Source organism: Archocentrus centrarchus, chromosome 8, assembly GCF_007364275.1.
Source record: "Archocentrus centrarchus isolate MPI-CPG fArcCen1 chromosome 8, fArcCen1, whole genome shotgun sequence".
Taxonomy (NCBI): Eukaryota; Metazoa; Chordata; class Actinopteri; order Cichliformes; family Cichlidae; genus Archocentrus; species Archocentrus centrarchus.
The window spans coordinates 507,944-652,122 of NC_044353.1; the positions used below are offsets into that span (position 1 = coordinate 507,944).

General features: G+C 42.5%; 3 protein-coding genes, 1 long non-coding RNA gene and 1 pseudogene across 5 annotated transcripts in view; 4 read left to right on the forward strand and 1 right to left on the reverse strand.

Moving 5' to 3' along the window:
- Nucleotides 1-18,939: 18,939 nt before the first annotated feature.
- LOC115783958 (uncharacterized) lies at nucleotides 18,940-19,589 on the forward strand. The gene is made up of 3 exons (XR_004020263.1): nucleotides 18,940-18,987; nucleotides 19,343-19,443; nucleotides 19,543-19,589. It is a non-coding gene; the product is annotated as an uncharacterized LOC115783958 (long non-coding RNA).
- Nucleotides 19,590-28,290: 8,701 nt separating this feature from the next.
- Nucleotides 28,291-38,210, forward strand: LOC115784232 (G2/M phase-specific E3 ubiquitin-protein ligase-like; annotated as a pseudogene).
- Nucleotides 38,211-56,455: 18,245 nt separating this feature from the next.
- Nucleotides 56,456-74,540, reverse strand: ifnphi1 (interferon phi 1). Its single transcript, XM_030736687.1, has 5 exons — nucleotides 74,418-74,540; nucleotides 57,124-57,207; nucleotides 56,874-57,048; nucleotides 56,730-56,791; nucleotides 56,456-56,645 (listed from the first exon to the last, which is right to left on the reverse strand). The coding sequence occupies exons 1-5, from the start codon at nucleotides 74,538-74,540 to the stop codon at nucleotides 56,460-56,462; spliced, it is 630 nt and encodes a 209-aa protein (XP_030592547.1). The 3' UTR covers nucleotides 56,456-56,459.
- Nucleotides 74,541-95,536: 20,996 nt separating this feature from the next.
- Nucleotides 95,537-114,926, forward strand: LOC115784789 (globoside alpha-1,3-N-acetylgalactosaminyltransferase 1-like). 2 transcript variants are annotated; one of them, XM_030736136.1, is made up of 10 exons: nucleotides 95,537-95,817; nucleotides 97,163-97,189; nucleotides 102,861-102,905; nucleotides 108,860-108,919; nucleotides 110,741-110,773; nucleotides 110,861-110,995; nucleotides 111,082-111,214; nucleotides 111,295-111,490; nucleotides 113,985-114,204; nucleotides 114,281-114,925. In XM_030736136.1, exons 1-10 carry the CDS (start codon nucleotides 95,759-95,761, stop codon nucleotides 114,417-114,419), a joined length of 1,047 nt encoding a protein of 348 aa, XP_030591996.1. In that variant the 5' UTR covers nucleotides 95,537-95,758; the 3' UTR covers nucleotides 114,420-114,925. The 2 variants fall into 2 exon arrangements, with proteins under 2 accessions (XP_030591996.1, XP_030591997.1); XM_030736137.1 differs by lacking the exon at nucleotides 108,860-108,919 and having other exon boundaries at nucleotides 114,281-114,926.
- An 8,083-nt stretch (nucleotides 114,927-123,009) lies between these two features.
- LOC115784742 (integrin alpha-3-like) overlaps nucleotides 123,010-144,179 on the forward strand; it is a 40,403-nt gene continuing 19,233 nt past the window's right edge. Inside the window, exons 1-14 of the mRNA XM_030736072.1 lie at nucleotides 123,010-123,135; nucleotides 124,383-124,552; nucleotides 130,791-130,918; nucleotides 137,544-137,629; nucleotides 137,708-137,844; nucleotides 137,919-138,025; nucleotides 138,223-138,315; nucleotides 139,681-139,740; nucleotides 139,832-139,985; nucleotides 140,189-140,382; nucleotides 140,472-140,560; nucleotides 140,683-140,816; nucleotides 143,218-143,295; nucleotides 143,387-143,454. Of these exons, the coding sequence (XP_030591932.1) occupies nucleotides 124,395-124,552; nucleotides 130,791-130,918; nucleotides 137,544-137,629; nucleotides 137,708-137,844; nucleotides 137,919-138,025; nucleotides 138,223-138,315; nucleotides 139,681-139,740; nucleotides 139,832-139,985; nucleotides 140,189-140,382; nucleotides 140,472-140,560; nucleotides 140,683-140,816; nucleotides 143,218-143,295; nucleotides 143,387-143,454 (1,486 nt within the window). The 5' untranslated portion in view covers nucleotides 123,010-123,135; nucleotides 124,383-124,394. The remainder of the gene's footprint in view (nucleotides 123,136-124,382; nucleotides 124,553-130,790; nucleotides 130,919-137,543; nucleotides 137,630-137,707; nucleotides 137,845-137,918; nucleotides 138,026-138,222; nucleotides 138,316-139,680; nucleotides 139,741-139,831; nucleotides 139,986-140,188; nucleotides 140,383-140,471; nucleotides 140,561-140,682; nucleotides 140,817-143,217; nucleotides 143,296-143,386; nucleotides 143,455-144,179) is intronic.

Below are 144,179 nucleotides of genomic sequence, written 5' to 3' on the forward strand. Positions count from 1 at the left end.
AGTCAGTAAAAACAGCTGACTGATCAATAAACAGTCAGTAATGATAGCTGACTGATCAATAAACAGTCAGTAAAACAACTGACCGATCAATAAACAGTCAGTAAAAACAGCTGACTGATCAATAAACAGTTAGTAAAAACAGCTGACTGATCAATAAACAGTCAGTAAAATCTCAGCTGACTGAATAAATAAACAGTCAGCTGACTGATCAATAAAGACGCAGTAAAAACAGCTGACTGATCAATAAACAGTCGGTCGTAACACAGCTGACTGATCAATAAACAGTAATGATAGCTGACTGATCAATAAAGAGGCAGTAAAAACAGTTGACTGATCAAAAACAGTCAGTAAAAACAGCTGACTGATCAATAAACAGTCGGTCGTAACACAGCTGACTGATCAATAAACAGTAATGATAGCTGACTGATCAATAAACAGTAATGATAGCTGACTGATCAATAAAGAGGCAGTAAAAACAGTTGACTGATCAAAAACAGTCAGTAAAAACAGCTGACTGATCAATAAAGAGGCAGTAAAAATAGCTGACTGATCAATAAACAGTCGGTCATAACACAGCTGACTGATCAATAAACAGTCAGTCGTAACACAGCTGACTGATCAATAAACAGTCAGTAATGATAGCTGACTGATCAATAAACAGTAATGATAGATGACTGATCAATAAAGAGACAGTAAAAACAGTTGACTGATCAATAAACAGTCAGTAATGATAGCTGACTGATCAATAAACAGTAATGACAGCTAACTGATCAATAAACAGTAATGATAGCTGACTGATCAATAAACAGTAATGATAGCTGACTGATCAATAAACAGTCAGTCATAACACAGCTGACTGATCAATAAACAGTCAGTAAAACAGCTGACTGATCAATAAACAGTCAGTAAAATCTCAGCTGACTGAATAAATAAACAGTCAGCTGACTGATCAAAAAAGATGCAGTAAAAATAGCTGACTGATCAATAAAGAGTCAGTAAAAATAGCTGACTGATCAATAAAGAGTCAGTAAAATCTCAGCTGACTGATCAATAAACAGTAATGACAGCTAACTGATCAATAAACAGTGAGTAATGATAGCTGACTGATCAAAAAAGATGCAGTAAAAATAGCTGACTGATCAATAAAGAGTCAGTAAAATCTCAGCTGACTGATCAATAAACAGTAAAACAGCTCGATGAGGGTTTTTTTTATGAATTCAGAACATTCCTTAAAGAGTGGTGCTCAGGTGCTCCTGGTTCTAAATCTCAGGTGCTCCTGGTTGAATAAAGGTCATGAATGAAGACATATGAAAACAAATTGTAGCAGCTGTGCCTCAGTCTGCGCCTCAGTGCTTTCATCTATGATGACAGAAACTCACCGTGGGCGAGCGTGTGCTGCTGCAGGTCTCGGAGGTCCAGCAGGTCTGTGCCGATCTGGTTCTTCCTCTGGTGGTCGGTGTGGTTCTGATGAGCATCGGTGTCATGCTGTGGTTTAAATAAAAGCTTCATCCTGGAAAGCAGTAAATGAAACTCTGAAAACCCAAAAAATTTCTAAAAAATTTGGAAATTTCCCAACTCCATTCCTGTTAAACCACATTGTGGGTGTGTGGGTGTGTTTCAGGTTTTTAGCTCCTAATGAAAGACATTTTAATAATTTAAGATCAAAATAAATAAAAGTTTTGATTGATTGATTGTTTTGTGAAGAAACTTTGAAAAAGAATCAGACGTGAGTAATCGATCAGAATGAAAGAGTTTGAATCAAAAACGTAGTTCAGACGTGTTTGAACTGTTCTGGTTTTCATGCAGGAAATAAAGAAATGTTCATATTCATTTTTTAGCTTTTCAAACAGGAAACAAACAAACATTTTGATTTTGTTCCCTTTGAGTCATTTGAACAAATGCACAGGGTGGAAATGGTGAGCTCACAATGTGCTTCTGAGGAAACTGTCCTGGACAGTTCTCTCAGCTTCTTCCTGACCACAGTGTGTGTGTGTGCTTACATGAATCAAAGTAAAACCTGCGGGTGAGGTCACAGGAAGTGGTTTTAACACTTCAGTTTAAGTTTACAGAGAAGTTTTCGTATGGCTTCAGTCACATTTAGACAGAAAAGAAAGAAAGAAAGAAGCTCAGCGCTCCTCTGTGGAGAAATGAGTGCTCAGCGATGTTTCGCTTCAGCTGAGACACACCAAGCAGAAGCGGCATGCAGTGACACTGAAACTGAAGAGAGCTGCAGAGTCAGACCGACACTGAGCGGAGGCCGCAGGCGCTCAGTCGCTGCTTTCACCCTAAAACATTCGAATGACTGGTTTCTGCTTCCAGCTGCAGGAAGTTTGTGTTTCATTAGAAAGCTCGTCTGTTCCACTGAGAGGTGTTCTGTTATTGATGATCAGCATTTTATCCAAAGAGAAATACTGATGTGGTGTTTCTGCACTCATGTTCAGCTAACAAATGCCTTATTGTTTATTTTCCTCCTCTCTATACTTCTAAATAAGATTTACTGACAGGAAAATTATTTTTACTGTAATCAGTTCTGAAGTTTTGAGCGAAGAACTCTGAGTCTCTGAGTCATGACTAAAACATTTAAAAATCAGACTGAAGACTAAGTCCCTTAGATTTCTCTGCACTCTGCTGACCTGAAACAGACTCTGACCCCTGACCTCTGAGGATGAAGGCATTGCACTCAGATGGACTCCACAGCCAGCAGATCTCAGACCAACGGAGCACCGTTGGAATGTGATGGAACAGCAGATTCTCATCCTGGATGTGCAGCGAACAAATCTGCTGCAACTGTGTGATGCTGTCATGCCAACATGGGTGGTGTCTGATTGTCAAAAAACTTTTTAAAAGAAAAACATTTCTTGAATGCAAAATAAATACATAATCACAAGTTTATTATTATTATTATTATTATTATTATATAACCTTTATTTAACCAGGTTTGTCCCATTGAGATCCAAGATCTCTTTTGCAAGAGAGACCTGCCCAAGAAGGGCACCACATAAAGTTTCAACACAAAAATTACACAAATATACACAAAGAAAGAAAATAGTTATAATTGAATTTTATGTATGAGTGTGGGCGGGTCCTCGTCTGGACACGCAACACGAAGCCTTAGAGCCCAACCTAATTCACAGCCATGAAAATCGCATCACTTTTCTCCTGTAATACACACCATGCAGTGAAATAACGGTAGAAAACTTTAAATTGAGACGGTAGAGTCACGCCCTTATGCTGCTTTTGTCACACGTTCTTGGTTCAAGACCAGCTAGCTTGCGGGGCCCGAGCTGAACCCATTTTTCAGCCGAGCACCGAGTGTGTTTGCGGTGGAAAAACCGCTAAACGGTTCAAACTGATTCAGACCAAAGAATTAAAACCCCTCCTTTTTCTGACGGTATCACTGAGCTTTGAACACGGCGCCAAGGTGTTTTGCCCAGACTTGTCCACATTAAAGGCAAGCTTCAACACAAAAGAATTTTAGTGATGACATTTTGAAAATTGCAAGGTAAATGTTTTTTTCTTTAATTACTGTAAATGATTATACAGAAAAAGGGAGCTTGCAAGCACACGGAGGTAGCTAGCTAGCACAGCTCCTGCCTGGCATTGTTTGAAGTCCACCTGTAAAAATTTAAAATATAGCGTTTGCTGAAATAGTTGTTAAATAACCTACTTTTTCAAAGCTACAAAGCACAACACTTAACAGTAAAATAAAGTTTAATTATTATTAAAGTTTATTATTAACTAAACTTTCTCTAGTTCAAGTTATTTCAGACATTTAAAACAACAAACACATATACATATATTGGCATATATGTATACACACAGACATGCCTATGCATACACATACACACATACACAGAAACATGCACAGACAAAATCAAACAAAGTCCTCATGCCTGAAATGGAGTAGGAAGATGTACATACTTATTAATCCCTACCCCATGCTCAACACTCTATTAATATACAAAGTTCACCTTCACCCTTCACCCTGTATGCACTAAGCCCACAAAAATAAACAAGAGGAAAAACATTCATTCAACATTCAAAAAAATGTATAATTATAGCTATACCTACATGTGATTAACTTTACCAATTATCCTAATAAATTTCATTAAAGACTTAATTATCCTTAATCATTTTCATACCCCTCCAAAAGCATGTTTCAAAGGAATATTTTAAAATGAATAATGCTGGAACGTTGCTGTAGGTCCACTGGAAAACTGTTCAACAATTTGACTCCAGAAATCAAAAGTCAAAGTCAGCTTTATTGTCGAATCTGCAATATGTATAAGACATACACAGGATCGAAATTCCGTTACTCTCAGACCCATGGTGCAACAATAAACAGTAAACATTTAACTAACCATCAATAATATTAGCATAATAAATAAAAAAGAAAAATACAATACTAGCCTACATTGTAAAATATAGCAGTTTTTTGTTGAGTCCACACCACAGGGCCAGGCGGCTCACCTCATTCCTGTGTTCTGTCTCATCGTTGTTGTTAATGAGGCCCAGCACAGTCGTATCATCTGCAAACTTGAAGAAGTAGTTGGAGCTGTATGATGGTGTGCAGTCATGTGTCAGCAGGGTGAATAGAAGGGGGCTCAGCACACATCCTTGGGGGGGCCCTGTATTCAGTGTGATGGTGTTGGATGTATTACTGCCGACCCGTACTGCCTGTGGCCTCCCGGTCAGGAAGTCTAACAGCCAGTTACACAGTGAGGTGTTCAGCCCTAGACTGTCCAGTTTAAGAATGAGCTGTTGGGGGATGATGGTGTTGAATGCCGAGCTGAAGTCAATGAACAGCATTCTGACTTAAGATGTGATGATGTGTGAGGGCTATGTAGAGGGCGGCGGAGATCGCATCATTGGTCGAACGATTAGGCCGATATGCAAACTGGAAAGGGTCCAGGGAGGCAGGGAGGATGGATTTGATATGTTTCATGACTAGCCGTTCAAAGCACTTCATCAGGATGGGTTTGAGTGCCACCGGATGGTAGTCATTTAGGCAGGAGGGTGATACCTTCTTTGGGACAGGGATGATGGTAGCAGTTTTGAAGCAGGTGGGGACGATGGCCTGACTCAGCGAGATGTTAAAGATATCCATGAAGACAGCTGCAAGTTCCCCTGCACAGTCCCTCAGCACCTGGCCAGGTATGTTATCGGGACCAGTGGCTTTCCGGGCGTTGATCTTGCTGAATGATCGCCTTACGCTGTCTGGAGTCAGTGTCAGCACCTGTTCACTGGGAGTGGTGGAGGATTTCTGTGCAGGTGTGCTATTGTATGCCTCGAACTGAGCAAAAAAGTTGTTCAGCTCGTTCAGCATAGAGGTTGTGCTGTCACAGGTTTGTGGAGCTGGCTTGTAGTCTGTGATGGTCTGTATTCCCTGCCACAGACTCCGTGCATCCTTGCTGTGACTGAAGCGATGAGCTATCTTCCTGGAATACTGCTTCTTAGCCTTCCTAATGCCCCGGGATAGGTTGTTTCTGGCTATCCTCAGGCCCGCCTGATCTCCTGCTGCGAAGGCAGAGTTCCTGGCTCTCAGGAGTCTGTAGACCTTTCCTGTCAGCCATGGCTTCTGAGTTGCCCAAACAGTGATGGACTTGAGGTCAGTTACATCATCAATACACTTGGTGATGTATGAACAGATGGTATCTGAGTACTCCTGAATATCTGTGGTGTTGTATTTGGTAGCAGCTTCTTTAAACATATTCCAATCCGTAGCGTTGAAACAGTCCTGAAGTGCTTCTGAAGACCCATCCGGCCACACTAGTACCTGCTTGCAGACTGGTTTGGTGACTTTAACCAGTGGTCTGTATGCTGGCATTAGTAGAACACTGATGTGATCAGAGGCTCCAATGTGGGGGAGGGGAAAGGCCTTGTAAGCTGCTCTCATGGTAGTGTAAACTTGGTCCAGTGTATTGTTTCCTCTAGTTGGAAAGTCTATGTGTTTGTATGTCTTTGGAAACATGCTCCTTGGGTCTGCATGGTTGAAATCTCCAGCCAAGATGAGAAAAGCATCAGGGTGGGCTGTCTGCTGCTCACTGATGCGTAGATACAGCTCATTTAGTAAACAGCGACAACTGTAACAGCTGTAAATTCCCTCGGTAAATAGAATGGTCGGCCTTTAATGACCATAAACTCCACTACTGATGAACAGTGTTTGTAGACCACAGCAGCATCACGACACCAAGCATTATTGATATAAACGCAGAGCCCACCGCCGCAGGTCTTACCTCCTTCAAATAGGGCTCTGTCTGCTGTCTGCATGTTAGCCGCTCAAGCTGAATAATCAGGAACGTTGTCATTAAGCCATGTTTTGGTGAACACAGTAACACGGCAGTCTCTCACATTCTTCTGTGTTGAACGTAGCAGGCGTATATAATCCAGTTTGTTGTCCAGAGAGCGTACATTAGCCAAAACAATGGATGGGACAGCTGGCTTGTGTGGGCTAGCCGCTAGCCTGCTTCGGATGCCTCAGTGCTTGCCCCGCTTCTGCTTCCTATTGCGCTGCTTATGCCGCTTCCTCTGTGGGCGAGATGAAGATGTGGGGGTCGGTGTTGATACCGGCTTCCTGAGCAGGCCGCAGTCGCGTAGCTTTTCTTTGAGTTCACAGCATATTCCTAAAAAAGTGGATTTTCCGATGTCCAGTAGGAGCTCATGACTATACTTATGATGTAAACCTATAAACATGATGAAGACATACAAGAATGTTATGACTTGCAAGACAAAAAAACACGAAAACACCATTCCGTCAGGAGAGAGAGAAGCCGCAGCGTGTGCACGTGCCGGAAACACAAAAATGGAAACAAAAAGTTTTAATTGTTGTTCCTCAAGTTCAACTTTCCCATGAGGTTATAATCCCCTCCCTCTGTCAACAAGCATCCTCTGTACAGTTCCTGGCAACATATTATATCTGGCTTTGTACATAATTTGTGCAGTTTTATATTGCTATATCAGCATTGTTCTTGGTTAGATGGTTGTTCATGAAGACCTTTGATCCTTTTAGTTTTTTCCCTGTTTCAGGAGTGAATTCTTGTGCTTCCTGTTCACAAATCTTATGATGACTGCTGGTCGGTCCCTGGCATTTTTCCTGGGCAGAGGGTGGCATGCTTCGATGTTACCGCAGTCCATGTTTATGCCTTTTGACTGCATGTAAGCAGCCACTTGTTGCTCCGTGGAGATAGTATCCAACTTACCAGACTCCACTCTCTCATCAGCAGTCATGGCCTGAGCATACGACCGGGGTTTTATGTGGAGCCCAGTGACGATTACGTCGTTCATCCTGGTGTACACTGTCCTCTTTTCCTGCATTCTTACTGCATAGCAACTTTACTTCTTCTACAAGTTCCAGGATCCTTTTCTGCTGTAGCCTTATAGCAGAAATTTCTTCCATTAGAAACTAAAGCGACCTTTTAATGTCCTCAGTCCTCAGTTGTCGGTGTTCTTTTCGGGCCCATGTGGTCTCGATTCTTCAGCTGTGTTTACAACAATGAGCTGGCTAAACCACCATCCCGCAGTCCCATGGTTGTTGCGGCAGTGATGACAAGACAAAAAGCCAGACAAGCAGGAAGAGTCAGATGGGAGCAGGGGGATCAGCTGGAGGATCAGCTGGAGGTATGTGCAGATCTGATTAAGTAATTCATTCGGTCTCAAGCACTAAAGGGACCAGCTGATGGAGAGAGAGACGTGTCATACAGAACAATGATGGAAGAGCATGCAGCTTCAGTTACAACAGTACAGCTGCAGGTGGATGACTAAAGGCTGAGTGGTTGGAGCTTGGAGAGGAGCACACTCACTCACAGAACAAGTGATGGTAATGACCCAGGGGAGGAGACAAATCCCACAGACAACCTAAGCTGCTTTCCCTGCTTTCAGACAATCTCTAAGTGATGCTCAGGTAAGAACAGAGCTTGGGTTAACAGGTTAGCAAGCAAACAAACTATGAGACCTGAATTACTCCACCAGCAAGGAGTGGAAACTGATACAGAATGCAGATGAGGATCAGGTTTACCAGAGGAAATTTGGGCAGCCACCCCTACTCCTGATAAACAGTTAACCACTCCATCCATCTATCCCAGGGTCAATGGATCAGGTGTGGGGTGAGAGGCAGAGGTTAGGAGAAAGACATTATTTCAGAGATTCAGTGATACAATATCTAACCAGAATGAGACCGAATCAAGTTCTGTAAACTTATCTATCGCTTATTCCATTGATAACTAATCCATTTATTCCACTACAGTGTGCACACAGACCTGCAGAGGTGTGGAGGATGCTCTGTTACTTTCTGTAGCAGCCTCTGGAGACCTCGTGCTGCACTCTCATTCCTTTTTCTTCTGCTTTCAGGCCATCGAGCTGTTCCTGCTCGCAGAGAGGCCTGTTTGCCATTTTAAGCTGTATCCTGGTCTGACACATTCGATTCTTTCACTGAAGGTCAGTGTGTGAGAGTAAGCAGTGTCTTCTGACGGACGTTGCTCGTCGTCCAGTTTGCTGTCTCTCTTTGCATCACATACAGTGATGAGTGTTGTAGTAACAGTAATGAACAGACACATCCTAAAATCTGATGATGACTCTGATCATGAACACATGCGCAGGTGGGAGATGACTGTGGTGAGGTCATCAGCAGTCCCGCCTCCAACTGTTAAAAATGTGCAGCTGTGTCAAAATCTGAAGTTGAAGGCTGAATTTATTCATGGACCTAAATGCCCAAGCTACTGCTAATGTGGTCAACAAGCACACAAAAACCACCAGAGGCTCAAAACTGCACAGAGTTTATTGAAAGACTCAAAAAACACATTGAAGACAAAAATACACAAAAAGCTCCCCCGGGAGGTGAAGCCAGAAACAGCGTTTTCACTTTTAGGGGATGCAGTCCACTGCACCCCCCACCCCCATCCCTACACACACACACACTTCTGTAAAATCCCACTCAGCAGCACTTTAACAGGTTGCTGTGATCTGTCAGACTCCGGTAACTCAGCCATCAGAGGAGCGCAGGCCTAACCCTTCCACCACGATCAGAGCCCGTTCTCTGCTGCCCTCTGAAGGATTAGAAAGGTCCTCTTTATGTCTCTCTGGCTTCAGCTGGCTTTTTAAAAATCTCCACACATTCTTCACAATTGTTACAGCCACTGACCTTTGGCCTCTTTTTGAAAGAGAACAGCTCTCCTTCTCTCTCTCTCTCCTGCAGGTGCTTCCAGCCTAATTGGGGGGCTGCATATAAGGCTCCAGCTGCCGGTGCTCCTTGCCATTAAGTCACTAGGCTCAGATGTGTGCGGTTGCTGGACCAAGGCTGTTCATACTGAAAGTGTTTATGATTGTTGTTTGTGTTGTTGGCTCTGCTGTGGTTTCTTTTTTGTTGTTGCAACTGTGTTTGTGGAAGCTTGTAGGGGTTCTCTGCCATTTTGATTTGTTCCCTCTTTTCTCCTGTTCTGTGGCCAGCCAGGGAGTTTAGGTAGTGATGGTGAGATGAAACTTCATGAAGCATTGAAGCTATCCATTCAATCAGTGAATCCATGGGTTGAAGCTTCATGGTGCTTCATTTGCTCTATTGCACCATCAAGTGGACAGTCAATGTAAAACAGAGTGATTATAATCACAAAGTGGCTTTGCTGCGTCAGGCTTTCACCAGAATAAATGAATGATTTTTTGTGATGGCAATAAATAAATCCTGAGCTAAATAAGATGATGTCTTTACGATACAATGGAGGGGTCAAGAGCGAAAGTGGAAATAAACTGGGGAGAGAGTTGTGATGTGAACGTGATTGTGTTACTTGGTTTGTAACTGTGCTCATTAAGGACATTTTATTGATTCATTTTTATTTAGAAATAACAGCTTTGCCACAGTGCTGGGCTTCAGGTGGTTTCTTTTGTTTGAGATGACTTCGCCTGCTTTAGAAAAAACCCTTTCACAGGGCACAGATGAAGCTGGGGTAAAAATTTATGCACACACCTTATTAGGAGAGATCGGCTCAAAATGTTCCCGCACAGGGAAAATCTCCTCTTTCTGGCTGGTTCCATCACCAAAAAAGAAACAGCTCAGACAGACTGCAAACCAATGCACAAAAGTCCCCAATACCACAAACTGTGAGGTGGATCTATTGCGTTTCACTGCTCCTTACATTTCGGATCGCAGGCCGAACCCACGAATCACTTTCTGAATCAGTCACGTGGTACGGCCGGCTTGCAAGGTTTCGAACGTCACCGACACGCCTCGATACGCTCTTCACAAAAATCTCCCTCCATTACTCATTCATTCATTCATTTATTCATTTATATAGCGCTTAACACAACTGACAAGGTGACCAAAGCACTTTACAAATATACAATAAAATAAATCAATTACATTAAATATAAATAATATTACATCACAGAAGACAAAAATAAGATCGTTCCATTACATGGTATTAAAAGCCTGTTTAAACAAATAAGTCTTAAGTTTAGATTTAAAAATTTTCAGATCCGAAATAAGTCGGAAATCTAAAGGAAGGCTGTTCCACAGTCGGGGTGCAGCCACTGAAAAGGCCCGATCACCCCAATACTTTAACCTGGTTCTTGGGACATCTAATAAAAGACGTTTAGAAGACCTCAAAGATCTCTCGTATACAGCAAAACTTTAAAGATCTGATAAGTACGGTGGGGCCAATCCATTCAACACTTTAAAAATAAACAATAAGATTTTAAAATGAATTCTATAATGAACAGGAAGCCAATGGAGATTGAACAAAGTAGGCGTAATATGATCACGTCTAGGGGTGTTAGTTAAGAGACGAGCAGCAGCATTTTGGACGAGTTGAAGTCGTCTCAGGGAAGACTGACGAACACCAATATAAAGGCTGTTGCAATAGTCAAGTCTGGAACTAATAAGAGCGTGAATTGCCCTCTCTAAATCAGTGTGATCTACAAAAGATTTTACTTTAGTCAGTAGACGCAAGTAATAAAAACTAGTTTGGACTACAGAGTTAATCTGTTTGTCAAAATTGAATTCCTGATCAAACAAGACTCCAAGATTTTTAACTGTAGTGTTTAACTTAAAGGGCAGAACACTGGTGTCTATGGCAGCAGCATCACCAAATAAAATACACTCAGTTTTTTGATGATTTAAAACCAAAAAGTTATCACTTAGCCATTTTTTAACAGCAGTTATACAAGCAATAAAAGATGAGATCGGATTAGCCATATGTGGTTTAAGAGCCATATAAAGTTGTAAATCATCCGCATAACAGTGAAAAGATACATTATGCGCTGATATGACTTCCCCCAAAGGCAGCATATATATGGAAAATAAAAGAGGACCAAGGATAGAACCCTGAGGAACTCCACATAAAAGAGGTGCATATGAATAAGATACATTATTAATCATAACAGAGAACGTTCTATCTTTCAAGTAAGAAGTGAACCACTTCAAGGCGGAACCACGAATACCGACGAAGTGCTCCAGTCGAGACAGAAGAATGGCATGATCCACTGTATCAAAAGCTGCTGTAAGATCCAGCAGAACTAAAATAACCGGGTGTCTATTATCAACAGACAGCAATATCATTGTGAATCTTCAACAAGGCAGTCTCAGTACTGTGCCTAGATCTAAAACCTGATTGAAATTTTTCAACAATATCATTTGAATCTAAGAAGACCTGTAGTTGCTGAGAGACAATTTTCTCTAAGATTTTTGAAAGATAGGATAAATGAGAAATTGGTCTAAAATTAGATAAAACTGAAGAATCTAAATGAGGCTTTTTAAGAAGGGGCCTCACAATAGCGTGTTTAAAGATCCTGGGCACAGTCCCTGAGCTAAGACAAGAGTTGATAAAGGTCACAAGCACAGGACCAACAGTATCAAACACTTCCTTCAACAACTTAAAAGGAAGGCAGTCAAGAGGACAATTTGTAGGCCTCATATGAAAAATTAATTTCTTTAAAAAAGAGCAGGACACTGGCTCAAACTGCTCAAAGACAGCCAAAGCAGGACTAACAGCTAAATTATAGCTATCAGGCATAACAGAAGAGTGTCTCACAGAAGCCACCTTTTCAGTGAAATGTGAGAGGAAGTTATTGCACACTGAGACCAATGCCTCAAGTGAAACTGAGGTTGGAGGATTAAAAACAGAATCAACTGTATGAAATAATACCCTAGATGAATGATTACTAGTGGAAATAAGATCAGACAGGAATTGACACTTTGCTTCCTTAACGGACCTCTGATACTGAGCAAAACCGTCTCTAAGAGTTTCCAGTGATACTTGTAATTTATTTTTCCTCCATTTGCGTTCAGCTTTACGGCATTGTCTCCTGAGTGCGCGAGTATTATCATTAAGCCATGGTTCAGCTCTGTGTCTAACAGGTTTAAAAGTACAGGGAGCAACAGAGTCCAAAATCATGTTACATGTATCATAAAAACATTCAATAAAACTGTCAGGACAGAATGAAATACTTGGTATATCCAAGATAGGTAGCTGAGAGTCCATGAAAGCAGTAACAAACTGCCCAGCTTTAGAAGGAGACAGAAAACGACGATAGCACTCTGGCATCAAAGGTCTTTCTCTCAGGAGAGGGACATCAAGAATAAAAATAACAGGGAAATGGTCTGAGATAGCAGTCTCAGATATTTCACAATGACAAATGGACAACCCACGAGAAATAACAAGGTCCAGGGTGTGTCCAAGATAATGTGTAGGTCCATTAACTATCTGAGTTAAATTGAAAGAAGTCAGAAGACTTAGAAATTCAGATGCCAAACAATCGGAGGGACAACAGATATGAATATTAATATCTCCACAGATTAAAAAATAGTCATAGTTGACAGTGATATCTGCTAAAAAATCAGAAAATTGCTGTAAAAATTCCTTATTATATTTAGGAGGACGGTAGACAACAGCACATAACACTGGATGACCAAATTCAGCGACAAACAGCTGCAATTCGAAAGAAGAGTAAGACATAGGAGGTAGGAGTCTACATTTAAACCTGTCTCTGTAGATTGTAGCAGTACCTCCACCGCGGCCTCTCTGTCGCGGTGAACTGAAGAAAGAACATCCAGGAGAGAGGAGCTCAGAGAAGGCGCTGTTGTCACCTGGCTGCGTCCAGGTCTCTGTCAACAAGAGAAAATCCAACGAATGGGAACGGAAAAAGTCGTTCCCATTCGTTGGATACACACACAGAAAGACACATCACTAAGTTTAGGTGTTGTCTTTTGTTTTCACCCCAAAGTTTAGCACTATTTTTGTTTCTAGTGAAGGAAGGAATCAGTGGCGGTTTCTGATACGGGTGATATGGGCAGCCACCCAGGGCGGCTTTTCATCTAGGGCGGCATGACCCCCCCCCCTCCCCCAACGCATTGCGATCACCGCAGCAGCGCCTACCGCACTGCTCCACTTGTGGGGTAATGGGCGCCTTCTGCCTGCTGTGTGGTGCATGTAGCTTTCTGCCATGGTCTGACAGACAGCGAGAGGAGAAGGGGGCGGGGCAGCGCTGTATGTGTTTGTAACAAGATTAACGCGGAAGCGCGTGTCCTTATAATAAAAACTTTTGCGAGATCTCGAATGCTTTTCCGTGTTAATTTTGATACGGCAGCGTCCCTGAGGACGTTGAAAGGATCGGCAAGAGGTTGCCAGCAAAAGTCGCCTTTAATTTATAATTGAGCGGTTACTGTTGGCCGTAAGCACTCCAAAACTGTACAGGCATAAACAGAGGTGGGCTGAAATTCAGCCCAGGAGCTTGGTTTGGAGAGGCCTTTTATCCGATTGTACAACGGGCAAAAAAAATTCTGACCTGTTTGGGAAACCTCCCGAAGGCCACCACGCCAAAACTGTACAGGCATGAATGAATGACAGAGAGCGAGACAGTCAGCCGGGTTCATTCATTCATGCCTGTACAGTTTTGGCGTGGTTACGGCCAACAGTAACAAAACTGAATTATAAATAAAGGCGACTTTTGCTGGCAGTCTCTCGCCAAACCTTTCATCCTCACTGACACTGCCATATCAAGATTAACGCGAAACGTATGTACTAATATTGAAAAGTTTTGCGAGATCTCGCAAAACTGCCTTTTTTTTTTCCTCCCATGTTTTTTTCCCATGTCCCTTGGATTCCATATAGAATGAATCTGTGCATCTAATAAAATTAGATGCACACAACTGATAGAACACAAAGCACATTTCATTTATAATACTGGAAATATGGTCATTAATTCACAGTATTTGTGTAAACCTAAATCCTGATGAAAAAAATAACACAAATACGAATCTAGACGGTTCAGACAAATGTTGGTGAATGGCGCAGTGTTGCCAGATTGCCAGACTGGGCAGCTTGTGAACACATTGGGCTGGAAAATTATATAGATATATCTATATAATTATAAAATTGTATAGATATATAATTTTACAATTTAAAACTTCCTAAGAACCTACCAAATATGGTGAAAAGCAGCCAAAATTTTAACAACTTACTCAAAGCTGTGTATATTTAAATATATATCACACCTGGTGCTATTAACATGAGTTTCAATGGAGGTTTTGTTGTGTTGGGCTGGCAACTGTCAGTCAGATCTGACAACCCTGGGGATGGGCGGTGGTGATAACCTATGCTGCTTCAGTACGAATTACGGCAGATGGAAAGGAAAAGGTCAAAGCCATCAGGTGCGCAGTTTAGGAAAAAGAGAAAAGAAGAAGAGAAGAAACAAGCAAAGATAAAGGTAAGCAGAAGCTGTGTAATATTTCAGTTTCTTCCATGTTTTTTCAAATAAAAATTTAAAAGAAATTCTGAGTGTGCCTGTGATGGTGGGGGGACCCTCTGTTAAAAAGTAGTGCGGTAGGCGCTGCTGAGGCGATCACTATTGGGGGGGGGGGGGGGGTGCTCGCCCAGGGCGCCAAACAGGCTAAGACCGCCACTGGAAGGAATGTAAATATGCTGCACACTAGACATATCATAAATATAACAATTTAAATAGAAATATAGCATCAAGTTGCATATTGCAGAATTAATCTTCACAACAAGGTGAAGGTGTTGAAATAACTCTGTACAGCAGACAGAAATAAGACTGCATAGCAGAGAAACAACAAAATCACATGTCGATGATTTACTGGAAAAGAATGTGTGTTTTGGTCTGATGTTTTGTGTCTACAGGACCCAGATGAGGCCGTTAACAGGCGACAGTGAAGGGCACAGAAGAAGGAACTGATAAGCTGCTACATGCTTGCATATTTCAATAACTGTGTAACTGTGTCTAAGTCTGTATAAAAGTTGAACTAAGATAGAGAGCGGTGTCAGACTTGTGTAAAGCTGCACCGACTGGCTTCATTAAGCAGCTCCGACAATTCTGAACCAGATTAATCTGTAAACTGTTTGAAATGGTTTTATTAAGTTTAATAATTGGACTCCTTATTCCTGTTTGGTGTTATTCCTGTCCGATAAAACGAACACACAGAAACCTAAAGGCTTAAGCAGCACACACTCTTATTATTTAAATTCCTTCACTAGAAAGTGGGTGTGTGTGTGTGTGTGTGTGTGTGTGTGTGTGTGTGTGTGTGTGTGTGGTGGTGGTGGTGGTGGTGGGGGGGGTATTTTGGCCTCGGAGACCCTGAAGTCTAACGTGCTACCTTTAGTTTGTTCTTTGTTTGCGATAGTATTGGGTTGGTTTGTAAATGGCTATTTATAAAATAAATGTAGGTAACCCATTTAAGTGCACCCAAGATCCCGTTTCTGGTTTGCCTGTGTTTTTGTTACGCTCCCTGCAACCCTTAGACCCTGCAGGCAGGGGGCTGTAACACAATTGTTTCTAATATAATGAATCAGGGTTTTGATGAGAAGGTTTGGTGGGAGACTGTGCTGCTGTGGTGTGCCTTTTCTTTATAGCAATGTTTGAGTGTCGGGATTTCTTTTGGGGTAATTTGAATGACTTTGAGTGTTCGACATTTGTTCAGTTTGGGTTCATTGTTCTGCATCATGGGAGTCTTGTCTGACTGTTGGTCATGTGTCTTGTTTCAGTTCTTTTGTTTTTTTTTAAATAAGATAAGATAAGATAAGATAGTGTTTATTTGTCACATACACAGTTATACACAGTACAATGCACAGTGAAATGTATTTTGTACCTGCAACCTTATATACACACACATATAAATAAGAAGAATAAAAATAAAAAAAAGTAATTCACACTATACACTATATACTATACACTATACACACTTTTATAAATTATAATATTTACATTGTGCAATAATGGTCCAGTTAGGGCTCAGAGTTGAGCAGACGGATGGCTTGTGGGTAAAAACTCTTCTTCAACCTTTCAGTCTTAGCCCTCAGGCAGCGGTAACGCCGGCCTGATGGGAGCAGGGAGAAGAGAGAGTGTCCGGGGTGGCTGGGCTGTTTTAGGATCTTCATGGCCCTCAGCCTGCACTGCTTGGTGTAAATGTCCTGCAGGTTGGGGAGGGTGGTTCTGATGGTCCGTTCGGCTGAACGAACCACCCTTTTTAGGGCCATGAAGTCCTGCTTGGTGCAGTTTCCCATCCAGGTGGTGATGCTCCCACGCATGATGCTCTCGATGGTGCAGGTGTAAAAGTTCCTGAGCACCTTGAGTGGGAGCTTGAAGTCTCTCAGCCGCCTGAGGAGGTAGAGACGCTGTCTGGCCTTCTTCACAGTGATGTTTATGTGATGAGTCCAGGACAGGTCCTGTGAGATGGTCACTCCCAGGTATTTGAAAGTGTCCACTCTTTCCACCTCAGCACCACTGATGACAAGTGGATGGTAGTCCCTCTGCTGCTTCCTGCTGAAGTCCACAATCAGTTCCTTCGTTTTGCTGACGTTGAGCAGGAGGTGGTTCTCCTGGCACCAGTTCTCCAGGCGGGAGACCTCTCTCCTGTAGGCTGTCTCCTCGTTGTGAGAGATTAGTCCCACAACAGCAGTGTCGTCAGCAAACTTGATGATGACGTTGGACTCTGACGTGGCCTCACAGTCATGGGTGTACAGTGAGTACAGCAGAGGGCTGAGCACACAGCCTTGGGGGGATCCAGTGTTGAGGGTGAGGGAGGATGAGGTGAGGTGACCCACTCGTACCACCTGTGGTCTGCTGCAGGGTGCGTTGGATTCAACCGACTGGGACATGTTTCGCAGCAGCGCGGGCGGAGACATCGAGGAGTTTACGGAAACTGTTGTGGGATTTATTGGGAAAGTTGTTGAAGACACTTCACTTAGGAGGACCATCAGGACTTTTCCCAACCAGAAGCCGTGGGTGGATAAATCTGTCCGTGACGCCCTGAGGTCCCGCACCGTTGCCTACAACTCCGGCCTCGCCTCTGGGAACATGGAGGACTACAAGGTTGCATCATACAACGTCCGCAGAGCGGTGAAAGAGGCAAAACATCGCTACGGCCGCAGACTGGAACAGCAACTACAACAGTCTGACCCCAGGGGACTGTGGCAGGGACTACGCACCATCACGGACTACAAAGCACCACACACACACCCGGTGAGTGCCGACGCTTCTCTGGCTGATGAACTCAACATCTTCTTTGCGCGCTTTGAGTCGGGAAGCCGACAGCCCGCTGCGCTCCCGGCCGGAGGGGCGGAGACACTCACTGTGACGGAGCGCGACGTGAGGAGGGCGTTTAGACGTGTAAACACCAGGAAAGCGGCTGGACCAGACGGTATTAGCGGACGTGTCCTTAAGACCTGCGCTGACCAGCTGGCACCTGTGTTTACACTGATATTCAACCTCTCACTGAAACTGTGTGTGATTCCCACCTGCTTTAAAAAGTCCATCATAGTCCCTGTCCCAAAGAAACCACACCCCAGCAGCCCCAATGACTTCAGGCCCATAGCACTCACCTCTGTGGTGATGAAGTGCTTTGAGAGACTCATCAAGACATTCATCACCTCCTCCTCCTCCTCCTCCTCCTCCTCCTAGTTTATATTTAGGTGCCGTTTACACTGGAAACGGTGTAGTTTTGATGCGTTTCAGCCTTTCGTTTACACGATGGCGTTTTAGAAATGATCCGCGTTTACACGATGACGTGAAACGATGGAATCGACGAAAACGATGTAGTTCCCATGCCAGGCCACAAGTTGGCGTTGGTTTTCTCTTTGCAAAGTTTGTTTATGCAAGACGCGCATGCGTGGAGTGACACAGTAGGTAGTGCGGCAAATTGTTCATTACTTACAAAACGGCCAATGTGAGAGGTTTTGTGTGGACAGATGATGAGGTTGGATCGCTGCTGCACACAACGCTGAATTACAAAACAGTAAAAACACAGGAAAAGCATAAGAAGCACTCGTGAATCCGCGAGTACTGTCTATCAATTTGCGCGTGCGCGAAAAACTGTGGCCATCGCAACCATAGTGCGCATGTGCGAGTCGAGCGTTTTCAAATCACCCCGGTTTCAAGTGTTTACACGAGAACGCAAGCCGGTGCGTTTCTGAAACGCTCCACTCTGGACCCCGTTTCCAAAACACATCGTTTTCACTCTGTTGTCGTGTAAACGCAAGGCCAAAACTACGGTGGCCGTGAGAGGCCAAATGCACTGCAATGTAAGAAAACACCAGCAAATAGAAAAATGCTGCAAAAGCACACAAAACAAAACGGAAGTGTTTTGGGGGGAGACAATATTCTGACGGACCAGCTGCGGAAGTGACAGAACCCAGAACATGCAAACGATGTATGGAGACACTTAAATGAAACGAAGGATTTTTCAGTGTTGTGAGGGACAAAAACATGCAAGGTAATGTGTGTGTTTATTGCATGATCCATATAATACTGTAGCTATATGTTTGCTATTTAATGTTTACTGTTAGCCTGGGCTAGTTTGACTGCCACTTTTGTAGCTAAAACAAATTGCTAAAATCGGACAATTTTTTTTTTTCTTTTTCAGGTTAAGATGTATTGTCCATTCTGTGGGTTTAAGTTTGAAAGCTTGACAAAATTTTGCTGTTCCTGTGGAAAAGACAAGTTTTGTTCCGGTTAAAGATGCTGCTACAGCTGCAGACCCTGAACACTCAAGAGGTATATTTTTCAAGCTCCCTGGTATTTTTAACTTCTACTAGTTCTGTAAGCAAATAAAATGATGAGGGCAAGAATTGTTCAGCTTGTTAGTGTTTACACTTTTGTATTAACCTATGATTTCATGGTGTGAAACATGAAAGAATTTGTTTTTAGTTGGAAAATTATAGGCATCTGGTGTGACAGATACATTTCTGAAACCAAGACCTGATTTTTAATGAAGAAGTGTTGTTTTATGCAAAGTATGTTCATATGGTTTTTCAATTGCAACTTTATCATGTTTGCCTTTGTATCATGAGCCAAAGTAGACCAATAAAGGATCTTTTATGGTCTCTCCTCCACTTCCCTGCCTTTTCAGGAAAGTCAGTTGTTCAGCAGTTCTTCAAGTACCGTGAAGGAAAAGAGGCAGAAAGAAGGATGTTCTCAAAATGCAAAAAGAAATCAAAGAAAATAGTGAAGGTAATAATTGAAATATTTGAAAGTGAGGCTGTTTTCTGACAGAATTAAACAGTTGTGCAAAATGTGACCACCATTTTTTTTTTCTGATATATAATCTAGATTTCTGTTGGGATCATGAACAAAACCAAGACTGGCATGAGGCCCATATGAGGGAAAACACTATGTAACGTGAGGCGAGGTGAAGCCAGCCACGGAGGTGTGCAGGTGGATAGCTAAAAGAGCAACGACTGGTAATTTTCCTCAAAAAGGGTGGTTTATTTCGAACATCAAAAAAATAAGGCACTGGCTTAAGCTACACACTTAGCACAACATTTCGCGTACACACAGAGGTGAAGTCTCTCTCGCTACAGAACAATGAAGAAGAACGGTAACTAACAGTCACAATAAACAAGGAGTGCCACCATGTGGCGGTACACAGCATTACAATAACAGTGACCGTTACATAGTCCCCCTGGTGAAAAAAAAGGCTGCCCTCAGCCGCACACAGCTGTCCTCAACAAACCACACTTAAGGGCCCTCTATACATAGACAGCACAACTAAACTAGGTATGCACATGGAGTAAAAGGACACAAAAATTATGGCGAAACAGGTTGAGGTAAACAATTCACAGTGGCAAATCCTTAACATTATTTACAAATTTTTTTTTTTATCATTGATATAGAAACAAATAGTGACCTCCCCTCAACCAGGGCCACTCGGAAAATGGGAGCAAACTGAACAGTTGCACGCACTCAACGCAACCTGTACTAACGCTGTCGGAATTTGTCCAAAAGCAAGACAACCCATTACAGGTCAAGCCTGGTAGTGTGAAAAGCATTGGTCCATACAGTGGTGTGAAAAAGTGTTTGCCCCCTGCCTCATTTCCTGTTTTTTTGCATGTTTGTCACACTTAAGTGTTTCGGAACATCAAACCAATTTAAACAATAGTCAAGGACAACACAAGTAAACACAAAATGCAAGTTGTAAATGAAGGTGTTTATTAGTAAAGGTGAAAAAAAATCCAAACCATCATGGCCCTGTGTGAAAAAGTGATTGCCCCCCTTGTTAAAACATACTATAACTGTGGTTTTTCACACCTGAGTTCAATTTCCCTAGCCACACCTAGGCCTGATTATTGCCACACCTGTTCCCAATCAAGACATCACTTAAATAGGAGCTGCCTGACACAGTAAGGTCCACCAGAAGATCCTTGAAAGCTACACATCATGCCGAGATCCAAAGAAATTCAGGACCAATTGAGAAAGAAAGTAATTGAGATCTATCAGTCTGGAAAGGGTTATAAAGCCATTTCCAAAGCTTTGGGAATCCAGCGAACCACAGTGAGAGCCATTATCCACAAATGGCGAAGACATGGAACAGTGGTGAACCTTCCCAGGAGTGGCCGGCCGCCCAAAATTACCCCAAGGGCGCAGCGACGACTCATCCAAGAGGTCACAAAAGACCCCACAACAACGTCCAAAGAACTGCAGGCCTCACTTGTCTCAGTTAAGGTCAGCGTTCATGCCTCCACCATCAGAAAAAGACTGAGGAAAAATGGCCTGCATGGCAGAGTTGGAAGAAGAAAACCACTGCTGAGCAAAAAGAACATTAAAGCTCGTCTCAATTTTTCCAAAACGCATCTTGATGATCCCCAAGACTTTTGGGACAACATTCTGTGGACCGATGAGACAAAAGTGGAACTCTTTGGAAGATGTGTGTCCCATTACATCTGGCGTAAAAGGAACACTGCATTTCAGAAAAAGAACATTATACCAACAGTAAAATATGGTGGTGGTAGTGTGATGGTCTGGGGCTGTTTTGCTGCATCAGGACCTGGAAGACTTGCTGTGATAAATGGAACTATGAATTCTGCTGTCTACCAAGAGATCCTGAGGGAGAATGTCAGACCATCTGTTCGTGTACTCAAGCTTAAACGTACTTGGGTTCTGCAGCAGGACAATGATCCTAAACACACCAGCAAGTCCACCACTGAATGGCTGAAGAAAAACAAAATGAAGACTTTGGAGTGGCCTAGCCAAAGTCCTGACCTGAATCCTATTGAGATGTTGTGGTATGACCTTAAAAAGGCCGTTCATGCTCGAAAACCCTCTAATGTAACTAAATTAGGACAATTCTGCAAAGATGAGTGGGCCAAAATTCCTCCAGAACGCTGTAAAAGCCTCATTGCAAGTTATTGCAGACACTTGGTTGCAGTTGTTGCTGCTAAGGGTTGCCCAACCAGTTATTAGGTTTAGGGGGCAATCACTTTTTCACACAGGGCCATGATGGTTTGGATTTTTTTTCACCTTTACTAATAAACACCTTCATTTACAACTTGCATTTTGTGTTTACTTGTGTTGTCCTTGACTATTGTTTAAATTGGTTTGATGTTCCGAAACACTTAAGTGTGACAAACATGCAAAAAAACAGGAAATGAGGCAGGGGGCAAACACTTTTTCACAACACTGTATGTTAACGTCCCAGCCAGATGTGATCCTAGGGTCACGCCTGGGCCTGAGGTTGTAATGACCAGCAGGAAATGAATCTGCCTCGGATCGGGGCGACAGATTACTGCCAACCATGTCGGCCATACTGGAGGGAGGGTCGGCGACAAGGTCGATATCCGAGACGTCTGCAGCAGCGCCCTCAGTGGGAGAGGATGCAGAGCGTCCATTCAAAGTGAGGAAGTCCCAAGTGTGAAACGGTTGCATATTCACAACATGAAAGACTCCAGCATCCACGCATAGGCTGTCATTAGTTCAGTCTCAGCAGGGAAAAAGAAGAATAAAAGTGAAATTCGGCATAAATGTTCAGTTCCAGACTCTCCACAGCAGAAGTTATTAGCAGAAAACTGATCCAATATTATGTCCAAATAACAGATCCACGGTGGTCATTTGCGTCGCGGATTTAGCTTTTCTTTCTTTCTTCATCCGAGCAGAGCCGTGTTGTACTCACTGTGGTATCCAGGATTTAGTCGGGTCCCACTTGAGCAGAGTCTGTGACGGCAGCCGGAAAAACGTTCGGACGCCCGCCGCAAGGGGACGAGCCAGAAACTCACATAACTCCGCCGAATCCTCAGCGGGATCCGACTATCATCTGATAGCCAAGGAAAAAGTTCGGGCGCCAGTTGTAACGTGAGGCGAGGTGAAGCCAGCCACGGAGGTGTGCAGGTGGATAGCTAAAAGAGCAACGACTGGTAATTTTCCTCAAAAAGGGTGGTTTGTTTCGAACATCAAAAAAATAAGGCACTGGCTTAAGCTACACGCTACTGAGAAGCACAACATTTCGCGTACACACAGAGGTGAAGTCTCTCTCGCTACAGAACAATGAAGAAGAACGGTAACTAACAGTCACAATAAACAAGGAGTGCCACCATGTGGCGGTACACAGCATTACAATAACAATGACCGTTACAACTACCATTAGATGTTGAACCAAGTTGGTCGTCTGAGAAACTTTTGGGTGCTGCTATTAAAAAACTGAAAGATTTCAACCAAGATATGGAAGCTGGAGAATACATCCTGCTGTACTCTGATGGCTCTCAAGTAAAAAATATTCCTGGAACTGACACGCCTTTTACAATTCAACTCTACAAAGAGGCTGTTGGAAAATCTTACCAAAGAATTACACTGTTTGTCTGCGCCATTGAGGGCTTCTTGTCAAAAAGTGAGTATTAAATATAATTGGCACAATTTTAGTTCTCTCTTTTACCATCTCTATTGTCTAATTTCTTTATTTCTGTGATTAGTGCTTTTGTTTTTAACTAAAGTTAAAGTTAGAATTCTAGCCAGTGTGTTGAACAGCATTGAGCATCCAACTGTAACTGTGATCATCAAATATTCTGTAAGGTCCCAGAGATGAAAGTGCTTCAGAAGATGAGGATGATGATGAAGTTATTGTTAGGGTTCCACCCATTATGTCACCTCTCTCTGACACAGTGGTAGGTAAATTTCAGGGATTTATTAGTTCAAGATTTTTGTGCTCTCCATTCAGACATATTGCATTCAGTTTCTGGATATAATAATAATAAGGTTTTAAAGGAATATAGAGTGGTAAGAATTAGAGTTGTGACAGACAATGAGTTTAGGGTTTCATGATTATATTTGACAGCTTTGGACAAGCCCAGAAAGTAGTACACCAGAGTCCAGACCTCGGTAAGTTAGCTGCTTTCTGACACATTGATCTGGCCTCAGTGTCAGGGATATAGACATCTAATGTTTTTAATTCTTTAAAGTTTGCATTTGATGGCCACTTAAATGTTTTCAATTCAATTCAATTCAATTCAATTTTATTTATATAGCGCCAAATCACAACAAACTGTCGCCTCAAGGCGCTTTGTATTGTGGGTAAAGACCCTAAAATAATACAGAGAAAACCCAACAGTCAAAACGACCCCCTATGGGCAGCACTTGGCGACAGTGGAAAGGAAAAACTCCCTTTTAACAGGAAGAAACCTCCAGCAGAACCAGGCTCAGGGAGGGGGGGTCATCTGCCGCGACCGGTTGGGCTGAGGGGAGAGAAAGACATGTTGTGGAAGAGAGCCAGAGATTAATATCAATTAATGATTAAATGCAGAGTGGAGTATAAACAGAGTAAATAAGGTGAATGAGAAACAGTGCATTATGTGAACCCCCCAGCAGACTAGGCCTATAGCAGCATAACTAAGGGATGGTTCAGGGTCACCTGATCCAGCCCTAACTATAAGCTTTATCATAAAGGAAAGTTTTAAGCCTAATCTTAAAAATAGAGAGGGTGTCTGTCTCCCGAATCCAAGCTGGAAGCTGGTTCCACAGAAGAGGCGCCTGAAAGCTGAAGGCTCTGCCTCCCATTCTACTCTTAAGTATCCTAGGAACCACAAGTAAGCCAGCAGTCTGAGAGTGAAGTGCTCAGTTGGGGTGATATGGTACTATGAGGTCTTTGAGATAAGATGGTGCCTGATTATTCAAGACCTTGTATGTGAGGAGAAGGATTTTAAATTCTATTCTAGATTTAACAGGGAGCCAATGAAGAGAAGCCAATATGGGAGAAATCTGCTCTCTCTTTCTAGTCCCTGTCAGTACTCTAGCTGCAGCATTTTGGATCAGCTGAAGGCTTTTCAGGGAGCTTTTAGGACAGCCTGATAATAATGAATTACAATAATCCAGCCTAGAAGTAATAAATGCATGAATGAGCTTTTCAGCATCACTCTGAGAAAGGATGTTTCTAATTTTAGAAATATTGCGCAAATGCAAAAAAGCGGTCCTACATATTTGTTTAATATGTGCATTGAAGGACATATCCTGGTCAAAAATGACTCCAAGATTTCTCACAGTGTTACTGGAGGCCAAAGTAATACCATCCAGAGTAAGTATCTGGTTTGACACCATGTTTCTAAGATTTGTGGGGCCGAGAACAAGAATTTCAGTTTTATCTGAATTTAGAAGCAGGAAATTAAAGGTCATCCAGGCCTTAATGTCTTTAAGACATTCCTGCAGTTTAATTAATTGATGTGTGTCATCTGGCTTCATTGATAGGTAAAGCTGAGTATCATCTGCATAACAATGAAAATTGATGCAGTGCTTTCTAATAATACTGCCTAAGGGAAGCATGTATAATGTAAATAAAATTGGTCCTAGCACAGAACCCTGTGGAACTCCATAATTAACCTTAGTGTGTGAAGAAGACTCCCCATTTACATGAACAAATTGGAGTCTATGAGATAAATATGATTCAAACCACTGCAGTGCAGTACCTTTAATACCTATAGTATGCTCTAATCTCTGTAATAAAATGTTATGGTCAACAGTATCAAAGCTGCACTGAGGTCCAACAGGACAAGAACAGAGATGAGTCCACTGTCAGAGGCTCTAAGAAGATCATTTGTAACCTTCACTAATGCTGTTTCTGTACTGTGATGAATTCTGAAACCTGACTGAAACTCTTCAAATGAAACCATTCCTCTGCAGATGATCAGTTAGCTGTTTTACAACTACTCTTTCAAGAATCTTTGAGAGAAAAGGAAGGTTGGAGATTGGCCTATAATTAGCTAAGACAGCTGGGTCAAGTGATGGCTTTTTAAGCAGAGGTTTAATTACAGCCACCTTGAAGGTCTGTGGTACATAGCCAACTAATAAAGACTGATTGATCATTTTTAAGATTGAAGCATCAATAATTGGAAAGACTTCTTTGAACAGTCTAGTAGGAATGGGATCTATATAAACATGTTGCTGGTTTGGAGGAAGTAACTATTGAAGTTAACTCTGAAAAATCAACTGGAGCAAAAGAGTCTAAACAAATACCAGCAGTGCTGAAAGCAGCCGAACATGAAGAATAATCTTTGAGATGGTTATGAATAATTTTTTCTCTAATGTCTAAAATTTTATTTGTAAAGAAATCCATGAAGTCACTACTAGTTAACGTGAAAGGAATACTCGGCTCTACAGAGCTCTGACTCTTTGTCAGCCTGGCTACAGTGCTGAAAAGAAACCTGGGGTTGTTCTTATTTTCTTCAATTAATGATGAATAGTAAGATGTCCTAGCTTTACGGAGGGCTTTTTTATAGAGCAACAAACTCTTTTTCCAGGCTAAATGAGCATCTTCTAATTTAGTGAGACGCCATTCCCTCTCCAGCTTTCGGGTTATCTGCTTTAAGCTGTGCATTTGTGAATTATACCACGGAGTCAGGCACTTCTGATTTGAAGCTTTCCTTTTCAGAGGAGCCACAGTATCCAAAGTTATACGCAGTGATGATGTAAAACTATTGACGAGATAATCGACCTCACTGGGAGCAGAGTTTAGGTAGCTGCTCTGCACTGTGTTGGCACATGGCACTGAAGAGCATAACAATGAAGGAATTAGATCCTTAAACTTAGTTACAGCACTTTCAGAAAGACTTCTACTGTAATTAAACTTATTCCCCACTGCTGTGTAATCCATTAAAGTAAATGTAAATGTTACTAAGAAATGATCAGACAGGAGGGGGCTTTCAGGGAATACTGTTAAGTCTTCAGTTTCTATGCCATATGTCAGGACAAGATCCAGAGTATGATTAAAGTGGTGGGTGGGCTCCTTTACATTTTGAGAGAAGCCAATTGAATCTAACAATAGATTAAATGCAGTGTTGAGGCTGTCATTCTCAGCATCTACATGGATGTTAAAATCACCCACTATAATTATTTTATCTGAACTGAGCACTAAATCAGATAAAATGTCTGAGAACTCAGACAGAAACTCTGAGTAAGGACCAGGTGGACGATAGATAATAACAAATAAAACAGGTTTTTGATTTTCCCAATTAGGATGGACAAGACTAAGAGTCAGGCTTTCAAAAGAATGAAAACTTTGTCTGGGTCTTTGATTAATTAATAAGCTGGAATTGAAGATTGCAGCTAATCCTCCTCCTCGACCTGTGCTTCGAGCATTCTGACAGTTACTGTGACTCGGGGGTGTTGATTCATTTAAACTAACATATTCATCCTGCTGTAACCAGGTTTCTGTAAGGCAGAATAAATCAATACGTTGATCAATTATTAAATCATTTACTAATAGGGACTTGGAAGAGAGAGACCTAATGTTTAACAATCCACATTTAATTGTTTTATTTTTTGGTGCAGTTGATGAAGCTGTATTATTTATTGTTTTTGAATTTTTATGCTTAAATAGCTTTTTGCTGATTTTAGCTTTGTTTTTTGGTGGTCTGGGAGCAGCACCGACTCTATGGGGATGGGGTTTTGTTTTGTGTTTTGTGTTTTGTAGCATTCTTACATTCTTAATCATTTAAACTCTGCATTTTATAGGTCACCCTCAACATCCCAGCCATCAAGTGTGCAAGTATATAATATTCTTGTATATACTGTAATAATGCTACATTTCCATTTCGAAGTTAAATGTGTATGCCATTACGCATTTTTTTGTAGTGTACAGTGTGTTTATGTTGCAGGTTCAGAATGCTACAGGACCCCAAAAGGCATCCACCTCAGCAGATCATACTTCAAATCATTTCTACAAGTTAGTCATAATGTTATATCACAACCTTTCATTTTTATTTTGAATGCAGTATAGAAATAACATGGTCAGTGACAATTTTTATTTATTTTTTTTAATTACTGAGGTTCTCTATCTAATCCACAACTCTAATCATAACATTTTCTGTCAGGTTCAAGTACTGCAGAGCCAAAACAGCCAAATTCTGAGCCAGACTACCATTAAATTTACTCCATTTATCTTGTGTTTGTACTTTCCTTCCACAGTACATATACCAACATTTATGCACCTGTCATCATTGACAGCAGTTCTTCAGAAGCTGAGGTAGAGGACTTTCCAAAGGAAGACAGGTAATTTGATATTTCAAAGTATAATAAACACATAGTTTTGTGACTCTAAGATAAAACATGTATCAAATATGTATTGTCCATTAAACATTATATATTACAGTTACTGCTGCTATTTTTGATCCAATACACTTTTGACAGGAACAAAAATGTCTAACCATTCCTCTGTAGTTGTTGCTCTGCTGATAAATGCATTCATGCAAAAGGATTCTGAAAATTCTTTGTTTACTGGGGATTGTTCTGAAGATTCATATTTTGTTTTTGAAAATTACTTAAAAGAAAAAAATATAAAAAGACAACAAATAAAACACAACTCCCAAATAATAGCAAAAAGCTTGAATGCACAAAGTGGAAAAGAGTTTAAATATTATCTTGCTTTTCGCTGCTTGATTCTACAGTGATGAACCTGATGGACTAACGGCTGCAGATGTCATCTCAAATCTGTCTCTGAAGATTAACAAAACTTCCTGTAGCAGATTCAACATTAACCGAGCTAATGTCTGGGACGGTGCCTATAGAGGCTTCAGACGCTCTACATATAGCCCCAACTCTGCCATGATGGTGAAATTCTCCGATGATGTTGGGCTGGTGGAAGAGGCTTTGGACACAGGTGGGCCTACTCGAGAATTTCTCACCCTTTTGATGGAAGCCGTAAAGACAAGAAGAATATTTGAAGGAAAAGACCACGCCAAATACCTCACATTTGATAGAAAAGGTAGTTATTTTTTTCCCACACTTTTTTTCAATACTCATAATTGCTTTATTATAATGTAATATTTTTTCCTTTAGCTGCAGAGGAAAATGAATATTTCTACGTTGGAAGAATGATCGCAGTGTCCATTGTTCATGGTGGTCCAGGGCCACGCTGTCTTTCCCCAAACTTCTTCATGTATCTTGTTGGCAAAGACAAGACATTTGAGGCTCCAATTGATGATATACCAGATGAAGAAATCAATAAGGCTCTCCTTGAGGTATTTTGTAAGGTTGGGATACTGAAGAACCTCAATAAAGGGAAAAGACATGGATTTAGTTTTGGTTATCCACTGAATGTATGATTGCAGAAAATTGTTGATTAGAGAGTGTGTTAGACTGCACTGTAAGAGTGAAGGATGTCACTTGAATGAGTCAGTCTTTTTGTTATTAGCCCAATTATATGGTTATGAACATGGCTTTCAAATGTCTCAAATTATGTAGTCATAATTTCCATTGTGAAAATATTTGAATAGTCCAAGCCCTAATAATTTTGATAGATTGTTGAATGTGAAATAAGTAAAACTAAATACATATACTGTGTTTTTGTTTTTATTTTAGATAAAGAATGCAAAATCCCTGAATGAGCTGCGAGTACTTTCTGAAAAACACTCCAGCTTGCTCCAGACTGCAGGCTGCTATCGCTTCATGAGGACACTGGAGGATAAGAAAAAGGTAGTAGCTGATTACATTCAGTGGTACTTCATCTATCGAAACCATCTTTCCATCCAGAGGTATGACGTTCGGACTATTCAGTAGTTACTTTTGTTTACTAGAATAGAATAGAATAGAATGCCTTTATTGTCATTATACAGGATGTACAAAGAGATTGGAGGGCCACTCCTGTTCAGTGCCATGTAACAGAAAATCAAACTCTCTAAAATGAAAATAAAAATATTATAAAAATATTATAATCTAGTATAATCAATATGATCATATACAGAAAATAAAGAATGTGTAAAATATACAAAAAATAGAATGTATAAAAATATATACATACATACATACATTGGTGCATCTGTACATTGTAAGAAAGTAAATATGTGTATACATATTAATTTTAATTTTTTAATTTTTTATTTATTTGGGACAATGCACATTAATAAAACAATCAATACTTAGTACAGATTGTAAATGAGCCAGATTATAGCATATTTGCTAATTTGCATCTGTAGTCCCTAGGCAGAAGGACAAACAACAGAAAACATCATGAATATACAATAGTAGTAAAAGACAACACATTGACAAACATTAAAACAATATACAAATGGAAAAAGAAAAAAGGAGAAAAAAAATAAAATAAAATAAATAAATAAATAAAAATTAGTGAAAGTGCGAACATGTCTGGGAACTTTTAATGAACTGCTTAAGGTGCTTTTTAAAAGTACTGTAAGTGGAGCATTCTCTGATGTTAGTCGGTACAGTATTCCAGAAATGACCCCCTCTGACTGACAGAACCGTTTGTCCAAAGGTTGTTTTTCTACGGGGGATCTCAAGGTCTCCTCTGGAAGAGGCTCTGGTGCCAAAACCTCGGTCAGTTCTTGATTTAATGTATGTTGAAAGTGGAACTGGAGCTAGTCCATGAAGAACTTTATAGATCAAGCAGCTATTTTTAAATTTAATAAAATTTTCAAAATTGAGCATATTGTATTTTTCCAAAATATTACACTGATGATATGATAAGGGCTTTTGATCAAGGATTTTTATAGCCTTTTTAAATAATATTTCTATTGGTTTTAAGAACGTATCTCCAGTGAGTGACCAAGATGTAATGCAATAATCTATATGTGATAATATCATTGAATGTAGAAAAACCTTAGCTGAAATAATTGTCATTGATGGTCTAATTTGTTTGAAGTTATTTAAATTAAATTTAATTATGCTTGCTGTAAGTTTTATATGTTTTTAAAAGACAGTGTGGGATCCAGTGTGACCCCAAGGTACCTGAAATCCTGCACAAGATCAAGCTCTTCGCCCCCCAGGAACACACTAGACCGCTCCAGTTTTATAGGTTTTTTTGTAAACATCATTGTAACAGTTTTTTTCTTATTCAGCAGTAAGGAGGACTGAAGGAGCCAGTGTTGTATATTCTCCAAGGCTAATGTGAGGATTGAAGATGCTTCCTGAGGACTTTTTGCAGGTGTAAAAATAACAGCATCATCAGCGTACATTTGGAAGTGGACACTTTGACACACATTTGGCAAATCATTTATATACAAAGAAAACAGGACTGGTCCCAAAATAGAGCCCTGGGGAACCCCTGCTGGACAGTCAAGGTATGACGACATTGTGCCCCTGACAGACACAGACTGTCTCCTGTTGGATAAATAAGATTCAAACCAAGCTAATGCATCTTCGGCAAAGTTAAAATAAGTCAGTTTGGACAGAAGGACCTGATGGTCCACTGTATCAAATGCCTTCTTTAAATCTAGAAAGACTGCACCAACACAGGTGGTTTTATCGAGCAGGGATTTCACTGTTTCTATAAGGACACAATTTGCTGTCTCTGTGGAATGATGCTGGCGAAACCCGAACTGCATGGGGTGCAGAAGAGAATGGTGGCTGAGATGTTTGTTCAGCAGCTTGGCAATCCATTTTTCTGCAACCTTAGAAACAACAGGGAGGATGCTAATGGGACGATAGTTAGAAATATTTGATTTGTCTCCTGATTTAAAAATTGGTGAGACTATGGCAGCCTTCCAACTTTCTGGGACAGTTGCCATTCTGATGGATAAATTTATCAGATGTGTTATTGGACAAACCAGTGCATCTTTGTGTGTTTTTAAAAAGTGTGTGTCAAGCCCGTATGCAAAAATTAAATAAAACTGGGAGTGACCATCTCACAGGACCTGTCCTGGACTCATCACATAAACATCACTGTGAAGAAGGCCAGACAGCGTCTCTACCTCCTCAGGCGGCTGAGAGACTTCAAGCTCCCACTCAAGGTGCTCAGGAACTTTTACACCTGCACCATCAAGAGCATCATGCGTGGGAGCATCACCACCTGGATGGGAAACTGCACCAAGCAGGACTTCATGGCCCTAAAAAGGGTGGTTCGTTCAGCTGAACGGACCATCAGAACCACCCTCCCCAACCTGCAGGACATTTACACCAAGCAGTGCAGGCTGAGGGCCATGAAGATCCTAAAACAGCCCAGCCACCCCGGACACTCTCTCTTCTCCCTGCTCCCATCAGGCCGGCGTTACCGCTGCCTGAGGACTAAGACGGCAAGTCAACACTGACATCTGTCCCATCCAGCAGGGATACACGGCAGGTGATGATAGACGTTGCATCTCCAGCAGCAGGGATATGCGTTGTGGCCCGCTGGGCTTCTCGTAGCCGGGTTTTCTCTGCATGTTTCCGGATGGAGCGTCGCCCCAGCGTCCTGCGAAGAAACTCAACATGATGGGGAGAGAAGAAGGGTACAGTACCGCACAAAAACCTCCTCGTAGGAATTCACGATGAAAGCACCCCCGCCTGCATAATAGAAGACTAAACCAAAGCCTCGTACATTTCCATAGTTTGTAACTTCTTTTCTTTTTAGTTTCTTCTTTTTCTTGTTTATTCCGCTTCGGTGACCCTGCGGGATAATTTTCTCTCCCAGGTCCCAACAAAAAGTATAATAATGAAGATGATGAATATTGCACTTGGTGAATGAATATTGCACTAGTGAATGAATACTGGATATTACACAATATAGGAATGTTAGATATTGTTCAGTATGAATAATATAATATTGCACAGAGATGTGGGTGTTGCACAGTTACAGTGGGTGAGTGTGTGAGTTCAGGGTGGTGATTGCTCTGGCGAAGAAACTGTTCCTGAGTCTGTTTGTTCTGGCTTTGATGCACCTGTAGCGCCTGCCAGAGGGCAGCAGGTCCAACAGGTCAAAGCCAGGGTGTGAGCTGTCTTTGATGATGTTCCTGGCACTGCTGAGGCAGCGGGAGGTGTAGATGTCCATCAGGGAGGGGAGAGGGCAGCCAACGATTCTTTGTGCTGTCTTGACTACCCTCTGAAGCCTGACTCTGTCTGCCTCAGTGCAGCTGCCGTACCATACTGTGATACAGTACGTCAGCAGGCTCTCAATGGATGAGTGGTAGAAGGTCAGCAGCAGGTTTGAGTCCAAGTTGTTCTTCCTGAGGACCCTCAGGAAGTGAAGTCGCTGCTGAGCCTTCTTGATTACAGCTGTGATGTTATCTGACCAAGAGAGATCAGCAGAGATGAGGACACCGAGAAACCTGAAGGTGTGGACCCTCTCTACACGCTCCCCGTTGATGTAGAGGGGGGCTGGGTCAGTCCTGTGCTTCCTGAAGTCGATGATGATCTCTTCGGTTTTCATGGTGTTCAGTGCCAGGTTGTTCTCTGAACACCAGGCTGTCAGCTTCAGGACCTCCTCTCTGTAAGCTGCCTCATCTCCCTTTGAGATGAATCCGACCACTGTGGTGTCGTCAGCAAATTTGACGATGAGGTTGTTATTGTGGGCCGGACTGCAGTCATGGGTGTAGAGGCAGTACAGGAGGGGGCTCAGCACACAGCCCTGTGGGGAGCCAGTGCTCAGTGTGCGGGTGGAGGAGAGATGGGGGCCAAGTCTCACAGTCTGGGGCCGGTTGGTTAAGAAGTCCTTGATCCAGGAACATGTGAGAGGGGGGAGGCCCAGGGTGTGCAGTTTGGTGGTGAGAATGTCCGGGATGATTGTGTTGAACGCTGAGCTGTAATCCACAAAGAGCATGCGAGCGTAGCTCTGCTGCTGCTCCAAGTGGCTCAACACAGAGTGGAGAGCTACAGTGATGGCGTCTTCTGTGGATCTGTTTGCACGATATGCAAACTGATGGGTGTCGAAAGTGGGGGGCAGATGGTCTTTGATGTGCTGGAGAACCAGCCTCTCAAAGCACTTCATGATTACCGGTGTGAAGGCCACAGGGCGGTAATCATTTAGGCTGGTGACAGATGACCTTTTGGGCACGGGGATGATTGTGGCTGTTTTTAGGCAGGGGGGGATGACTGCTTGGGCCAGGGAGAGGTTGAAAATCCTGGTGAGAATCAGGGTGAGCTGGTGGGCACACGCTCTGATCACCTTGCCAGGTACTCCGTCTGGTCCGGCAGCCTTCCTGGGGTTCAGTGCCAGGAGCACGCGCCGTACCTCATGCTCCTGGACAGTGAGTGGGGTGCAGGCTGGTGGGGGGGGGGCAGGACTGGAGCAGATGGGTGGTCCTGAGGCATCTCAAAGCGAGCAAAGAAACAGTTAAGTTCCTCTGCTAGTGACACACTCAGGTCTCCTGCAGTCACATCACAGCCTCTGAAGTTTGTGATGTTCTGAATGCCCTGCCACACCTCCCGTGTGTTATTGCTGGACAGATGGGACTCTAGTCTCCTCCTGTAGTCCGTTTTGGCTTTTTTAATTCCTCTTTTCAGGTCAGCTCAAGCAGCACTGTACAGAGCTCTGTCGCCTGACCTGAAGGCAGCATCATGGGTTTTGAGGAGTGAACGGACCTGGCTGTTCATCCAGGGTTTCTGGTTAGGGAAAACCCGGATGTTTTTTCTAACAGTCACATTTCCAATACAGAACTTAATGTAGTCCAGTACCGTCCCTGTGAATGTTTCTAGGTCCTCGTGTTCGAATAAGTCCCAGTCTGTGTATGCAAAGCAGTCCTGTAGGTCGGAGAGTGCGTTTTCAGGCCAGGTTGTAATGGTTTTTACAGTAGGCCTGGCTCTCCGTCTGAGGGGGGTGTATGCTGGGGTGAGCAGCAGGGAAAGATGGTCGGACTGGCCGAGGTGGGGGAGGGGTTTGGCTCTGTAAGCGTGCTTAATGTTGGAGTAAACATGGTCAAGATTGTTCTCCCCTCTTGTAGAACATTTGACATGTTGGTGGAATTTCGGGAGTACAGTCTTTAAGTTGGCCTTGTTAAAATCTCCCGCGATAATAAAAACACCGTCGGGGTGGACCCGCTGCTGTTCGTTAATGGCGTTCAGCAGGAGAGAGAGCGCCATGCTAACGTTAGCATCGGGAGCTATATACACAGCTGTGACGATCACTACTGTTAGCTCTCTGGGTAGAAAAAAAGGCCGACATCTTACAGACATGTACTCGAGGTCTGGGGAACAATGTTTGTCTATGATTGTTCCGTTGTTACACCAGTCCTCATGCACGTAAATACAGAGACCCCCTCCCCTGCTCTTACCGGAGTCCTTGGTCCGATCTCCGCGTAGCAGAGTGCGGCCTGCTACCTGCACGCTAGCCTCGGGAATGTGGGGGTTTAGCCAGGTCTCGGTGATAATCATTACACAGCAGTCACGAACATAGCGATTTCCAGCCAGCTCTAACTCTAGGTTGTCCGTTTTATTTACCATGGACCTGGCGTTGGAGAGATACAGGCTTGGCAGAGGAGGCCTGTGTGGTTGGCATTTCAGCTTCAGCATAAAGCCGGACCTGCAGCCCCGCTTCTGCTTCCTCTCCCTCCGCCATCGGCGGCGCCTTCCAGACCCGATAACAATCCACAGAGCACCCGGCGGTCTCGCTATGTCGTCTGGGATGTTATGAGTGTAGTGAAAATCACTCGATACTGATATCTTGTGCCGGTAGCCAATGTCCACAAGATCCTGGTGTGTGTAGCAGTTGTTTGCAGAGACAAATGCACCAAAACTAACAAATATGAAATACAAAAAGTACAAAAAAGAGCACCGAAAGGAAGAGCCGTGAGCCGCTGCGTCTGTGCGCGCTGCCATCTTGGTAATAATTCAATTCAATTTTATTTATATAGCGCCAAATCACAACAAACTGTCGCCTCAAGGCGCTTTGTATTGTGGGTAAAGACCCTACAATAATACAGAGAAAACCCAACAGTCAAAACGACCCCCTATGAGCAAGCACTTGGCGACAGTGGAAAGGAAAAACTCCCTTTTAACAGGAAGAAACCTCCAGCAGAACCAGGCTCAGGGAGGGGCAGTCATCTGCCGCGACCGGTTGGGCTGAGGGGAGAGAAAGACATGCTGTGGAAGAGAGCCAGAGATTAATATCAATTAATGATTAAATGCAGAGTGGAGTATAAACAAAGTAAATAAGGTGAATGAGAAACAGTGCATTATGTGAACCCCCCAGCAGACTAGGCCTATAGCAGCATAACTAAGGGATGGTTCAGGGTCACCTGATCCAGCCCTAACTATAAGCTTGATCATAAAGGAAAGTTTTAAGCCTAATCTTAAAAATAGAGAGGGTGTCTGTCTCCTGAATCCAAGCTGGAAGCTGGTTCCACAGAAGAGGCGCCTGAAAGCTGAAGGCTCTGCCTCCCATTCTACTCTTAAGTATCCTAGGAACCACAAGTAAGCCAGCAGTCTGAGAGCGAAGTGCTCTGTTGGGGTGATATGGTACTATGAGGTCTTTGAGATAAGATGGGGCCTGATTATTCAAGACCTTGTAGGTGAGGAGAAGAATTTTAAATTCTATTCTAGATTTAACAGGGAGCCAATGAAGAGAAGCCAATATGGGAGAAATCTGCTCTCTCTTTCTAGTCCCTGTCAGTACTCTAGCTGCAGCATTTTGGATCAGCTGAAGGCTTTTCAGGGAGCTTTTAGGACAGCCTGATAATAATGAATTACAATAATCCAGCCTAGAAGTAATAAATGCATGAATGAGCTTTTCAGCATCACTCTGAGAAAGGATGTTTCTAATTTTAGAAATATTGCGCAAATGCAAAAACGCGGTCCTACATATTTGTTTAATATGTGCATTGAAGGACATATCCTGGTCAAAAATGGCTCCAAGATTTCTCACAGTGTTACTGGAGGCCAAAGTAATGCCATCCAGAGTAAGTATCTGGTTAGACACCATGTTTCTAAGATTTGTGGGGCCGAGAACAAGAATTTCAGTTTGATCTGAATTTAGAAGCAGGAAATTAGAGGTCATCCAGGCCTTAATGTCTTTAAGACATTCCTGCAGTTTAACTAATTGATGTGTGTCATCTGGCTTTATTGATAGGTAAAGCTGAGTATCATCTGCATAACAATGAAAATTGATGCAGTGCTTTCTAATAATACTGCCTAAGGGAAGCATGTATAATGTAAATAAAATTGGTCCTAGCACAGAACCCTGTGGAACTCCATAATTAACCTTAGTGTGTGAAGAAGACTTCCCATTTACATGAACAAATTGGAGTCTATGAGATAAATATGATTCAAACCACTGCAGTGCAGTACCTTTAATACCTATAGCAAGCTCTAATCTCTGTAATAAAATGTTATGGTCAACAGTATCAAAAGCTGCACTGAGGTCCAACAGGACAAGAACAGAGATGAGTCCACTGTCAGAGGCTCTAAGAAGATCATTTGTAACCTTCACTAATGCTGTTTCTGTACTGTGATGAATTCTGAAACCTGACTGAAACTCTTCAAATAAACCGTTCCTCTGCAGATGATCAGTTAGCTGTTTTACAACTACTCTTTCAAGAATCTTTGAGAGAAAAGGAAGGTTGGAGATTGGCCTATAATTAGCTAAGACAGCTGGGTCAAGTGATGGCTTTTTAAGCAGAGGTTTAATTACAGCCACCTTGAAGGTCTGTGGTACACAGCCAACCAATAAAGACTGATTGATCATTTTTAAGATTGAAGCATCAATAATTGGAAAGACTTCTTTGAACAGTCTAGTAGGAATGGGATCTAACAAACATGTTGCTGGTTTGGAGGAAGTAACTATTGAAGTTAACTCAGAAAGATCAACTGGAGCCAAAGAGTCTAAACAAATACCAGCAGTGCTGAAAGCAGCCGAACATGAAGAATAATCTTTGAGATGGTTATGAATAATTTTTTCTCTAATGTCTAAAATTTTATTTGTAAAGAAATCCATGAAGTCACTACTAGTTAACGTGAAAGGAATACTCGGCTCTACAGAGCTCTGACTCTCACTAATACTGACTAGTGAACTTATTTGGTTTTCAAGATCCACTCCACCTCCCAATAATAAAAGAAAACCAATGTTATAAATGCAAGAGCTCTTTTGGGTTGGGGGGGCTGGGCTTGGCTTCTGTTTTATAGCAGGATGTGTCTTAGCTGGGTAACAATGATTGATTCTTACACAATTGCTTTTGTTTAATTGTTGAGAGTTAATTATTCTGTGGGTAAGGGAAAACAACCTTGACAAGTAACATCTAACTAATCTATTTTTTTTTTAAAATGACTTTGTTTTATAGGTTCAGAGAGGGTCTAGCGACGCTGGATTTTGTCAACGCCCTGGAACAGCATCCTTCACTCTTCTCCTCGTTCATGTGCTACACTGAGACCAGGCTGACAGTTGATGCTGTGGAGGACATCTTTCACATGCAGTTCAGTCCACCTGACAGCACCAGGCGTCAAGAGGAAACAAGAGTACTCAGCTACTGGCAAGACTATCTGCTTTATGTGGAAGGTATTAAAGTTGGTTGAAAATGTAATCAGTATTAAGCGTAAGGGCACATTTGTCAGTTTATTCCCATTAAATAATTTTTTTCCTTATTACCTCCCCAGAGAAAAATGGAAATCTGTCTTTGGAAGACATCCTTATGTTTGCTACTGGACTGAGGGAAATTCCTCCAGCAGGAATTCAGCCAAAGCCACAGCTTCTTTTTGAGGCCACCTCACACTTCCCTGTTGCAAATGTTTGTGCAAATACTATCTGAATTCCAGTGTTACACAGTTATGAGGAGTTTCAAGAATCCATGGATTATGGCATCCAGAACTCTCCTGGGTTTGGACTTCCATAAACTCCAAATCTTGTTGCTCATAAGTTTAACCTCAGCATTTATGGTTTTAATCAGAATCAGAATCAGAAGGTTTTTATTGCCATATGGGTGAACAGGTTCACAGCATTAGGAAATTGCTGCGGTACTTCGTGCTTACAGAAAAAAAAAACAAATAAGTATAAAAACTATAAGACAATATACAAGTATACAAATTGCAAATATACAGAGATATTAGAGCTTACAAAATATACAGTGCAGAGACTAATTAAAAGATAAAAGAATGTAGACTATATTCCACTAATATGTACATCAGTGCAATCAGACAGGTGCATAGACATAGGGTCATCAGCGTTTGTGGAGGGTGGTGGTAACAGTCTTAGGGTAATTGTTCATGAGTCCAACAGCAGAGGGGAAGAAACTGTTCTTATGGCGGGAGGTTCTGGTCCGTATGGACCGTAGCCTCCTGCCTGAGGGGAGAGGGTCAAAAAGTCTGTGCCCAGGGTGAGAGTGGTCGGCTGTGATCCGACCTGCACGCCCCAGTGTCCTGGAGGTGTACAGGTCCTGGAGAAACTTTTAATCAAAAGTTTCAAATTTTACATTATTTTATAACCCCCCCCCCATGTTATCAAATTTTATTTTAGCATTTTGTGATGAAACCTTTCAAGAAAGTCTCTAAACATAGTACATAAACAGGGTTTATACAGGAATCCTAGAGTTAAATTACTACCTTTTACTACCTTTTTTTACTACCTCTAAAATATTTTTACTACCAGGACGAAATCGAGCAGCAGCCTTTTTTGGGGCAGCGGTGGATTCACAGCACTAAGCCATGTAAGATGATCGCCCATCTCTCACCAAAGACAAAACTTTATCCCACTTACTTGAAGGTGTAACTCTGACCTTGTCTTGACTAAGACCTCATACACATTAATATTCCAAACACATTTCGAAAAGTGGCGCAGTGGGTAGGCACCTGTCTTGCAGCCGGTGGGTTGCCGGTTTGAGTCCCTGTGCTGCGTTGTGTCCTTGGGCAAGACACTTAAACCACATTGCTTAACAGCAGTGCCGGTCTCTGGCAGCATGACCGCAGATGCTCGTCTCTGGATCATTTCGTTGTGTGCCTTGTGCGCACAACGACAATGAGTTGAATCTATCTAAATTTGTTTTTTTAAGAATATAAACAAAATGCAATGAAATTCAAGTTTCACAAGCCGATTATTTATTTTCCAATAGAATATTGGAATACTGGTTTGCTGCTGAGATGTGACAGTGATACTTGTGCTCGTAGCTGACCTTGAGGTTGCAGTCGCAGCACTTTGTGTAGCACCAAAAGACAAAATACGGATCTGCTCAATACGTGCACGAATCCACTGCTGGTGAACGGTGGATGCTCGGTGTGATTTGATCGGCATCACACCGTTTCAGGTCAGATTTATATTTTTTCTGCACATCTTACAAAACGCCTCTCAATCATTCCCCACGACCGGCTTAACCTCTGGGGTCCGGGGTATATTTGGCCATTTTTGACTACTTTTGTTTTTAGCTTCATAGTTGACCTTAGAAACTGTTTACCTTGCCTTCTTTACCTTACCTTCTTTCATTTTGACATACTGTATTAAGACATTGGACTTACAATCACATAAAAACATAAAATCAGAGTAGAAAAAAAGTTTTTTTACTGTAAAAATCAGAAACATGCTCAATTATTTTTACAATTAAAATGCAAATATAAGTTGTAAATTTGCAAAACTTGTGTAAAAATATAGTAAATAAAGTTAAATACAACTATTCACATTAAAATGCAGGAAAGGCCTCAGGTGTTTTTGTGAACAACTATTTGCAGAGCAATCAGGACTCACATTAAGATGCTACACAAATTATTTTTGCCACCTCAAAAAACATTTTCTGTCCTCCACAAGACTGAGGGGCCCATCACAGGCAGAACCTGACAGTAATGTCTCTTTTACCACTTTTTCACCTGCTCCGCAGCAGCCAAATGCACCCAAATGCATCGTGTTACCGCATAATTTTCTGATTGGTTGATTTTTCCACCAATAGGAAAGGGGTTGTCGGGATTTTTTTTTGTTTTGTTTTTATTAGCAAGCACTTCCTGTTAGCGAAACTCACATTTTCGCCGTTTATTTCTGCACAAAACGCGCATCGTAGGTGAGGACGATATACAGAAAAAAGCATGGCGTAAATTATTGGGCATAACTCTGGTTTTATTTGGCCTATCAACGTAATTTAAAAACTGGTACATAGTTTGAAGATTCATGGCAGCAGCGTCCCGATGCTACGTCATCTAAAATTGGCGATGTCATTTTGACACGCCAGCGCGTCCGTGCACTCCGGAGGGTTAAGCCAGTCTTTGCCGGGTCATCGAGCCAAAGTTGTGAAAACTACATTTTCCCATGACGAGGCGCAAAATGACTCCGCGCATGCGCACAGCAGATCGGACAGTGGAACCGCTCGTCAACAACGTCAGCTCAGGTTCTGCTGAGTAGTTATATTTCTATACAGATCTTATAGTTAAACGAACTTAAAACAAAAAGTCTGCATCAATGGAGAAGTCAAAATATATTGAAGGGGTGATGAAAAATTTACTACCAAGGCAAATTTTGTTTACTACCTTTTACTAGCCTTAATTTGACCTCATTTAATTTACTACCTTATACTACCCCGTGGAAACCCTGATAAAGATTGGTGTCTCTCAGTAAATTAGAATATCTGGATTTGTCATTTCAAAAACACTAATCGTAATTGGCAAAATTTTAAAAAGTTTAAAATATTTATATCTTGAAAATTAGTATTTTAAAATGGAAAAAAACATTTCCTCAATATTCGAATGCACTGAGACACAGTGGTAGAATTACACAGAAAAAAAGATCAGCACTCTGAGGAAAAAAAGCTTTATTTTAATAATAATGCATTTTTCTTTTAGAGGAACACATTTGTGAAGAAATGCTCATTATTCTTAGAGTTAACAAAAATACTGATCTTGAATGCTTTTGTAAACCTGTCTTAGTTAAACAAATCTGTACCTCCATGTGCTGTTTGATGTTACATCATTAAAAGGAAAAAGTTCTTTATACAGTAGAACACATGGTCTTCTGCTTTCTTCAGGTCGAAAACCTAGCCAGTGAAAGTTTTCAGTAGTTAAACAATTTTAAACAAAAATAGTAATTCTGTAACAAATTTGTATCTAAAGGTTGTTCAAAGTTTTTTTTTTTTTTGAGAATTTGTGTCAGAGCTAATAGTAGCCACATCTAGCAGATGACTTCTGTTAGAATCCCCATTTGTTATCCTCTAAAGTTCACCCATATTTTTGAGTGATATATAATTTTCAACTGCAGTGGACCAGCTGACTGGTCGAGGAATTTCACTCTGTCTTTCCAAGTTCATTAAATGAACCTGGAGATTGTCATCACCACATAGACTGTGCTGAGCTGGCAGAATGTCATTAAACTGGTGCAGGACCTCCTGAGACACTTGGAATCCACACTCTGTGCCACCATACCTTCAGTCAGTCAGAAATGGGAACAAAGTCAGGCACTTCACCAGGAACCATCCTTTAAGACTACAAAAAAGTTCATTTAAAAGCATCTATATTTTTTGTGAAGATCAAGTCTTTTTCAGTTAAGATGCTATTTAAAAAAGTTTAAATATAACAATGAAAGTTAAAATATGGTTGTCTAAGTTTTATATTGGACCACTGTGCTAATAGAAGGTATGTGCATGATGTCATCGAACAGAGCTAATGGCAGCAGCAGTGACAAAAACATGAAACAGCTTTAGTTTCTAGTTTCAAAAACAGTACAACTGTACCTAGTGTGAGTTGACAGTAAATTGTTAAACCCTAACACCATTCTGTTTAATGAACACTAGTGATAAGGTAAAGAAAAAGGAATACACATAAGGGAAGGTCTGGTCCTCAGTCTTTTCCTATACGTACACTATTGCGTAATAAAAATTTCAGGAGACACTGACCTAAAATATATAGACTAAATACATTACCTGTGAGGAAGGTGATACATGGCTTCTGGTTTACCAGATGGACACAGGTCTGATGGTGTGATTGTTCCAGAGGTGTCTGTACTCATCAAGCTCTTTTTGCAAGACATTCATGAAGACATAGCGCAGAAGGCATTTATGCTCATGACTGCCATTGAAAAGTTGCCTCTCTCTCAGGTCAGTGAAGAGTTCAATCCAGAACTGAGTCCTAATGATAGAATCACAACATACACAAAATTTGACAAAACAATGTGTTAATGTAATTGTTGTCTTTAAAATAATTGGGTGAATTCATCCAAAGAATTCTGAACTGCAATCACTTTGGTTATAATTTTTTTTTTAAAAACTGATTCTGTTGTTCTGAAATATAGCATCACTGTACTATAAAAATCAAAAATTATAAAACTTGTAACAAAAATATCAATCCATATGTGATTCCTGCATTTACCGGCTAAGCTAAAGAAAAATTATCACATGCAAGCCTGCCCGTATAAAAATAATAGTTTGTTTCTACATGAATACTGAAACTGGTATTCTTTGACAGTTCCAATTCACACAGAACTAAGTGACACCCACAGAAGTAAGTGACACCCTCAGCACCTATTAAATGCTAAAGATGTCTTTAATTACCACTTAAAAGAGCTTGTTTGAAACACAATAATGTCTTAAAATTTTGAAAAGGTAGCAGTTTTGCTTTTTTTGCAGTTCCTATTAACACTCCTATGTGAAAGGTTTCAGAGTTGGGTTTTCTTATATTTTAGGAATATGTGTACCAAAGCATTTCTTATTGCAGCATTTTTGAGAAATGGTGCATCATCTGAGAAACGTGAAGCTACAATTTTTTTGTTGTGACTGTAATTTGACATTAAAAAAAAACAGTACATCACTGACCAGAAAGAACGTTGGACATGTTTTAGAAAGTGATGAGTGATAAGCAGCATTAAATTTCACATTTGCTGAATTTACTTTAAAAGGCACGTACCTTTGCTTTCTGAAAGAAGACCACCAACTTTCGATCCGTTGGTTTGTAGCTGAGGTGCCATACATATGACTGCGGGCTCCTGCAAATTCATCTCTATGCTCTGATCTTAATGCACAGTGAATGGCTGCCATTGTGCCATTTTCTGTGCCACAGTCCGTACGAAGGCATGTTGGAATTTGACCAAACTGTGATACACACTCCACATAATATTTTGCAATGATCCCTGGATCATTATTAGAGCTGCCACAGCTGAGCCACATGACTTTCCTTGAAAATCCATCAATACAGGCACTAATGGCAACACCAACGGGTTTCAGCTTATCATATCCATCCACATGCCACACTTGATTTGGTCCTTCTGCAAAGTATCCTCTTCAAACAAACCTGCGTTTACAGCGAAGCTGAACACCACATGGATCTAGTCTAGAGAGCGTGTGCATCACATCATTTCTTTTAACTGTCAGGTGATATTTTTGTTGCAGTGTCTGCCACATGGCTCTGTAACCCAGAAGCTGGCCTGAGCCTCTCAGTTCTTGTGCAACAATGTCACTGACAGTGTCAGTGGGAGTATAGTCTGTCCTTCTGGTCAGTCCAGCATCTTTTAGCCTCCTCTTTAATGTTCTCAGACGTATACAAATATTGTGCTTTGTTGTAAGAAAATCAAGAATCACTTCATTTACTGATGAGGTCTGTGACTGAGACTGGGTTAGAGGCTGAAGGGAAAAAGGGTCATTATTTTTTATTTTATTTTTTTATTCAATTTATTTCGAACAATCAAAATAAAATAAAAAAAAAACAACAACGAAAAATAAATAAACGTGTAGGAAAATAAAACATACATATATCCATATATGCATATATACACATATTCACCTATATAACAAATGCAAATCAAACATCAATAAATAAATAAATAAAATGACCAGCAATGTATTTTATAACAATCTCAAGGTGTTCGAAAAGGGAGCAGGAAGAAGCAATAGCTTATCTAGTCCTGTCCCCATTGCCTTTTACAAGTTCATAATTAAACTGAATTATAATATTAACCAAACATGCATACTCTAACACCAGCATGCATGGCTACACACACCTACCCATGCCAAAGTGCCCTGTGATACAATCTACCCAATCTTCTATAGATCATTTTAATGTACATGAAGCTACAATCCAATAATAACAAAAATAACAAAACATCTCATTCGTATTTATACACATTATTTATATGCTCCTTATATTTTTTCTTGAATTGTGCAATAGTTGTACTTAACTTAATTTCATCATCTAGACCATTCCACAAACGCACTCCACAAACTGATACACACATACTTTTAAGATTTGAGCGAACACATGGTTGAACAAAGTTACATTTCCCTCTTAGATCAAACCTTCCTTCTCTATTTTTAAAGAAATTTTGAATATTTATTATCAAAACAGGAATCCGCAAAAGCACTTCATAATTGTAAACAGAAAAGTACTACTGGAAGAACAAACAGGAGACATGTCAATAGTCAAGACTCAAATATTAAATCTTCTAAAAAAAAAAAAAAAAATTAAACCTGCACTGACTGACGTCTGCGGTGTATATCACTCATTAGCAAGGCAATGGATAATGCCTTAGAGAACCTAAACGTAAGTGGTGAATGCTTAAACTTTAAGGAAGACCAGCGCTCACCATTCTCTATAAAAGGTGCCAAAACGTGAATGTTGCTGCCACACGAACCACAAAAAACTCCAGTATGTCCCACCAGCTGGATTCCACAATATGGACAATACATTGTCTGGTGGAGAAACACAAAGAGGATGCCTGTGATATCAAACTACCAAATTAAAAGCTACACACATAGTTAGGTACAATTACAAGCAATTATGAGAGTATTTAAGTAATCCAATTTGTGATTACTTAACAGCCCAAATGAAGATTTTTTTCACATTTGATTTCATCTTCACATCAATAAACTAGTGATACTATTATGCACATTAATACCTTTTACTCACAGTACTTGGTATCAAGTAAAAAAAATAAAATCTAAAGCTATGTTAACATAGAGCTACAACTGTTTTTTTCTGTCTGACAAAATTATGAACTTGCAAATATCTGAAAATATGACTAGAAGCGAGAGCAAATTTTGATTGGAGTTGCATAAAGGAGGAGAAGTGATTTCTAATGTATAGATCCTTAATAATAGCTATACCCTTATTTAACCAGTGCTTAAAGACTACATCCATTGTGCCTGGTTTAAATGTTGTGTTCTGAAAAATGGGAGCATAAATGGAGAGGCTAGGGATATTCAGAACAGTCTTTATCTACTTGAGAATCCTGAGTCAATTTTTTAGCACAAAATTATCCTTAAGCTGTTGGAAAGATAAAGAGAGATTGGAAAACAGAGCAATTTTTAAATGTAGAGAAAATTTAAATTTATTCTCTCCCTGTGCTGCGTAGATATCTTTATATTCTTTTTGGGGTTATATTTTTCAGTCTGTTCAGTTTTCTCTATTCCCTGTTACATTTTCTTATCTTTTATGTCACAGTATTTGCTGTGGAACTGCTAAACAAGGGAGAGGGACCTGGCTGCAGCAAGTGGGCGCCGACATACCTCAACTCTATTCCGGAACTCCACAGGAAGTTGTTCTTCTTCGTGAGTTTATCACTGGGAAATTGCTGGAGTCACTTCCTGAGCCAAATTCCAGTCCAGTAAGGAATGCACCTCTTAGCTCTTTGCCAACCGCTATTAAAACCACAAGAAGAAAACGACCTGCTGCTGGAAATAATCTCTTGTCCTCAGTCAGGTCGCACTTGAAAGAATGCCCACTCTTAAAATGCACTTTTAAAAGGTAAGGAGAAGTAATTGACAAATTATCACGTTATGTTCACTAAGGTGTACTTCTGTGTTATCTGACCGTGTAGTTTATTGTGTAATGTCTGTTACATAATTAGCCAATTAGCCTTGCTGGGGAAATAAGCACAGAAGACAGGTGTTCTGATTAGTGCCGATTTTGTAACACGTGTTGTCACCCGTTTTAAAATAAAACGGGTATAAATCCGTATTGGTTTCAAAAGTTTTGTTTTATGTATTTCTTGCCTCAGAGTGAATATGAATAGTAATTTTACACACTAAGATATTTTAATCTGGATTTTGGTTTTGATATTAGCATTCAAGTGTATTGTAATGTAAAAGACATTGAACATAAAGATGATTCTGTAAAGGGAAATGCATTTGCTCAAAACAAATGTTTCATAAATATAACAGCGTAGAAATCGAGACCCCGCTGCCCTGTCTCATCTTTTTTATTTAGCTGCAGTTCATCATATTTGTTTGCCAACATGGTCCCTGCAGATACCGTTGCATTTTTAGTTTTCAATACATGAAAGGTGGATGCATGGATCGTTTTAATGCCGACCTTTTGCTGGGACCTTATTTCAGAACAAAATGACCAATATGACAATATGTCAGCAGTGGGAGCCGAATATATATGATTCCCTAATACAATTCTCCCCTAAATCTCATACATGTTCCAAAAAGCAGTGAGTAAAGTTTTCAAGATATGTTTCAATGTAAATGAATTATTAACTTTTTCTTTTTCTGTTCTTTTTTTTTTTTAAACAGATGCACCCATCTGTTATTTGCAAAGGAGGCAGGAGGGAGAGCGTAACCTCACATCCTCTGAGCATGGATGTCAGTTATGTCCCAGATTCACAGCGAGGAGGGCACAGGACTGCTGTGGGTTTAAAAGTTAACTAAACTGAAATTTGGACTTGTCAGTGTTTTTGAGATGGTATAAGATGCCTCATATACACAGGCAGCCACAACACAGTCCAAGGATAACTTTTGGGCAGTGTGTCTAATTTCAAACAGAAAATGTCTTTTATGTTGCAGACTCTTAGACCCCGATGAAACACTGGAATGGGTCCAGTGTCGTGTGTGCAAAGGCTGGCTGCATGCAGACTGTGCAGGAGCATCTGAGAGAGGAGTTAACTGTGGACGCAGAGATTCAAACGAAAACACGAGGTACTATGGCATTTACTAGTTAAATATGTATATGAAGTATCACACAAAGAGGATACAGATAAACTCAAACATTTGACTGACATACTTGCATTTACTTATACCTACATTTCTTCAAGAATTGCTTAGCAGTTTAAACATTTTGGAATGCAAGGTCTGACCCGGCTACAGGCGGAGGTGGTGATGGCCAGCAGGAGTCGGTTTTAACTGTTGTTTGTTGTGGTTTCTTGTTCATTCTTTAAATTGTTTCAGTTTGTGTGTTATGTGATCATAAATAAATATTTAGAATGAAGCAACACTTGTCAAACTATTTATCACTCATCAAGAACAGGATAAGAAGTCACAGCTGTGGTTCAGAGTCAAGCAGATGGAATACTGTGGGTTAGTGTACATTACCATGTGAGTGTTATCCTTGTTCTGTTTTTGGCTGAAACGTCTCAAAGTGCACAAAAGAGTAATACAATAGTGGCAATAATGTCATGACAGAGGCTAAGTGCTATGGTGTTTGGCATCAGCTGTTCACAAGATTGCCCAATTACTTTGTTTTCACATTGTAATAGCTAAGTTCAGTTTTAAAATCATTTTAAATATTAAAGGGATTTAAAGGCAACATTCAAAAGACTTTATTTAACTTTAGAAAAAATACAGTCTGATGATTTATAGCTTGTGAAATCTCCATACTACACAAAGTTGTTAACCATACTGTTATGTTAGGGGTCAGTTTGACCCATTTTACATTTTGAAGTTTGTTTTTTTAGATCAAGTAATTTTTGCTGTTTTTACGTTGGAGGTTAAAGGGATCTGAAGTGTGAAATACTATTAGTTACTTTGCAAGTGTGAGACACACTATACTGCCAATGCCTTCACTCATGTGAACCTGAGTAACATCCCATTCTTGATAAGATAAAATAAAACTTTAATGATCCCACGACGGGGAAATTTGCGCATTACAGCAGCTCAGTACAGAGAAAAAATGAAAAGGATGAGTAAGAACAAATAACTAAACTAAAACTAAAAAGAATAGAATAAAATAAAATAAAATAGCAAAAAAACTATACACATATACATAAGCACTATATACATAAATATATATATCAATGTCAATACACACATTTACATATACACACATATACACACACATCAAAAACACTATATACAGATATCAAAATATTATATACATTTGTAGCCGGTAAGGTACACAGCATACACGGTATGCATTATATGGGTGAGTGTAATAAATAAAATGTATCTGACTGTATGGATAAAGTGATGGCAGAGGAGGTAAAGTGTCCAAGTGACTCAAGACATTATGAAGTGTTATACAGTCTAACTGCTGTTGGGATGAATGACCTGTGAAAGCGCTCCTTCCTGCAGCGAGGATGTTTCAGTCTCTGACTGAAGGAGCTGCTCAGCTCACCCACGGTCTCATGCAGAGGGTGATGGGGGTTGTTCATGATGGATGTCAGCTTTGCTAACATCCTCCTCTCACCCACCACCATCACAGACTCCAGAGGACATCCCAACACAGAGCTAGACCTCCGCACCAGTTTGTCGATCCTGCTCCTGTCCCTTTGGGTGCATCCACCCCCCCAGCAGGCCACTGCGTAGAAAAGGGCAGATGCTACCACTGAGTCATAAAAGGTCTTTAACAGAGTCCTGCAGACACCAAAGGACCTCAGTCTCCTCAGCAGGTGGAGTCGACTCTGGCCCTTCTTATACAGGACGTCTGTGTTTGTAGTCCAGTCCAGCTTGTTATTGAGATGAACACCCAGGTATTTGTAGGAGACCACTGTCTCAATGTCCTTTCCCTGGATGTTCACCAGTGCTGTAGGGGGTGGCTTCCTCCTGAAGTCTATGATCATCTCCTTCGTCTTGCTGGCGTTGATTTGCAGTGCGTTGTTCTCACACCAGCCGACAAAGTCACTGATGACCCCCCTGTATTCCTGGTCGTTCCCATCTGATACGCATCCGATGATGGCCGTATCATCTGAGAACTTCTGTAGGTGGCAGTGGTCTGAATTGTACCTGAAATCTGAGGTGTACAGACTGAACAGAAAGGGTGAGAGGACAGTGCCCTGTGGTGCCCCCGTGCTGCAGACTACTACATCAGACACACAGTCATGGCACCTCACATACTGTGGTCTGTTGGTGAGGTAGTTGATGATCCATGCCGTTAGCTGACTGTCCACTCTGGCTCCCTCCATCTTCCCTCTCAACAGTGCAGGCTGGATGGTGTTGAAAGCACTGGAGAAGTCAAAGAACATGACCCTCACAGTGTTCCCCGCCTGCTCTAGGTGAGAGAGGGATCTGTGCAGCAGGTAGATGGCGGCATCGTAGGATATCATAGGATGTTGTTATGATGTTGATCCACCCTTTGCAGCTATAACAGCTTCAACTCTTCTGGGAAGGCTTTCTACAAGGTTTAGGAGAGTTTATGAAAATTTCTGACCATTCTTCCAGAAGCACATTTGTGAGTTCAGACACTGATGTTGGAGAGAAGGCCTGGCTCACAGTCTCCACTCTAATTCATTTCAAAGGTGTTTTAGTGTTGGAGTTCACTGAGCTCCTAAGAGCGTCCCCTTTGAGGGGTGAGTGAATACTTTAACAACAGTATATGTGAGATAAAACTGTCTGCAGAAAACATAATGAAGACAGGGGCAGTGGGTCATGCCCAACTCAATACAGAAAATACTTTTTGAAATGACTCATAGGGAAGGAAGATGTGTTTTGGGGGACAAGTGTAAAGAGCTGGATAAAATACATTTACATGCATATTTGAGGGTTGTTATCTTGGCTGGGGTCTATGATAGGATGAATCAACAGTCAAAATATGGGATGGAAAGACGGGCGGGGCTTTACTTTGTGCCACAATGTGTGGAGAATTTTAATATTTTTTAATATTTAAGAGTCAAGAGCTATAAGAAATAAGAGAGACAAGCTGGCAGTATTAGGAGAATGTGGGACAAGTGGAAAGAGCAACTGCCACTACCCTATAACCCAGGCCCTAATGAAATAGCAAAGAAAGAAAGGCTAGTGGCATTCACAGGTCAGTGCCCATTCAAGCAATATATGTCTTCCAAATGAGCTCAAAAGGTAATAAATAAATTAATGTTCATTTCAGGCTAAAAAAAGAAGTGCTTAAACAAATTGTATTTTCAAAAATCCAATCATCTGTATGGCTCATTTGTCTGGATTTTAAGTCACAGGGTCAATTTGACCCTGAATAAAAGAGGTGTCTCACGTTAATTTATAAAAATCACTCCATAGGGGGGAAAAAAAAATTATGTCATGTACATGCTCACCGTACATGCTCCTTGGTTCTCTGCCGGTAGCTAATCGTATTGCTGTTATCAAACTACAAAAATGGAACGCGTTGAGACCTGGAGGGGGGCAGGGTGTGAAATGCCTCATTCACATTTAAAGAGACCGCACCAAAATGAAGCGCCTCAGAACAGGGGTGAACGAGGGGTCTGTGGAACTACAATAATGAGGAATTCAGACCAAAGCATATAGTTCTACTTTATATAGACCACAAGTGAATGACTTACATATGAAAAGGAAGGAATTAAAAGCAAGATATGTGCCCTTTAAAAACGAGGCAGTAAGATAAATGGGTATATTTTTGAAAAAGATTAGTAAATTTAGGGAGGACTACCATCTCGATGTTAACACGGCCAATCAAGGAAAGACGGAGGAGTTTCCACTTGTCCATCATTGATTTAAGTTTGTCGATTAGATCCAGAAGGTTATGTTTAAAAAGGAGCTCTGGAACCCTCATAATGTTTATCCCAAGATACTCAGAATACTGGAAACTTTGAATGACAGTTTACTAGGAAAAGCAATTTCCAGACCATCTGAAAGAGGTATAAACAGACTTTGGTCCCACTTAATAGTGAAACCGGGAAACTGACCAAATCTCTTTATTAAAGTAATAAGCGGGGAAAGAGAGACTGTAACATCTTGTTTCATTTCTTACTTCCTGTCTAATTGTATTGACAGGAAGTACTGATTGTGTTACCTGTGTCTTGTTTTGGTCCCGGGCTGTATGTAGTCCTGTTTTTGTCATGGTCCCTCCTGTCCTCCAGTGCCAGCTTTACAGAGGATGTGGCCTTCTCCTGGATTTTTGTAAGGACTGACCTTTTTGAAAAATCTCTCACCCTGACTGATTCTAACAAAAAACTGGAGACTGTTGAACTCTTTTTACTAGAGTCACTTTTAATGTCAAATAAATTCAGACAGTAAATACAAGGTTCATAAAGTTCAGTGTAAATACAAACAGTAACAGCACCTGGATCTTTGTGAGGAACATCTTAAAGAAACAGAAACACATCATCAGCGTAAAGTCGAACCTCGTTACGATCAAAGGTTTCATTTTATTCCATCCCTTCACAATAACCACTTCCTCAGCCTGTTTCTGCTGGAGCACTCTTCCTGTTCTTATTCCCCACCATCACCAAGTGCTGATCAGTTTCAGTGAATTTAAATAAAAGAGCTAAAACTGTAAAAAAATAAATAATAATAATTAAAATAAATAAATATAAAAAATAAGGCTAACTTGAAGTAAAATTTCATAGTTTGACTAAAATACATAACAGAAATGTTTGGAATACAAATACTCCCATTTCCCATTCCAGAACAGCTGATCAGAGTTGGTTCAATCATCTCTGAGTATGATCACCCTTAGTTAGCACATGCGTGAGTAAGGAAAGAAAGCCATAATCAATAGAGCGATGATACCGGGATTCACCATGGCAACGGGTAGCCTCCATTTTAATCTGATGGATGGAGGATCACACGTGTCAGTTTGGAGCATGACGAGTCACTTTAATCAGCCTGACCCACTCTGACATCATCACAGACAGAATAAAAGTTTGTTATCAAATATCTCATTTCTTTATAATATCTGCTGTCATCGTGTCTGTGTAGATTCTCAGTTATCCAGGTCATAGTAGTCTCTGGAGCTTGAAAAAGGCGACTGGACTTCTTTTTGTTTCTTGAAGACGTTTCACCTCTCATCCGAAAGGCTTCTTCAGTTCTCAACCAAATGGTGGAGAGACCCAGGTATTTAAACCCCTGTGGGCGTAGTCCCCTGGAGGTGGTTATGACCCTCTATTGATCATGTGCTTGAACACATGTGCCCAGGTGTGAAGGGGGCGTGGGTCATATTTAATCAGTGGTTTCAGTTGAAACCAATTTAGGACTCCGCTCCATTGTTTCCTGTGGCCTATTGAGGTCACGGGAACAAAGGTGTGAATGGGGGTTGAGACGTCTGGGAAGGGAGCTCAGGACAGCACTGTAAGCGGGGGAAAGTTGGTGACGTAATCCACCTCCTCTGTTCAATGATGGTTGTTCACAGTGGACATAGATGGCTTCTTTCACTCCTCTTTCAAACCATCTGTTTTCCCTGTCCAAAATGTGAACATTGGCATCCTCAAAAGAGTGCCCTTTTTCCTTCAGATGCAGATGTACTGCTGAATCTTGTCCTGTCGAGGTGGCTCTTCTATGTTGTGCCATTCGTTTGTGAAGAGGCTGTTTGGTTTCACCAATGTAGAGGTCCGAGCACTCTTCACTGCACTGAACAGCATACACTACATCGCTGATCTTGTGTTTGGCGGGTTTGTCCTTGGGATGAACCAGTTTTTGTCTTAGGGTGTGACTTGGTTTGAAGTATACTGAGATGTCATGCTTGGAGAAAATTCTTCTGAGTTTCTCTGACAAGCCCGACACATATGGGATGACAATGTTGTTCCTCTTGTCCTTCCTATTCTCTGTAGTTTGTGTTTGGCCTTCATTCCTGTGCATCTTAGCTGATTTGATGAAGGCCCAGTTGGGGTAACCGCATGTTTTGAGGGCTTTCTTAATGTGTGTGTGTTCCTTATGCTTCCCTTCTGCCTTAGAGGGAACACTTTCCGCACGGTGTTGTAGGGTCCTGATCACCCCAAGTTTGTGTTCCAGAGGGTGGTGGGAGTCAAAGAGGAGATACTGGTCTGTGTGTGTGGGCTTCCGGTAAACTTCAATGTTGAGGCTTCCATCTTCCTCGATAAGCACCGCACAGTCCAGGAATGGTAACTTGTTATCTCTGGTGTCCTCCCTGGTAAAACGTATGTATTTATCCACTGAGTTAATGTGACGAGTGAAGGCTTCTACTTCTTGGGTTTTGATTTTGACCCAGGTGTCATCTACATATCTGTACCAGTGGCTAGGTGCCTTCCCTTTGAAAGAACCAAGAGCTTTACTTTCCACTTCCTCCATGTAAAGGTTGGCTACAATGGGAGACACTGGGGAGCCCATGGCACATCCATGCTTCTGTCTGTAGAATCCATCATTGTATTTAAAATATGTTGTGGTAAGGCAGAGATCTAAAAGTGCACAAATCTGATCTGGGGTGAAGCTGGTTCTGTTCAGTAAGGAATCGTCTTCCTGTAGTCGTCTTCTGACGGTCTCCACTGCCTCAGTTGTGGGTATGCAAGTGAAAAGTGAAACCACATCAAAGGACACCATGGTTTCATCTGGATCCAGTACAAGATTCTGGACCTTGTTAGTAAAATCTGTAGAGTTTTCAATGTGGTGGGGTGTGATGCCAACAAGCGGTGATAAGATGGTGGCGAGGTGTTTGGAAATGTTGTAGGTAACCGAGTTTATACTGCTGATAATGGGTCGAAGTGGGACTCCTTCTTTGTGGATCTTTGGGAGTCCATAAATGCATGGAGTGGCTTCTCCAGGGTACAGGCGGTAGTAAGTGGGGCGGTCAATGGCTTTTTCCTTTTCAAGTTGTTGCAGGCAGCAAACAACTTTTTTCTTGTAGTTGCTTGTGGGATCACGTCTCAAGACCTCATAAGTATTGTTGTCACTGAGGAGTGTAGTAATTTTGTTGTGGTAATCCGATGAATTCAGCACAACCGTGCACCTCCCCTTGTCGGCTGGCAGTATGGTGATGTTTTGATCCTTGCTTAGGGCTGTGATGGCCTTCTTCTCCTGAATGGTGAGGTTGGATGGAGGAAGTCTTGCACTGGAGAGAGTGGCTGAAACTTTCATCCTGATCTGTTCTGCTACAGGATGAGAAAGTTTGTTATTTCTTATTGCGGTTTCTGTTGCTGTGATGAGGTCTACTATAGGAAGCTGTTGTGGGGCTATGGCAAAGTTGAGTCCTTTGGCTAGCACATTTTCTTCTGGTTTGGTGAGGACCCTGTCTGATAGGTTCTTCACCCACTTTCCTTGGTTTCCATTGCTTATCGTGTCGTCCTGTTTGTTAACAGATGAATGGTATGCCTTGGTTTGCAAACTGGTTCATCCCAAGGACAAACCCGCCAAACACAAGATCAGCAATGTAGTGTATGCTGTTCAGTGCAGTGAAGAATGCTCGGACCTCTACATTGGTGAAACCAAACAGCCTCTTCACAAACGAATGGCACAACATAGAAGAGCCACCTCGACAGGACAAGATTCAGCAGTACATCTGCATCTGAAGGAAAAAGGGCACTCTTTTGAGGATGCCAATGTCCACATTTTGGACAGGGAAAACAGATGGTTTGAAAGAGGAGTGAAAGAAGCCATCTATGTCCACTGTGAACAACCATCATTGAACAGAGGAGGTGGATTACGTCACCAACTTTCCCCCGCTTACAGTGCTGTCCTGAGCTCCCTTCCCAGACGTCTCAACCCCCATTCACACCTTTGTTCCAGTGACCTCAATAGGCCACAGGAAACAATGGAGCGGAGTCCTAAATTGGTTTCAACTGAAACCACTGATTAAATATGACCCACGCCCCCTTCACACCTGGGCACATGTGTTCAAGCACATGATCAATAGAGGGTCATAACCACCTCCAGGGGACTACGCCCACAGGGGTTTAAATACCTGGGTCTCTCCACCATTTGGTTGAGAACTGAAGAAGCCTTTCGGATGAGAGGTGAAACGTCTTCAAGAAACAAAAAGAAGTCCAGTCGCCTTTTTCAAGCTCCAGAGACTATCTGCTGTCATCATTTACACAACTTGAATCTCCATCAGATGAAGCTGAATCCTAATTTCACATTTGATTTATAAAATTATCAGAGAATTTCATTATTTCTGCCATTACTGGATAAAAATGAGATTTACAGAAAAACTGCTTTAATGTTTCCAGTTTAAGCATTTTAATCTGATCTGAGGATCCAGACTGGATGAGCTGGGAAATGACTGGAGCCTGAACGCGATCTGGACCTTATCCGGTCTGAATCCGTGATCCTGATCCGTTTGGATCCTCCTGCTGTGCAGGTGGACTCGGACACGGTTTGCTGATCTGTTACAGAGCCTCTGATCACAGATTTAGGTGATTTTCATTGAAAATATGTGGAGATTCATACTCTGAATTTTAGACAGCAGAACTTTGTAAATGTTGATTTCAGTCACTTTAAATCCATTTAGTTCAGTTTGAAGTCTTCATCATTTCAGCCTCATCTTCACTCAAACATTCCCATCATCTCCAGGATCAGACATTTTTCCATCAGTGAGCTTTTCCAACACGACCAATGATCGATCATTGATCACTGATCGGTATGTTGTGTGTCAGCAGCTTCATCCAGATCAGTGTGATGTAACAGTGATGCTGCAGTAACTACAGTAAATGTTTCAGAGGAACTGACTGACAGTCTGGCAGCTGCAGCTGCCTCATTATAAATGCGTGACATCATCACTGTCTCCGTCCTTACAGCCTGTTGACGAGTGAACGACTGTAAAAGCTTCATGTTACAAAATAACAAACTAACGTCTAACTGGGATTTCAGAGCTTGTAGAAACATAAACGTCTGCAGATGAATTCGCTGCTCTGACGCTCTGACAGCCACTTTATGAAGGAGGAAATGAACGGGAGTGTCAGACAGGTGGTTCAGGTGCAGCAGGAGGGGCGGAGTCAGAGAGACACTCAGAGGTTGTTGGATAAAATCTGCCAGGTGAGGGTCACAGAGCCTGTTACCATGGTAACTGACTCAGAGTTGGAGTTAGAGTTTCCTCATTTTAGGGTCAACAAACCAGAGTTGGAGCTAAACCTGCTTCCTAGAATAGGCCCCTGCTCTACCTCCTGAGTAGAGCTATACATACTTGTGAATAATTTCAAGTTGAATTTATGTTATTACTGTGGCCCACACTTTGGGAACCACTGCTCTGAAAGATTCATTTCCAGCAAAGTTTACAAATAAAATGGGATTAAAAACAAACAGCAATTAAATAAATAAATAGAAAACTAAATAAATATTCTAAATAAATAACAATTCCTAATAAATGAACAGTAGAAACCATCAGAAACAGTCGCCAGAGTCCTCAGACGCTGTGTCAGAGTTGCTGTTGTGCTGCTGTTGTGCTGCAGAGCGCCTCCTGCTGGGAGCAGCTGAACCTCTGATGATGGAGGCCACGAGCAGCTCCAGCTGATCCAGGCGCAGTTTGGTCTCCATCCTGAGCAGATCCCACGACGCAGTACTGCAACCCTGTACACACAGTACTACAGTTAGTACTACAGTCAGTACTACGGTCACCGCACACAGTAACGCAGTGAGTACTGCAGTACTTACAGCGCAGGACACAGTACTGTTGGCCAGTCTCCCGTAGTAGCGCTTCAGACTGCTGTCCGCTGCTCTGCTCGGCGACACCTGGAGACAAAAACACGTCCGATTGTTTGTGTGTTTGGAAGGAAAACCTGCAGCTGAACACGTGACGGGAAAGGAGGCGTTCACTTACGCACGCGTTCACTTCCGTTATCTGTCTGTGGATGACCGTCAGGAAGCGCTCGGTCCTGTCGGCGTCCCAGGGAGCGGAGGACAGGTTGTCATGGCGATACAGACAGGAAATGAGCTTGAGACTGTCTCTGATGAAAACCAGCTTTGACTCCACCTGGACAGACAGAGAGACAGGTGTGAGCTGCAGGTGTCTGATTGGCTGACAGAGGTGATTGCGTCAGAGACGTACCTCAGACTTTCTGATGTTCTCGTAGAGATTGCTGGGGAAACAAAGCGCAGGCGCTGAAGTGTCCTGTGCAGTCAGCTGATCGCCCTGAAACAGGAAGAGACGGAGCTTCATTTCATTTATTCATTTATATAGCGCTTAACACAACCAACTAAGGTGACCAAAGCACTTTACAATAAAATTACATTAAATATACAATAACATTACATACTTGAAACACAAAACAAGATCGTTCCACTGCATGGTATTAAAAACCTATTTAAACAAATAAGTCTTAAGTTTAGATTTAAAAATTTTCAGATCAGAAATTAGCCGAAAATCTAAGGGAAGGCTGTTCTAGAGTCAGGGTGCGGCCAGTGTAAAGACCCAATCACCCCAATGTTTTAACCTGGTTCTCAGAACATCTAGTAAAAGATGATTTGAGGACCTCAAAGATCTCTCATATACAGAAAAACTTAAAAGATCTTATAAGTACGGTGGGGCTAATCCATTCAGCACTTTAAAAACAAGCAACAAGATTTTAGAATTAATTCTATAATGAACAGGAAGCCAATGGAGATTGAACAAAATAGGCGTAATTATGTTCACATCTAGGGGTGTTAGTTAAGAGATGAGCAGCTACATTTTGGACAAGCTGAAGTCGTCTCAAAAAAGACTGACGAACACCAACATAGAGGCTGTTGCAATAGTCAAGTCTGGAACTAATAAGAGTGTGAATCGCCCTCTCTAAATCAGTGCGATCTACAAAAGATTTGACTTCAGCCAGTAGACGCAAATTATAAAAACTAGTTTTGACTACAGAATTAATCTGTTTGTCAAAATTGAATTCCTGATCAAATAGCACCCCAAGATTTCTAACTGTAGTGTTTAACTTAAAGGTTTTTCACTCCAAGATGGCGGCGAGCTCAGATGCAGCGGCTCATGGCTCTTACTTTCGGTGCTCTTTTTTGTACTTTTTGTATTTCTTATTTGTTAGTTTTTGTGCATTGGTCTCCGCAAACAACTGCTACACATGCCAGGATCTTGTGGACATTGGCTACCGGCCCAATATATCAGTATCAAGTGATTTTCACTACACACATAACATCCCTGTAACACCTGTACCTGCTGTCACCCACACTAAAGCTGATTATGGTTGGTAACTGGTGTATATTTTTATTCTTAAAGTGTATTTATATATTAATTGTGTAATTTAGATTTTCAATTAATGCTTTAGTTAGCCTGAATCCTTAGTTGACTATTTGCAGTACACACATTTAGTTAACCTTAGGTGTCAGTTTGCTATTTTGTGGTTAATATGCAATGATTAATTTCTCTTTTGTTTGAGTTGTCAGTTTCTATGGAGCTGCTGCTGGAGGACCACAAGGAACTCCAGCTGCCCTTCTCCTTATATGTCCGGCATAAACTCCTTAGTGGGTTTTACCATTTGTTTGTAAGGGGAGGGGGGAATTTGTTTGTTATTTGTTTTGTTATCTTCTGTTTGGACTGTTTTGGCCAGTTGTAATAGTATTTGTTTAATTTAAAAGTACTTAGTATTCTGATTAGTATTTGTTTGTTAATTAAGTTTTGTTTGTTAGTTTGTGTTGGTTTGTTAGTTGTTTACCCCCTTGTGTTTGGCAGCAGTGATCTGATCAGCTACTATTTAAGTTTCCCTCTTGTCTTGTTTGTGGGTTTTAGTTTTGTGTTCGAGTTCCTGCCTGAGTTGAAGTTTGGTTTGTTGACTTTTGTTTATCATTTTTTGGAAACAATTTTTGTAATAAATTAAGAACTTTGTTGAAACCATTCAGTGGGTTCCTGGCTGGTTTGTGTAAGGAGAGGAAGCAGAAGCAGGCCTGCAGGTCTGGCGTTATGCTTAAGCTGAAACGCCAACCACACAGGCCTCCTCTGCTGAGCCTGTAGCTCTCCAATGCCAGGTCCATGGTAAATGAAATGAAAACCTAGAGTTAGAGCTGGCTGGAAATCACTATGTTCGTGACTGTTGTGTAACAATTATCACTGAGACCTGGCTTACCCCGCAGATTCCCGATGCTAGCGTGCAGCTAGCAGGCCGCACTCTGCTACGCGGGGATCGGACAAAGGACTCCGGTAAGAGCAGGGGAGGGGGTCTCTGTATTTACGTGCATGAGGACTGGTGTAACAACGGAACAATCATAGACAAACATTGTTCCCCAGACCTCGAGTACATGTCTGTAAGATGTCGGCCTTTTTTTCTGCCTAGAGAGCTAACAGTAGTGAACGTCACAGCTGTGTATATAGCTCCTGATGCTAATGTTAGCATGGCGCTCTCTCTCCTGCTGAACACCATTAATAAACAGCAGCGGGTCCACCCCGACGGTGTTCTTTTTCTCGTGAGACTTTAACAAGGCCAACTTAAAGACTGTACTCCCGAAATTCCACCAACATGTCAAATGTTCTACAAGAGGGGAGAACACTCTTGACCATGTTTACTCCAACATTAAGCACGCTTACAGAGCCAAACCCCTCCCCCACCTCGGCCAGTCCGACCATCTTTCCCTGCTGCTCACCCCAGCATACACCCCCCTCAGACGGAGAGCCAGGCCTACTGTAAAAACCATTACAACCTGGCCTGAAAACGCACTCTCCGACCTACAGGACTGCTTTGCATACACAGACTGGGACTTATTCGAACACGAGGACCTAGAAACATTCACAGGGACGGTACTGGACTACATTAAGTTCTGTATCGGAAATGTGACTGTTAGCAAAAACATCCGGGTTTTCCCTAACCAGAAACCCTGGATGAACAGCCAGGTCCGTTCACTCCTTAAAGCCCGCAATGCTGCCTTCAGGTCAGGTGACAGAGCTCTGTACAGTGCTGCTCGAGCTGACCTGAAAAGAGGAATTAAAAAAGCCAAGACGGACTACAGGAGGAGAATAGAGTCCCATCTGTCCAGCAATAACACACGGGAGGTGTGGCAGGGCATTCAGAACATCACAAACTTCAGAGGCTGTGATGTGACTGCAGGAGACCTGAGTGTGTCACTAGCAGAGGAACTTAACTGTGTCTTTGCTCGCTTTGAGACACCTCAGGACCCCCCATCTGCTCCGGCCCTGTCCCCCGCCACCATGCTCCACCCCACTCACTGTCCAGGAGCATGAGGTACGACGCGTGCTCCTGGCAGTGAACCCCAGGAAGGCTGCTGGACCAGACGGAGTACCTGGCAAGGTGATCAGAGCGTGTGCCCACCAGCTCACCCTGATTCTCACCAGGATTTTCAACCTCTCCCTGGCCCAAGCAGTCTCACCACCAAACTGCACCCCCTGGGCCTCCCCCCTCTCACATGTTCCTGGATCAAGGACTTCTTAACCAACCAGCCCCAGACTGTGAGACTTGGCCCCCATCTCTCCTCCACCCACACACTGAGCACTGGCTCCCCACAGGGCTGTGTGCTGAGCCCCCTCCTGTATTGCCTCTACACCCATGACTGCAGTCCGGCCCACAATAACAACCTCATCGTCAAATTTGCTGATGACACCACAGTGGTCGGACTCATCTCGAAGGGAGATGAGGCAGCTTACAGAGAGGAGGTCTTGAAGTTGACAGCCTGGTGTTCAGAGAACAACCTGGTACTGAACACCATGAAAACCAAAGAGATCATCATCGACTTCAGGAAGCACAGGACTGACCCAGCTCCCCTCTACATCAACGGGGAGCGTGTGGAGAGGGTCCACACCTTCAGGTTTCTTGGTGTCCTCATCTCTGCTGATCTCTCTTGGTCAGATAACATCACAGCTGTTATCAAGAAGGCTCAGCAGTGACTTCACTTCCTGAGGGTCCTTAGGAAGAACAGCTTGGACTCAAACCTGCTGCTGACCTTCTACCGCTCATCCACTGAGAGCTTGTTGACGTACTGTATCACAGTATGGTACGGCAGCTGCACTGAGGCAGACAGGGTCAGGCTTCAGAGGGTAGTCAAGACAGCACAAAGAATCGTTGGCTGTCCTCTCCCCTCCCTGATGGACATCTACACCTCCCGCTGCACCAGCAGAACCAGGAACATGATCAAGGACAGCTCACACCCTGGCTTTGACCTCTGACCTGCTGCCCTCTGGCAGGCACTACAGGAGCATCAAAGCCATAACAAACAGACTCAGGAACAGTTTCTTCACCAGAGCAATCACCACCCTGAACTCTCACACTCACCCACTGTAACTGTGCAACACCCACATCTCTGTGCAATATTATATTATTCATACTGAACAATATCTATCACTCCTATATTGTGTAATATCCAGTATTCATCCACCAAGTGCAATATTCACCATCTTCATTACTATATGTATACACTTATTTTATTTTTTACAATGTATATATATTTTTTCACACATTCTCTTATTTTCTGTATTTTTAATACATTTTATTTTCTGTATATATTTTTATACATTTTATTTTCCGTATATTTTATAAATTGTGTTTTATTTTCTGTATATTTTTAGATTATATTAGATTATTATATTTTTATTTTTATTTTTATTTTAGAGAGTTTGACTTTCTATTACATGGCACTGAACAGGAGTGGCCCTCCAACCTCATTGTACATCCTGTATAATGACAATAAAGGCATTCTATACTATTCTATAAAGGGCAAAACACTGATGTTTTTTGATGATTTAAAAACAAAAAGTTTTCACATAGCCATTTTTAACATCAGTTATACAATCAATAAAAGATAAAATCGGATTAGCCATATGTGGTTTAAGAGCCAAATAAATTTGTAAATCATCCACATAACAGTGAAAAGATACTTTATGCGCTGATATAACTGCCCCCAAATGGCAGCATATATAAGAAAATTAAAGAGGACCAAGGATAGAACCCTGAGGAACTCCACATAAAAGAGGTGCATATGAATAAAATACATTATTAATCATAACAGAAAACATTCTATCTTTCAAGTAAGAAGTGAACCACTTCAAGGCGGAACCGCAAATACCAACGAAGTGCTCCAGTCGAGACAGAAGAATGGAATGATCCACCCTATTAAAGGCTGCTGTAAGATCCAGCAGAACTACGATAACAGGACATCTATTATCAACAGACATAGCAATATCATGAATCTTCAACAAGGCAGTCTCAGTACTGTGCCTAGATCTAAAGCCTGATTGAAATTTTTCAAAAATATCAGTTGATACTAAGAAGGTCTATAATTGCTGTGAGACAATTTTGTCTAAAATCTTTGAAAGATAGGATAAATGAGAAATTTGTCTAAAATTAGATAAAACTGAAGAATCTAAGTGAGGCTTTTTAAGAAGGGGCCTCACAATAGCGTGTTTAAAGATCCCGGTCACAGTCCCTGAGCTAAGACAGGAGTTTATAAAAGTCACAAGTACAGGACTAACAGTATCAAACACTTCCTTCATTACCTTAATAATAATAATACATTTTATTTATGGGCGCCTTTCAGGGCACTCAAGGTCGCCTTACAGGTAAAAAACAATCAAAGAGGAAACAGCAAAAGAGAAAGCACAATTACACAATAAACAAAACAAAATGAAAAACAAATTAGTTAAGACCAAGGTAAAATCCTAGAACCCACACAGTTACAGGCCAAAAGCTTGTTTGAACAGATGGGTTTTTAAATGGGATTTAAAAAGAGATAAGCTGTTTATGACCTTTAGGGGTTGCGGTAGAGCGTTCCAGAGATGGGGTGCTGTATGACAAAAGGCTCTAGACCCCATAGTTGCTAAGCGGACAGAAGGTATAGTGAGGAGCAGTGATGAAGAAGAACGAAGTGGGCGTGAGGGAGTATAGGAATGGATTAGAGCAGCAATGTAGGGGGGAGCAAGGTTATGGAGAGATTTGAAGGTGAGAAGAAGAATCTTGTATTTGATACGGTAGTCTATTGGAAGCCAGTGTAGGTCCTGAAGGATGGGAGTGATATGTTGAGTAGAGGAGGTTTGGGTAATGATACGTGCAGCAGAGTTTTGAACCATCTGGAGTTGACGGAGAAGTTTGAGTGGTAGACCAGCAAGAAGTGAATTGCAGTAATCCAAACGAGAAGTGACAAGAGCGTGGACAAGAGTTGCAGTACTGGCAGGTGTAAGAGAGGGACGGAGACGATTAATGTTGCGTAAGTGAACATAAGCAGACCGAGTGAGGTTTTTGACATGAGCCTAAAAAAAAAGAGTGCTATCGAGGATGACACCTTAAAAGGAAGGCAGTCAAGAGGACAGTTGGTCGGCCTCATATGAAAAATTAAATTCTTTAAAAAACAGCAGGACACTGGCTCAGACTGCTCAAGGCCAGCCAAAGCAGGACTAACTGCTAAATTATAGCTATCGGGCATAACAGAAGAGTGTCTCACAGAAGCCACCTTTTCGATAAAATGTGAGAGGAAGTTATTGCACACTGAGACTGATGCCTCAAGTGAAACTGAGGTTGGAGGATTAAAAACAGAATCAATTGTATGAAATAATGCCCTAGATGAGTGATTACTAGTAGAAATAAGGTTAGACAGGAATTGACACTTTGCTTCCTTAACTGAACTCTGATACTGAGCAAAACTGTCTCTAAGAATATCCAATGATACTTGTAATTTATTTTTCCTCCATTTACGTTCAGCTTTATGGCATTGTCTCCTCGGTGCATGAGTGTTACCATTTAACCAAGGCTCAGCTCTGTGGCTAACAGGTTTAAAAGTACTGGGAGCAACTGAGTCCAAAATCATGTTACATATGTCATAAAAAGATTCAATAAAGCTGTCAGGACAAAAGGAAGTACTTGGTACATCCAAGTTAGGTAGCTGAGAGTCCATGAAAGCAGTAGCAAACTGCCCAGCTGTTGAAGGAGACAAAAAAAAATGACTATAGAACTCTGCCATCAACGGTTTATCTCTTAGGAGAGGAACATCAAGAATAAAAATAACAGAGAAATGGTCTGAGAGAGCAGTCTCAGACATTTCACAACGATAAATGGACAACCCAGGAGAAAAAACAAGGTCCAGGGTGTGTCCAAGATAATGTGTAGGTCCATTAACTATCTGAGTTAAATTAAAAGAAGTCAGAAGACTTAAAAATTCAGATACCAAATAATCAGAGGGACAGCAGATATGAATATTAATAAAACTGAGTGTGGTCTACCAGAAATACAGATAAGGAGCATCTGTTTACAAACAAGACAATTTGATAAGCAGCAGTCCAAGGCCGCCAGGGAGCCAAATTCCTGATTCTACGACTTGTTTTGGTACAGACTGTACTGATTAATTTGTTGACAGCCTTCAGTCTTACTGGCACCTCTCTGTGGAGAAAAATCCAATTCATCAGAATCTGCTTGGTTCGTTCCTTTGCCGTGCAGAAACAGATACATACATCTCCAAGATCTTACCCTCAGAATCAGCTCCAGATATACAGAGTCTGAGTTTGAGTCTGTACCCTTCCCGTGTTCCCATCATAAGCAGCCTTACCAAGGCCAGACAGCTGCCCACACTTCCTGAATTGTAACGACAAGCCAGGTATCTCCAGGTCCAATTCGGAGAAATCCCAGTGTCAATAAGCCAAATGTGTGTGTCCTCCATCAACAATACAGCCAGGCACGTCATCTTCCACACCACACAGGAACCATACCGTAGCCAGCTGATTTGTCAATTAATAAGAGGGAATAGGGTTCTCCTTCCCCCAATCTCCTCATAGTGAAAATTTGATCAAAACAATAGCATTGAGAGACCAGCTGACCAGATCCATAATTATAAATTCCAGTTCGGAAGTTGTGTGAAGAGAGGCTCTAAAGCAGCAAAGCAGGGGGAAAAGGAAGGACTGAGGAGAGAAGAAAAGTGCGTCCATCTCCGCTGAGAGCTGAAGAGAAAAAAAATACTGGATAAACAAATTCAACAACAAACAGCTGCAATTCGAAAGAAGAGTAGGACATAGGAGGTAGCAGTCTGCATTTAAACTTGTCTCTGTAGATTGGAGCAGAAAGAACATCCAGAAGAGAGGAGCTCAGAGAAAGCGCTGTTGTCACTTGGCTGCATCCACGTCTCTGTCAGCAAGAGGAAATCCAGAGAATGCAGTGGTGTAGTCTACGCGATACGCTGGTATACGCCATATACCCACTAGAAAAGCTTGTGAAGTTCCCTATAACCACTTAAAAGTGACCAATGATACGTGATACGCTTATAAGGACCAGTGCAAACTCTTTACTACTCCTCTCCGATGCTGTTAAATAGACTGTAACCAAAAATTGAGTTGCAGGCTTAAAAATAAATTGTTTTAATTTTCAGCAATACCAATTTGAATCGTCGGAATACAGCAACGTTTTCCTCAACAGATTAACTAAAATATAACACACTATGACACACTGCGCAGTTTATGCAGCGTTTTTCCGACCGTGAGGCGCAGAAATTCACATCACAGTCGGAAAAACGCTGCGTAAACTGCGCAGTGTGTCCAGCCTCTCAGCAAAAGCGGTGGAGACCTGCTATGTTTTTTGGGGGGGTTTTTTTGGACAATCACAGGCGTAATCACGCGGTCCCATCACTGAAGCTGCACAGATGTATTAGGGGCTCGACACATGGGGAGCGTCGTTGCTCGCTCTCCATTCATTTCCTATGGAGCTTGTGCGATGAGGCGACAATCGCTTGCCCTCCTCCAGCTAAGCGACCGGCGACATTCGTGCATGTGAAATTTCGTGCTCGTACATGTAGACGTACACACGCGACCAGGCGACGCGACACAACAAAGTTGGAAAATGTTCTACTTTTGTCGCTGTCGCGTGGCACTAAACCAATCAGCAAGAGTTTCATTGACTGACCAATGAGCGAAGAGTATGCTACAGGCTGCAGTCTGCAACCACTTTCAGCAGGAAGGAAAGCATCGTTTTAGCTGTGTTTGACTTTCCTATATTATATGACACTTCATGCAGTGATTATCGAGTTACACATAAAAGGCAGCCGTGAGAACCTGTTGGTGCAAGACTAACGTTAAACAGACCGATAGAGAGGATGAACCCGAGGTTGTCTTTTTCTTTTGTAGCAGAGACTTAACAGCAAGATTTCTGTCAGTTCCAATAAAATCTTTAGACTCCTCATCTTTATTGCCGTGTCAGAATCAGAATCAGAATCAGAATCAGAAGGTTTTTATTGCCATATGGGTGAACAGGTTCACAGCATTAGGAAATTGCTGCGGTACTTCGTGCTTACAGAAAAAAAAAACAAATAAGTATAAAAACTAAAAGACAATATACAAGTATACAAATTGCAAATATACAGAGATATTAGAGCTATAACTATAGCACAATATTACAAAATTACAAAATATACAGTGCAGAGACTAATTAAAAGATAGAAGAATGTAAACTATATTCCACTAATATGTACATCAGTGCAGTCAGACAGGTGCATAGACATAGGGTCATCAGCGTTTGTGGAGGGTGGTGGTAACAGTCTTAGGGTAATTGTTCATGAGTCCAACAGCAGAGGGGAAGAAACTGTTCTTATGGCGGGAGGTTCTGGTCCGTATGGACCGTAGCCTCCTGCCTGAGGGGAGAGGGTCAAAAAGTCTGTGCCCAGGGTGAGAGTGGTCGGCTGTGATCCGACCTGCACGCCCCAGTGTCCTGGAGGTGTACAGGTCCTGGAGAGATGGGAGGTTACAGCCAATCACCTTCTCAGCAGAGTGCACAACGCGCTGTAGTCTCTGTTTGTCCCTAGTGGTGGCTCCAGCGTACCACACAGTGATGGAGGAGGTGAGGATGGACTCAATGATGGCAGTATAGAACTGCACCATGGTCCTTGCTGGCAAGTTGAATTTCTTCAACTGCCGCAGGAAGTACATCCTCTGCTGGGCCTTTTTGATGACAGAGGTGATGGTGGGCTCCCACTTGAGGTCCTGGGTGATGGTAGTTCCCAGGAAGCGAAAAGAGTCCACTGTGGTGATGGGGGTGTCAGTCAGGATGATGGAGGGTAGAGGGGCTGTGTGCTTCCTAAAGTCCACTATAATCTCCACTGTCTTCTGGGCGTTCAGTACCAGGTTATTGTGGCTGCACCAGGACGCCAGACGTTTGACCTCCATCCTGTAGGCCGACTCGTCCCCGTCTGAGATGAGTCCGATGAGAGTCATGTCGTCTGCAAACTTAATAAGCTTGACAGACTGGTGGTCAGAGGTGCAGCAGTTGGTATACAGGGAGAAGAGCAGAGGAGAGAGGACACAGCCCTGAGGAGTGCCGGTGCTGATGGTCCGGGAGTCCGAGACATTCTTCCCCAGCCTCACGTGCTGCTTCCTGTTCATCAGGAAGTCAATGATCCACCTGCAGATGGGATCAGGCACGTTCATCTGGGACAGCTTTTCTTGGAGGAGATCAGGGATGATGGTGTTGAAGGCAGAGCTGAAGTCCACAAACAGGATCCTGGCGTAGGTTCCCTGGGAGTCCAGATGCTGTAGGATGAAGTGCAGAGTCAGGTTGATGGCGTCGTCCACAGACCTGTTGGCTCTGTAGGCAAACTGCAGGGGGTCCAGAAGGGGGGCTGTGAGGGACTTGAGGTGGGACAGCACCAGACGCTCAAATGACTTCATGACCACAGAAGTCAGTGCCACAGGTCTGTAGTCATTTAGTCCAGTGATCCTTGGCTTCTTGGGGACAGGAACAATGGTAGCGGTTTTAAAGCAGACAGGCACGTGGCAAGCCTCCAGTGAGGAGTTGAAGATGTTCGTGAACAATGGGGCAAGCTCGTTAGCACAGTGTCTCAGTGTGGCAGGTGAGACACCATCTGGACCTGGAGCTTTGCGAGCTTTGACACTCCTGAACTGCTTTAGCACCTGGTCCTCCTGAATACAAAAGACTGTGGGGGTGGGGGAGGAGGGGGACTCTGGGGTGGGAGTCCTTGATGATGTGGGCTTCTCTGAGGTGTGGGGAGTGGGGGAGGTTGGGGGGTGAATATTTGTGTTGGCTGTATTGTAGTTGGGACTGGTGGAGGTGTGAAGGCTGCTGAACTGACCATCAAAACGACAATAGAACTCGTTCAGTCTATTTGCAGTTTGTAGGTCGTCTGTGGAGTGGGGGGTTTTAGGTGCCGTTTACACGAGACCGTTTTCATTTTGAAACGGTGTCGTTTTGATGCGTTTCGGCCTTGCGTTTACACGACAACGGTGTCGTTTTGATGCGTTTCGCCCTTCTGTTTACACGACAACAGAGTGAAAACGATGTGTTTCAGAAACGGGGTCCAGAGTGGAGCGTTTCAGAAACGCACCGGCTTGCGTTTTCGTGTAAACACTTGAAACCGGGGTGATTTGAAAACGCTCGACTCGCACATGCGCACTATGGTTGCGACGGCCAGTTTTTCGCGCACGCGCAAACTGATAAACAGTACTCGCGGATTCACGAGTGCTTCTTATGCTTTTCCTGTGTTTTTACCGTTTTGTAATTCAGCGTTGTGTGCAGCAGCGATCCAACCTCATCATCGGTCCACACAAAACCTCTCACATTGGCCGTTTTGTAAGTAATGAACAATTTGCCGCACTACCTACTGTGTCACTCCACACATGCGCGTCTTGCGTAAACAAACTTTGCAAAGAGAAAACCAACGCCAACTTGTGGCCTGGCATGGGAACTACATCGTTTTCATCGTTTCACATGTCCTCGTGTAAACGCGGATCGTTTCTGAAACGCCATCGTGTAAACGAAAGGCTGAAACGCATCAAAACGACACCGTTTCCAGTGAAAACGGCTTCGTGTAAACGGCACCTAAGGCTTGTAGTTGGTAATCTGCCTAAAACCTTTCCATACAGAGGCCGCGTCGTTCTCTGAGATCTGCTGCTGTATATTCTCAGAGTGATGTGATCTAGCAGTGGCCACTTCCTTGCTAAACCTGTACTTGGCCTCTTTGTAGCAGTCTTTGTCCCCACTTTTAAAAGCCTCCCTCTTCTCTATCCACAGCTGCTTCAGTTTGGGAGTAAACCAGGGTTTGTCACTGTTATAACTCACCCTGGTGCGTGATGGCACAATGCTGTCCTCGCAGAAGTGGATATACGAGGTTACAGTGTCCGTGTAGTCATCCAGACTGTCACAGGCAGCCCTCATTGAGTCCCAGTCTGTAGTTTCGAAGCATGTGCGGAGCTCCTCCACAGCCTCACGGGTCCACTGCTTTGTTGTCCTCACCACAGGTTTTGAGAGCTTCAGCCTCTGTCTGTACGCGGGGATCAGGTGGATCATGTCGTGGTCAGAGAGGCCGAGTGCAGCGCGGTGCAGTGCAGTCTGACACAGACTGCTTTTAAAATGTCTAAATCCCTCCAGTTTCATAACCAATCACATTTCTTGGAGACGAGTGATGTAAGAGCGTGATTCGCAAAGCTGCCATCGCTATCGCGTCCCGTGTGTTCGGTTTCACCCCAGTGGCGATGCGACCCATTCGTCGCTGTCGTTTGTCGCTCCCCGTGTGTCGAGCCCATTACGGTGCTTATGACGCGTTCTGTCTTCAGGACAGGGGCTGTTCTAGGGGCGGGGCCACAGGGGCATTGGCCCCATCTGAAATCTGATTGGCCCCCTGAAGTTGCCCTGTCCTGTCACTCATCTGTCCTTTGTCCGAGAACGAGGATCAAATTATAGGTGGATGCAATTCCATGCCGAGACACCAGTAGCGCTAATGAGCCAAATAGGAATGTCCAGCATGAATAAAGCTTACAGAAGAAAAAGATCTGAACGATCTTGTGGAGAAAGTTTTTTTAACCGACAACCAATGCCAGTTTGAGGAGTTTGTTGGTAATGATAAGTCATAAATCCCTTTTTACTCAGAGCTGTCACACAGCGTAAGTCTGATAAACATTAAATTAAGAAGCAAAGTTAGTTAAGAGTAATATTAACTGAGGCCCTACTTGTGTTTGCACATGAATGTTAGCATTTCACTACTTCATGTACTTCTTTGTAATTTGCATTAGTGTGTTAACATTAACTATAATGTTTGGCAGTGATAGAGAAGAATATGAAAAGAAAGGGTCAGTCTCAGGTGGGAATTCAGCAGTTTTTGAGCAAAACAGTGAGTCTGCAGCTGAAGATGTGCAGCGTGAGAGGAGGGAGAGAGCAGCAGGACACAGCAGACCAGAGGCTGGTCAGGAGCAGGACAGCTCCAGCCCCTTTTCATCAGGTCAGAAATCATTTAGGGAGAGCAACAACAGTTAATGCTGTAATCTATGAAATGTCTGATATTGTTATTTAGTGAAATGGCACATAAGTTCACTGAATTCTTACACCTCATGGTGATAAGATTTACCATAACGTTAATGTAATGGCTTTCATTTTTATTGCTCTGTATATCACCACATCTACCAAAAATACTTGGCCACTCTATGAATACTGTGGCCCCTTGATGGCCCCTTATTCAGAAAAATCCTACATCCGCCACTGCTTCAGGACTTTGCTGCGCAGCGTTTCATGTCGTGTGACGCAGTGACGCACCATCAGCTCACCTGTGCAGGTCTCCCTCTGGTGGGACAGATACGGGAGAAGATACAATCTGCTCTTTTCTCCACACATCGCAGGCGAGGAAAAGAGACACACGGTTTACCTCCGATGTCAGATGGGGTCCTCTGCCTCCCACCTCTTTGGAAAATCCCTGTTTCCCACTTTTTGTTTGGCCATTTTTGGAGGTCAGGCAGCTTAAATGTTACTGTAAAAAGTGCTGACCGATATTTTTATCCACTGATCAAAGCCGCTTTTCCATACGGGACGACTCGGCACGGGTCGACTCGGTCAACACAACTCGGCACGGTTGTGTTGTGTTTTCATTGCAATTGAGGACCACCACAGTGTGGGTGGAGTCGATATAGCAGCGCGGGTAGTAGTCTCATGACGTGACTCTTGTGCGGCTCAAAACACAACACAACAATAGATGAGATAGAGGCAAGCTAACAGCTAATGCCAGTTTAATATCATCATCATGCATAAGTCCCTGTAAATGTGTTAATGGATGAAGGTTATCATTGTTAAGTATAACCCTATACCCTGAACATAATCGGCTCAGTGTACTTCAAAAGAGCCACCGTTCACGGACTTACGGCAACAATTACCGTAATAACACCACAGTAATGCCCTATGTTGGTTGTGAAGTGCAGTTTCTCAGCTTTCAGAAACTGTTTGAATTTTTCCGATAGGACAAACAGTCGCGTTATTACGGTAATTCAAAGTTCCTTTGATCAGCCCTCCGGCTCTGTGCTAACCAGCTGTTCGGCTGGTAGGGGCAGGTAACGGTGCTTCAGCGGCGATCGCCCCGGCAGTACAGGGTTATAATATGTATGCTGTGTGAGCGTTTCAGATGGCTCTCATGTTGCAAAACTACTGCTGCAAACTGTCGGTCTGGGGATTCAACTGGTGCTTTGTGCCTCCAGTTTCTTGCTGTCGGGTTTTAAAAATGGCAGGCTGAGTCACTCTCATGCCTCCAATGGTGAGGACACTCCCGGGCCAATCAGTAGCATGCTGTCCTCCGCGTCACATTTTTGTATCGTCTCGTATCGCTCAGAACCTCGGGTGAGTGGGTACGAAAAAGTATCCGCAAACTTGTACCAGTTACTAATGGAAACGCCGTCAAACGAGTCGAGGCGACCCGTGCCGAGTCGTCCTGTATGGAAACGCGGCTTAAAGTGTCACTGATACCACCAAAAACAGGTCCACAAATCTTGTCCTGCACGGTAGCTGTTGCAGTGCATTGTGGGATTTGTAGTACAGGTGGTGGGAGTGCTATTTACCCACGGGTTATTATTAATAGTTATATGAAATCATCTCACGGGCTGTATAAAATTAGACTGGCCAGATGTGGCCCACAGGCCTTGAGTCTGACACATTTGAGCTAGAAGGTTTCTGAAAATGATGAGAAAACAAGCTACACTTTTGAATGGTTTTATAAACCAGCAGCCCCTGAAGTCACAGAGGCAGCTTTAGAAGAACCTGCCAGTATGACAGACATATTCAGTTGGTTCATCTTGTTTTTTCTATAGTACTCTACTTAATACTTAAACATGTTTTGCTTTTATACTTTTTTATAAATTCTACGTGTTTTTTATACAAAGCACACTGTTGTACAGTTTGTCGTACATTTACTCAAATCTAAGCATGTTAAGCAATGTTAAATATGCTTAAAAATCAAAATAAATTGTCTATTACATTGTACTAACCCATGTATTTTTGTTTCTAAGCACAGATACCCACTACAAAAATGTAGACTACACCAGTGAGAGAATGGGAACGGAAAAGTCATTTAAAATAAAAGTTTTGTTGGCAAGAGATCTGGTATTCAACAGGGCCATACAAATGGAGGCCTGATCCATTTCCCGAGCCGAACGACCAAGAGGGCGAAGATTGTGGCTCCATCTACAAATGTCGACGGCAGGGAATAAGGCCAACATCAAAAGACACCGGTTGAAGCCAGTGATAACAAAACTCCACAGGGCACCGCACGTCCTAGTGGCAAAATGGTCGAGGAGTCCTAGGGAGAAAAAAAGTCGGAGAGCAGTCCAAAAACTGCGCCAGGTGGGTTTGAAGCTTCACCAGCCGAACGCTTCTCTTACCCCGTCTTCTGCGGCGATGAGTAGTAGGAAAAAAGATGGTGGGAGAACGCCGCAGGTAAGGAGGAATAGAGAACTGAGGAGGTGGCTGGAAATTCAATTGTCCATTCACATCATGTAGAAGATTTAAAAGGGCTTAACGATCATACACATGCAGCGGTGAAACGGATCTAAAAAATAATACACCAAATAGAAGAAATATCGCATATTGATCATATTGATTGATTATACTAGATTATAATATTTTTATAATATTTTTATTTTCATTTTAGAGAGTTTGATTTTCTGTTACATGGCACTGAACAGGAGTGGCCCTCCAATCTCATTGTACATCCTGTATAATGACAATAAAGGCATTCTATTCTATTCTATTCTAAATAACAGATGAGAGAGAGCGACAGATGGCAGGACACACACAACGGCGCCATCTTGAAAACATGACAAACAGTCATGTCACTGCAGGCCCACAGTACACTGAGCTGGTTACTAACCCTGTGTAACAATGCCAATTCTTTGTTAATAGTGTTTATAGTTTATAGCTGTCTCTGCCTGTTATGTTCATATTTATTTATATAGAATTATTTTATTCACCTTACCCAACATGGTTGTGTAGCTCCGGTTGGTGTGCGGAACCTTTCTTTGTTACTGTTTTCTGTACCCCTACGTTTAATCTTCTGGGACAGCTCCTTTATAAGGAGCAGTTTCACGCTCACCCTCCCCCTTCTTCCTGTGGCATTCGGCGGGAATGGTGAGCGAAGGTTTAGGAAGTTTAGTAATCGTAAATCCGGCTGTACTAGACAATAATGTCTTTGTGTGTTTTGTTTGTGTAGGACAGGGGTCGGCAACCCGCGGCTCATTCAGGCTTAATCTGCAGCTCTGTGCGGCTCGCGGAAGTAAATTATAAGTATCCAATTGAAGTGCATTTTATTTTTGTCAGTTCAGTTTTTGTTGTAGTTTTAAATTGGAACATTGTTGTGATCTTGAAATATTAAAATAAAATCATTTTATTTATCTATTTATTTATTTTCGTTTCTCAATATATGCGTCACTCGCGGTAGCCGCTACCGGCTTCCGCGAGTATTTGCGGCTCTCACTGTTTTGTTTTCCGTGGAAACCGGGTTCAAATGGCTCTTTCCGGATTACAGGTTGCCGACCCCTGGTGTAGGGGCTTAAAGCAATCGTCACCAACCAGACTGTGATGTTTGTTTACTGTTTCATCAGAAATAAACGGAGATCGCCTCCAAATCATGTCAGTGGCCTGATCTGATCATTAATCCACACAAGGCAGAGAACGGTAGAAGAAGCCACCGGTTACACCTGCATGGGTTTTTAACCTGTGCCCATACATGGAAACCTACACGCTAAACATGTGACCAGTGTTGTTTAGAAACATCCTACAGGCTCTGAATGCATCGCTTTGGTTCCCATTCTAACATTTTATTGTTATGAAGGAACACTTTGAGACTAAGATGCATCACGTATGTAAACATGTGTCCTCTTCATGTCCTGAAGAATCACTGGAAACCTCTTACAGAGACTCTTCAATTCAAGGACCCTGAAAATGCTCTCCAGCACTTCAGGAATCTCTTTAACAACTCTTACAATCACTTTAAAAACTCCTGGAAACTCTTCCAGGATTCCTAGAATCTTTTTGAGGATGCAGTGAATTCATTAAAGAATTCATAAAATATATTTATGCAGTCCTGGAATATCTTTGAAGAACATGGAAACTCATAAAGGACTCACAGACTGTTTTAAAGACCTCTTTGAGGACCTGGTGTCATTGTTGCACTCACCATGAGTTTGAGGAGAACCTGGGTGTCATTGCTCACACTTTTGTATTGTGTGAGCCAATCACAGGAGACGGCAGAGGTCAGGGTGCCGCAGAGCATGAAGAGCAGACCGGTCCAGGCAACCATAATGATGATGATGATGATGATGATGGATGAAGGTGCTGTGCAGAGCTGAGCTGTCTGTGTGTCCATGCTGCTGAGGAGAGTTCAGGCTTTTATTTCCCAAACAGGAAACAGAAAAAGAAAGTCAGTTTCTCTTCCCTCACTGAGCTGCTGCGTGTCTGCGCTCTGATTGGTGAATCGCTCAGGTGGACTCCGCCTAATCATTCCCTGGACAGTCCAAGTTAGTTAGTTGGTAACAGATTACAAGAAATATTTTTTTTTAAGGGTTGAAAGTTGAAATATGTCTCATAAATTACTGTAAGTCTTCTTTTTCAACAGCTTTTCCCTCATCACATCACTTTATTTCATTTTCCAAATTAAATCCAGTTCATGATGATTCTGAGTTTCACATTGAAGGATTAAAACAGAAACACTGAAGGACACTAATGGAAACCTGCTGAGAAAACAGTCTGTACTGCAGCCCTGTGATTGGTCGAGAGGGAGACTGAAAACAAAAACCAGCCAGAGGGACCCATCTCTGCGGCGATGACATCACTGCTTTCACTTTCAGCTCTCAGGTTCACTTTCTGAAAGCTGAGATCCTGTGACATCACTGATGACATCATCCCACCCACATTTCAACAAAGGAACAGAAAGTGATTCAACCAACACAAGTAAACACGACTCCTTGAAGGTTTTTACATTTTTGAGACTCCTGGACTCAGCTGTACTGCTGCACCTAAGGTCAAAGGTCACTCTTTGAGGATGCCAGTGTTCACATTTTGGGCCATTGGTTAGAGAGAGGAGTTACTGTGTCCACTGTGAATGACATCACTGGATTAGACACCAGCTGTCAGCCAATACAGTCCTAGGCCATTTCTCAGTATGCGTACTTGTGAACTTGTGAAACTTCATCCCTCTCAGCCCAAGTTCTGTTCCAAATCAAAGTTCGCATAAAGGCAAGTTTGCTCAAAATACCCAGATGTGTTCTTGCTCCGCCCCTTCTACCGTATCTGCATCTGTGGTGACTTGTGTGGACTTGGTGCAGCCAAGTATCCCAGAATGCATTTCAAACGAAACTCAAACGAATAGACCGGCTAAACCTGTGAGTAAATTTTAAATATTACTGCTCCTGTGACACAAAGCAAACTTTTATGGTGTTTTAAGGTGAGAATGTGTGATCAACTATCTGCTCAGTTTCTCAAGATATTGCTTAATTGCAAAAGTGCTCCGATGTTTTCGGAGAGGTTCGTTCCACTGCTCTAACGGCAGCCGCCTGCTCGCCAGCCGGACGAGGATCACCATACGTGGGCAGAACGCCTGACGGCCAGCACGATGGCACTTTTGCTGCTGAGTGGAAGTTAAACACAGATATAAAACATCAGATTATCTCTAACGGCTGATGTTTGGGTTATTTCAGTGTTTCATTTGTTCCTGAGCAAATCGATAAAACTGATATTAAAAATATTTTACTCAGGAAGGAACACGAGAGCCTTTTTTACCGGGAATGGGAACATCGCATCGGCATATTTGACTCTATTCTAAGTCTGTTGTAAGTCGTGGAAATGTTCTGGAATAAAAATAACATAATTTTAACATCTGACCTGTTTTTGTTCAGTCAGTCAGCAGAGCTGTGTGTGTATGTTTTTATTCAGAGATGAAGTTTTTAAAACCAGGCAGTCAGTAAATTTAAGCTGGAAGGCGACAGAAACACTGGAGCTGAGCTGTGATGTCATTAAGTACGCTGGTGTTTCAATTGAAAAATAAAGTTTGAACGTTAATATTGAGAAACCGCCCTAAAGTCCAGGCGCCTTTTTTTCAGGCTCCAATCATGAAATCCAGATTTTCCTTAGAACAGCCAGATTTCAGGATTTGATCCCATCTGACTGGGTTATTTTTGGCCCTGGAGATTTGTGTGTCACTCCTGCAGAAGTGAATGTGATGGCTAAGGGGGCGTGACCTCGCCTCGGGCTGGGGGCGGAGCAGGAAATTAAGGATCAGACTGCGAGCGTGCAGGTCGGTTTAGTTTCCGCCATATTGCAGTTAGAATGTAGTGATGGTGAGATGAAGCTTCATGAAGCTTTCCATCCAATCAGTGAACCCATGGGTCGAAGCTTCATGGTGCTTCAGTTGCTCTATTGTGCCATCAAGAGGACAGTCAGTGTAAAACAGACAGACTGATTAGAATCACACCAAGGCTTTGGTACGTGAAGCTTTGAACACAATAATCGATTTTTGTGATGACAATAAATAAATCCTGAACTAACTAATATGGTGTCTGTCCTTATGATACAATGTTGGGAAATAAATTGGGGAGAGAGTTGTGATGTGATTGTGTTACTTGGCTGGTAAGTGTGCTCACTAGGGACATTTTACTCATTGGTTTTTATTTAGAAATAACAGCCACAGAGCTGAGCTTCAGGCGTTTTCTTTTCTTTGAAACGATTTCACAAACTTCAGAAAATACACTTTCACAAGGCACAGATGAAGCTGGGGTAATAATTTATTACTATTATTATTATTGGGAGAGATCAGCTGAAAATGTTCCCAAACAGGGAAAATCTCCTCTTTCTGGCTGGTTCATCACCAAAAAAGAAGCAGCTCAAATAGAGTGCAAACCAACACGCAACAGTCCCCAATACCACGAACTGTGAGGGGGGTCCGCTGCGTTTCGCTGCCCGTTATATTTCGAATCGCACACCAAACCCATGAATCGTTTCCTGAATCAGTCACGTGGTGCGGCCGGCTTGCGAGGCTTCACGACACAAGCCTCGATACGCGCTTCACAAGAGTCTCCCTCAATTACTCGATACACACTTCGAAGCCTCGACACGTCACTGGTTAGAATAACATTTCTTATGGACGCAGTTCTCTGAGGACCCCTCACCCCCATGAACGTATGACGTTAAAATATTTCATAATTCACAGAAACGAAACTCGGACCGTACCGAGCAGCCCCGACAGTGCCCGAGGCCGGTTTGGGTTAGATCGTGTGATCGGTCTGTGTTGATCGTTGCATTGATGACACGGAGGCGGGTGTGTTTTGTTTACTGTGGCTGTGGCCAGGCTGTGAAATCTTTCATGGACCTAAAATCCTGCGTGCTGTGGCCGAGCCCCGAGCAGCTGACAGAAGGCAGCTGCTATGAAGTAAAGGTCTTTATGCAGCAGGTATACAGCCCCAGGTGCTGGGTCATTACTTTAAGGCCACACCCCTCTTGTTTCTAATAGTTACTGTCTGCAATCACCATTTTTAAAGTAATAAAAAAGAAACAAAGCCTCGTGTTTCCACATTTTCTTGGATGGTATTCTGATACTTTCATTCTCGTGACCTAAACTGGAAAATTAAATGTATTCATGTCCAAAGCATTTACAATAATGCACTTTTTATTGAGCAGTTCTAACAGGTGCTTTGTTTGCATAAATATGCTGACACACACACACACACACACCCCTACAGCATACACTTGGTAGCAACTTCAGATTTCAGGTGAGTCAGTTCCAGTAGGACGAGTTTTGTGGAAGCATGAGTGGTTCCTCAGTCACAGAGCTTCCACTGCAGCTGTTTCACACCAAACCACAAGTGAACCGACAGCTGAAAACGGCTCAGAGTCTCCTGCAGCGCTGGATTGAGAAAACTCTGCTGTGGAAGGAAGGAAATGTGAAGTCCATGAAAATGAAGCCATTCGTGTCTGCTTTCTCGCTCCTTGAAGACTGCTCTGCATGTTGTGAGTCCTTTGTGCAGTAACAGTGGCACACACAGCTGATGAAACTGGTCCCAGGGATGCAATCTGCAGGGTTCTCCCCTGCATGCTCCCTCCATGAGCTCAGAGAGTGGAACAGGACCTGAGCTGCTGTTTTCTGTGATGCTGTGGTTTCTGGTCCAAGGAGAGCCATTAATGCAGAGTCCTTTGACCTCTGAGCTGAAGCAGCATCACCCTTTTCAGGCACAGTTTAATCTGACACCATCAGATTCTTGATGCTGAAAAATTAAAATATTCAGGAAAATCAACATCTTAATATTGCTAATGGAAGGAGATAAATATTCGGGATTTGTCTTCACATACTGTAATTTTGAGGAACAGCCGCTGGTGTTTCTGCTTCTGCCCGCAGCGGCTGCTGCATTTGCTCCAGACCGGCTGCTTCAATCATCAGTTGAGACAGAGTGCTGAATTATGCTTTTGCATCAGGACCAGAAATCCCCTCTGAACCCCACGGCGTAACCTGATGTGCACCTCTCGAGAAATGTAACTACACGTTGGTTCAACGCAGCCCACGAGGATCGTGTAACACGTGGGGTTCACTTACGTACGTAAGTCCTGCAAAGACCTGACGCAGAAGTCTGGGGCCTCAAAGCAAAAACCTGATGATGCTCAGCTGGTCCTTTGGGGCCAATATATTGTTTGTTGATTTTATATATATTCTTTTCTTAATAGTGTGAATTATTATATCTTTATTTATATTTATAATAACTGCGGCTGCTGTTACACCCAAATTTCCCCTCTGTGGGACAATAAAGGCTGTTTCTTCTTCTTCTTCTTCTTCAATATCTGCAAGAAAGTTTGTGTATTTACATCACAGTTTTATCATTTGGACATACTGCATGCACACTTACAGATTGGGCTGCTCGATTATGGAAAAAAAACATAATCATGATTGCTCACTGACTTTGTGAACACTGCATTTGTTTCACTTAAAGAACACTGAATACCTGAAAATCTACTGCACTCCTACATTCTCTGGAAAATAAAACTAATCTGAAAATAAAATACAAAATAAAATATTTAATAAATAAATAGTGTGGTAATAGCAGTTATCATGACTAACAATACTAAGAAGAAACAACAGGAAGTTATTTAAACCGCATACATTTGCTCACATGTTAATACTGAAAGATCCTGCACATGTATGCAGCAGAGATTGGTTAGAAATCTTTTGTTTCCTGACTCTGCCAGGCTTGTTCTCTACTGTCTGGTGATCTCTGAATTTCTTGATGATACTTTTCACTCCAGTATTTAACACTCGTAATTTGGATGTCCATCTCATGTTTTATGAGCATCAACAGTTCTTTTTCTCAAATCTAAACTGGTGTCCTTTGTTTTTGGCATGATTCTGAAGTGACAGCTCAAACCTTTGCTGAAGATTTTATACTGTGTGTAAGTTCAGAGTTAACTTCAATAGTTACTTCCTCCAAACCAGCAACATGTTTGTTAGATCCCATTCCTACTAGACTGTTCAAAGAAGTCTTTCCAATTATTGATGCTTCAATCTTAAAAATGATCAATCAGTCTTTATTAGTTGGCTGTGTACCACAGACCTTCAAGGTGGCTGTAATTAAACCTCTGCTTAAAAAGCCATCACTGACCCAGCTGTCTTAGCTAATTATAGGCCAATCTCCAACCTTCCTTTTCTCTCAAAGATTCTTGAAAGAGTAGTTGTAAAACAGCTAACTGATCATCTGCAGAGGAACGGTTTATTTGAAGAGTTTCAGTCAGGTTTCAGAATTCATCACAGTACAGAAACAGCATTAGTGAAGGTTACAAATGATCTTCTTAGAGCCTCTGACAGTGGACTCATCTCTGTGCTTGTCCTGTTGGACCTCAGTGCAGCTTTGATACTGTTGATCATAACATTTTATTACAGAGATTAGAGCTTGCTATAGGTATTAAAGGTACTGCACTGCAGTGGTTTGAATTATATTTATCTCATAGACTCCAATTTGTTCATGTAAATGGGGAGTCTTCTTCACACACTAAGGTTAATTATGGAGTTCCACAGGGTTCTGTGCTAGGACCAATTCTATTTACATTATACATGCTTCCCTTATTCAGTATTATTAGAAAGCACTGCATCAATTTTCATTGTTATGCAGATGATACTCAGCTTTACCTATCAATGAAGCCAGATGACACACATCAATTAGTTAAACTTCAGGAATGTCTTAAAGACATTAAGGCCTGGATGACCTCTAATTTCCTGCTTCTAAATTCAGATCAAACTGAAGTTCTTGTTCTCGGCCCCACAAATCTTAGAAACATGGTGTCTAACCAGATACTTACTCTGGATGGCATTACTTTGGCCTCCAGTAACACTGTGAGAAATCTTGGAGTCATTTTTGACCAGGATATGTCCTTCAATGCACATATTAAACAAATATGTAGGACCGCTTTTTTGCATTTGTGCAATATTTCTAAAATTAGAAACATCCTTTCTCAGAGTGATGCTGAAAAGCTAATTCATGCATTTATTACTTCTAGGCTGGACTATTGTAATTCATTATTATCAGGCTGTCCTAAAAGCTTTCTGAAAAGCCTTCAGCTGATCCAAAATGCTGCAGCTAGAGTACTGACAGGGACTAGAAAGAGAGAGCAGATTTCTCCCATACTGGCTTCTCTTCATTGGCTCCCTGTTAAATCTAGAATAGAATTTAAAAGCTAAAAGACACTCTCTATTTTTAAGATTAGGCTTAGAACTTTCCTTTTTGATCAAGCTTAACCCTTTAACACTGAGCCATCACTGCTAACATGTTTGTGCAAGCACACTTTGCATTACTGTAATTACATGGCAGTTTGTCCTGTCGGAAAATGGTTTCTAATAGTTTCTAAAAGCTGAAAGTGCATTTAACAGCCAACATTTGGTTATTATGGCAATTCCACTCGCCCTGTTGCTGGAAGTCCGTGAATGGTGGGACATCTGAAAAACGCCGGGTTGGTGACAACACAGTTGGTTTTAAAGGGTTAAACACCTGTCAAAATCAGCTGCACATGCTGCACACAAAGAAATTGTCCATAATGCTCTGCAGATGTCCGCAGAAAAAGATTTCAAAAATTAGGCGCTGCCTTATTTTTGGTTGTTGTTCTGCCCCCACTGTGTTTCCAGGTAACAGTTGTGCAGATAGATAAACTCTCAGACGATTGACAGGCGTATGTCCCTTTAATGGACGTTGCTTTCAATGCCAAAAGAGTGAAACTACAAATAAAGATGAAAAACATGATTTAGAATACAAATAGTAAGGGTACAAATACTAAATACTGTGTAAATAACATGTCACAATCAGCCTTACAAACATCAATCTTTTCCAACATAAATGCCCACAAATACAGCTCAATGTTGTCTCAGATGTAATAAAATAACACAAAAAACTTACAAGCAGTGCCTTCTCTGAACAACAAGACAGGATGGAGAAGGATTACATGAAGACTGATAAACTGCCTGTATCGGCCATTAAACGTGTTTCTGAACTCACTCTACTGTTCAATAACAACTTAACATGAAAACACCACCACCTGCTGGCTGGGAAGAATTACTGCCAGCACACTCCCCGCCTGACATCATGTCACTTTATGTCTAACTACTGTCCTTGCCGCAGGCGTTTTTCAGAAGGAGAACAACTCCAGTGACTGGCCTCAAGAAGGTCTTACAAGTATCTCCAGAACTGATTTTTATTTCAAGCTTCCTAACATGTCCATCTTGGCTAGGAAAGGTATTGACCACAATACCCATGGGCCACTGGTTCCTCTTGGCTTGACAGTCCTTTAAAAGCACAAGATCTCCAACTTGAAGATTAGGTTTCTCTGATTGCCACTTCCATCGCGGTTGCAAGGTAGGCAAGTATTGACTCCTCCAACGATGCCAAAAAACATTCGAGAGATGTTGTACCTGCCTCCACTGCCGTCTGTAAAGACCTCCACTCTCATAGTCTCCAGGAGGTATAGAGGAATCCCCAGTCTTTTGGGTAAGGAGGGTAGCAGGTGTGAGAATAAAGGGACAATCAGGATCAGAAGAGACTGGAGTTAAAGGTTGAGAGTTCACAATGGCAGTTACCTCAGCTAGAAAGGTAACTAGCACTTCGTGGGTGAGATGCTGAGTTGGAGTACTTGATAACATGGAATCTAATATGCGCTTTGTGATGCCAATCATGCGCTCCCAACTTCCTCCCATATGTGAGGCATGAGGTGGATTAAAAATCCATGTACACTCATTTTCATTTAAGAAATCCTGAATTTCTTGATTGTTGCAATGTGTTGGAGTTATGCCAAGTTCCTTGCATGCTCCTAGGAAGTTAGTTCCACAGTCGGATCTCAATTGCTTCACCGGTCCACGGATGGAAATGAATCTTCGAAAGGCATTGATGAAGCTTGAGGACTCCATGGATTCCATTACCTCGACATGAATGGCCCTAGTACTCAAACAACTGAAGATAACAGCCCAGCGTTTATTGTTTGCATAGCCTCCCCGTGTTCGCCGAGAAGTTACGATCCAAGGTCCAAAAACATCGACTCCGACATAAGTGAATGGAGGAGCAACTGCAGTACGATCCATTGGCAGGTCTGCCATCTTTTGTTCTCCCGTATTCCGTCTCAACTTACGGCAGATTACACAGTGGTAAATAACCGAGCTGATGCATCGTTTTCCACCAATGATCCAAAGGCCAGCTGACCTCACAGCACCTTCTGTAAATAGACGTCCTTGATGCTGTACACGCTGATGATAGTGACGTACCAGAAGGGTGGTCAGATGATGATGACTAGGAATAATATATGGGTTTGCTTCATCGCTTTGGAGATTGGCTTGTGCAAGACGACCTCCTACTCTGAGGCAACCTGAGTCATCAATGTAGGGTGACAGTTTCCTGAGATGACTATGTTTAGGGATCTCCTTCCGATCTCTAATACATGTAAATAATTCAGGGTAGCTCTTGCGCTGAAGGCTGCTCAAAATGATACGCTTTGCTGTTAGAAAATCATCTGGGCTCAGGTCTTTGCACATATGCCAACCTTGACATTTGCTCGTTTGATTCTCCTTCTTGTACAGTCTGACTATGTGAACCAGTCTAGCTATGGCCCTCAACAGTGACTTCCACGATGAAAATGACTCGAAATGACTTGGGTCTAGGAAAGAGTCTGTTAGTACTGTTAGACAACAGGTTACTGTAGGACGAATCTCTGGGTCGGATTCAGGGTCGACTAGGTTGAAAGAGGTTTCGGTTTGTTCAGTGTGCCTGTTTTGCCTCAGTAGGAAATCTGGTCCTGTGATCCACTTGCTGTTCTCCAAGGCTTGAGCTGGGATGGATCTTGAAGCTATATCAGCTGGATTGAACTCTGTAGGAATGTAGTTCCATTGGTCTGGATTAGATGACTTCCTTATTCTTTGCACCCGGTTACAGACGTAAACGTAGAATCTCCTGGACTCATTCTGAATGTAGCCGAGAACTACCTTGCTGTCGGTAAAGAACTTTGTTGAGTGGAAGGGAACATCAATCTCCTCAGATATCATGTCAGCAATCTCAATGGCAAGGACAGCTGCACAAAGTTCTAACCTCGGGATGGTAACTTCTTTTTGTGGAGCAAGTTTTGCTTTGCCAAACATGAAACCAAGTTCACTTTTGCCTTCTGCATCTGAAATCTTGACGTAAGCCACGGCAGCAATTGCCTTAGTAGAGGCATCACAGAATATGCACAATTCTCTGTTTGTGGCATTATGAAAGGAAAGGGAGGTGTACTGTCTAGGGATCCTCACTTGCTCAAGATGTTTTAGAGAGTTCCTCCATGCACTCCATTCCTGTAGTTTCTTGTCTGGAAGTGGGTCATCCCAGTTGATGGTTTCAGTTGAAAGCTCCCTTAGAAGAACTCTACCTTGAATACTCACTGGGGCTGCGAATCCAAGCGGATCGTACAAACTGTTTACAGTTGACAGCACTCCTCTACGTGTGTAAGGTTTCTCTTCACTTGAGACTTGAAAGGTGAACTCGTCTGTGTTGATGTCCCAACTTATTCCGAGGCTGCTTTGCATTGGTGGAGGGTCTGCTCCAAGGTTGAGATCTTTAAGGCCCTTTGCCAGGTCCTCCTTGGGGAATGCTTTCATCACATTAATATCGTTAGATGCAATCTTGTGCAACTTTAAATTGGATGCAGCCAATGTTTGTTGAGCGTTCTTGACAACGGAGATTGCCTCATCACACGATGAAAAGGAGGCAAGGCCATCATCAACGTAGAAGTGGCGTTCTACAAGATGTCTTGTTGTGTTGTCCTGTTTCTCCTGGTCTTCTGATGCACAATGAAGCCCATAGGTTGCAACTGCAGGCGACGGACTGTTGCCAAAAACATGAACAGTCATGCGATACTCCACAATTGGTTGTTCCATGTCATTGTTTTTATGCCAAAGAAATCGTAAGAAGTTCCGATGGTCCTCTCTGACCACAAAGCAATGGAACATCTGCTTAATATCAGCGGTCACTGCCACTTGTTCTTCTCTGAGACGCATTAGAACACCTAAGAGACTGTTGTTAAGATTAGGGCCTGTAAGAAGAACGTCATTGAGTGACAATCCATCATGACGTGCACTGGAGTCAAACACAATCCGAATCTGGTCTAACTTGCGAGGATGATAAACTCCAAAGAAAGGGAGATACCAGCACTCCTCCTGTTCTTTGAGAGGGGGAGCCAATTCTGCGTGGCCGTTATCAAGTATGGTTTGCATAAATTGTAGGAAGTGTTCTTTCATTTTAGGGCGTTTATTCAGAATATGGCGAACAGAAGTAAGGCGCTGTATAGCTTGCTGCCTGTTGTTGGGAAGGCCTTGCCTAGGGGAACGAAAGGGTAGTGGAGCGACCCAACTATTTGAACTATCTTGAAAGACTGCCTCGTTCATTATCTGAAGAAAGGCCCTTTCTTCTTGTGAGAAGCCAGGTCTCTCATCTGAGCTTGTTTGTTGAAAGATTGTTTCTTCAATGTCTGTGACGTCTGACCATTTTGTCTTTGCAGATGTGCGGAAACTGACCTTTTGAGGAACTGGGGAGTCAAAGCCTTCTGCCACCTGAATAGCATTCTTACACGGTAGAAAGTGACTGGGCCGACCATTATCCAGAAAATTGGTTTTGAAGACACTTGCATAGTCGGGTTTGTGTGCCCCGCCGAGGCAAACATCTCCAACTATGACCCATCCGAGAGCCAGCTTCTGAGCGAATGGGGCGTTTAGAGGTCCATTACGTTGGTCAATAACCTTATGTGCTTGGACAACATCTCTCCCTATGAGAAGCGAGATGTTAGCGTCTGGATCCAGCTTGGGAATTTCTGCAGCTATGTCCCGGAGGTGGGGGTGGTGTTGAGCAGCTTCAGGCGTTGGAATTTCATTCCGATTGTCTGGAAGCATATCACACTCGATGAGCGTCTCTAGCAACAGATGTGACTGGCAATCCACTGATTCCACAATGAAGCTGTGAGCTCTTCTCCCCATTACTTCTTCTGTTCCTGCACAAGTCTTCAGCATGTAAGGATAAGATCTCCTTGTAATACTGAAGGCATCGAAGACTGAAGATCTAGCAAGGGACCTGTTACTTTGGTCATCCAAGATTGCATATGTTTTCAGCTTCTTCTCAGGAGACCCCTTTGGATAGATGAAGACTGGACAGATTTTGGCACAAGAATGACTTTCGATTTCACTTCCACACACCTGGGTACAGGTAGAGGTAGCGGTAGGTGATGCTTGATCTTGCTCCCCGCCGTGAACGTCCACTGGCTGCCTTACAGCTGGTGATGTTGTTGCTGCCCAAACTGCTGGACCAGGATGAAGGGCTGAAACATGACTGTTGATGCCGCATTCTGCACAGCTTATCTCTGTACTACAATTCTTTGCCTGGTGATTGGTAGAGGCGCAACATCTGAAGCATATTGACTTCCTTTTAAGGTAGATCTTTCGTTCCTCAAAGGGCATTTCTCTGAATGCTCTACATCTTTTCAGAGCATGGGGTTTTCTGTGGATGGGACATTCTTTATCCACATCCACAATCTTTGTCTCAGCTAAAGGTTTTAGTTGAGAGTTTACAACTTCTGTCCGACTTACTGAGATGGGTTCTTTCCTGCTGTGCCTTTCCTGATATTTAAACATCTTGACAGGTGCTGGTGGTTGCTCGACTGAATGTCTAAAACTGGGATCGTTGCGCATTTTTGCTTCACTAGAAACAAAGTTGGCAAATATAGAAAATGGTGGAAATGACACAGAATGTTTTTCTTTGTATTTAGTCCCATGGTTCATCCACTTTTCTTGTATTCCAAAAGGCAACTTATCGACCACAGGGTGGATTCCCCTTGCTGTGTCGAGGTAGAGTAGACCTGGTATGTAACCTTCACTCTTTGCTGAGTCGATCTCCAGTAGAAGGTCTGCAAGTTCTCTCAGGAGATGTGGATCTTTGTTTGAGATCTTGGGGAACTGTAGCATCCAATCCAACAGTGCCCTTTCTAAGGCTTCAGGAGAACCATAACATTCTTGTAGTCTATCCCAAACTTTAAGCAACCCTTGTTCAGGATTATTGACATGCACTGCTCTTAGACGCTCTGCGTGCTTCACGGACTCTGGGCCTAGCCATTTGACCAATAAGTCCAGTTCTTCACTGGCAAACAAATGTAAGTTACGGATTGCATTCTCAAAGGAGGATTTCCAAGACCAGTAGTCTCCTGGTTTGTCACTAAACTTCCTTAGTCCTCCAGTGAGTAGCTCACTTCTAGCCAGGAACCTTGTTAGATCAGACATGTTAACTTGGTCCTTTGATTGGGCATCATGTTTGAAGCTTGGTGACGTTTTAAGTACAGGATTACGCTGGGATAGTTGAGGAACAGCTTCATGGTTGGTTGAAATGTTTGATGGAAGAACATAGTCTTTCAGAGTGTCTATGGAAAGGTCAGGTTCTTGTTTGGGTTGACAAAATGTCGTGGCTGCAGGTACTTCATTGTACTCTAGAATATCAAATGGAGTTAGAGTACCTTTTAAGACAAGTTGTTCTTTGACGTAATTGCCAGTGCGTTCTAAAGAATCATCATTTTGCTGTTCTGGTCGAGACATATGTTCTTCTTCATTAGCAGCTGCCTCATAAACGTTTGCCTCAGCATGAGCTGCCTCTGCATCACACTGGTGTTGCAGAACCAGTAATGTGGCTTCCAGTTCTGCTTTCTTAACTTTCATTGCGATTTCCTTTTTAGCAAATTCAGCTCTAGTGCGAGCTGCTTCAGCTTTCGCCCTTGCATTTACAGCAGCCACGCTTGCAGACGACTTACTTGAATTTGACAGGTGTGTCTTGCTAGAGCGAGTTGACGGAGCCTTTCCAGCTTTTTGAGACATCTTTAGTTTATATAGTAGATCTTCGACGTAAACATTCACTGCTTGTTGTGTAGATCTGTGCTTTTTCACTGTTCTGCCCCCACTGTGTTTCCAGGTAACAGTTGTGCAGATAGATAAACTCTCAGACGATTGACAGGCGTATGTCACTTTAATGGACGTTGCTTTCAATGCCAAAAGAGTGAAACTACAAATAAAGATGAAAAACATGATTTAGAATACAAATAGTAAGGGTACAAATACTTAATACTGTGTAAATAACATGTCACAATCAGCCTTACAAACATCAATCTTTTCCAACATAAATGCCCACAAATACAGCTCAATGTTGTCTCAGATGTAATAAAATAACACAAAAAACTTACAAGCAGTGCCTTCTCTGAACAACAAGACAGGATGGAGAAGGATTACATGAAGACTGATAAACTGCCTGTATCGGCCATTAAACGTGTTTCTGAACTCACTCTACTGTTCAATAACAACTTAACATGAAAACACCACCACCTGCTGGCTGGGAAGAATTACTGCCAGCACAGTTGTGGACAGGAATGCACATGATGAGTTCACAATCAGTCTGCAGGCAGGCTGAAGGTGGTGGATAACGCAGGCTTCAGAAAAATTGTGAAAATACCTTGGATATGGGCCTTCTTATAGCTCTTCCAAGAACATCCACAATTGGTGCATTTCTGCCACATCCACCTTCAGTATGTCCTACCAACACAGCGATCTGCCACCATCCACAACGCATGAGTTCCACACGTCACCTGTCTGCAAATGTCCGCCATCTGCACATGAATGTTCGCCACCTCTCTGCAGAATTTTCTGCAATTTGCACGTGTTCTGCATGTGTCACATGTAGAACACGTGCACACACGTGCACACACGTGCACACAACATTCACACTATTGATTGTTTACATTTCCCATCTGTCATTAATTTCTGTGGATTTCTTGCTGTTGCTCTTCCGCAGCTTCTTGCATGATTCTTTGCGTCAGTGTGACAGGGGTTAAGAGTTGGGCTGGATCAGGTGACCCTGAACCCTCCCTTAGTTATGCTGCCATAGGCCTAGGCTGCTGGAGAATTCCTATCATGCACTGAGTGTTTCTTTTCATTCACCTATTTTTGCAGATGACCCCCCCTCCCTGAGCCTGGTTCTGCTTGAGGTTTCTTCCTGTTAAAGAGAGTTTTTCCTTCCCACTGTCACCAAGTGCTGCTCAAGTTTTGACTGTTGGGTTTTCTCTGTATTATTGTAGGGTCTTTATCTACAATACAAAGCACCTTGAGGCGACTGTTTGTTGTGATTTGGTGCTATATAGATAAAACTGAATTGAACTGAGAAAATTGGAAGATAACCATCAGTTTTACCATGATTTTACAGGCTTTGAGCATTAGAAGCATAAAGCACATCATTGCACAGCAGTGGTTTGTACAGTGGCTCAATAAAAAGATACATTTTTCAGGAGGAAAATAATAGTGACCCTGGGAATTAATCTGTTTCTAAAATAATTCTGTTCCTGTGTGCAAACAGAAATAATGTTAGATTCAGCTCATTGTGCACCCAACAAAATGATCATTCCAGATCACTCATCCAGAGACGATCACCTGCCACCTGACAATTTTCCACTGGTCAATATTAGCTGTTTTGTAATGTCATAGCTGTGTGTGTGTGTGTCAGTGTGTGTGTCAGTATGTGTAGGAAAGAAAAAGGAAAAAAGGAAAAGAGAATGGTGCCAAGGTTTTAGCATTGCTGTGTGTGTGAGTGCATTTTTATCTCAAGGAAGTGTGTGCGTGTGGATGAGAGTTTTAGCTCTAAGTTTTTTCTCTTCTTTTTCTTTCTTAAATTTGGACTGATATGGTTGTATAAGGGTGTGCTGGTCAAAAATTCTCGGAAGGAAGGTTTCGCTTCCGATACATATGAGAGATAAGCCAACCATAGATGGATAAAAAGACAAAAAAAACTGAAAAATCACAAAAAAAAGGGAGTCAGGAGTTTATTGCTTTACAAATAATAAATAATCAATAAGCAAAACCAGTAAAATAGATGCCTTGAAATACCAGGTTGAAGTATTTTTAGCAAATTATTAGAGGTCATTTTTCCAAAAGATTGTTGTTAAATTTCAAGAAAAAGTCTACGTGAGAAGCTCAGTTTTAATAAAACCTTAAAAAGAAGAAAAAAACAGTGCATGTAAAGACTTTGTGAAACAGCCTCTGAGACCCAAAACAAAGTGCCAAACTTTGAGCTGCCGCTCTGTGATGAAGCAAAACATAGAGAACTAAAAAACGTATTTGTTTGCCCATGTAGGATAGAATACAAGATACAGATTTACTCTTTGTGCATTTACTTTTATTTATTTGGTAGATTTCTTTAAAGCTAAAATTTAGAGAAAAGCAGAGAACATTTGAATTTTGAATGTCTAAACAATTTGATATTAAATCAAGCATTAAAGGAAAAATCCCAGAAGCTAAAAATATAAAAATCAGTATGCCCTTTAGATAAATAAGCTAAATTAAAGTAAATTATTGACACAAACAGAGTTAAGTCTCAAAGGAGGGAGACAGACCAGCAGAAAGTTCAAGATTTAACTAAAGAAAATCTCTCAGTTTTATTCTAACAGGAAGTCTGAACATCACTGGGGCTGCAGGAGACTGATCAACTATCAATAAAGAAACTCTGGTGCACTACAACGTGTTCAAGCTCATCCTAAGATCGCCTGGACAGACTGAGAGCTCCATAAAATCATATAAAAAAGGCTCCTGGTGCTCAATGAGGAGGCCAACCATCACATGAACAGGTGACCTGGGAGTTCTTGACCGGTGATCCTTGTGCACAAGTCTGAGCCCAGAAGGAGGGTCATCAATAGGAGATATCCTCAATGTGGGGAGCGTTAGGCCTTATGCACGCTCAGTCACAGGGTCATTGAAGAACCAGAGCACATTAGAGGGTCAAAGGTCAAAGAACTCCCAGGCAGAAAGCAATTGATTTCAATGTTTTAATTTCAGTTATGCTATATTCAGTAGTATGACTCAACTACTATTGTAAGGCCACCCCTACAGGGGCCAGAATTTTGTGGTTTTAAGAGTATAATTTGTTTAATGCTTCCTCCAACAATAACCTGTTTTCTTATAAATTCCCATGAGGCCTCAGGGGGACACGCCCTGATTTCAGTTTAGACCAAAGATGACAAACCTGCAGTGAGCTGCATGCAAGGTCAACGATGATGTTGTGAGTATGACCTCTGACTCTAAAAGTATCTACGTATGACTAAAGACTTTGTCCATAACATTTTTATTTTTATTTTTGTTTGTTTTGTGGTGAAAATCCCACTGCAGGGGTTTAGATTTAAAAGCACAGAATTATACAAAAAAAGAAAAAAAAAGAAAAAGAAAATAGTCAAAGTCACTTTGATTTCACTGCTGAACTAGTAACAACTGCTGATGTTGTTTTAGGTCAAGGTTATGCATTTTTCCCCTTCACAATTTAGTAACTTGAGGTTTATGAAGCCAAATTTTGTCTGCAATAATTATGCTTTTTGGGGGCTACAGACCCTTAAAGAATAAATATAATTTTGAGTCCAGTAGAATACTTTGAAATGATTTTGATTGTCGATCTCTCTAAGATATTTCATTTCCTCAGATTTTCATGCCAAAGGAGTCAGAATTGAACAATAATTTTTATAGACAAACTTATCCAGGAGCTGTTTAAGATCAGAGAACTTTAAAATGATTATTTTTAGATATTTTGAGATTCATCCTATGTTTTGTTTTTTTGTTTTCTTGTGTTCTTTTTGTTCCACTCTAGCTTACATAGTGTGTCAGATTTTAATTTAAGGATATTTGTATTTTGAATTTTCTGATGAGTTTGAGACCAAAATGCAAAAGTTAACTTTACAATTGGATGAAAAATGAGAAGCTGACACTGAAAAAAAAACACAAACACTTGCAATGAAGAAGCAGCTTACACACACACACACACACACACACACACACACACACACACACACACACACACACACACACACACACACACACACACACACACACACTCACTCACTCATAGACAGACAGAAGCTCATATTAGCTTTGTGCTTAATCTGACATTTAACTCTAGGTGCATTAAATCAGGTTCACTTTTGGTGGATTGAATCCACTTACTTAGTAAATTAGTAAACTAGTTTTATATGAAAATTACAATCTCATTTTTCTCAGGCTGATTAACAAAATAAAAGATTTATAACTAAAAGCCATTGAATAAATAGATCTTTAGAATATTAATGGGCATTTTGATGTCCTGTCTTAGTTTGTGCAAATGTAATTATTGACCCACAGACCTGCAGGTATTTTGTTTAACTGACAGGGAAAATTGGAACTTTCTTCACTGGACTTTTTCCACAGGTACCTGAGATCATACCTGAGACATTATGAGCCTTTAACAGGAAACTGACCAGGATGACGACCATAAGTGAACAGCTGATGTCTAAAGAGGTGCAGGAATGCATCTCAGGGACGAGTGCTGATTACTGTGGTCTGAACATCATGGCTTTGGTGAATATGAGCAGCTGTGCTGAAGGCTGAAAGAAGGCTGCATGTATAACTGTTACCTGTGCACTGATCAGTGATAATTTCTTTATGTTTGCAGTAAGATTTTCATCATGGAACTGGATTTGATCCTGAAGGGATGCAATCCACATTTTTTAATGAATTTGAGGAAAATTATTAGATAGTGACTATTTCATGTTACTGTTTGTCATGTGGGCCAATTTATATGCAGAATTTACTTTGGACTGATTAAATTTAAATGTTAATCCACTTCACTGAACAACATTGACACATGAAAGACTAATGCTTGTTTTCTTTTTGTTTTTCAGGCCATAAGAAAGTATAGAAAGCAGATACATCCTTTATAAGTATGACATCATTAAACCCTGTCTTAATTTTTTGCTAAATTCACAATCACAATAGTATAAGATTAGTTTTCACAAAAATCCTCTTCTGGCTCTTAACATCAATATAGTCCTGGCTGACCACCCCAGGTCAGGCTGGTGAAGTTGACCTCAGAAACTCTGAGGTCAAAAGGGGGAACTATAGGAATATTCATGATATATGCCACATATATATCTTACATACATTTACTTCCCTGAGAAATTTGTCTGGAAAATAACATAACTGATTAAAAATACAGAAACTTATAATGTTCCGTGTCATCATGAACTTTGTGTTGTGAACCACACTTCGAGGTCACCCTGTTGCTGAAATTCTCTGTTTTCCACATTCTGTTTTGTAAATGATGTAATCAAGACTGATAAGCTGTGACTGTATGAAACTGTAAGCTGAATTAGAATGAGCCAGTACTTCATGCCATCTCACACGAGCATAGCATGCAGTCTGACCCAGATATCTGAACTGTTTGAAATGGCTTTATTAAATTTAATAATTGGACTCCTTATTCTGATTGTTTTGTGTCAATTCCTGTTCGATGAAACGAACACACAGAAACCTAAAGGCTTAAACAGCAGACACACACACTTATTATTTAAATTCCTTCATTCCTTACTCTTATTCCTTCATTCCTTACTCTTTTCAAAAAGCACTTGGGAAAGTTTTGACAAAAAATGAAAATTTTATAGGAGGCTGATAATTTTTCCTCATCTGTACCTCCACCTCTCCCAGGTTCTCCTTCACCTCTCATCGTCCACAGAGACTCCTGCCTGACCTCAGCAGCACAGGGGCTCACGGCTCAGAGCAGATCCGTGATGTAATCCCAGCTCACCACTGTCTTTCTGTCCTCACATGTCCTGCGCCACCCTCACATACTTTGCTGCCATTCCTGACTTCCTCATGCAATGTCCACAGTTCCTCTTTTGGCACCTTATCATATGCTTTCTCTGGGTCCACCCATGCATGTTAAATGTGGGCGTGGCTTCACAGAAACTGTCACTGGGGCTGTCCCAGACGTTTGCCCGTGCATGCCTGTGAATGTTTGATGGGGGGATTTTCTCGGATCATGTTTCAGAATCAGAATCAGAATCTTTATTGTCATTGTACACAGAAGTTGCACAACGAAATTTAAAATGCATTCCTTTCTAGGTGCCTCAGACAATAAATAATAAAATAATAAAAATATGAGTGATAAAAATGATTACTAAAATACAGTGCACAATAGTAAATTAAGACGAATCTAGCCCCAATACACACCAACGCACGCACACAGTCAGCACTACCACCCCACATCACTGTCCAAACCACACAGAGTTCAGTTCAGTGATAGCCCTGGCATAAAAGCTGTTCCTCAGTCTGTTTGTTCTGGCCTTCATTGTCCTGAAACGTCTGCCTGATGGCAGTAGCTGAAACAAGGAGTGTCCAGGGTGTGAGGGGTCCTGGAGGATGTTCTGTGCCCTCCTCTGGCAGCGGGCATTGAACAGTTCCTGGAGGGAGGGCAGGGGACAGCCTATGATCTTTTGAGCCGTGTTGATGATTCGCTGGAGTGTTTTCCTGTCTGCTGCTGTGCAGCTGTTGAACCACACGCACAGACAGTAGGTGCTGCATCATGACGAACACTGACTGAACAGGTTTCCTGAGGAGAATCATGTGACAACAAACTGACTTTACACAACTCTTTACTGCTGTGTTGATTTAGGCTGAGATAACATCAGACTTTATGGAGCACAAACACTCAGTTTACAGCCATGAAAAGAAGCTCTAGCTTCAAAGAGATGAACACAGGAATGCATCAATCGTTAAGAGGCCTGCAAAATAAATGAGTGTCAGGGACCTTCAAGTAGTCTTTAAATTTGATTAAAAATAAAAGAACAGTTCCTGTGTTTGAGCTGTTTAAACGTGTTCATTTGTGCTGTAAAGTCGGACATCTTCACAGCCTTTGAGGACCGACTGAGACTGATGCTGGGCTCCACGGGTATTGTATGAAGAGTGAACATTGCTTAAAGCCATGCACAGCCAGAAGTGATATCAGCTGTAGGCCGTGTGAGGTTATTGAACATTTTCTCTGTTTTAAACTGGGACGTGGTTTATCCTGCAGCAGCAGGTGTGTGTGTGTGTGTGTGTGTGTGTTCCGGTGACGCTCCTCTGTGTGAATGTTCACTCTGCACAGGTCAGGGTGAACATTTAAATGTGATGTTTTTAGGTTGATTTCTGAGCATCTTTACAGATTTACTGAAATCAAAAATATCCTGTCACTGAAGAACTGCACACCTGGCTCCACACATGGTTATTTATTTGAGTTTATGTGTCTTCACAAGGGAGAGGTTCAGTTCAGTGGTGAACAGGTGGAGGAAACAGGTGAGCTGATCAAGAAGCTGAAAGTCACAGAAGCACACATGAATTTAAAGTCTGAGAGCATTTCCTGGAACGGGATGGTACTGGAATGCAGGCGTTCTGGGAACATGGGCAGGTGAGCTCAGGTGGAGCTCTGCCTTCAGATAAACTGCTGCTTGAATGAGATCTCTGCCTTTCTAACCTTTGCATGAACCTTTCAGACTGCTGCTCTGTGTGAAGATAACAGGAAGCACCTGAGAGGAGGAGCATTTCTCATGTAAGAGCACGTCGCTGAGAGAGTCAGATGTTTAAGTTATCATACCTGACGAAGGAGAGGCCAGCTCATCCGGATCAGAACCAGAACAGGAAGTGCATCCTGAACATGAATCAAGAAGCTGTTTTAGCTCCGCCCCCTTAAGACATCTTTCTGCTGATTGGCTGCTCCCCACAAGTTCTGTTTATAAGAAGATGAAATGTCGCTTGACTGAAATGAACTGAGAAACTTTATTAACACTGCCCCCCCTCCTCCCCTTCTCCTCTCTTCTTTACTCCTCTTCTCTCCTCCCCCTCCCTGCCCTTCCTCCCTCCCCCTCCCTCTCTGTAAGGGGTGCGGCTCTCTTATCTGTTACTTCCTCCTCCTCGAACACTCAGCTCTCCTTTGCTGTGTGATCTCTGTGAACACTTCCTCCAACCTGCTAATCCACAGCAGCATCAGAGCACCTGGATCAGAGACAGGAAACAGGAAACTCTTTACAGATGCAGGCGTCATGGTGTTTTTAAGCAGACTGCTGTGTGTGGTTTTAATACCTTCCTGATCTGGACTGAGAACTTGCATCAGGAGGGTCCTGTCTGAGTCAGACTGTAAGATGGCCAAAGTGAACTCAAAAGCTGTGATTGTGATCCTGTTCATAACTGTGCTGCTGGGGTGAGTCCATGTACTAATACTTCTGTTAATACTACTTTTAATACCTTTGTTAAAATACAAATGTGCCATTGTGTTTGTAACAGTTGTTGAGGGTAGATCCTGAGACAGACCTGAGCTCAGAGCGGCCAAGAGCTAACCTGCAGCTCGTGAACACACAGTCTACACATAAATGCAGATCCACATAAAGGCACGCAGACCAACCAGTTACACAAAAGTTGATTCTGAGATGAGCTTCAGACTGTCTGCAGATGATTCAGGAACAACAGGGAGCACTTTTAAATACCTGTAAAGCACTGTGAGAGTGAAGATTGGAGGAACGACCTGACTCTATTATTACAGGCTGCAGAACGCCACAGGTCCACACAGTGCAGGTCCTGTCTCACTGCAGTCCAATTTTAGCTGCTGTACAGTTGAGTCACTCACAGAGTTTCCTTTCCAGAGTTTGTTGCACAGAGAGCTTCCTGCTCACACTGTTTCTGTAGTTTGAGTGAGCATTCGGGTGTCAGCAGGAATGGGAAGCCAGTAAATGAACAGCTGGGTGAGCATGCAGGTGATGAATAATTGTTTGTGTTTCCTTTGCTGAGGGTCAAAGATCAGCCTCATTCCTCTGATATGTTTCAGTGGAGCTCCGTGAAGGCCTTTGACATCAAGTACTGACTTTTAGGCTCGTCCAATCATCTGTCCTCGTGTGTTCCTCTGAGCAGACAGTTCTTCCTGGAGCTGTAAAGGTGTGCAGCTCTGTTCCAGCCATCTGTGTGTCTTTTAAATTTTTATTCAGAAGAACAGCACAAACACTCACACAGCAACAGTACTGGCCTCAAGCCAGCACACCAACATGAAGTGCAGATTAACACTGATCATGTTTACCTTTAAGGTTTAATTTACCTTTAACAGCACACGCTCTAACACACACACACAGATTTAGTCAGGAGGAATAGTTTTGTGTGATGCGTGTGGTTGTTCATAAGCTGCAGAGTAAAAAAAGCTGAATGATACCTGTGGCTGTAAGTTACTCAGTGGTCACTGCACTTTTAAAAACCTTTATTTAAACCCTCATGATGACAGAGGCCTTTTGTGAATGAGCTGTGGGCGGCTGAAAGCAGAGCTTTGAGCAGGGCAAACATAAAGCATGCAAGGTTTTTGTGTGCCTGTTGTGTGCTTTTGTGATATATCAGTTTACTCAGGATACATTTCTTTTTCTTTGCTTCTCACAGCAGATGTGTTTGGGTTTCTGCTCTGAGATGAAGGATCTGTCACAGCAAAGCCTCACCCCTCATTTTTCAGGGTTTAGGAACAGGTTGAGCTAAAAGTCTGTTACTGATTGTGTTTGTGTTTGACTCCACAGGCTGCTGTACGTCTGCCAGTACTACAGGTAACACAAACACATACACATACGCACATCCTTCTGGCTGGTTTCACTCTGACTTTCAAAATCAAACTGTGGTTTGTGAACTCGGAGCTTCCTGTCTGAGTTTGAACCGCAGCTCAGTCATGTGACTCAGTCTGGCAGGGGGAGGGGCTCTGGGTCAGAGAAAGTGAAGTGAGGGCTGCAGCGAGGCCCAGGGTCCGATAAAGAGGGATTACTGTGAAGTCTGACTATGTATATATGTAGAGCTGCTATGGTAGAGTCAGAGCCGCTGGTCATGGAAAGAACGAGTTGGTGAAATTAAAGGAGCCATATCATGCAAAATCCACTTTTTTAGCCCTTAAATACATTTTGTTGTGTACTTTGAGTGTGTAGCAGTGCAGGAAATTTAAACGCATTCTGTCCCGGTGCTGCGTAGATATCTTTATATTCTTTTTAGGTCATATTTTTCAGTCTGTTCAGTTTTCTCCATAGGCGTAGGAACCGGGGGACAGGGGGGACGTGTCCCCTCCAATATCGGAGACAGGCGCATTTGTCCCGCCCCAAAAGTACACCGCGGAGGAGAAAAATACTTAATTTTGAAATTGCACGCTTTTATTTTGAAGGCGTAACATAGCGTTTTGTCACTGCGCTCCCCCGCCCCCCTCTGAATGGCTCCGAGTGTTTGGAGGCGGAGACAGCGGCAGGACTCAGAAACTCCTTTGAATGAGGTAAAACGGTCTGTCGGGAATGTTGCCGTGAACATGGCAACGTCTTGTTGTCAGTTTATTTTCATATTTAGAAACCAAATCTTTTTCAGTCATGGGATGGTCACTCGTCCAATATTTACTGGACAAGAAATAAATTTGCGAGCAGTTTGTTGCTGCAAATGAGAGGCGGAAAAAACGTTTTGGCTCTTTTGCCTAGGCCAGTGTTTTTTAACCCTTTGTGGTCTCCAGCACCTGTTTGGCCAGTTATTGAATGCAGGGCTGTAAAGTGCAACAGCACACTGTGTTGTCAATGAGGCACACAGCTTGTTGGTTAAATGTGAGAGGTATCACTTTTATTTATTTTCTTTGGTTATTATTTTTATTGATATTTATTTTTATTTAGTAGATTTTGTTGTCCAAACAAACAGAATTTCAAACTGAATAGGCATATTTTAATAGCTGTTTTTTACTTAAGGTTGATATTAAAAAGTGAATAATTAGTTCATTATTTCTGAGGCTTCTTTCATGTCAGAACGTTGTTTAATTAAAGAACCAGTTCTGTTGACAGTCAACCTACATAAATGCATTTTTGACCAGTATTAAATGTTTTCGACCAATAAAACATTTCAAACTTTGCACTTGTGTGCTAATAAATTATTTTTGTGCTACGGAAATATTTAGCTTGCTAGTATCAGTGTGGCCACGTGATAAAGTAAGCGTACAGCCTGGAATGACATGGTCATTATGTTTGATAAAAGACTGAAGCCATTTTGTTTAGTGGTTTGCCCACATCTTTCAATTATAAAACATATACATATGTAAATTATACATGCAATAATATAGGTGTACACAACACTATTTTTTGAAGAAACATTTGAAAAAAGTAAATGATCAAACAACATTTTTTTATGCTTTGCTCCAAGTATTTACGGATCTGTCCCCCCCAATAGACTGGGGCGGAGTGGAACGCTCTGCGACCTGGAGGGGGGCGGGGCGTGAAATGTCTCATTCACATTTAAAGAGACCACACCAAAACGAGCTGCTCTAAGACGTTCCTCAAAAAAAGGTGTAAAAGTGGGGTCTGTGGAGCTCCAATAACGAGGAATTCAGACCAAAGTATTGCAGTTCTACTTTATATAGACCACAATTAATGATTTACATATGAAAAGGAAGGATTTAAAAGCATGATATGTCTCCTTTAAGAAAATCTAAACAGGATTTACTGATGATAAGATAAGATAAGATAAGATAAGATAGTGTTTATTTGTCACATGCACAGTTATACACAGTACAATGCACAGTGAAATGTATTTTGTACCTGCAACCATATATACACACACATATAAATAAGAAGAATAAAAATAAAAAAAAGTAATTCACACTATACACTATACTCTATATACTATACACTATACACACTTTTACGTGGAATTATAGATTATAAATTATAATATTTACACTGTGCAATAATGGTCCAGTTACGGCTCAGAGTTGAGCAGACGGATGGCTTGTGGGTAAAAACTCTTCTTCAACCTTTCAGTCTTAGCCCTCAGGCAGCGGTAACGCCGGCCTGATGGGAGCAGGGAGAAGAGAGAGTGTCCGGGGTGGCTGGGCTGTTTTAGGATCTTCATGGCCCTCAGCCTGCACTGCTTGGTGTAAATGTCCTGCAGGTTGGGGAGGGTGGTTCTGATGGTCCGTTCAGCTGAACGAACCACCCTTTTTAGGGCCATGAAGTCCTGCTTGGTGCAGTTTCCCATCCAGGTGGTGATGCTCCCACGCATGATGCTCTCAATGGTGCAGGTGTAAAAGTTCCTGAGCACCTTGAGTGGGAGCTTGAAGTCTCTCAGCCGCCTGAGGAGGTAGAGACGCTGTCTGGCCTTCTTCACAGTGATGTTTATGTGATGAGTCCAGGACAGGTCCTGTGAGATGGTCACTCCCAGGTATTTGAAAGTGTCCACTCTTTCCACCTCAGCACCACTGATGACAAGTGGATGGTAGTCCCTCTGCTGCTTCCTGCTGAAGTCCACGATCAGTTCCTTTGTTTTGCTGACGTTGAGCTGGAGGTGGTTCTCCTGGCACCAGTTCTCCAGGCGGGAGACCTCTCTCCTGTAGGCTGTCTCCTCATTGTGAGAGATTAGTCCCACAACAGCAGTGTCGTCAGCAAACTTGATGATGACGTTGGACTCTGACGTGGCCTCGCAGTCATGGGTGTACAGTGAGTACAGCAGAGGGCTGAGCACACAGCCTTGGGGGGATCCAGTGTTGAGGGTGAGGGAGGATGAGGTGAGGTGACCCACTCGTACCACCTGTGGTCTGCTGGTCAGGAAGCTGTGAACCCACCTGCACAGGGATGGGCCCAGGCCCAGGTCCAGCAGCTTAGAGACCAGCCTGGAGGGAACTATGGTGTTGAATGCTGAGCTGTAATCTACAAACAGCACTCTCACATAGTTCCCCTTACCAGTGTCTATGTGTGAAAGGGTCTTGTGGAGGAGGAAGGATATGGCGTCATCTGTGGATCTGTCTGGCCGGTATGCAAACTGTAGTGGGTCGAGGGTGGTGGGCAGTGAGGAGGTGATGAATGTCTTGATGAGTCTCTCAAAACACTTCATCACCACAGAGGTGAGTGCTATGGAAATAAGCTCTGTATTAAGGAAGAGTTCTTGTCGACTCGTCTGTGCATTGTCAGATTTCCTGGAAGACAAACACCCATCTTGATGTTTAGACCTGTTTCACTGATGTTGTGCTGGTACCTGAACACAAAAAACCCGGTGTTCCTGCAAATGGCACATTCTGTCTGCAGAGATCTGCACAGAATAGAATAGAATAGAATGATTTATTGTCATTATCCAGAATGTACAACAAGATCAGAGGGCCACTCCTGTTCATTGCCATGCTGTAGAAAGTCACACTTTCTAAAATAGAACTTCTAAAAATATACCGAAAATATAACAGAATACTTAAAAATATATGCATTGTAAATAAAAAAAAGTATATACATATAATAATGAAGATGGTGAATATTGCACTAGTGAATGAATACTGGATGTTACACAATATAGGAGTGATAGATATTCTTCAGTATGAATAATATAATATTGCACAGAGATGTGGGTGTTGCACAGTTACAGTGGGTGAGTGTGAGAGTTCAGGGTGGTGATTGCTCTGGTGAAGAAACTGTTCTTGAGTCTGTTTGTTCTGGCTTTCATGCTCCTGTAGCTCCTGCCAGAGGGCAGCAGGTCAAACAGGTCAAAGCCAGGGTGGGAGCTGTCCTTGATGAGGTTCCTGGCTCTGCTGATGCAGCGGGAGGTGTAGATGTCCATCAGGGAGGGGAGAGGGCAGCCAACGATTCTTTGTGCTGTCTTGACTACCCTCTGAAGCCTGACCCTGTCTGCCTCAGTGCAGCTGCCGTACCATACTGTGATACAGTACGTCAGCAGGCTCTCAATGGATGAGAGGTAGAAGGTCAGCAGCAGGTTTGAGTCCAAGTTGTTCTTCCTGAGGACCCTCAGGAAGTGAAGTCGCTGCTGAGCCCCTGTAGGCTGCCTCTTCTCCCCTTGAGATGAGTCTGACCACTGTGGTGTCATCAGCAAATTTGACGATGAGGTTGTTATTGTGGGCCGGACTGCAGTCATGGGTGTAGAGGCAGTACAGGAGGGGGCTCAGCACACAGATGGGTGGTCCTGAGGTGTCTCAAAGCGAGCAAAGAAACAGTTAAGTTCCTGTGCTAGTGACACACTCAGGTCTCCTGCAGTCACATCACAGTCTCTGAAGTTTGTGATGTTCTGAATGCCCTGCCACACCTCCCATGGGTTGTTGCTGGACAGGTGGGACTCTATTCTTCTCCTGTAGTCCGCCTTAGCTTTTTCTGATTCCTCTTTTCAGGTCCTCAGAATAAGCCTCAGAAATGGCTGGTTCTCTGACCTGTGGACAGGTGACTTGAAGAGGCCCTGCAGCAGGAAAAGAGCTGTAGGCGGGTTAATAATGATGGTTGGGGTTAGCTTGTGTTTTCTGTGTTCAAAGTCTGTCCTGTATCTGCCTCCCTGATGGGACCTCTGTGTGTTGTACCTCCTCTGTTGCCATCTTGGCTGACTGGCTCTTTTGTTGTGCCGTGGTGGTGGATATACATTTCCCACGAGACTTGTGTATTTCTTGGAAGAGTGACTCACCTGTTTCATCTGAAGATGAAATGTATACCGTGGTGCCAACTGTCTGAGGCCACACCCCCTCTCTGTGACAGCATCTGTATGAATGCACAGCCTGCTCAGACCTGGGCCTGCACTATGAAGCGAGTTCAGCATACCCAGGGTACCATTATCTGGATCCTCTGACCCCATCAGGATAAATGGTCACACAAAGCTGGTTATCAGCTCACTAAGGTAACCCGGGGTTACCCCCATGCAGTCACATCAAACAGAAAATGATCCCTATGCCACGCAGAGCAGAGACCTTATCAAACAGCGATTAAAATTCAATTTTATTTATAGAGTGCCAAATCACAGCAGTTGCCTCAAGGTGTTTGATTCTGTAGGTAAAGACCCTACAATAATACAGAGAAAATCCAGCAGTCAAAACGACCCACTATGAGCAGCACTTGGTGACAGTGGGAAGGAAAAAGTCCCTGTGGCCTGATTATTCAAGACCTTGTAGGTGAGGAGAAGGATTTTAAATTCTATTCTAGATTTAACAGGGAGCCAATGAAGAGAAGCCAATATGGGAGAAATCTGCTCTCTCTTTCTGCAGCATTTTGGATCAGCTGAGATCAGCTTTCTTCTTTTCTTTCTGTCACTCATCAAAGTTTCATGTACTCATCTTCTCTTCTTTAATCAAAGAACTTTTAAACTGCTTACACAATGATATAATTATAATAACACAGTAGGAGGTTAAGTTTTTAAATTTTCTCAAAATGAGGAATCGGTTATCTGGATCTGATGGATAATTAATAACCTTTCAGAGGTCGTTGGACTCACTCTGATCTTTGTGTTGTGCAGAATCTCTCTGTCCTTTGAGGAGACGTGGAAAACAGAGAAGGAAGGGTGAGTAACACACAACTGTGTGTGTGTGTGTGTGTGTGTGCGTGTGTGTGTGTGTGTGTGTGTGTGTGTGTGTGTTCAGGGTCGAGGCTGATGTCAGCTTATCAGCACCACTCTCACTACTGACCTTTAGCACGTCTGTGATTCTGACTCACACTCTAAAGTGAAGAAGACTGCGTCCTCTTCGTCACTGACCCTGCCTCAGTCTGAGGACATGAAACACACCAACCTGTGAAACCTGTGAGAGAGAAGGCTGCAGCAATGCAACCATAGCTTTACCAAATGTATCAGGTTTAATGTCCATGTACAGTACTGTGCAAAAGTCTTGATCCACCCCTCATTTCTTCATCATCATCATTTATCGTGCAACATGAACAGCTGCATTTATGGAAAGACAGCATGAGGCAAAAACCGTTCTAACGGGCTTGAAAGTCAGTGTTCCTGTGACCTCCTTTATTCTCTCTGAGGAGCTTCCTGTGGTTCCTTTCAGTCTGCAGGAACAGTTCTCTGGGCTTCCTGAAGGACCTTCAAAGCTCTTCTTTGGATGTTTCTGCCTTTGGTTTGGTTCTGTCTCGGGATGATCCCACACTGCTTCAGTGCCGCTGAGGTCCAGGCTCTGGGGAGGCCGACTGATGACTGATCGTGTTCACCTGCGTTTATATCCAGGGACGCTTTTACTGCACTGGCTGTGTGTTTGGGATCATTTTCAGCACGACTGCCAATCAGATCTTTGCAGATGGTGCTGCACAATGGATCCAAATCTGATGGTACTTTTCTGCATTGATCAGTTTTAATGATCTCTCCAGCAGCACTGACTGAACGCAGCCCAAACCAGGACAGAGCCTCCACCGTGTTCCACAGATGGCTGCAGACACCGTTGGACTTCTGCTGACCTCCTCCATATATACTGATGATGGTTTGGATCCATCTCTCCATCAGACCTGCTGCCACTGATGTTCAGTGCAGTTCTTGTGTAATGTGGCAGACCTCAGCCTTTCCTCCCCGCTTCCCTTCCTGACAGCCGTCCTTCCACTGAGACCGTTTCTGATCAGGCTTCAGTGAACAGCAGATGGATCAGCTGAAGGTCCAGATGATCTCTTAGGTCTTTGCTGGACACCATGCTGAGAGATGCAGAGTTTTCATCTAACAGCTCTTTGGGAATCACGTTGTTGGTTCTATTTCATGCTGTCAGACTGAGTTATCTTTGGCATTTTTCATACAGTGGCTTGCAAAAGTATTCATACCCCTTGAACTTTTCCATATTTTAGAATAGAATAGAATAGAAATAGAAATCCCTTTATTTGTCCCACAATGGGGAAATTTCAGTGTAGTAGCAGCAAGCTATTGTACACAATAGATACTAGAAACACAATAAGAAAGTATGAAAAGATAAAAATAAATAAGAAAATACAAATACAGAATATACAAATAAAAAACTGTATACACTATGTACAGTATAGACAGTATAGACAATGTGACCAATCAAATGTCAGTAGTGTAGATATGTACATAGTAGACCCCCTTATGTCTGGGAGCAGCGCTGGTTAAACAGTCTCACTGCTGCAGGCAGGAAGGACCTTCGATAGCGCTCTCTCGAACATTTGGGGTGCAGCAGTCTGTCACTGATGGAGCTCCTCAAGGCTGTCACAGTTCCATACATGGGGTGGGAGTCATTTGACTGCATAGAGTACAACCTTCTTGTCATCCTCCTCTCCGTCACCACCTCCACAGTGTCCAGGGAGCAGCCCAGGACATAACTGGCATTATTGATGAGCCTATCCCGTCTCTTCCTGTCAGCAGCAGTCATACTGCTCCCCCAACACACTACACTGTAAAAAAGAGCTGATGCCACCACAGAGTCATAAAAAGATTTCAGGAGTGCCCCCTGCACTCCAAAGGACCTCAGTCTCCTGAGCAGGTAGAGTCTGCTCTGACCTTTCTCATAAAGTGCATTGGTGTTGTCTGACCAGTCCAGTTTATTGTTTAGATAAACACCCAGATACTTATAGGATGTGACCCTATCAATGTCCATACCTAGGATGTTCACCTGTGTGGGGGGAGTGCACTTGTGCCTGTGGAAATCCACCACCAGCTCTTTGGTTTTGCTTGCATTGATCATGAGGTGGTTCCTTTGACACCAGACTGAGAATCTCCGTATCAGCTCTCTGTGTTCCTCGTCATCCTCATCTCGTATAAGACCGACAATCGCAGAGTCATCTGAAAACTTCTGCAGATGACAAGTGGGTGAATTATAGGAGAAGTCGGCAGTGTATAATGTGAAGAGGAATGGGGCTGGAACTGTTCCCTGTGGGGCCCCGGTGCTACAGACAGCTGTGTCAGAAACACAGCCCCGTGACCTCACATACTGTGGCTGATTTGTGAGATAGTCCAGGATCCAGGATGTTAGGTGGTGGTCAACTCCGGTGTTTTCCAATTTGTTCCCCAGCAGTGTAGGCTGGATGGTGTTGAAAGCACTGGAGAAATCAAAGAAAATTATTCTCACAGAGCTTCCAGGCTTCTCCAGGTGAGAAAGAGCTCGTTGTAGGAGAAAGATGACGGCATCATCCAGTCCAATGCGCGGTTGGTACGCAAACTGGAGTGGGTCCATTGAGGGTCCTACTACCCGATGCAGATGGGCAAGAACCAAATGCTCCAGGGTCTTCATCAGGTGGGATGTTAGCACCACTGACCTATAGCTGTTAAGGTCCCTAGGGTGGGAAGTCTTTGGCACCGGTACTAAGCAGGATGTCTTCCAGAGCTGTGGCACTTTCCTCAGCGCTAAGCTCAGGTTGAACAGACGTGTAACTATTCCACTTAGCTGGTCTGTGCAGGACCTCAGGAGCCTGGAGCTTATACCATCAGGACCTGCTGCTTCCTCACCTTGATCTTCCTAAGCTCATTTCTCACCTAGTGTTCCATGAAGGACAGCTGACAGCATGGTGGCCGTGTGCTGGGAGAGGGACGGGGAGGGGGTGAGTAGAGTGGAAGAGCAATGAGGGATGGTAGTGGGATGTGAGCTGTTGGAGTAGAGGCGGGGGAGGTGAGGGTGGTGGAGAGAGGCACAGAAGCCATAGGTAACTGCAGGGGGGCTGGGGGTAGGGCAGATGCTTGGTCAAATCTGTTGAAGAATAAGTTCAAGTCGTTCACCCACTTTTTGTCACATTACAACCACAAACAGAAATATATTTCACTGGAATTTAATGCGAAAGACCAACACAAAGTGGTATACAGTTGTGAAGTGGAAAGAAAATTATACATGATTCAAAACATTTTTTACAAAAAAAAAACTGAAAAGTTCGGTGTGCAAAAGTATTGAGCCCCCCTGAGTCAATACTTTGTGGAACCACCTTTTGCTGCAGTTACAGCTGCAGGTCTTTTAGGGTATGTCTCCATCAGCTTTGCACATCTAGTGACTGAAATTTTTGCCCATTCTTCTTTGCAAAACAGCTCAAGCTCAGTCAGATTAATTCAATTCAATTCAATTTTATTTATATAGCGCCAAATCACAACAAACAGTCGCCTCAAGGCGTTATGTATTGTGGGTAAAGACCCTACAATTAGGGATTAGATTAGATGGAGAGCGTTTGTGAACAGCAGTTTTCAGATCTTGCCACAAATTCTCGATTGGGTTTAGGTCTGGACTTTGACTGGGCCGTTCTAACACATGAATATGTTTGGTTTGAAACCATTCCATTGTAGCCCTGGCTTTATGTTTAGGGTCGTTGTCTCAAGTCAACTCAACTTTATTTATAAAGCACTTTAAAATCAAATGCAGTGGGCCAAAGTGCTGTACACAACTAAGAGCAAACAAGCAAAACACAGACATAAGATAAGGAAAGAATTTATAAATGAATAAAAACCACAGCTAAGAAAATAAACAAAGAAAACCAACATCTCAAACTGAGTTAAAAGCCAACAAGAAAAAATGTGCTTTAAGAGAGGACTTAAAAGCAGAGAGTGAGTCAGCCTGCCTAATGTGCAAAGGAAGATCGTTCCACAGTTTTGGGGCAGCAACTGAAAAAGTGTGGTCACCTCTGGACTTCCTCTTTGTTTTTGGGACAGCCAGCAGTGCCAGATCAGCTGACCTGAGTGAACGTGAAGGAACGAACAGGTGGAGCAGATCAGACAGATATGACAGGGCAAGGCCATGAAGACATTTAAAAACAAATAAAAGGATTTTAAAATCAATCCTGAAACGAACTGGGACCCAATGAAGTGAGGCCAAGATCGGAGAAATGTGCTCACGTTTAGAGGACAGGTGACAGATGCCGACAGCAAAAATCATATTTAAATACTGATGCTAAACCTCCACCTTTTCCAGCGATCTTAAAAAAAAGAACAATCAGTGGAAGGAGTTCTGAGAAAGAAGAAGACTCACCGGGTCAAAGCCAAGTTTCCATCAGGAACATAAAATCCAGATCTGAGGAGGTGAAAAAGTAATTTAAGGTGAAAGTCTTGTTTGCCAGTGATCTGGTGTTCAACAGAGCCATCTGAAGCTTAATCATGCTAGCACCAACAGGAACACGTCCCAGCAGGCGAAGGTTTCCTTGATTCTTCCCACCTCTGGAGGACAGCACCCTTCGCCAGACCGGAGGAAACTCCGCCGGCCTGCCTGAAGGAACAGGAGGTCCAACAGGCTGGAGCCAGTGATGACATCTGAATCTGGACCACTGCCAGAGAGCAGGAAAAGATGGCAACACATCTGTAATAGTTTGACGATTAGTCAATCCAACAGATTTCAGGTAGGTCTTGATAGGTACCTGATGACGCCCCCTTTTCCCTGTCTTTTCCAGCGCTTCCTAAGGAAAAGGTGATTGGTAGCCAGTCAGGTATGCCTGCCAATAATGGAGGAAGACTTACTGGCTTATTTCTCAGGTCATATGTTTGCAGTTTAACTGGATGAAGACTCAGAAGCGTTTGACAATCATGAAAAAGAATAACAAACAGCAGAAAGACGGACCCAGGGCGACCGGGCTCTGAGCATTAAAACTCCGGATCCATCATATGACGGCGCTCGGAGCCTGACGAACATGACCAACTCATTTCACTGTGTTTGATGGACTGAAGCTTTTTAACCCTTTATTTACCAACTTTGAAAGTGCCGCCATTTGCGGACTTCCAGCAACAATTACTGTAATAATTTTGTAATAATTTCAGAAACCATTTGAATTTTTCCAATAGAACAAACAGTCGCGTGATTACGGTAATTCAAGACATCTCAGACGTCTCAGGGGTGATAAGTCCGGTGTTAACCAGATGTTCATGGCAGGTAACAGGTGAATCAGCGGCGATCACCAGCTGTTAAAGAGTTAAACACAACAAGGTGATTGACTGATCAGAAAAGCCAGCGTCTGATGAGACAAGATGAGTGTTTGTGCAACCTGGTTTTAAACGTGCATTTTAGGCGGCTCAGTCTCCAGTGAAAGGCCCACTGAAGTAACAGTGCCAAAGTTCACACAATTGTGCGATTCTCTGTCCTGTTTCTCTACACCAGTGGTTCTCAAATCCAGGCCTCGAGGTCCGGTGTCCTGCAGGTTTTAGATGTGTCCCTGATCCAAAACACCTGAATCAAATGGCTGAATTACCTCCTCAGTATGCAGTCAAGTTATCCAGAGTCCTGCTAATGACTTCTATAATTGACTCAGGTGTGTTGAAGCAGAGACACATCTAAAACCTGCAGGACACTGGGTCATGAGGCCTGGATTTGAGAACCACTGCTCTACACAAACATCGCACCCCACACCCTACCCACACTGACTCACATTCAAATCAAATAGTCAAATAAAAGCTCAGAGTTCATGAACCAGCTGAGATCAGATTGTTCTGCGAACTCGATGGGCTTGGTCTAAGGGTGTGTTCACATGCAAACACTGTGTGTGTGTGTGTGTGTGTGTGTGTGTGTGTGTGTGTGTGTGTGTGTGTGTGTGTGTGTGTGTGTGTGTGTGTGTATCCTTCAGATCTCAGACCATCAGGATCAGTCACAGTAGCACTGATGTCCACCTTGAGTCTCCACCAGGGTAAGAACCATCTGCAGCTTCTTTGGTCTGTTGGTGGGTGGGGCTTCACTTTGCTGATTGGATGTTCAGAGCTGTATGGAGCATTTGAATGATGATTATAGATGATGACATTTATTCACATGTGGACCTAAGAAACAGACTCAGGGGTGTGTTCCACTAGACCAGGGATCCTCAAGTCCAGGCCTCGAGGTCCAGTGTCCTGCAGGTTTTAGATGTGTCCCTGATCCAACACACCTGATTCAAATGGCTGAATTACCTCCTCAGTATGCAGTCAAGTTATCCAGAGTCCTGCTAATGACTTCTATATGTGATTCAGGTGTGTTGGATCGGGAACACATCTAAAAGGTGCAGGACACCGGACCTCAAGGCCTGGATTTGAGGATCCCTGCACTAGACCTCTCTCCTAAGAACCTTCCTTTTTCTCAGGAAGCTTCCTCACTGAGTGATGTCACCTGAAAGCATGTGCATGGCAGCCTTAATAAGAGCTGTTTGAGTAAGGAAAGCAGCTTCAGTGCTTCCTTGATTACTTTCTTTAGCAGTAAGCGGATCATGCTGTCGCACCATCAGAAACTGCTAAACAGCTGGAGGAACATCTGCTTCCTGTCCAGGTGCTGCTGCATGAGGGATGTAGATTTATAGAAACTCTAAATCCAGTTTATGATCTGTATGAAGTTTCAGGCTCTGTATAATTCACTTTGCATCAGTACTGCTGTTGTATTGCAGCCCTTAGGATGATCATGGATTCGTGTTTACTTTGGCTCAGCTGGGGTCAGGCATGGATGAAGGGAATGTTACTACAGTCACAGAAATCCTAAGCAGGGAGGAGGTTGAAAGGAACACCTCTGGGTCGTCTCTGCAGCAGCAGCTTGCTGACTTCAGCCTTGGAGCCTCACAAATGTGCTTTTGGAAGAATGTTCAAATATTCCCATAAACTTTGTAGAAAGCCTTCCCAGAAGAGTTGAAGCTGCCATAGCTGCAAAGGGTGGGCCCACATCATATTAACCCTCTGGATTAAGAATGGGGTGTTACTCAAGTGTAATAGTACTTTGGGAAAGTGCCCACATTTCTGTGGCATTATTCTCCGGGTTTTGCCTCTAATCTGCACATCATTCACATTCCTCGTTCTGCTCTGCAAACTCGGGTTCTTAGGAGCAGCTGTTATTTTGCTGGACTGCTCTGATTCCTTCTCTGCTGTCTGTCTAAACCCTGATACTGTGTGAAGGCTGACACCTGCTGGTCAGAAGCAGGAACTCACCTGGTTTCATGACTGTCACAGAGGTTGGCCTGCTCCTCAGCCTGTGTGATTGTAGACATTGAGTGATTTTTACTCTCATTCTGATGATTGAAGTAGAAGCTTCGGGTTCCAGTTTTCAGCAGAAACAAAATAATAATAATGATGATAATGTCTTCATGAACATTGGAAGCAGTCCTATCAGTGGAAACACCTGCAGAAGGCTCAAAAATGTGTGCATAAAGAAATCACAAATACATGAGCTTCACTTTATGTCCCAGGTGTTCTGGTGAAAGTCACGTTCTGAGGAGATTTAGTTTTTCTGTAGTGGGTGGAGCCATGCTGACATCAGCGAGGACGGGATTCAGAAGTGATGAACTTTTAGAGAGAGTGGGGTCATACATTTAAAAACCTTTCAGACTGAACGAAGAAAAACTGGGCGACCTCATCTTGACCTTCTCAATAAAACGTCCAGCACAGTGATGTCTGATGTCTGATAGCTTAGCAGCGGGACAAATTGAATAGTTTTAGCTGTTGTGTCAGCTTCGTGTTTTTCACTCTTATTGAACTTTGACCTCTTTGTGTTTCAGTCTCAAGTACAGTCAGCCCAGCATTGTGCATGGGTCAGTATCTCTCATTGATTATGATGATGATGTCTGTGTTTTTGTGATGTGATGATGATGATGATGTTGGCGTCTCTGTAATCGCAGTCGTACTGACGTGGTGACGGTGACGCCATGGTTGGCTCCGGTGGTCTGGGAGGGAACCTTTAATGAGCTTCTCCTCGACAGTATCTACAAAAAGAAGAACATCACCGTCGCCGCCACCGTCTTCGCTGTTGGAAAGCAAGTCTGACATCACGACACACTGGTTTCCTTGCAGCCCTGAAAGCAGTTACCCAGCCTTGACCTTTGACCTCTCTTCTTCATAGGTACATTATGTTCCTGAAGGACTTCCTGGAGACAGCTGACAAGCACTTCTTCGCTGGCTTTAGGGTGGACTTCTACGTGTTCACCGATCGCCTCAACGAAGTGCCCAAAGTGAACATGGCGGCCGGCAGAACGGTAAACAGATCCTGTAACCAAACGCAGTCTCACAGCAGAGTCTCTGTGCCTTCTGATGACTCCTCCTCTTCCTCCTACAGCTGACAGTGCGCTCAGTGCCCAGTTCTAACCGGTGGCAGGAGATCTCAGCTCGTAGGATGGAGCTCATACAGAAGCTGATCGAGGAAACATTTCAAAACCACGTCGACTACATCTTCTGTCTGGATGTCGACTCCAAGTTCCACGGTCGCTGGGGGACTGAGTCGCTGGGAGGACTCGTAGCTGTGATCCATCCAGGTCTGTACCTCAGCACCATCGCAAGTCACTGAAATTACATAAGAAGTTCATCTTCATCATTTCAGCTCACTCAGAGAGACAGCACATTTACTAAAAAATGATAAACATCATGTATGCTCACACACAGCTGAGTATTCACACATCAAAACATCTCTAAATATGGTCTCTTCGTACAGAAGCAAAACGTGGATGTGGGTGTTCTGTGTGACTGTCAGCCTCCTAGTTCTAGAAAGTTCCCTGTTAACAGTGGAAAATACTCCTCTCTGTCGAGGGTCCGTCTGGGGGTCTTTTCGTGTTTCCCGCTCCGTCTGGGTCTAATTGCTCGTGGACATACCTGTTTTCATTTTTCGTTAGCTCAGTGTTGCCACCTTAGTGACGTTGTTGCTATATTTAGTCAGTTTTCAACTCCTTTAGTGAAATCTAGCACCTTTTTCCGGTGCTGTTGGAGACTTTTGGAGATCGTTCTGCAGTTACTGTCCTCAGCAAGCAGTGGGGGCTGCGGTGGGCTCCTCCCCATCCCAAAGCACTGATGGACGGTTAGTCTCACAGCTGATGATGATGTCTGTGTTTTTGTCCAAGCACAGACCCACACACTGCAAATGACTCACACATGCATGAAGCCGATGCCGCCATGGTTTCCAGAGCGGATGAGATTTAGTTCATTTGTAGTTCTAAACATATTTACACATGTTTTTACTCCATTTCTGTCTCTCCAGCAATCCTGTTCTTCTCCTGCAGCCTCATAAATACATACAAATAACCAATTATGCAAATTAGGGGATGACGTCATCTAGCAACTTTTCTTACTGAGGAGTCTGTAACACTGACTATGCAGATAACACACATCTGAAATTATCTCAGTGACTGCATGTTGGCTCTGTGTCCCACAGTTTCTTACAGCACACAGGCCAGATTGTTTGAACATTCACTTTTAACTGACAGCTCTGAAGGATAAGCTGGGCTTTTTAAGCTCTTTTATTCAAGTTCAGGCTAGAAATCTCAGTATGATCCTTGAGTAATTTATGCTGTGGTCAAGAGCAGTTTCTTCCAGCTCAGAATCATCTCCAGCACCTCCATCAGATCTTGGAAAGGTCCTTGTTACAGCTACCGTGGAACACACTGGTAGCTGGAGTCAGTCAGTCATCGCTGGTTCTTTTTATAGTTGATCCAAAATGCTGCGGCCAGATTACAGTCTGAGAGAGATCACATGACTCGGTGTTGCACTGGCTCCCTGTGTTTACACAATCCACGATAAAGCAGCACTGTTTGTGTTTAAAGCCCTAAATGGTCCCGTACCTGCATATGTACATATGCTGCATCCTTAACTCTTTATTTACCACAGGCCCGCCAGCCCATTAACTTACCATTCACAGACTTCCAGCAACAATTACTGTAAAAACCCTATTTTGGGTGTGAAGCGCAATTTCTCAGCTTTCAGAAACCGTTTGAATTTTTCCGATAGGACAAACGGCGCATAATTACAGTAATTCAAAGTGCGTTTGATTAGACGCCTCAGTGGTGATGCGCTCAGCTGTTCGTGGCAGGTAAGGGCGGGTCACAGGTGCAGGCGGCGGTGATCGCACGGTGTTGAGGGGTTAAGGTCTGCTTCCCAGTCACTGCCAGCCATAAACCGAATAAACATGGAGTTGTACTGGGACTCTGGAATGATCTCCAGGTGACCTCAGATCAGAGTTGAAGATGCATTTTCATTCAGCAGCTGCCAGTCTCTTGTCCTGTGGATCAAGGTCAGCTGTGTTATTTTTGTAGCGTGAATATGTAAAGGTAGTCCTTCTTTTCTCTCTTATTTTCAAGCACTTTGATTTTAAACATGCTTATTGTACTTACTGTACTTCTGGTCACTTCTGGCTCCAGGAAACCATCATGGTGTCCACCAAAAGCTTAAAATGCACAAAAACCAACAGGTCACATCCATGCTATCTGAACTGTACAGCTGCTCTGCGCAGACTGCGCAGCTCGAGCAGCTTGTGCCAAAGGAAAACGCCGTGTCCATCATTTGGACACATTCTGAAGTTAATAAAGAAGGAGTAAAATGTAAACACTGCAGAAAAACCACCAACATCTGAAGCACAATCATATTACTGAACATGTGTCCCAGCTTTAAAACCAGAGCACATTCACACTACAACCCTGTCAGTGGACTACGAAACAATATAATAACCGTACACGAATTGTAATCAAGGTCAAATGTTCACTGAATTGTAATTTTAATTGGAGGTCGTATCGGCCAGCTCCAGGTGGAGGTGGTAAATTTGGTCCCATGCTAGCTGACCAAATTCTGAAAAAGATTTCAGTTGCATTCAGTAATTTCTGGTTTCTTACTGTGGCTTCACTCCACCCTGCTCCAGCTCTGCTGAAATTCAGCCCAGCAGTTTGTAAGTGTCCCTGCTGAGGGGGAGGAGGTATAGGTCATTATTCAATTGATCTTCTTGTGCAGGTGAAGTCTGAGAAACATCACTCCCACCTGTGTCTGCAGGTTACTACAGGGACAACCGAAGCAGGTTCCCCTACGAGCGGAGACCGGCCTCCAGGGCCTACGTGGCTCCTGGAGAGGGGGACTTCTACTACTGTGGTGGGGCGTTTGGGGGGTTGGTGCAGGAAGTTCACCAGCTCGCCAAAACCTGCCGCAATAACTTCGAGGATGACGCCAAGGAAGGCATCGAGGCCGCCTGGCAGGAGGAGAGTCACCTGAATAGGTGGGAAGGGTGGCGGGGCAGGTGTTTGTCCTTGCTGTTATCATGTCATGATTCTACTTCCTGTTTCTGTGCACAGGTATATGTGGATCAACAAGCCCAGCAAGGTTCTGTCACCTGAGTACCTGTGGCAGGACTTCAAACAGAGAAACCCAGAGGTTCTCCTCATAAGGTTCTCTGGAGTCATCAAGAACTATGCCAATATCAGACCCAACTAAACCAGACTGAAGTGGGCTGACCTGGGCTGGCCCATTCAATCCAGTGTGGCCTGGGTGAGCTGAGCTAAACCCACTGTGGGTCTGAGTTTGGAGAAAAAAACTGGTACAGCCCTGGAGCCAGTTCAAACTTGAATCTTGCCCACAAGCCCTCTCAGGAAGACATTTTTAACACTGCTCGCCCATCCTCTCATCCACAGCTAATGCTGCATTACCTCCACTGAGCATGTGCAGATCACTGGATTCAATAAATTCATACCTCAGAGCATAATAATTTGTCCTTATGTACACATGTGTCTGCCTCAGGGCTTAGCCCAGCCCTGGAATTGTTCAGATTCTCACTCAGTTACAGCAATTTTTACTTTTTATTTTATAGTAAAATGAATGTGTGCTCTTCCTAAAAGTTGAGGACAGGTGTGTCAGGCTCTCAGAATAATACAGAAAGAAAATAAATCAGTGAAATGTGAGTTTCAGCAGGAGTAAAGAAAAACAATTAAAATTATGATGTGGATGAAGCAGTCACATGTGAGCTGGTATGTTTTTCATGTTGATAATATTTATTCAGTTTTTTAACCTTTACCATCCCTGGTCTCATAATTTCTGCTTCTGTTGTACCATCATGGCCCTTTAAACTGTGGCCGGTCTGCCTGATGCTCAGCTCTTCTTCAACTCTCTTGCTCTCTGGAGTCTCATCGAGCTGCTGGCTCCTCCTGTCCTGGTTGTAAAAAGAATGCAGTCAGCATGAGCCAGTCAGATGCCATCAAATGTGTAATTTTTGATTTGATGATTAGGTATTCAACACATTGTCTGTGTAGTTTCACAGTCATCCAAATCAATATAGCCTCTGGAACTTGAAAAAAGTAAGTGGACTTCTTCATATCATACAGAAACTCTGAGTAGGGACCAGGTGGACGATAGATAATAACAAATAAAACAGGTTTTTGATTTTCCCAGTTAGGATGGACAAGACTAAGAGTCAGGCTTTCAAAAGAATGAAAACTTTGTCTGGGTCTTTGATTAATTAATAAGCTGGAATTGAAGATTGCAGCTAATCCTCCTCCTCGACCTGTGCTTCGAGCATTCTGACAGTTACTGTGACTCGGGGGTGTTGATTCATTTAAACTAACATATTCATCCTGCTGTAACCAGGTTTCTGTAAGGCAGAATAAATCAATACGTTGATCAATTATTAAATCATTTACTAATAGGGACTTAGAAGAGAGAGACCTAATGTTTAATAATCCATATTTAATTCTTGTATTCTTTGGTGCAGTTGATGAAGCTGTATTATTTATTGTTTTTGAATTTTTATGCTTAAATAGTTTTTTGCTGATTTTAGCTTTGGTTTTTGGTGGTCTGGGAGCAGGCACCGACTCTATGGGGATGGGGTTTTGGGGGGATGGCAGGAGGAGAGAAGCTGCAGAGAGGCGTGTAAGACTGCAACTCTGCTTCCTGGTCTCAACCCTGGGTAGTCATTTTTTAGGAGGGTTAATAAATTTGGCCATATTTCTAGAAATGAGAGCTGCTCCATCCAAAGTGGGATGGATGCCGTCTCTCCTAACAAGACCAGGTTTTCCCCAGAAACTTTGCCAATTATCTATGAAGCCCACGTCGTTTTTTGGACACCACTCAGACAGCCAGCGATTCAAGGAGAACATGCGGCTAAACATGTCGCTCCTGGTCTGATTGGGGAGGGGCCCAGAGAAAACTACAGAGTCCGACATCGTTTTTGCAAAGTTACACACCGAGTCAATATTCATTTTAGTGACCTCCGATTGGCGTAACCGGGTGTCATTACTGCCGACGTGAATAACGATCTTACCAAATCTATGATTGGCCTTAGCCAGCAGTTTCAAATTTCCTTCTATGTTTTACTGACATGTTCTTTAAATGGGGAGAGGTTTTCCCTTCTAACACACAAGATGCAGGTGCAGTGGCCAAAGCCTTACTGTGAGAAATCATCCCAAGGTGGGGAATTCCAGGTAAGCTCAGTGATGAAGGAGCAGCTTATTTCAGCACAGTTTTGAAACAGGTAAGCAAGGTAAGCCTTGGCATAGACATCAGCCATCACTGTGCTTATCCAGCTAACACCGTGGCAGCAGAAAGAGAGAAAGCTTCTATAAAAAGCAAAGCGAGGAAATGAGGTACAGAAACAGGACTCTGGCTAAAAGCCTTCCCTCTGGTGTTCATGCACATGAGGATTACGGTAAGAGTTAAACATGGTCTCTGTCATTTTAAAATTTTGTTTGGACATCCACCAAACAAAATAGCCTGTATAAACGTGTTAATGAGACATGTTGTACAAAGTGCTCCTAGTGCTCATGTAGAGCTGTCCATTTACCATTTCTTGCCAAAGTGAAGGAACCACTTCCAGGTACACAAACCTCAGTGTGCCTGGTAAAAGTCCTGGTTCTGATTCCTACCACCTTCTCAGGCTGGCTTGGTGATTGTGGGTGTTTTCTTTTTAGCTCACCTGACCGAAGGACATGGCATGGTCAGGCATTGTCCACAGTTCCCAAGACTCACTCCTCCTCCTGCAGTATTAGTCAGAGTTTAACCAAACTTACACACTGTGATCACCTAATGGCTCTTCACCCAAGCTGCACTCAAGCTCAAGGTCACAATGGTTAGGAACCTGTGAACTGTGATGGACGGCAAGCCAGATGAGTTACTACATCGCTAACACTGATTTTCACGTCTTTAGGAGAAGAAAAGTTGAGAGTCGTGATGTCAGCACTGGGATGGCTGATGTATTTTTCTCCTGCTCTGAAACACATCCCTGAGGGTGAGTAACTGTTGGACTTATAAGCAGCTTCTGCAACCTGGACCACACTAGACCTGAAGTTACCCTCTGTAACTTAAGAGGTCATCATAGGTCATCAGATTGACATAAGAGGAGGAACCCTGCTCTGGGTACACTATAAATAATTGTACATCTGTGCAGAACCATGGACTCAAGAAATGATGCAGAAACACCTCTTCTACTCCATCACCTCCATCAAGCTCCAGGGGTAAGGTTTGATGTGCTGGAAAGCTGAAGCAACATCTGTACATCTTTAGCAAAGAGCCAATCATTCCCTGTTAGGTCAGGTGATTCAGGGGAAATCCTGATCCAGGACGAGGAGCATCCAATGCAGCTGCTTCAGGACCACATAGACTCTGCGGGACACTACCTCCAAAAATCCAGAATGGTAGCAACCAAAACACCAACACTTCACAATTTCACAAGGGCCTCTTTCCCACCAACAGGGTTCCTGTTGGCACACGAACCGGCTCCTTGGCGGTGGGAAAGTAGCACTTGTGTAAACCCTCATTGCCCAGCTGATAAAACATGTACTTCCTGTGTTTTGTCACTGGGGGGCAGTAAAACATTTCACATAGGTTCACCTGTAGCTCTGCAGAGCTCTGTACTACACAGCCAGGTTCTGTTTCTGTTGTCAGGATCCACTTACATCATCAGTCAGGTTCAGAGGTCATCATGAAGTTAACACAGGGTTTCACCTGTTCATTTGTAAAGGGTGGAACTGGCAGCCTCTGACCAATCAGAAACAAGGACAGTACTGCAGCAGAGCAGCTGATTTTACAAAGGAAGATAAAACTAATAGAACAAATTCAACAGACTGAATACAGACTGAAAGCAGCACATCTGTGTGTGTGTGTGTGTGTGTGTGTGTGTGTGTGTGTGTGTTTGTGCGTGTGTGTGTGTATATCAAAGCTCAATCTAAGAATCTGTCTGCACACACAGGGTTGAGGGGTATTTTACAGCCATCTGTTTGGGCAGATGGTGGTGATTTCCTACCTGTTGATCTCTAATAATGTGAACCTAACCTGCTCCTGAGAGGGTTAGCTTGTAGCAGAGTTACCATCATGTACTTCCAAATGGAAGCATAAGAGTTAGGAATAGCTTGTTTTCTTCTCCTTGTTTATCAAACCGTAATCAGTGTCCTGCTGTCCATCCTCTTTATCTGCAGAAAGGACTTCCTTTCTGACTCTGAACAGGAAGTCATATGGTCAGCGGGAGATTGGATCAGACCCTAAGCCCAACAACCAATCACAGCAGAGTAAGTTTCCCACTGTATCCCTCGGGATAATCCAGTCTAGGATCAGCTGTCACACAGACTATGGGTCTGGTATGTCACTGATGCTGCAAACATCTAAAGCTCATGGTGAGATGAACAAAGGTGAATCACCAACTGCAGTCAGAGTTCAGAGTTCACTGTTAGGTGCAGCTGATGTATTAAGTCAACCCAGTAAAGTGATGATAGGACAGCTGTTCATCATACTGCTCATCTCCACTTGGCAGTGCTGGATTTAATTTATTTTGTCTATTAGCAGAAAATTGGCAGTTTAAAAATCTAATATGTTTTAATTATCCGACTAAAGAAATCAGACTGCTCTGATTCTGCTGAGCTGATGCTGTGCTGACGCTGATACACAGCATGGAAATCTGAATGCAGATGTTTTTCACTTCACTGATTTCAGTGTCTGTCTCTGTGATGGACTACATACTACTGAAGATGCACAGAGGTGGAGGACAAGCTCCAAGCGTCCGCAGCCTTACCTGGATAAATGCTTAACCTGCAGTGCTCAAAGCCAACCCCTGCCTGAGTCCTTCATGTTCACAGCAAAAACACTTCAGCCTGTATAAAAAAAACATTTTAAAGAACAATGAAAAAGTTTATTTTTCTCACTCTGTGTCCTGCACATGAATGAGTTCTTCTGTGTGTTGAGTAAAAGTGACTGATGCAGTCTGCTGTTGATGATGATGATGTTGGTAAGACCTCACTGACTGTCATGTTTTTAGTCTGAGTAGTTGATGCAGACTCTCCTCCTCCTCCTCTAATGAAACCGATTCAGCTGATAGACAGAAAACAGCCTCTGAAGGTTTCCAGACAAACTCACTTTAGTTCACATTTACAAAATAAAATAAGGCACAGCCCCGGGCTGAAGGAACCGTAATGCTGCTCATCCTGGTTGAGTCTTCTCTTTGCTGCTTCTCTGCCTTCTTCTGTCTGATCTGGACTTTTGTGATATTTGAACTACTGTAGTTCAGGTTTTATTTTAGCCACATGCAAAACAAGAACAGTTTAATAAAGTACAAGATGTTAGATTTTCAAATGAAGCCTTGTGCAGTTGGTCTGTTATAAACTCTTACATTTGGGGAAGTTAAATGGAAACGAATGGCTGTTCTCAGAGATACTGAGCAGATTTCTACAGCCGGTTATGTTTGGTCGTCTCCTTACAAGCACTGTGAGCGCTGCTTTAAATACACTCGTTCCTGAGACATACAAGAAGAGTTTCAACATAATCCTTTTAAAGAATTGGTTTGACGCTTCATGACAAAGTGAGAAACCAATTCTTCTTTGAGTTTTCAGAGAAGCAGGATGTCAGCTGTTCATGAGATATGAAACGTTCCTGTGGAGGAGGACATGAATGCAGTCTGAGTTTCAGATGTAGAGAGCCCTCTGATCAGTGGCTCTTTGTCAGTAACTGTTGGTGCTTCTGATTGGTTATTGTACACATGACACAGTATCATCAGATAACCTGTGAGACAACAGACTTTTTCATCATGTTCATGATGCTTCAAGAGATAAAGTGTGTGTGTGTGTGTGTGTGTGTGTGTGTGTGTGTGTGTGTGTGTGTGTGTGTGTGTGTGTGTGTGTGTGTGTGTGTGTGTGTGTGTGTGTGTGTGCCTGTCTGCCTGCAATTTGGGGACCATGGGCAGTGAGCACAGTCTGGCCCTCCATTTGAATCTAATCCTATGTAACCCTGTTTGATTCTTAACTAGTCCACGTTAACAGACACAAGTCTAAATAAAGCCAGTTATTTAGGGCTACTTGTCCAATTCTGGGTCCAAACGCTCCTGCAGTTCCTAAAAATAAAACTCTGAGGAATCACTGAGATTTAAAAATGGTTCCAATTCTTTCACCTCCAGTAAAATGGTCAGTGTGGCTGTTCTCCCAGCTGTTACATCTAAGTGTTCTGGAAAGAAGATGTTTTGAGGTGTAGCTGAGTTAGGGGTTTGCAGGAAGTTAGCTGGTTTCCAATGGTGACATATGATGGTGTGAACAACAGATTTCTAAAAAGTAAAATGTACAGCTCCGCTGTAATTCTCGGTGCAAATGGAAATGGAAAACTAAGCGACAGTGACTTTTGGCGGGTTGGTGAAGTTGAGTGACTTGGCAGAAAATGTGCTGCCTGGTGGATAGCTACAGATCTATGGTCAGGCAAATATAAACACTGTGAGCTGACAATAGTTTGAATAATGTTGATTTATTTCATGCTGGACTTGTGGTCAGGAAAAAACATGGACAAAATCTGTTTATGAAAATAAAACCAATGCATAATTGCCTTAAATCTGCATTCTCCCTGAAAGCCACCAGGTGGTGATAGCTGTGGTTCCAGTAGAGGTCTCTGACCTCTGTACATACTTTGCTGCAGAGTCATAGCCAGGAATCGAATCGAACCACTAACCTTCAGATGACCTGCTCTACCTCCTGAGCCACAGCTACTTCCCCAGCCACAATCAAAACGACCCCCTATGAGCAGCACTTGGTGACAGTGGGAAGGACAAACTGCCTTTTAACAGGAAGAAACCTCCAGCAGAACCAGGCTCAGGGAGGGGCAGTCATCTGCTGAGGGGGGAAAGAGACAGAGATTAATAATAACTAATGATTAAATACAGAGGGGAGTACAGAGTAAAGGTGAATGAAAAGAAACAGTGCATTATGGGAACCCCCCAGCAGCCTAGGCCTGTAGCAGCATAACTAAGGGAGGGTTCAGGGTCACCTGATCCAGCCCTAACTATAAGCTTGATTATAAAGGAAAGTTTTAAGCAGGAAATTAGAGGTCATCCAGGCCTTTATGTCTTTAATACATTCCTGCAGTTTAACTAATTGATGTGTGTCATCTGGCTTCATTGATAGGTAAAGCTGAGTATCATCTGCATAACAATGAAAATTGATGCAATGCTTTCTAATGATACTGCCTAAGGGAAGCATGTATAATGTAAATAAAATTGGTCCTAGCACAGAACCCTGTGGAACTCCATAATTAATCTTAGTGTGTGAAGAAGACTCCCCATTTACATGAACAAATTGAAGAAGAAGAAGAAGAAGAAACAGCCTTTATTGTCCCACAGAGGGGAAATTTGGGTGTAACAGCAGCCGCAGTTATTATAAATATAAATAAAGATATAATTATTTACACTATTAAGAAAAGAATATATATAAAATCAACAAACAAGATTAACCTTAATACTACTAATAATAACACTATATACAATGTACATGAGTCTATGGAGTCTTGGAGTCTATGAGATAAATCTGATTCAGACCACTGCAGTACCTTTAATACCTATAGCATGTGACAGAAGTGAAAGGGTCTGGAGAAGCCGTGGAAAACGTTATGCTGCCTGTAACATCATTCAGCATGACCGGTTTGGTGGCGGGTCAGTGATGGTCTGGGGAGGAATATCCATGGAGGGACACACAGACCTCTACAGACTAGGCAACGGCACCCTGACTGCCATCAGGTATCAGGATTTTTTCATTGTCAGACCCTACATTGGTTCAGTGGGTCCTGGGTTCCTCCAGGTGTACAACAATGCCCGGCCTCACGGTGTGAGTATGTGGGCAGTTCCTGAAGGATGATGGATGATCAAATTGATACCACTGACTGGCTCCCACATTTGCCTTACCTAAATCCAATAGAACACCTCTGAGATGTTATTTTTCACTCTATCCAACACCTCCGGGTTGGACCTCAGACCGTCCAGGAGCTCAGTGATGCCTGATCCCAGATCACATCTGAGACCTGTGATTCTGATTTCTGAATGGGTCACATCCTAACAAGGATGCCACTGAAGAATTGCGTGCGTGCGTGCGTGCGTGCGTGCACGCATGTGTGCTTGTGTGTTATATTATTTGTTGTTTAAAATCAGAAAACGGAAAAGAAAGAGAGACAGGAAGTAGTAACAAAGACAGGAAGCTGAAATAAACCCAGAAAAGTGTGTGTGTGTGTGTGTGTGTGTGTGTGTGTGTAAAGTTCAGAGCCTTTAATGTTAGTAAAACATTCACTTTCACACACACAATAAGAACAGACGTGTGTGTGCATGTGGAGAGAGAATGAAGGTGCCCTCACACACCCAAATGAGCTAAATCCATTTATGATGTGTGTGTGTGTGTGTGTGTGTGTGTGTGTGTGTGTGTGTGTGTGTGTGTGTGTGTGTGTGTGTGTGTGTGTGTGTGTGTGTGTGTGTGTGTGTGTGTGTGTGTGTGTAATATGTCTAGTAGAGTAACATGCATTCTAGGCTTTATAAGAACATTTGGTTTGGTTTTACGGTCTCTGAAGGGCCCAGGTTATGGACCTTCAAGACCAGTTTCAGGGCTCTAACCACTTTCTAATTCAGTCTTTGGGACCTTCGAAAGCACATGAACATGGTTCCTCACAAGAATAGAAAGACCAGCATGAATGTGTGTGTGTGTGTGTGTGTGTGTGTGGGCGTGTTAACAGAGAGAGGGAGAGAGAGAGATGCATGATTTCATTTCAGGGTGAGTGAGCATGGCTAAAGAATGAGAATGAGGGAGAGAGAGGGAGGCATCTGGGTGCGTGCAGATCAGTCTGTGAGCAGACGGTGGAGAAGTCGGACGGAGCAGAGCGGGAATCAAACCGATGACCTGCAGAGGACGAACCAATAATCCAACAGACAGAGAAAAAGGTTTGAATTTCCTCTTCTGTCTGTATTTCTTTATAGATGATCTCACAGGGACAGATACAAACCACAAACTCTCAGACCAAACGTCTCTGATACGTTCTGCTTTACCTTCAGTAAATTTACTCCAAAGAATTATTCTCACGCTCTAATGAAGTACCACAGAGTAGAAATACTCCAAATCTAAAACTGACGTGTCACAAATCTACAGTGTGATCATTTTTAGTCTCTGTGGAAAAGAGCCATAAATGATTAATATTTCATGCTGTGCTACAAGTCATTGTTTCTTTAGATATGCATACTACCTGCAGTTTTACAAAAATGCAGTTTAGTAGTATTTACTGACAGAAGCAAACCCAACAGAAAACATGTAACAGCATTAAAGCACTACAGTAAAGTGCAGCAAAAACATACAGATGAAAGTACTTAATCTCATAAAATGTGAATATCGTGAATAGTATTTTATTTTATTTAACATAAAGAAATTAAAAGGTCAGCTTTAATATATTCTGTAATCACTGCAGATGTTTGGGTTAATTTGGGTTATTATGAATTATAAATAATGCAAATCAGAAATCCAGGATCTCAGAGTATTGGAATATTTCCTCAGATCAATAAAAATTATTTACATACAGAAAGTTCCAACTTCTGGAAATTATATTAATTTATGGTCTGAGTATTTGGTTGGACCTCCTTCACCTTGAATTCCTGCATGATGTGTGTACTGAACTATAAAGTACACAGTACACAGTACTTCTACTTTTGGATTAGCAGTGGCAGAGCTGCAGATGTTTAATGTTGAGCTCATCCACAATGTTCAAAGAACCAGAAAAGGCTGCTGAAAAAGAGCTTTACATGTGCCAGTTTTTAACGGGACATGGACACGCCCATCAAAATAACATAACCTATAGATTTCAGTGGCTCTGAGGCAAGCAGCATTAATCCTGCTTCCAGAGTCTCAGGCTTCAATGAAATATTCCAGTAATCCGAGATACTGGATCTTTGGTTTTCACAAGCCATATGCTAAAAACATCAAAGTTAAAAGACCAAAACCACTTGAAATGCTTCACTTTACATGTGATGAAAAATTACCTTTGCGACTCAGCAGTTCGCACATTTAAAATATGTTCTCCAAGCATTAGTTACCATGGCAATACAGCCAGGTATGGTCACCTGTATGACCTGAACTATACCTCACTAACACATTAATACCACTTGGGTCTTTTCTGCTGTTTTCACTTTCATCCCCTCAGGTGTGTGTCTCCATGGCGACAGGTGTGTGTGCATTGCTGAGTGTGTGTGTTGGTGTGTGTGCAGCCTTTAACCTTGACACATCATTTCCGCTGCTGAAGGAAGGCGAACATGGAAGCTTGTTTGGATTTTCAGTTGCTCTACACCAAGACCTGAAGACTGACAGTTACCAGTGAGTACACACCTGTCTGTTACCTGTGTTAGTTTTCTTTTAGAGGTGTGTGTGTGTGTGTGTGCTAACTGGGCCTCTACTCTTAGGTGTGTCCAGGTAAATGATTGATCTTACTTCAGACTGAACTTTATGTCAGTAATCCAAGGTGTTTTTTCTGCACTATAAACCTGGATGTGAAAAACCACGACTTCTTAACAAAAATGTGATTAAATCCTGCTATCTTATGGGCTCTCTCTCATCTGTACCATGACACATAATGTCACAACATAACACTAGTCCTCCAGTTAATTTTTCAAACACTGAAGATTTGTTTAACTAATGTAAAGTCCAACTCCAAAACACACAAAAACAGAAAAGTATCCGTGAAATATCATAGATCAGGAAACAAAATATCTCAGTAAAATGGTAGAGATCATTTCACAGACTACGGTTTAAAAATGATCTGATTTAACACCAAAACCAGCCACCGTCTTTGGACTTCATGTTTTTAAGCTTCAGCAGCATGTTGGAGTTATTGGTTTCCAGAAATGACCATACTTGTTTCCGAGGGTAGAGTGCTAAGGTATCAGCTGATGCTACCAAGTTCAGTTGGACTGGAAGTGAGCATCAAACACACAGAGATACCTGCTAATCAGTAACATCCAAATAAAATCCCATAGTTTCACTCAGCAAACTGGAGCTTCGCCTTCTTAGGCGGTCTGTTAGTCCAATGAAGCTCATAGGAGTCATATGATTGGTTAGATAACTCCATTCAAAATGCTCCAAAAGGCTCCAACAGCACCAACATGGTCCAGAGGTCCAGTTCAGGGACTCCAGTTAGCTGAAGTGAAGCCTAGCAGACAGCTAGCAGCTACAGCCGCCTGTGTCACCATCCTTCTGTCAGTCAAAGAGGCCACAGCCCTAATAATGCTTTGATTGTTTTTTACCTGTAAGGTGTCCTTGAGTTCCATGAAAGGCGCCTATAAATAAAATGTATTATTATTATTATTAATGCATCTTTATTTAAACAGGTGAGTTATAAAGAAATCTTCCCACAGCTGTTATAAAAGGGGAAATTATCCACAGAGACAAAGCAGTTTTAGCATAGGAGTCTATGGGGACTGACTCAATTCACTTCAATTCTATTCTATTTATATAGCACCAAATCACAGTCGCCTCAAGGCACTTTGTATTCCAGAGAATGCTGTGATTACATTCAATTCAATTACATTCAATTCAATTCAGTTCAATTTTATTTATATAGCGCCAAATCACAACAAACAGTCGCCTCAAGGCGCTTTGTATTGTGGGTAAAGACCCTATAATAATACAGAGAAAACCCAACAGTCAAAACGACCCCCTATGAGCAGCACTTGGTGACAGTGGGAAGGAAAAACTCCCTTTAACAGGAAGAAACCTCCAGCAGAACCAGGCTCGGGGGGGGGGGGGGGGGGGGGGGTGTTAGTCATCTGCCGTGACCGGTTGGGCTGAGGGGAGAGAAAAAAAGACATGCTGTGGAAGAGAGCCAGAGATTATAACAATTAATGATTAAATGCAGAGTGGAGTATAAACAAAGTAAATCACGTGAATGAAAAGAAACAGTGCATGATGGGAACCCCCCCTCCCCAGCAGCCTAGGCCTATAGCAGCATAACTAAGGGACGGTTCAGGGTCACCACAAGTAAGCCAGCAGTCTGAGAGCGAAGTGCTCTGTTGGGGTGATATGGTACTATGAGGTCTTTGAGATAAGATGGTGCCTGATTATTCAAGACCTTGTAGGTGAGGAGAAGGATTTTAAATTCTATTCTAGATTTAACAGGGAGCCAATGAAGAGAAGCCAATATGGGAGAAATCTGCTCTCTCTTTCTAGTCCCTGTCAGTACTCTAGCTGCAGCATTTTGGATCAGCTGAAGGCTTTTCAGGGAGCTTTTAGGACAGCCTGATAATAATGAATTACAATAGTCCAGCCTAGAAGTAATAAATGCATGAATGAGCTTTTCAGCATCACTCTGAGAAAGGATGTTTCTAATTTTAGAAATATTGCGCAAATGCAAAAAAGTGGTCCTACATATTTGTTTAATATGTGCATTGAAGGACATATCCTGGTCAAAAATGACTCCAAGATTTCTCACAGTGTTACTGGAGGCCAAAGTAATGCCATCCAGAGTAAGTATCTGGTTTGACACCATGTTTCTAAGATTTGTGGGGCCGAGTACAAGAACTTCAGTTTGATCTGAATTAAGAAGCAGGAAATTAGAGGTCATCCAGGCCTTAATGTCTTTAAGACATTCCTGCAGTTTAACTAATTGATGTGTGTCATCTGGCTTCATTGATAGGTAAAGCCAGATGACTCACTGTGGCACCTGTGCTGGATGGCAGAGGAACTGCTGCTTGGAGGTTGTTGTTTGGACATTTGTAAGATTCTGTTATTGACTTCATTAATGTCTTTGTCGAGTGCTCTCTGCTGCCACCTGTTGGTTGAAGTCAGAGGTGTGTTGCTGCTAGTTAAATTTTGAATTGTCATGTAACACTGCGGCAGGCAAGGCAGAGGACCCCACCCCAATGCAGGACACCCAAGGTGAAAAGCTTAACTTTAAATGTAAGCTTTATTAGCAGATGTAGCACAGAGGAAGAGCTGGTCAGGATCCAGCAGCACAGACTTCCCCTCACTAGCAAGAACTTGACTTGATTTGACTAATCTAAACATGAACAAAAACAGATGAGAATCCAGGATTTGAGGCACACAGCGAGAACGGAAGACAATGACGAGGACGTGACAACAAGCAGAGGAAACACAGGACTTAAATACAGGAGACCTGGTGAGGGGAGTGGAAACATCTGGGAAACACAGGTGAACAAAATAATACAAATGACACAAAGGAAGTAAAACAGAAGACAACACATGGGGAACAGAAGACTGTCAAAATAGAACAGTAAACAACTAGACGGAGACAAGAATGCAGACTTGAAAGGACCATGACATGAACTCCTTTCTAAAAACAATGGACTGTTGGATTATTCAGATTTCACTGAATTCAAAGTGGCCTTCTTTCCAGTATTCATCAGAAAGTGGATAGATAGATTTTATCCCTCCATCCTTCCATTTTCTTCCACTTATTCGGGGCCGGGCCGCGGGGGCAGCAGTCTAAACAGAGAAGCCCCAACATCTCTCTTGTTTGGGGGAACCCCAAGGCTTTCCCAGGCCAGCCGACAGACACAATGTCTGCAGCATGTCCTGCGTCTGCGCCGGGGCCTCTTCCTGGTAGGATATGCTGGGAACAAGAGGTGCCCAGGAGGCATCCTATTCAGATGCCCAATCCATCTCAACTGGTTCTTTTGATGTGGAGGAGCATCACTGCAGACACAGCCCCGATCCATCTCTCAATCTCTCATTCCCTTCTCCCGTCACTCGTGAATAAGATCCCGAGAAACTTAAACTCCTCTACGTGGGGCAGCAACTTGTCCCTGAGCCAGAGAGGGCACTCCACCCTTTTCCGGCTGAGGAACATGGCCTCAGACTTAGAGGTGCTAATTCTTATACCAGCCACTTCACACTCGGCTGCAAACTGTTCCACTGCGACCCCCTGATGAAGCCAACAGGACTGCATCATCTGTGAAGAGCAGAGATGAGATTTTGAGGCCACCAAGGCGGAAGCCTTCCACCACATGGCTACACCTAGAAATTCTGTCCATAAAAATTATGACCAGAATTGTGGCAAAGGGCAGCCCTGGCAAAGTCCAACACCCACAGGAAATGAGTCTGACTTATTGCTGGCAATATGGACCAAGTCTAACTGCAGTTGTACAGGGACTGAATGGCCCACAAGAACAGGCCAGGCACCCTATACTCTCGCAGCACCACCCACAGGATACCCCAAAGGACGCGGTTGAGTGCCTTCTCCAAGTCCACAAAATACATGTAGACTGGATGAGTGAACTCCCACGCACACTCAAGTATCATCGAGTTTCTAAAGAGCTGATCCAGCATTCCGCAACCAGGATGAAAACCACATTGTTCCTCTTGAATCCAAGGTTCGACTAACAAACAGACCCTCCTTTCCAGGACCCTGGTATAGACCTTACCGGGGAGGCTGAGGAGTGTGATACCCCAGTAGTTGGAGCACACCCTACGGTCTCCCTTCTTGAAGATGGGGACCACCACCCGGTCTGCCAATCCATTGGCACCACCCCAGATCCACCCCAGGGGCCCTGCCACCAAGGTTGTTTAACCACCTCAGAGACCTCACCCCCAGTGATGGGCAAGTCATCCCCCTCATCCACAGACTGCTTCCACTACAGAAGGTGTGTCAGTGGGATTAAGGAGGTCCTCGACATATTCCTTCCATCGCCTGACTATAGCTTCAGTTCAAGTCAGCAGCTCCCCACCCACACTATAGACTGTGTGAGTAGAGCAACACCTGAGTCGCCTAAAGGTTTGCCAGAATCGCTTCAAGGCTGTCCAAAAGTCTTTTTCCATGGCCTCACCAAACTCCTCCCACACATGAGTTTTTGCTTCGGCCACGGTGGGGCCCTGGTAACCCTATCCTGGACAGGGTAAACAATTCCCTTAGTGACGCATCCATAGGGGCTTCTGAATTGCTCTTTGTCTGGCCCCTCATTTTATCAGAACCAAATCTATCACAGCTAAGCTAACAGTAAAACAGGAAGGGAGGTCATATCTCAGAAACTCTTTCATGTGTCAAACTTGGCATTTGGAGTCCTGAAGACGTCTAAAATCTTGAATCATTTGACCTCCAGGGGCTGCTATGGTTTCCATGGCCATCCCCTCTCTGTCATAATAGAGCCTTTCTGCCTTCAGGTGACTCCTGACCTGAGAAGGCGGCTGAGTGCACAGCTTCCTTCACTGGAGCACATCAAACACACAGCATCCTGTGTATGTGCTGCAGTGTAAAAGTGTCTGTGTGTGTGCCTGTAAATCAAACACACACAGTCAGGTGAATGCCCCGCAGCATTAATAATATGTCTGAACTCTCTGAACAAACAGCAGCTCCAGGATGAGATGTTATTAAGAAAGGTGGAGCTTTAGGAGGTCTGCTGAAGGATGGAAGGAGGTCCCTCTAGACATATCAGGGTCTCCATAATGTCATAAAAATGTGACTCAGGGAATAGAGGGAGGTCAGTGTTTGTCTGTCAGCATGCTGTTTATCATGTGTTGCTTGTCAGCCTGAGTCTGAGCAGCTGCTGCTGTACCGACAGGTCACATGGCACGGGATTGCACTGCACCCCCCAAACACATATTTTTAGCTTTACTAAAACTAAAAGTGTCTGAGAGCAGCTCCTGTCTGCAGATCATCATATTGACTCAGCTTAAGGATCTGAGAGGAAACTAAAGTCAGATCTCAGGGTTTGAGACTCTGGCAGGAAGTGGAGGTCACGCTGAAACTGCACATACATGTTCCATGTCTGAGTTCAGACCCTGGTTTCCTCTGTGTGTGTATGTGTGTGTGTGGGGGGGGGTGTCACACAGAGGTCACCCAGCTGTCTGTCTCTACAGTCACCATGACAACAGTCTCTTTATACTCTCTAATTGGATTGGCTATTAGTGACACCCACCCACACACACAAACACACACACACACACACAAAATAATGTAGTTTCCTTGGAGTGTTCAAGGGTTAGGAGGTCAGTGTCTTCTCTGATTGGAAGTCCTGCCCATCTCAGGAGTGTCCCTCTGTGATTGGTTACACTTATGATCAATAATTAAATATAGAAGGTTTTATGGGTCCTTGAGGACATTGGATGGATTGGAAAGGATTCCAGGAGACCTGTTAAAAAGGTTGTGACATTTCTGGGTAGCCTACAAGCTCATCTGGAAGTTGTCCTGACCGAGTGTCTGTGTGAGTCAGGTGGGTACCCACAGCAGCAGGTAAACAGGTATAAATAGGGGTGAGTCCAGCTTGGGAAGGATGGTTTTATTCAGGTCGGTTTTCCATCCTTCAGATTATTTATGTCACATGACTTCAGCTGATTAGAGGAAGACAACCTGTGTCCTGTCTGCCATTGTCTGTGTGTGTGTGTGTGTGTGTGTGTGTGTGTGTGTGTGTGTGTGTGTGTGTGTGTGTGTGTGTGTGTGTGTGTGTGTGTGTTTGTGTGTGTGTGTGGGTGGGTGTGTGTGTGTGTTTGCCCTTCAGACTCCTCATTTATTCCACACAGAGTCTCAAATATAAAAACTCCATGACTTCCCATGCTCCAGGAGTCCTTTAAAAACCTCTCCAGGTTAACCTTGTCATCTTGACAGGCTATTGGTTGGAGCCCCCAGGGAGAAGGCAGAGCCAAATGTTCCAGCCAATCGTACAGGAGGAGTTTACACCTGCCCAATCAGTCCCGACCAGTCAGACTGCAAGAGGATCCAGCTCATGGATCCAGGTGAGTAATACCTATCTTTTACCTGATTGGTTGATGTGTGTGTGTGTGTGTGTGTGTGTGTGTGTGTGTGTGTGTGTGTGTGTGTGTGTGTGTGTGTGTGTGTGTGTGTGTGTGTGTGTGTGTGTGAGTGTGTGTGTCAGCCAATCACAGAGCAGGTACCAAGGTGACAGTCAGGAGGAAGAAGGAAACAACTCCTTTCCTCTGAGCTTGTTTGGCTGCACTAATGATGCGATGCTATCAGTGTCCTGGTGCATTATGGGTACTCCATCCCTCAGTGAGCAATGACAGCTGCTGTCTCCTTTATCTGCTGCTGCCAAACACAACAACAACACACAGAGTGAGTGTGTTCTTTAATCAGTGGGAACCACAGCAACACCCAATCAAACAAGTTAATTTTTAATGTAACAGTAAAACAAATAATGAGTCACTAAAACTGAAGATACACACAGAGAGAGAGAGAGAGATAAATACAGGAGTTAGATTGGATGAACGTGGTTTATTTGAAGAGTTTCAGTCAGGTTTCAGAATTCATCACAGTACAGAAACAGCATTAGTGAAGGTTACAAATGATCTTCTTAGAGCCTCTGACAGTGGACTCATCTCTGTACTTGTCCTGTTGGACCTCAGTGCAGCTTTGATACTGTTGACCATAACATTTTATTACAGAGATTAGAGCTTGCTATAGGTATTAAAGGTACTGCACTGCAGTGGTTTGAATCATATTTATCTAATAGACTCCAATTTGTTCATGTAAATGGGGAGTCTTCTTCACACACTAAGGTTAATTATGGAGTTCCACAGGGTTCTGTGCTAGGACCAATTTTATTTACATTATACATGCTTCCCTTAGGCAGTATTATTAGAAAGCACTGCATCAATTTTCATTGTTATGCAGATGATACTCAGCTTTACCTATCAATGAAGCCAGATGACACACATCAATTAGTTAAACTGCAGGAATGTCTTAAAGATATTAAGGCCTGGATGACCTCTAATTTCCTGCTTCTAAATTCAGATCAAACTGAAGTTCTTGTACTCGGCCCCACAAATCTTAGAAACATGGTGTCTAACCAGATACTTACTCTGGATGGCATTACTTTGGCCTCCAGTAACACCGTGAGAAATCTTGGAGTCATTTTTGACCAGGATATGTCCTTCAGTGCACATATTAAACAAATATGTAGGACTGCTTTGTTGTATTTGTGCAATATTTCTAAAATTAGAAACATCCTTAAGTAGAATGGGAGGCAGAGCCTTCAGCTTTCAGGCCCCTCTTCTGTGGAACCAGCTCCCAGCTTGGATTCAGGAGACAGACACCCTCTCTATTTTTAAGATTAGCCTTAAAACTTTCCTTTATGAGAGCGATTATAAAGGTGATTTTTTTTTCTGCATGTTGACCTCTTGTGAAGTCATCTTATTCCATCAAAGAAGAGCTATGAAGCTTCAGTAAAGCATTATTAATACATCTGACATGTTTTCAGCTATAATTCACTTATTGTTCAGTTTGTAAATGTCAGAAGATTAAAGGTCTCTAAAACTAAAATTAAACCTCCCTTAGTTATGCTGCTATAGGCCTCGGCTGCTGGGGGGTTCCCATAATGCACTGAGTGTTTCTTTTCTTTCACTTCTTCTTACTTTGTTTATACTCCACTCTGCATTTAATCATTAGTTACTGTTAATCTCTGTCTCTTCCACAGCATGTCTTTTTTCTCTCCCCTCAGCAGATGACCCCCCCCCTCCCTGAGCCTGGTTCTGATGGAGGTTTCTTCCTGTTAAAGGGAGTTTTTCCTTCCCACTGTCACCAAGTGCTGCTCATAGGGGGTCGTTTTGACTGTTGGGTTTTCTCTGTATTATTGTAGGGTCTTTACCCACAATACAAAGTGCCTTTATTCACAAAACCTTTATTCACAAACCTTTAAGATGGATACATGTGCACAACACCACGCCTGTAAGATTTGTAAAAGGGGAAACTCCCAAGAAGCTGCTTTAGCTTATACAGGGACCCCAGGAACAAAAAAAACAAACAAAAAACATTACATTACAGTACAAAAACAATACAGTAATCCATACCCCCACACTAAAATCAAGTCAAAACATTTTTGTTATTTCACATCCTCCACACACATTCCATTACCTGGTATCACACATTATTATTGTTTTGAATATAATATACACTTATCAAACCTTATCACATTTCATACTTCTTAAAGCCGTACCCACAAAGCACACAAAAAAGAAACATCAGTGTATTCGAGGTGACAAATTCATCCTTATACTTTCTATCCAGATATTATTAGGAAATTAAATTGGACATAATAATTAGATGATAATGGATTTACATAAATTTATAAATATATACTAATTTTTATATCTGGTTTTACTGTTTGTTAAGTATAATGTTGTAATAGTTCATCTTTCAAAAGTTTCTTAAATATCTTTAGAGAAGATGATGTTTGTATTGTACTGTTAATTTCATTCCAGATCTCCAAACCTTTGCATGTGATGCTAAAACTTGTACATTTCAGTTTGCGTTTTTTTCCCCTTCAGCTGATTTTTCCTTCTAGTATTGTGTTCGTGGGTTGGATAGATTATTGGAATAAGCTGGCAAAGTCTTTCATTTAGTTTGTGCACTACATTAAATATCATGCATGCATTATGAAGAGTGTTGCTCTCAGTGAGCTTCAGAAGGTTAAGCTTATAAAAAAGGGGATCGGAAGGAGCATTGAACTCAGACCATGTTATGGCGCGTATCACTTTCTTCTGCAAAGCAAGTAGTTTATCAAGATAGCTTGGATACGTGTTACACCATATGATATTGCAGTAATTCAAATGTGGTTCGAATAAGGTATGATACAACGTTATGAGAGCTTCAAGAGGGAGATAATGTCGGAGTCTATAAAACAAGCCAACCTGTTTAGATAATCGAGTTGTCAATTCATCAATATCAATATATATATTCCTAGAAATTTTGTGTGTTGAACTCTTTCGATGATCCTTCCGTTAATCTTGATATGTACATTTTCAATATTTTTACGATTTTTTATGGAACAGAATATAATACAGTGGGTTTTATTAATGTTTAATAATAATTTATTACATTTAAGCCAGATATCTACTTTAGTTAATTCTTTATTAATTATATTTTGGAGATAATCCATATTTTTATGAGAAAAAAATAAGTTTGTGTCATCTGCAAAAATAATTTTGTGTAGTATATCTGATGAATTTATAAAGTCATTAAAGTAAATAATAAAAAGAAGAGGACCTAATATAGATCCTTGTGGTACACCACATTTAATTGTTTTTAATTGTGATTTGCTGCTGTGTATTTGTACGTAGTGCTCCCTTTCAAATAGATAGCTTCTGAACCAGTTAAGTGCAATGCCTCTAACACCATAATGCTCAAGTTTTCCCAACAAAATTTCAAAATTTATAGTATCAAATGCTTTCGATAAATCAAGGAAAATACCCACTCCACATTCACCATTTTCGACAGCATCGTTTATTTTCTCAATGAGATCAAGAATTGCCATGCACGTTGTACTCTTTTTCCTGAAGCCATACTGTGATGGAGTAAGTATGTCCAGCTTATCCAAGTACCCATACAGCCTATTATAAACAATTTTCTCAAATACTTTGGAGAGAGTAGGCAGTATAGATATTGGACGGTAATTTTGCATGTTATTTTTATCCCCAGTTTTAAATATTGGAATGATTTTTGCAGTCTTCATTTTTTAGGCACAACACCATGTATTATAGAAAGATTTATACAACAGGCAAGTGGTTCGTTAATTTCAAGCGCAATAAATTTTATTATTTTACTGCAAATACCATCCACCCCTTCTGTACAGGAGCTTTTCATACCCGATATGGTTTTAAGCACTTCCGCTCCATCAGTTGGCTTCAGGAAAATTGATTTAATATAATTCCCTTTTAAGTATTGTTGATATACAGCCCCCCCGGTGGCTTTATGGTCTTTGATAATGATTGTCCTATAGAATTGAAGTGGTTGTTAAAACTGTTGGCAAGGTCTTCATCTCCTTGTTTGCATTTAGTGTCAGGAAGGACAGTTGTTTTTTTACCCCAGCTGAGTATTTAGTACTTTCCAGCATTGCTTTTGGTCACCATGGGCAGCCTTTAAATCTAGTGTAATTTGGTTTCTCTTAGTAACTCTTATCAAATTAGTCAATTTGTTTTTATATTTGAGATATTTGTCTTTATTTTCATTTGTTGGATTCTTAATAAAGAGTTTGTAGAGCCTGTTTTTCAGTTTAATAGATTTCAGGATGCCCTTGGTAAGCCATTTTTCCTGTTTAACAGAGGCTGTTTTGGTTACTTTTTCAGGTATGGTGTGGCTTATACTGTCAGATATCTCTTGTAGAAAATCATTATAGGCGTCATCTGGAATAGTACAGTGACAAACATGATCCCATGTTTTTGCTTTAAGATGTTTTTTAAGCAAGCTTAAGTTTTTTTCGTCTAATATTTTGGTTTTTGTCTTTTGAGGTGGTTCATTTAATTGTCTTGCAAAATCAGCAAAAAGTACAATAGGAAAGTGATCTGTGAAATCTGACAGTATAACACCAGAGTCAAACCAAGTGTCTTGTATATTTGTAATGATATTATCAATAGAGGATTTGCTAGTTTCTGTTTCCCTGGTGTATAGATTGATTGTAGGGAAGAAGGATGAAGCCTACAGACAATTCAAAAACTCTGCTTTTGTATTATTTTCTATGGCAAGATTGATATTAAAGTCTCCTTGAATAAAACAATTTTTATTACAATTATTAAGTCTATTAAGAAGTTTTGCCAGGTTGTTTAAAAATAAATTTAGATCTGAATCTGGAGGTCGATAAATTTCTCCAACAATGATGTTTTTCCCGTCTTTTATGTCCAGCTCGATAAACAAAGAATCAGAAAATCCATCATCTATGGATAAATCATCTCAAACTATTACAGAGTCATGTATATTGGCATATATGCAAACCTTGTCTACCAGTTCTTAGCCATCTAGGTTAAGTGTGTCCAGATATGTTCTTTCATTAGCCCAGGTTTCAGCACATCCTAAAATAATTAAGTTATGATCAAGACTAGCTAATAGGGAGAGTAACTCATCATGGTGTTTAACTAGGCTTCTTATATTGAGGTGTAACAATGAGAATGGATAGTGTTTAAATGCTGATAAGTTATCAGGTGTAACCCTCTTGCAGTTTATTTTTTCAAAGCAATACTGTTCAAGTACTTTATTAGATTCAAATATCAAGTCATCATACCCCATAAAATGTAGAATTGTATATTGTGAAGTGTACATTCATTTCGTTCACGTACAGAACAGGTGCAGTAGTCATGACTATATATGCAATACCGAAAGCGAATAAAAAGTGCTTTGGGTGGACAATGAAACAACAACAATAATATGAAGACATAACTAATCTAAACAAATTAACTTAAGTGAAGTTCAAAGTTAATTTTTCCCCGTCACCAATTGTTGCACATTAAAATACTACCCAATTGCAATCCACTATATCTAACCCCTGCACTAATTTTAAGAATTATGCAGACACACACACACTCGCACCACATAAACACACATACATTCACACAAAGAAAAAAACGCTGAAAAAGATCTAGTTTTGGCTCAAATGCTAGATCTAACCAACAACCTACAATTACTTACATATAAAGGGGATTTTATGATTCTTATTTAATGTAGACTCAGCTTTTTGGCATCCGACAATTTGGAGATGATATGCCGCTGATTTCCTCTGGTGAGCAAATAGAGTCGCCCGTCCTGAGTCCAGCTAGCCGTCAACTTATCTTTATGTCTCTTGCGTAGCTCGTCCAGTGCTCTTGCCTTCTTCGCTGTTAGGCTCTCCAGGATATGCATCTTTGGTGTTGTCCCCTTGAGCCGTTTTTTTCGCCTTATAAGCCTTGAGGTGACTGTTTGTTGTGCTTTGGTGCTATATACACAACATATATAAAATAGAATTAAATTGAACTTGGATGAACCATCTTTTTCTTAGTGAGTTCATTAAGAACAGTAATAATTAATGTGCCAATGATAATTAAAAGAAGACTCCGGTAATCGGCTCTCTACAGTATTTTTCATTTTGGGACCTTTGTCTGAACTCACTGAGATGTTTTGCTCTGAGGGCCTCAGTGCCTCTCCTTCTTCTGACATCAACAGTGAGCTGTACCAGCTAATATTAACTTAGACCGGCTTGCAGCACAACACAAACTCCAACACAACCTCCAGCCAAGGATGACAACAGAGCTGAGGAGCTTCACACAGGATTTAGAGAGCAGGCTAAGGTTAGCCAGCTAGCTGTAAATGAGCTGCACAGTGTGGATGTAACACCGGCAGCTTCATCAGCTCCAGGTGAGGTTTGCTGTCATTCTGCTGAGGCTCAGCTGCTGGACAACAAACCTGACATAAAGATAGAACTGCAGAGCAGCACAGGCTGTTTGGGTTCAGGGCTAGAATCAGAAAAATAAATCAGTCATATGATTTTATTTGTTCACTTTTTCTCTGTCAGTGGGTGGAGCCTTTGTCAGTTAGTAAGTGGCACATATATCAAGGGGTGCAGCCTTAGGTGTGTGACTCACCTATGCTACTGTGTTTCAGCCCTGATCAAGTCTGATGACCTGGTCGAAGACATGTGGTTGGGTGTTTCGGTAGCCAGTCAGGGCCGGCCTGGGGGGCGTGTCCTGGTGAGTCTATGTTCTCATTGGCTGAATTAGTATTTCTGATTCATACTGAATTTAAAGAGTTGTGTGCTTGGTCTGCAGGCGTGTGGTCACCGCTTCGTTAAACTCTATGGTGCATTTAGACTCAGGCACATGATTGGCCGGTGCTATCTCCGTGGCAACAACCTGCAGTACAATGAGAATGACTCACAATGGCAAGATCCAGAACTTCCTTGCAGGTAGGTCACATGAGTGCAAGCTAAAGGTGATGAGTGATGCTCCGCCTGCTCACATGCTGTGTGTCTGTGTCTAGTCATCTGGGTGATGTCACAGGTGAGGTAATGTGCACCATGGGGATGTCAGCTGCCATCACTCAGAGCGAAGTCATTGTTGGCTCACCTGGAAGCTTTGAATGGCAAGGTGATTCTATTTTATTATTTGCTATTCTACTCTATCCAGTTTGATTTTATTATGATGTTTTCTTCCTCTTCACCAAAATTTAGAGCATTTCAGTTCTGACTGAGCACTTTAATCCTGTGTGTGTGTGTGTGTGTGTGTGTGTGTGTGTGTGTGTGTGTGTGTGTGTGTGTGTGTGTGTGTGTGTGTGTGTGTTTTAGGAAATGTCCATGTCTCCTGGATGAATCCTGATAATGAATTTAACATCAAGAAGAGCTCCTTCCCCAACAAGAATCACAGGAACATCTACATCGGTGTGCTGTCCCTTTAAATCACGCTTGTCTTTCTCAGAGTCGGAGCTCCATCAGATCTGAGCTCACACACACGAAACTTGTGTGTTCAGGCCCAGTGTGACCTTCACTTCCTGACGATATCAGTGTCTGTGAGGTCCCTCCGGAGTAAGGGAGAAGTTTAGAAGTATAAACCCTGTTTTAGCCTTAATACTGTTGTCAGTATTTACTAGGGCTTGCTTTGGCTCCAGGTCTAGAGCAGGTCATCTACCAAGAAGAAAGTACCAGTCCATTTACTACAGAGGTGCTGTGTCAGTTTAGCAACTGATAGTGTGAGCAGGTATATTTGTAGAGGGAAAAAACTGAGGGAGTATTTAAATCAGCCATACAAATGTGCTTTAATAAGGTTTGCAATGACATCTTAAAAGCAGGTCTTATTTCCAACAAGTTTTAATTTCTAATGGTGGCTAAGCTACCTTGGTCCACACCCACTACAGGGGCCTGGCTAGCTGCTGGATTTTCCGTTGTGTGGAGCCGAGTCTCCAATGCATTGAGCCTGGCCTCCACTTCTACAAACAGGCTACATAATTACAAGTATCATTACTGCTAAAGGAGGCCGAGGAGTAACTGCACATCTGACACACACAGAGCAGGAAAGTGCAAGAGTGACAGAAGAAGAAGCCATGCTGGTAGTGAGCCGGCTAAGAGCTAAGCCAGGAGTGGCCAACTCCAGGCCTCGAGGGCCGGTGTCCTGCAGGTTTTAGATGTGTCCCTGATCCAACACACCTGAATTAAATGGCTATATTACTTCCTCAGTATGCAGTCAAGTTCGCCAGAGTCCTGCTAATGACTTCTATATGTGATTCAGATGTGTTGAAGCAGAGACACATCTAAAACCTGCAAGACACCCACCCTCGAGGCCTGGAGTTGCCCACCCCTGAGCTAAGCTAATAGCCAGACTAATGAAACAACAAGTGAATAATATGAATATAATTTACAGGTGATTCAGCAGAGAGTGTTCTAAAGATTTATAATTAATCAGCTACACTAAAACACAGCTGTGCTCTGAACAGGAAGTGATACAATATGACAGTGAAAGCCAACACCAAGAGCAGCCCCAACCAATCACAGCAGATGACTGCCACTCCCTGAGCCTGGTTCTGCTGGAGGTTTCTTCCTGTTAAAGGGAGTTTTTCCTTCCCACTGTCACCAAGTGCTGCTCATAGGGGGTCTGATTGTTGGGTTTTTTCTGACAAAACTTTGTAGGGGTGCAGAGTGAGGTCATGTTAATAATCCATTGCTTACTGAATGTTCAGATATGCAGGCTTTTAATGTGAATGTTTTTACATTTAAATAAAGAAGACTGAAATCTCAAACGTGTTTTTGCAGGATATTCTGTCACTCAGGCTTCTCGCCTTCTCTCGGAAGATGGTGAAACCCTCATAACAGGTGAAGATGTTCATAAAAGAGTCAATCAGGAAGCAGGTGGATGATCTATAGATATAGTGATTGATGTATTGATTGGTGTGTTGGTGAACAGGAGCTCCTCGGGACCGTATGGAAGACGCTCGTGGCTCGGTGCTGCTGGTAGTCAAGCTCTCTGGTAAACTGGTGATTCAGCAGACGCTGCATGGGCAACAGATGGGCTCGTACTTCGGAAATGCAGTGGCAACCGCCGACCTCAACAATGATGGGTGAGGAATGTTTTATGGGTCAGATTACCCACACTGAGGCAGCCAGTGTCAGTGGCTTTTTTTTTGACAGTTTTTCAGATCCCTTATAGTTTCTCCTGAGTGGAGATGAGTCATTCTGGCTCTTGAGAACCACAGAGCATGATAATCTAAACCTGAGGAACATGTTTCAGGAACATAGGCTGAGCTGGTTTTCTGTCTCACAGGTGGAATGACCTGCTGGTGGGTGCGCCTTTTTATTTCCACCGTCATGAGGAGGTGGGCGGGGCAGTTTATGTCTACATGAACGGAGGTGGGAAGTTCGACTCTGAACCAAGCATGGTGCTGGGAGGGCCGGTAGCATCTGCATTCGGCATGGCTGTGGCTGCTGCAGGAGACCTCAACCAGGATGGCTTCCAGGGTCAGGAGTCAATGTGTCGGTGATGATGACATCATGTCATAACTGATCATCAATGACCAGCATGGTGATAGGTTGTTCGGTTGTTCCAGATTTTGCAGTTGGAGCTCCTTTTCATGAAACAGGAAGCGTGATGATCTGGACAGGAAGCAGTGAGGGCATTGCTACAAAACCAAGCCAGGTCTCACACACCAAACTATTTCTAACTGAACCATCAATGTCTGTCCCAAAATGAGAAATGTCCCCACAGAATAGAAATGTGCTTCCAGACACACCTGTGATCCCTCCTCTGTCTCTGTGCAGGTGATCCGAGGCAGTGCAGTCTCTCCTGTATTCAGGACTTTTGGGTACTCTCTTTCTGCCAGTGGGGATGTTGATGGGAACAATTATCCGGACCTGCTGGTTGGCTCTCTAGACGACATGGTCGTTCTGCTCAGGTACCAGTTTTTGTACTGTCCAGTACTCATCTGAAATACATTTTGAAGTAGTCAAAGTACTTAATGGCAGCATGTACTGCCAAGCCAAGCCAAGTTTATTTATAAAGCACTTTAAAAACAGCAACCACTGACCAAAGTGCTGTACATAAAACACATTTGGACAAGAGAAAATTAAAATTTACAAAGATAAAAGATTAAAAAAATTTACACACAAATAAACAACTATAAAATGCATAATTTATCCTAACAATAAATCAATAAAATAATACACACCAATAAAACAACTGTAAAATGCATGATTTATCCTAACAATAAATCAATAACATAATACACACAAATAAAACCAATAATAAAAAGCATAATTTTTCTAGAAATAAATAAATTACAAATTTCAATAGACAGCCGCTCCTATTAATCAAAGGCCAAACGAAATAAGTGGGTCTTAAGAGCAGACTTAAACGTTTAATCTCTATTGGCAAAGCGTTCCAGAGTTTTGGAGCTGCCACAGCAAAGGCTCTGTCTCCTCTGAGCCTCCGCTGTGTCCTCGGCACATCCAGAAAAAGCCGATCAGCTGATCTGAGTGACTGGGAAGGAGTATGGACGTGCAGCAACTCGGAAAGATAAGGTGGGGCAAGGCCATGAAGTGACTTAAAAACAAATAAAAGGATTTTAAAATGAACTCTAAAATACACGGGCAGCCAGTGCAGTGAGGATAAAACAGGGGTAATATGCTCTCTCTTTCGCGATCCCGTCAATAGGCGTGCAGCAGCATTTTGAACCAGTTGCAGACGGGCTAGAGCAGACTGGCTAACACCAATATATAAAGCATTGCAGTAATCCAGTCTAGTGGTAATAAAAGCATGGATCACAACTTCAAAATGCTTCTTCGATAGTATATTTTTTATTTTTGCCAGCTGCCTCAAATGAAAGAAGCTCACCACTGCACTGATCTGATCCTCCAATTTAAAATTCTCGTCCATAATAAAACCCAAATGTGTGACAGATGGCTTTACATATTGTGATAATGACCCCACGTCCACGGGGGAAGATCCACCTGGGACACTAGGGCCAAAAACAATCACCTCTGTCTTTTTCTCATTAAAATTCAAGAAATTTAGAGCCATCCATGCTTTAATATCATCAAGACACTTAAACAGGGTCTGTAAAGAGTTGGCTTCCTTGCGTTTCAAAGGCATATAAATCTGAGTATCATCAGCATAACAATAGAAAGCAATTTTATGCTTTCTAAGAATGCTTCCGAGGGGGAGCAGATACAATGAAAATAACAGAGGTCCTAAAATTGATCCCTGTGGTACTCCACATGTTAACGGAACAGAGGATGCAGAAAGACCTTTGGGTCAAGTAAGACTTAAGCCATTTCAAAACAGTGCCATGAAAACCAGCACAGTGCTCTAAACGAGAAATTAAAATATCATGGTCCACTGTGTCAAAAGCAGCCGTTAAATCTAAAAGCATTAAAATCACATGATCTCCTGTATCTGTAGTCAAAAGAATGTCATTAAACACCCTCAACAATACAGATTCTGTGCTGTGGAGAGGTTTAAAACCAGACTGAAAGATCTCAAGAATATTATTTTCATCTAAAAAGGCTTTCAACTGGTTATAGAAAACTTTCTCAAGTATTTTAGATAAAAAAGGGAGTTTAGAAATAGGCCTAAAATTAGATAACACAGTGGGGTCCAATCCAGGTTTTTTGATCAGTGGTTGAATTGAGGCATGTTTAAAAGATTTAGGAACAATGCCTAAGGATAAACTATTGTTGATAAGAGCCAGGACTAGCGGGCCTAAGGCAGCAATAGCCTCTTTAAAAAGTCGGGGTGGAATGGTATCTTTAGGAGATCCTGAGGGCTTCAGATGACTAACAGGCTCATACAGCAAAGACAAAGTAACCGGCTCAAACTGGTACAAGGCAGTCGAGCAAGGAACCGAGACTGAAGGGTCAAAGGTTGGAGGTGATATGAGGGCCCTAACATTGTTTACTTTATCCACAAAGAACCTACAGAATTCCTCACATACCTCAGGTGAAGGCTCAATACCTGTATTCTGGGGGCATTTAAAACTTTATCAATAGTATTAAATAAAATACGAGGCTTGTGGCAATTTGACAAAATTATCCTTGATAGGTGCTCTCGTTTGGCATGTTTCACAACTACCTGGTAGTGATGCCAACAGTCCCTTAACATTCGAAAAGACACCTGTAATCTGTCTTTTTTCCATTTACGTTCAGCTTTCTGACAATCACGTCTGGCAGCACGAGTTGCGTCATTTAACCAAGGCTCTAGCTTAATTTTATACTGCTGAGTTTTATGTAGTTAAAAAAATTGTCTCGTTACTGATGATTTGGTGACTCAGACTGATTGATTGATGTGTTGATCTTCAGGACTCGACCAGTCATCTATCTTAATAAAACACTTAGAGTTTCTCCGGACATCATCGACCCAAACAGCTGTGACTTCTGGTAAGATACCAAAATACGATCTGCTAGAATGCTAACAGAGCTATAAAGGAGTGGTTAGCATGCTAACTTGCTAACAGGTTGACCTTCACAGTATACAGGTGGAGGTGTGTTTCTCCTACACGTTCAGAAGGGAGGAGAAGAGCGACAGAGACAACATCAGTGAGTCAAACAGTTTGAATTCTTTGTTTTAGCAGTCACTCAAAGAGGCCACGCCCCTAATAATGCCAACTTTAAACAGGTGAGTTATAGAAACATCCCCCCGTACAGCTATTATGAAGGGGGAACTTATCCACAGAGACCAAAGCAGTTTCTGTATCAGGCTGTAAACATGTTTATTTCTGCTGGAAGGTTTTTAACATGGAGTCTATAGGGACTGACACACTGTGGTGCCTCTGCTGGACACCAGAGGAACTGCAGCTTGTGGTACTTCATTTTGCATGTCTGGAGGTTGATGGTTGTTTGTGAGGTGCCTAAATGAACATGTTCAGAGGAAGCTGCTGCTAATTGAGCTGCTCACTGCACTGACTGCAGCCACACTGACACTAACGAGAGGTTTCAGGCCAGACTCATTAATGACATCAGCTTCCTCTGTGAGTGTGTGTTTCTGTATGTGTATGATTGATTGACAGGACACAGCTGTCCATTATCTCCACTTGTTAATAAACACACACAGTCAGGGAGGTCTGAGTGTGTGTGTTTGTGTGCTCATTCTGTCTCATTTATTTGACCAATCAGAGATGAGGCCATACTGTTGCTATGACAGAATGCCTACACACACACACACACACACACACACACACACACACACAATGATGACATCATGCTGTGTCCTTGTGTGTCCTCTTGTCTCCTGTGTGTTTCACTGAATGATAAATCACATCACA

What these genes read in the sequence shown, in the direction of transcription:
- ifnphi1 (XM_030736687.1), bottom strand. Translation starts at nt 74,540, where the DNA reads ATGGTTGCCTGGACCGGTCTGCTCTTCATGCTCTGCGGCACCCTGACC. An exon ending in AGGTTCTCCTCAAACTCATG is followed by an intron (nt 57,208 to 74,417) that starts GTGAGTGCAACA and finishes TTCCTGTTTCAG; the next exon opens with GGCGATCAGCTGACTGCACA. An exon ending in AGAACATCAGAAAGTCTGAG is followed by an intron (nt 57,049 to 57,123) that starts GTACGTCTCTGA and finishes CTGTCTGTCCAG; the next exon opens with GTGGAGTCAAAGCTGGTTTT.
- LOC115784789 (XM_030736136.1), top strand. Translation starts at nt 95,759, where the DNA reads ATGGCCAAAGTGAACTCAAAAGCTGTGATTGTGATCCTGTTCATAACT. An exon ending in TTCATAACTGTGCTGCTGGG is followed by an intron (nt 95,818 to 97,162) that starts GTGAGTCCATGT and finishes TTGACTCCACAG; the next exon opens with GCTGCTGTACGTCTGCCAGT. An exon ending in GAGGAGAGTCACCTGAATAG is followed by an intron (nt 114,205 to 114,280) that starts GTGGGAAGGGTG and finishes TTCTGTGCACAG; the next exon opens with GTATATGTGGATCAACAAGC.